The sequence below is a fragment of the Rhododendron vialii genome, chromosome 5a (genome assembly GCF_030253575.1).
Source record: "Rhododendron vialii isolate Sample 1 chromosome 5a, ASM3025357v1".
NCBI lineage: Eukaryota > Viridiplantae > Streptophyta > Magnoliopsida > Ericales > Ericaceae > Rhododendron > Rhododendron vialii.
This window is the reverse complement of record NC_080561.1, coordinates 551722-660904: the sequence shown is the minus strand read 5'-3', so window position 1 is coordinate 660904 and position 109183 is coordinate 551722. Positions and strand designations below refer to the sequence as shown.

The 109183-nt window shown below is 38.0% G+C and overlaps 10 protein-coding genes, 3 long non-coding RNA genes and 2 pseudogenes across 28 annotated transcripts; 7 read left to right on the top strand and 8 right to left on the bottom strand.

The window, feature by feature from the left end:
- Positions 1–8490: 8490 nt before the first annotated feature.
- On the bottom strand, positions 8491–18368 carry LOC131325311 (caffeoylshikimate esterase-like). Of its 3 annotated transcripts, none has more exons than XM_058357498.1 (5): positions 18104–18368; positions 17730–17867; positions 17516–17581; positions 8810–8842; positions 8491–8722 (listed from the first exon to the last, which is right to left on the bottom strand). In XM_058357498.1, exons 1-5 carry the CDS (start codon positions 18122–18124, stop codon positions 8528–8530), a joined length of 453 nt encoding a protein of 150 aa, XP_058213481.1. In that variant the 5' UTR covers positions 18125–18368; the 3' UTR covers positions 8491–8527. The 3 variants fall into 3 exon arrangements, with proteins under 3 accessions (XP_058213481.1, XP_058213482.1, XP_058213483.1); XM_058357499.1 differs by having other exon boundaries at positions 18122–18364; XM_058357500.1 differs by lacking the exons at positions 8810–8842; positions 17516–17581; positions 17730–17867; positions 18104–18368 and adding exons at positions 9063–9200; positions 9444–9604.
- Positions 18369–22621: 4253 nt separating this feature from the next.
- Positions 22622–24554, bottom strand: LOC131325305 (ABC transporter A family member 2-like). The gene is made up of 2 exons (XM_058357495.1): positions 23325–24554; positions 22622–22968 (listed from the first exon to the last, which is right to left on the bottom strand). Exons 1-2 carry the CDS (start codon positions 23409–23411, stop codon positions 22720–22722), a joined length of 336 nt encoding a protein of 111 aa, XP_058213478.1. The 5' UTR covers positions 23412–24554; the 3' UTR covers positions 22622–22719.
- A 58-nt stretch (positions 24555–24612) lies between these two features.
- Positions 24613–25959, top strand: LOC131325308 (uncharacterized). The gene is made up of 2 exons (XR_009199653.1): positions 24613–24832; positions 25355–25959. It is a non-coding gene; the product is annotated as an uncharacterized LOC131325308 (long non-coding RNA).
- A 772-nt stretch (positions 25960–26731) lies between these two features.
- LOC131325307 (uncharacterized) lies at positions 26732–29657 on the bottom strand. The gene is made up of 2 exons (XR_009199652.1): positions 29244–29657; positions 26732–28919 (listed from the first exon to the last, which is right to left on the bottom strand). It is a non-coding gene; the product is annotated as an uncharacterized LOC131325307 (long non-coding RNA).
- Positions 29658–31895: 2238 nt separating this feature from the next.
- LOC131325304 (protein STRICTOSIDINE SYNTHASE-LIKE 4-like) lies at positions 31896–35577 on the top strand (annotated as a pseudogene).
- Positions 35296–38655, bottom strand: LOC131325306 (uncharacterized). 2 transcript variants are annotated; one of them, XR_009199650.1, is made up of 3 exons: positions 38181–38655; positions 37747–37858; positions 35296–36415 (listed from the first exon to the last, which is right to left on the bottom strand). It is a non-coding gene; the product is annotated as an uncharacterized LOC131325306 (long non-coding RNA). The 2 variants fall into 2 exon arrangements; XR_009199649.1 differs by having other exon boundaries at positions 37747–38655.
- A 1812-nt stretch (positions 38656–40467) lies between these two features.
- On the top strand, positions 40468–43829 carry LOC131325302 (protein STRICTOSIDINE SYNTHASE-LIKE 4-like). Its single transcript, XM_058357494.1, has 6 exons — positions 40468–40977; positions 41067–41279; positions 41524–41591; positions 42488–42724; positions 43100–43232; positions 43368–43829. The coding sequence occupies exons 1-6, from the start codon at positions 40798–40800 to the stop codon at positions 43656–43658; spliced, it is 1122 nt and encodes a 373-aa protein (XP_058213477.1). The 5' UTR covers positions 40468–40797; the 3' UTR covers positions 43659–43829.
- Positions 43830–46079: 2250 nt separating this feature from the next.
- Positions 46080–47358, top strand: LOC131325301 (RNA polymerase sigma factor sigC-like; annotated as a pseudogene).
- A 160-nt stretch (positions 47359–47518) lies between these two features.
- On the bottom strand, positions 47519–52848 carry LOC131326792 (uncharacterized). Its single transcript, XM_058359671.1, has 9 exons — positions 52840–52848; positions 52020–52304; positions 51080–51215; positions 50582–50777; positions 50405–50437; positions 49297–49352; positions 48310–48361; positions 48131–48216; positions 47519–47708 (listed from the first exon to the last, which is right to left on the bottom strand). Exons 1-8 carry the CDS (start codon positions 52846–52848, stop codon positions 48141–48143), a joined length of 843 nt encoding a protein of 280 aa, XP_058215654.1. The 3' UTR covers positions 47519–47708; positions 48131–48140.
- On the top strand, positions 52784–56991 carry LOC131325300 (small ribosomal subunit protein uS14z/uS14y/uS14x). The gene is made up of 3 exons (XM_058357493.1): positions 52784–52988; positions 54601–54700; positions 56790–56991. The coding sequence occupies exons 1-3, from the start codon at positions 52927–52929 to the stop codon at positions 56796–56798; spliced, it is 171 nt and encodes a 56-aa protein (XP_058213476.1). The 5' UTR covers positions 52784–52926; the 3' UTR covers positions 56799–56991.
- Positions 56992–58028: 1037 nt separating this feature from the next.
- Positions 58029–64960, bottom strand: LOC131325299 (methylthioribose-1-phosphate isomerase). Of its 2 annotated transcripts, none has more exons than XM_058357492.1 (10): positions 64810–64960; positions 64541–64648; positions 63127–63182; positions 62076–62234; positions 61821–61920; positions 60382–60524; positions 60190–60295; positions 59098–59236; positions 58629–58897; positions 58029–58340 (listed from the first exon to the last, which is right to left on the bottom strand). In XM_058357492.1, exons 2-10 carry the CDS (start codon positions 64634–64636, stop codon positions 58266–58268), a joined length of 1143 nt encoding a protein of 380 aa, XP_058213475.1. In that variant the 5' UTR covers positions 64637–64648; positions 64810–64960; the 3' UTR covers positions 58029–58265. The 2 variants fall into 2 exon arrangements, with proteins under 2 accessions (XP_058213475.1, XP_058213474.1); XM_058357491.1 differs by having other exon boundaries at positions 64820–64958.
- A 3711-nt stretch (positions 64961–68671) lies between these two features.
- On the top strand, positions 68672–74522 carry LOC131325839 (protein trichome birefringence-like 16). 5 transcript variants are annotated; one of them, XM_058358311.1, is made up of 6 exons: positions 68672–68933; positions 70063–70296; positions 70421–70663; positions 71019–71153; positions 72240–72435; positions 73169–74522. In XM_058358311.1, exons 2-6 carry the CDS (start codon positions 70143–70145, stop codon positions 73989–73991), a joined length of 1551 nt encoding a protein of 516 aa, XP_058214294.1. In that variant the 5' UTR covers positions 68672–68933; positions 70063–70142; the 3' UTR covers positions 73992–74522. The 5 variants fall into 5 exon arrangements, with proteins under 5 accessions (XP_058214294.1, XP_058214297.1, XP_058214298.1 ...); XM_058358314.1 differs by having other exon boundaries at positions 68768–68933; positions 70445–70663; XM_058358312.1 differs by having other exon boundaries at positions 68784–68963.
- A 4712-nt stretch (positions 74523–79234) lies between these two features.
- LOC131326249 (uncharacterized) lies at positions 79235–90880 on the top strand. 3 transcript variants are annotated; one of them, XM_058358960.1, is made up of 13 exons: positions 79235–79790; positions 84400–84552; positions 84636–84848; positions 84929–85018; positions 85205–85321; positions 85986–86255; positions 87074–87230; positions 87751–87828; positions 88007–88107; positions 88807–88977; positions 89177–89251; positions 89773–89880; positions 90296–90880. In XM_058358960.1, exons 1-13 carry the CDS (start codon positions 79401–79403, stop codon positions 90635–90637), a joined length of 2265 nt encoding a protein of 754 aa, XP_058214943.1. In that variant the 5' UTR covers positions 79235–79400; the 3' UTR covers positions 90638–90880. The 3 variants fall into 3 exon arrangements, with proteins under 3 accessions (XP_058214943.1, XP_058214942.1, XP_058214944.1); XM_058358959.1 differs by having other exon boundaries at positions 90287–90880; XM_058358961.1 differs by having other exon boundaries at positions 79653–79790; positions 84413–84552; positions 90287–90880.
- A 1557-nt stretch (positions 90881–92437) lies between these two features.
- LOC131326251 (uncharacterized) lies at positions 92438–94144 on the bottom strand. Its single transcript, XM_058358962.1, has 2 exons — positions 93719–94144; positions 92438–93601 (listed from the first exon to the last, which is right to left on the bottom strand). Exon 2 carries the CDS (start codon positions 93246–93248, stop codon positions 92610–92612), a length of 639 nt encoding a protein of 212 aa, XP_058214945.1. The 5' UTR covers positions 93249–93601; positions 93719–94144; the 3' UTR covers positions 92438–92609.
- A 1845-nt stretch (positions 94145–95989) lies between these two features.
- On the bottom strand, positions 95990–105456 carry LOC131326912 (protein LAZ1 homolog 2). Of its 6 annotated transcripts, none has more exons than XM_058359819.1 (9): positions 105180–105456; positions 104065–104278; positions 102975–103031; positions 102342–102450; positions 101798–101982; positions 101634–101722; positions 98602–98851; positions 96922–97146; positions 95990–96285 (listed from the first exon to the last, which is right to left on the bottom strand). In XM_058359819.1, exons 1-9 carry the CDS (start codon positions 105194–105196, stop codon positions 96076–96078), a joined length of 1356 nt encoding a protein of 451 aa, XP_058215802.1. In that variant the 5' UTR covers positions 105197–105456; the 3' UTR covers positions 95990–96075. The 6 variants fall into 6 exon arrangements, with proteins under 6 accessions (XP_058215802.1, XP_058215804.1, XP_058215805.1 ...); XM_058359821.1 differs by having other exon boundaries at positions 104065–104242; positions 105180–105455; XM_058359822.1 differs by having other exon boundaries at positions 105238–105455.
- Positions 105457–109183: the final 3727 nt, after the last annotated feature.

Below are 109183 nucleotides of genomic sequence, written 5' to 3'. Positions count from 1 at the left end.
CCATATTTTAATATATTTGTTCTCTTAATATTCAATAGTGTTTCATTGCTTAATTAAACACAATTACAAGATTTCTAAATACTACTGAACAAGTAATTTTTCTTTTTAATCATGTGACAAAGAAAATAACGAGAGTGAAAATTCAATTGAAAAAAAAAATACAATACCACATTTAACATAGGGGTTCCTTTTTGAATTTTCTCATATTTTTTGTAATATATAAAATAAAAACTTTAAAAAATTTCAACTTATTTTGATTATTCAATATAAAATGAGATGAGAAATATATTACAAATGATGTATTTTAAATTTATTTACAAAAACAAAAGTAAAAAATAAAATTGTAAAAATAGTCCCTCTAGTTTGCATGAAATCTCAATTTAGTCCCTCTGTGAGGAGAAATGACAATTTTGTCCTCCAATTCCGTTTGTTTCATTAACGCCGTAAGCGAGAGGGATGAAATTGAGACAGAATGCAAATATGCAAATTATAGGGCTAAAAATAAGACAATTGATACTAGAGGGACGAAAATAAGAATTCATGCAAACTAGAGGGACCATTTGAAAATTTTACCCTAAATATTAACAGGTTGTTCAATCCTTACTATGTCAAATCGAGAGGAACGCCATGCTAATTGCAGAAGAGGCTTTACTATCAAACATGATGCATTCCAGAAGGACTACGAGATGCGTTGGTCAATTGGTTGTAACCAAAACTACAAAGGCCATTCGTTTTTTGTTTTAATATCATACGGAGAGATGACAGTTTTTTTTCCCTTTTACCGAAGAGATGCCATTGGTTAGGCAATGGCTAGCCAAATAGTTAATGTTTTAATTTGGTAAAAGGCACATACTGGTTGGGAGGGGTGGCCGGGTAGTTAAGGGGCGTGGGATAGGGTTGGAATTCATAGGACCTGGTGGGGGCATTTTTTAAAAGCAAACAGTAGGATTTTCGTGCTTTTAAAAGTAGTATAGATAATGTCATCACAATATTTTTATACTCCAATATATGTCATCAAAAATCAAAAGATGACGAGATGAGATTAGTAGAGGTTCATGTATCTACATTTCATTTTAACAAGTCATGTCATTTATTTTTTTTTGACAAACAAGATCATCCCATATATATAATAAAAACAAAGTACAAATGACTGGAACTCTATCGGTCCGGAAAAAAAAATACAACAAAACAAAATAAAACGAAAAACGAAGAAAAACCGTAACAAATTAGCACCGAAGTCGAACCCATGGAACTGGATGCCACAATTATTTGACATTAAGAGTTGACGAAAGAACCAAATGCATTGCTTCTTCAACAAAATTCTGGTACATAATCCAAGTAACAAAGGTTCTTGGCTAAAGAGCAAAGATTACCTTAAATCTAGATAAGAACTACTGAACTCCGGTTATCAATTGGTTCCATCCATCCCGATGCCATTGTTAATTCTTTGAAGTTTGACAGACTAGTCGCTGCAACAATAATTTTACTACTAAAAGAACTATTCCTAAGTGAGAAAAGTTCGTAGAATATATACAATTTTCCTTTGAAGGAGATGATCCATGAACAGGCTTAGAAATAACTCACAACCAATAGGATAGTCAACATTTGTGCATCAAAGGGGTAAAATGATCAGTACAATTTATCAACAAATGCTTTATCAAGATACTCCCTCTGTCCCGATTTGTTTGTCTAATTTGGGAAATTCAACTCACAACCAATAGGATAGTCACCATTTGTGCATCAAAGGGGTAAAATGATCAGTACAATTTATCAACAAATGCATTATCAAGATACTCCATCTGTCCCGATTTGTTTGTCTAATTTGGGAAATTCAACTTATTAAGGGGACACAATCATTACACTTTGAAAACTAAATTTTCCACCAATGTCCTTCAATTCAAATTGTACTTGTCACATCAATTCAAGAAAGAGAGAAGGGTAAAATAGTATTTTTATAGGATTTCTTCCTTGGTCTTCTAAAACTAAACAAACAATTTGGGACAATGAGAAGTCAAAGAGTAGACAAAATGGGACTGAGGGAGTATCTCACAACCAACATGATTGTCACCATTTATGGGAATCCATCTTCATTGACTCAAACACTCGAAGTTATTGTCTAAGGAATAGACTTCTCGTTAGTGGCATTTCGATCACAATTCCAAGACATGGACCTTCCTTGGGAAGAATTGAAGGTAAAGTGCAATCGACATCGTCAAGGATTGGGATCTCAACTGAGTGGCCAGAAATGCAGAGGTCTACTCAGAATTCTGCTTCTGTGAGAGACTTATTTGATCATACTAATCTCAGGTGGATGCTGCAGTTCAGAAGAAAGTTGTTTCAGTGTGAATTGGATCAAGTGGAGAACCTAAAACAGAGCTTGAGTACTGTGATTCTTCATCATAAAGGTCAAGATTGTCTCATATAGAATTGGGGATCTAACTTCGCCAAATTCTCTGTCAAGTCGTGATAAACGGGAGGCATCGTTCAACTCCACTAAATTTATCGGCCCCAATAACAAGCTTATCTGGAGAAATGTAAGTCCTTTCAAGGTAGAGATTTTGGTTTGGCAAGCCATCCAAGAAAAACTTGCTACTGCCAGTGAGCTGCTCAAAAGGAATTTCACACTACAAGGTGTTCTAGAGGAACGTCTGTGCCCCTATTGTAAAGAAGAACTGGAGAGTGCACTTCATCTTATTTTACAATGCAGGGTATCTTGGAAGGTCTGGTCTTATATCCTGTCAAGCTGGGGAACTCAATGGGTTTGCACCACTTTCATCTATTATGATCTAATGACTTCGTGGCTTTCCAACAAGTTCAAGAATATAGGGGGGGGGGGGGGGGAACCAGGGTAGTCCTTTGGGTTAAAGCTTCTTTGACCTTAAAGATTACCCTTTCAATGACTTCAAAAGAGGTATCCAAGAGATTAGAAAGCTCAAGGTTGATAAGTCGTAAAATATTTCCTGATGGCCTCGGAGATCCATGTTGGGCCTAATGCTCGGTAATGTTACAAGGAAAAAAGTTAATTTCAAATCAATCCTCCGACCAGAAGAAAAATGTTATGAGAAAAGAAAAAAAAAATAGCAGTTCAAGAAATAGAAAAAGCATGCATTTCACGAGAGAAAGATAAATCAAGCCAACAGATAAAGCAGGGGGTGGTGTGTTGTTGCTGTGTAGTATTGAAAGCAATACAAGGTTGGGCCGAATGCTCGGTAATGTTACAAGAAATTTTTTTTATTTCAAATCAATCATCCGACCGGAAGAAAAATGTTACGAGAAAAGAAAAAAAAATAGCAGTTCAAGAAAGAGAAAAAGCATGCATTTCACGAGAGAAAGATAAATCAAGCCAACGGATAAAGCAGCACATCCCAATTGAATGCAATACATCATGAATACTACCTATTCCAAGTGGAAGTGCGCAATTAAATGGTGTCCCTGCAGGGCCGTGAATTTAGATTCAAACTTGCATGCCTCAATGCAAGTCATAATCAATGAATAGAGCACCATACATGACTTCCACCCGAGAGTCACATGCTGAATTGTGGAATAATTAAACCGCTTGCAATCCAGCAAAAAAAAAAATGGTTTAGTGGCCTCTAACTACAATTAAATCTTTTCAAGCTCAATAATGACTGAAATATCAGTACCCACAAGCCAAACCAGATTCCGTAATCCGATTTTTAACCAGTGTAAATGCATTCTTAACTGGATTTTTTTCTTGCCTCACACTAGCAAGACCAAAGGTAGGACAACTGAAGAAAGATGGTCAGCATGTTCATGTCTTAGCTATTCCTAACCAAAGGAACATTTGTTGCAAAATTTCACTTCCACACAAGTCCTACAACCGCTTGGTTCAAATCTTTCAACTTAAGATGCAAATCTGTCCTCCCACATAGAGATTAGACAGATTTGTACAAAAGATGCTGAAAGAACTTAAGGGCCGAGTATTTGGAGGGAAAAGCCGAAATGGCTGTATGGTGTTAGTTTCCCATGCAAAGAAAGAATACTTCACATCTCTCTGTTGGTAACAAAAAAGGCAATCAATCAGATTTTCTTACCTTCCACCATTAGCTGTCCCATTGCCAAAATTTCTGGCCGGAAATGAAGTGCATGAAATGCTACCCGACATCTGAGCCTCTCATACTCAGTTAAGCGAGAGGGAAGGACAGGCTAGAAAGAAAACATAGACAAGTTAGAGGAATCATTCTAAAAGATATAATGTACGCACTAATACACCGATTCTACAAACTGGTATCCCCCTTTGTGTGCTTCCATGATTCTACTAACCAGCTACTTACAGGCTGCTTTGTTCAATGGAAGCAACCAACTAGCCTTGACAATAATTTCACCCGGTGGGTAACTGCGAAAGACGAGTGACAAAGAGAGAGATGTTGTAGTTCCAACTTCCAAGTCATATGAAACTCAATTGCCCAGAAAACTTCAGATGAAAGAATGGGTTCAAAGCTATGGATCCCGACTTTGCTGCTTATTTTGGAATCAAGACTTCACAAAAAAACATAGGCCGAAAAACGACTTACTTCAGAAGCCAAATGTCAAACAAGTGGGAGGCATATACATTGCATCAATTTTTAATACCGTAACCAATATAAAATCAAAACCCGCAAAGCTACTAGATTGTAAGCCGATATAAATTGAATTAGATGCAACAACCACCACCCATTGTACGAATGTCAAACACGTGGCCCATGCGTATGAGTTCACCAGTTCTGACCGCCCAAGTTGCAAACACACCTCGACAATGTGGACGAATTGGATCATCAAATTGATTCCAAACTAACGTCAGAAATTTGCCCAAAACGGCAGAAAACCCTCCTATTCGATTGTAATCAAAGTTACCTTACAAGATTGTAATCAAGTACGTCCAGCTCAGATCGTTTCATTGTTTTTTGAAATATTTTCTTCGATAAAATATCATTAGGTATTTGATCGATTAGATATTCTAAAGGATTAATGAAATTGACAATTTCTACAATGTGGACAAATCGAATTATCTAAGTAATTCCAAAATACGTTAGCAAATTGCAAAAAAAGGGAAGGAGCCTTTTTCTTGGTACATCGTATGTTGAACATGCGGCCAAGGGTATCACGTTCTCAATATTGAGCGGCCAGATGTAATTAGCCGCGTCCTACGGTAATTATATGCGGCCAACTATAATTCCAAGCGGCGACGAGGCATGTAAAAAACAAATGAATCGTGGACAGTGATCACGCTTTCAATATTGAGCGGCCAGTTGTAATTAGCCGCGGCCAACTGTAACTCCTAGCGGCAACGAGGCATGTAAAAAAACAAAGGAATCGTGGACAGTGATCACACTTTCAATATTTTTCGGCCAAATGTAATTATCCACGGCCAAGGGTAATTATCTGCGGCCTACTGTAATTCCTAGCGGCGCGAGGCATGTAAAAAACGAAGAATCATGGACAGTGATTACGCTTTCAATATTTTGCGGCTAGATGTAATTCCTTGTGTTGGAATACACATCGCATGTTCGAGACTCGCGTTCATGTTACACGATTTAATAATTTCATACAACTCCTCATTTTATTTTCACGAATGCCTTCATCCTCACCACAGTGTTCAAGGCATACACTGCTCAATAACTCCTTAAAAGTCCTCCCCAAAGTGGGAACGACAGGTTCATGGCATTGCATCGGACTCCAGGCTCGATTCAGCTCCCTTTGTTTAGTCGTACTAGGTTCGTATTTATGTCAAATGCAGTCAATTAAAGGATGCCCGTAAAGTGCTCGATACAATGTCTGAACCAGACGTGGTTTCTTGGAGTGCTTTATTTTCGGGGTATGCTCAACTAGGACATGAAGTGGAGCAAGAGAGGTCTTTATCAAACCGAATGGGATGGTTGTGGGATTCAATCAGAGTGGATGTTATTCGGAATCAATGTCAACATTTTGAAAGATGCATTCGCGAGATTTAAAGCCTAATGGGATTGGTATATCAGGTGTTCTTCCTGCAGTGGGGGATTTGGAGGATTTTGTTTTGGGTAGTCAAATTCATGGGGATGTTATCAACATGGGAATGGAATCAGACAAATGCGTTTCAGCACCCTCCGTGAAGCCGTACGAATCCCATTTGACCAACTGGACTTCAACTTGAACACTACTGACTTTCGCAGCCGGAAATCGTGAGTCTGAAATTAGGAATTTCCATTTCTTGAAGCAGGTTAGCAAAGAAACTCAACCATATACTTTGGATAGTTACAGAAGGTGAAGTCTGTGCTATCTTTCATTGGATAAATAAATACTACTAGTACCAAAGTGTAGATATGTTATCAATCAAGGAAAACCCATGCTCAGGTTTTCATTACAACTGGCATTGTTAAGCATGTGTTGACTTTGTAATCTCAGTTATTATAGTATGTCAGTCTATGCAAACTCTGCCTTACGACTCTTTTTGAATGGAAGGAAAGCTGGATCCTTTTGAGTGTCTTTTGCTAGTGAGAAAAAGTTTTTCTGAAAAACTATTTTTACCCGTTGTTCATAGATTTGTGTGGACAAGAAGGGGCTAATAAAGTCCACTGCTGTCAGTTGATGGAAAAGTAGACTTGAGAGTGAAGATTTTTTGTATTGATTCAATAGTTCATATCCAATGTGGTCACAGGTATGGGGTACAAGAAGGTGATGCAAGTTTCCTCTGAAGGTATGTTCACCCGTTCTTCTTCTTTTTCTTCTTCTATTTTTTTTGATAACAGGGTATTTTGGCCAGCTCACGCGCACCTCAACTAAGTGATCTTCTTCTTCTTGAGCAGTAAGCACAAGAGACTTTAAATTGTGATCATTCATTCCAAATTTATGCTTTCTGTTGAAAAAAATTAACATTGACAAATTTTCTATTATTGGGTTCATTTTTAGATTTGATACTCCATCATTTTACTTTTTCCCTATTCGTAACTTGTGTAGATTTTTGTAAGTCAAGGAATCCCTTTTATCCTTGTTTCGATGTTGGAATTGTATTATTTCGGACACAGTCCGAAAAGGAGCAACACTAAGACCTCTCAACCAGTACTATTCAAACTTCATCTATAATTTCTGAAAGCCACATTTAGGACAAACTAGGATACGATAATCTAGGATAGGTCTCTGTTATATTACCAGAATGCTGGTACAGCCCTTGAATGATCACCAACTGCATAGTTAGACCACGAATGGTGTTTGTGGTTGTGCCGTAAATTCTTCTATCATGTGACTAGATGAAGGAAATTCTCTGCTGAAAATGCAACATGAGACTCGTTGTCGTCTCTTCGGTGCACCCCAATCAACCTCAATCCATCTTTATATTCATCATTGACAAAACTAATCGTCATCGCCATCATATGACTACTCCCATCTTCTGAGCTTGCAACGTACATCCCTTGCGCTTTCCCCACAAATACTGAACCAGATTCACCTTTAAACAAGTCCTCATTAATGATTGTCATGAAACTGATTATTAAGTACTTTTTCGGTAAATGGGCTTGGCGATGAGGGGGAAGGCTGGGCGAGCAAATCGTGCACGTAGTATTTGGATGCTTTTACCTTCAAGTAGTACTTTTATTTCGGAAAGAGCCTTCAAGTAGTACTTGAAATCTTGGAACATACATTTTTTTCTGGTTTAAAATAGAATTCTAGGTAAATCACCGAGTATTTTTACTAATTTATGTCAGTACAAGTATAAAGTATTTGAGGAACGACTTCAACTCTGAGATTTCACGAGAGACAAATTTTGTTCTTGCTCTCTTTCTGAGTGATCTGTTTGTATTTGCCTTCAAAAATGATTCTTTGCATGTTTATAATGGAACTTTTGAGAGTAATGTGTGTGTATGAGGGTGTGTGGATTATAAGGAGCCCCATGTCACAACAATTCCAGTGTTCTAGCGCCTTCAAAGGCATGGAAAATTGGAAACAAATGCCCTCTTCTAATTCTTTTCCAAGCTTTCAACAAATAGGAGAAGTTCTGGTTGCCAAAGGTTTCGCTGCCGTAAAACAATCACGCTTATCATATAAGCAAGCCTATTATCACACAATTTGTTCTCAATAATAACATTTCTTACAATGTGAAGTGTGAAATATGAATGATGAAATCAACATGGTTCAAAAAGTACAAAACATATTTTTTTTAGGTTTTACTTTACAGGATTTCCACATCTAAAAATCTCTTATCAAATTTCAAGATATTCACTCCTGGCCAAAGGCAACCAGGGAAGAATTTTACCCAGTAAGCCCTAATCAACAATTGTAGTAATACAAAATACCAACGGCAACAAGTTGATCCAATGAGGCATTTACATCTAAAAATCTCTTATCAAATTTCAAGATATTCACTCCTGGCCAAAGGCAACCAGGGAAGAATTTTACCCAGTAAGCCCTAATCAACAATTGTAGTAATACAAAATACCAACGGCAACAAGTTGATCCAATGAGGCATTTTCTTATTTGACAAGATGTCGTGTTTTGGAAAAGAGGAGAGAGTCAGCCATCCAAAACATGGATCTCCTCTTCTAGCAGCTCTGTCATCCTACCAAGAAGTAACATCTTCAAAAACAGTGTCAATATTTTCCGGTAATTCACCATAGGTGAGGGAATGCCACATCCATCGATACAATTTGAAGCTCTTGTCTTTGCTAGAAGCTGATTCGAAGAGAAGATTGCTCACTGATGGATACCTCACCTCGTCCTCTTCCCCATGGACTAGTAGGAATGGTATTGAAACCTAAAAAATTGAACGGATTATTGATTATGCCATGTTAGGTTGGCTAGAAAATAAGGGAAAATTTTGTTTCAAGAGTTCTAAATGAACCTCTTCAAGTCTTTGCTCCAGATCTAAACCAAACTAACTTTTAGAAGTTGATTGTAGGTTAGAAGGCGTAGGCTGCCTGTGTAGCAATAAGGATTTGATCGAATCTGTCATCACTGGAAAATTTCAAGTTCAAGTTGTATTTGATTTCATTACCTCTGACACTTGACAAAACTAAACACAAACCCCCTGACAACACCTTGTTTTTGAAGTTGTATAAGTTGCCCAACGAGATTGGAAAGAACATATTTATTACCTCTTGTCTAACTTCAGGATCTTTGTAAGCAGCATCAATACTTTCATGACTATGGATGATTTTCCATGTAGGAATGATACGGCAGAGCTTTGTCAAGACATTAACCGCTAGTGTTGATGGCCTAATATCATCTTCCATCTGTTAATGCAATAAAACACAAGAAAAATATGTTTGTAAATTTCTTGCATAGAGGATATGATTGTAGAGTTGAACACAACAAACAAACGTAGAAGGTAAAATAGTGCACTAAGTCGACAAACAAAATGAGAAGTCAAAAAGACTATAGACTATCTTCTTGGTCTTCTAAAATTGGACAAACAATTTGGGACAGTGAGAAGTCAAAAAGTCAACAAACAAAATGAGACGGGGGGAGTAACTCACAACCAACAGGATAGTCACCATATATGGGAATCCATCTTCATTGACAATGAAAAACCGATCCGCATATGAGGCAGGGAATTAGGATGATATATAAATCGAGCACTTGGTATATATGTTGTGAAAACAAAGAACAATAATATGAATAACAAATTAAGCTCTCGTGTTTCTGATCACTTGTAGGAAGGAAAAGAACTTTGCTTGTTTATATAGAGGAATTTTACTCCGATAAGAAGGTTAGTTTGTTAGGGATTAACGATATGTCTCATATTATTATGGAGAAATACAAGGAGGGACTAAGTCTCATTGGTTACAATTATCCCACGTTGATCTCTAACATTAATACCTGTTAAGAATAGTACTATTTTAAGGAGCACACCTAGTCAAAGACGGAGCCAGAAATTATAGTTAGTTAGGTCCAATGAGCTGAGCTACAAAAATTTAAGCAAAGAAGAAGTGGGTTGCATTTAGGCAATAGCAGAGGGGAAAATTCTACTTTAAGTTAGGCTTTCGGGGGAATTTTCTAATTCTTGGGGGGTTAAAGTGTACAAACTAATTCAAAAATTATGGTACTAGTTTTAATTAAGCGAGTGGGGTCGTGTGACCCTACTTGTCATACTCTTCCTCTGCTCATGCACCTAGTATCACAAGTCGGTGACAACAATCCTATAATCGATGACCAATCAAATAACGTATGCATATATAATATTAAATTAACAAACAAAGTAATCAAGCCTATGAGTCGCACACGCTTGTATCAGAAGGAGGAACATGGCACATGGAGCACGTGTATTACTGTCATTGCATGGTAAGTTAGCTTTTCCGATTGATACAAACACACATAAAACTTGACTTTACGTGGTTCCCAAAATCTACTCCACGGAGGAATCGGCCGGGAACAAAGCTTTACAAGGTGTTCTCTCGATGGTCTACACTTTTTCTGCATTTACATTGCTACACTACTCCTTAACTTTATTATCTGATGGAACCAAGGTTGCATTTATAGCCAAACCCATGTTCACCATCACGCCATAATCAAGTTGCATTGCTGATTATCACGTTTAGACAGCCCAGATCCGAGCACTCTCTCTTCTATTCAGTCGACCACTCTCTCTCCTCTTTCTCGGCCTCTAAATCTTAACCGTCCAAAACACTTTTGGAAGGCTAGGATGTGTGCTCGGGTACCACGTGGACTGTACCCTATTTGCCCCAAAAAAATTCTCCTAAAAGATACGAACAGACATTGTGATTAACCCAAATTAAACACATTCTAGCTAGGACAGTTGGATTTACTCCCAGAGGTTAATTCGACTTGAATTTCCAGTTCTTTGTGTCTTTTAGTTTTACTTGGTCAAATCCGTGGTAACCATCTTTAACTTTATATATCTGGAGAAGACTACAATACACACCCCTTATTTGGATATGTATCATATGCACCCCCAAAATGTTATGAATTGTAGAGAAAATGTTAGGAATTGTATTACTAAAAAGTTACGAATCGTATAAAGGTTACGAGATACACCAAAATGTTATGAATCACAATGAAAATATTACGAATCGTACTGCTGAAAGGTTATGAATTCTAGAACAAAAAGTTACGAATACACTAAAATATTATGAATGAACCATAAAATAGGTGCATATGGTATACCTTTTTAAGGGATGTGTATTGTAGACTTTTCCTATCTTTTAATGCTTGCTTAGTCACAAATGAAAGCTGGGTGTTTCATGCTTGGTACTTACTATATGATTTCATTTTGGTTTACAACATTTTGTAGGCCCCACAAGAAGTATAACGCGCGAGTTTTATTTATTGTACTCACTAATTAGCTACTACTATATGCTAGCCGCACTTTCAAATATTTGGGACTCGAAATAATAGAGACAACTAGTAGGGAGGATGGAAAAATAATATTACTCCAATAACGAGTTTGGTGTGATGATTACATCTGTTTTTAACTACTAGTAAGGATGCACGTGCTTCGCACGTGAATAGTTTGCAACCTTCAACTTAATGTGAATGCAACAATTTTAATAGAACGTAAACAAATACAACTTTCTCTGTACTTGTTCAAATTCCTTGAATGTATAACCATCTTACATTTTCCGCAACCAAAAGCCAACAATTCAAAATTGATAAGTTCAGCATGCATATAGCTCATAAAAGTTAGCATGCTAATCCTAATAGTCTTCCAACTTCTAACACCAAGGAGTTTGGTCAAGTGGCTATGAGAAAGATAATAAGTGTTTGTCCTCCAGGAGATCGATCGCGTGTTCAAATCCCACGAAGGCAAAACATACTAAACATTGGGGTCATTGAAGGGCTTGCTAGCTTGTTAATTTCAGGGCGAATTGAATTAGTCAAGGTGAGCAAAAACTGGCCCGAACATCGGATTATCCAAAAAAAATTAGTCGTCAAATTTCTAATATCAAAATCAGAAAGCAAGCCTCAAAGAAGACCTACTTTGCCTACGGCGACTCCAATTCATTTAAGAAACTATGTGACCTCTATTGCATCTTGGGCCATTCACTTTCATAATCTCTAGTGTTTCATCCCACATTGGGTCAATGAAAGTTTACGAGGGATGTATTTCTTGGGCTCTGGTAGTAACAGGGTGCTTGGGTATCAAATGGCAAAATTCAATAATACATGAAGTCAAATAAATAATATGGCTATGTGCCCGGGTGGACTCCTGCAACTGAAGGGTCATACATGGTCACTAGACTTGAGAATTCAATTTAAAAAAATTGGCTTACTTCAGCCAGTGAAACAATGAACTTGGTATCACAATTTGAAGAGGAAATTTGGTGTTGGAACAACAAATAGGAGTGTGGATGTCATGTTTGATTATTGTCGAATGAAGTAGGCAGTGTAGTGAGCATGTGGTTATGCAACGTCTTCTTCTCTGATTCTTGCTATAATGACAACCATTGGAGTCAATACTGTTTACGTTTTATTTCAGAATCATACTTTTTCTAAAAATCAATGAAATGTGAGAATCGCAAACCAAGGAATAAATCTCTGTTGTTGATGTGCCGTTATGCTCATTAAAAAAACAACGCACTTGTTAATTTATTGTTTAGACATTTTGTCGAGTAATTGGTGAGCAACCTATGTACAACAAAACTCATTGTATTTTACTCAAAAATAAACCAATTAATGATAAAATTTAAATCAGAGGGAGAGCAACTAATCATGTTAAAAAAAATTAGGTACTGATGTGTATCTATTCAAAATTAAACCAAAGGGAAATAAAGAGACACTAATACCCACAATCTTTGTTCCTTTGGAGAAGTTGAAGTTTGTTGGTCAACCAACCCGGCGTGTGACAAGCTTGAATAGGTACTTGTTGCCAAAAAGTGCAGAGGAGGATAGAAGATGAAACAATGTGGCTAAGTGGAATGCGCTTAAATATTAGGAAAATTTTATAAATGGTCCCTCTAGTTTGCACGAGTTCTCACTCGTCCATCTAATATTAATTGTATCAATTTTAATTCTATAGTTTTCATTCCATCTCAATTTCATCCCTCTCTTTGTCGCCGTCAATGAAACAAACGGAATTGAAGTGCAAAATTGTCATTTTCTCTCATAGAAGGACTAAATTGAGATTTTATGTAAACCCAGAGGGACTATTTTAAAATTTTACATTTTACTTTTGTTTTTTGCAAGTAAAATAAAAAAGACCATATGTAATGTATTTGACAACTGAATTATTTTTTATTGGGTAATCAAACTATATTGAAAAAATTTATATTTCATTACACATTACAAAAATCTTAGAAAATACACAAATCAACCCCTTAGCTAATATCTTTGTATCATGTTCTTATAATCTCCTTACTTTTTCACCTGATAAAAAAATGTTCAAAATCAGTGTTTATTTGTTATATGAGTGATCTTATGACTAAGTCCCAAGATAAATACACTTATACCCATATTTTAATGTATTTATTCTCTTAATATTCAATAGTGTTTCATTAATTAATTAAACACAATTACAAGATTTCTAAATACTACTGAACAAGTTTTTCTTTTTAATCATGTGACAAAGAAAATAACGAGAGTGAAAATTCAATTGAAAAAAAAAATACAATACCACATTTAACATAGGGGTTCCTTTTGAATTTTCTCATATTTTTTGTAATATATAAAGTAGAAACTTTAAAAAATTTCAACATATTTTGATTATTCAATATAAAATGAGATGAGAAATATATTACAAATGATGAATTTTAAATTTATTTACAAAAACAAAAGTAAAAATAAAATTGTAGAAATAGGCCCTCTAGTTTGCATGAAATCTCAATTTAGTCCCTCTGTGAGGAGAAATGACAATTTTGTCCTCCAATTCCGTTTGTTTCATTAACGCCGTAAGCGAGAGGGACGAAATTGAGACAGAATACAAATATGCAAATTATAGGGCTAAAAATAACACAATTGATACTAGAGGGACGAAAATGAGAATTCATACAAACTAGAGGAACCATTTGTAAAATTTACCCTAAATATTAACAGGTTGTTCAATCCTTACTATGTCAAATCGAGAGGAACGCCATGCTAATTGCAAAAGAGGCTTTACTATCAAACATGATGCATTCCAGAAGGACTACGAGATGCGTTGGTCACTTGGTTGTAACCAAAACTGCAAAGGCCATTCGTTTTTTGTTTTAATATCATACAGAGAGATGGCAATTTTTTTTTCCCTTTTACCGAAGAGATGCCATTGGTTAGGCAATGGCTAGCCAAATAGTTAATGTTTTAATTTGGTAAAAGACGCATACTGGTTGGGAGGGGTGGCCGGGTGGTTAAGGGGCGTGGGATAGGGTTGGAATTCATGGGATAGGGTTGGAATTCATAGGAACTGGTGGGGGCATTTTTGAAAAGCAAACAGTAGGATTTTCATGCTTTTAAAAGTAGTATAGATAATGTCATCGCAATATTTTTATACTCCAATATATGTCATCAAAAATCAAAAGATGACAAGATGAGATTAGTAGAGGTTCATGTATCTACATTTCATTTTAAAAAGTCATGTTGTCGTTTATTGTTTTTGACAAACAAGATCATCCCATATATTAATAAAAGCAAAGTACAAACGACTGGAACTCTATCGGTCCAAAAAAAAAAATACAACAAAAAAAAATAAAACAAAAAACAAAGAAAAACAGTAACAAATTAGCACCAAAGTCGAACCCATGGAACTGGATGCCACAATTATTTGACATTAAGAGTTGACGGAAGAACCAAATGCATTGCTTCTTCAACAAAATTCTGGTACATAATCCAAGTAACAAAGGTTCTTGGCTAAAGAGCAAAGATTACCTTAAATCTAGATAAGAACTACTGAACTCCGGTTGTCAATTGGTTCCATCCATCCCGATGCCATTGTTAATTCTTTGAAGTTTGACAGACTAGTCGCTGCAACAATAATTTTCCTACTTAAAGAACTATTCCTAAGTGAGAAAAGTTCGTAGAATATATACAATTTTCCTTTGAAGGAGATGATCCATGAACAGGCTTAGAAAGAAGAGTGTTGCTATATGTACCGACCACGGGGAGGGAAAACGTACCGACGGCCGCCGGCGGGCCGTCTCCGGCCACCGGACGGCCGATCCGAGCCGTTCAAAAATTCTAAAAAATAAAACCGAGGGGGTTTGCGCGGGAATCAAGGGCATCCGAGGTGTTTAGGGTGCTTGATCAAAGCACCCTTTTTTCGTGTATATATATACACGAAAAAAGGGTGCTTTGATCAAGCACCCTAAACACCTCGGATGCCCTTGATTCCCGCGCAAACCCCCTCGGTTTTATTTTTTAGAATTTTTGAACGGCTCGGATCGGCCGTCCGGTGGCCGGAGACGGCCCGCCGGCGGCCGTCGGTACGTTTTCCCTCCCCCAATGGTCGGTACTCATAGATTTTTCGTAGAAATAACTCACAACCAATAGGATAGTCACCATTGGATTGAGGTTGATGCTATGATGTTGTGTACTCGTGCTGAAATCTTTGGTTCAAACCCAAAGTACACATGCTTTTATCTCAAGACATGTTACATCCTCATATGACCTGCCCACTTGAATAGAATCAAACTAAATTCCATCAATTGTTACATCATGCTGCCAGTGTGTAGTCTCCTTCGGTGAAACAACCCTTCAGATGTTCTCCATGCCCATGTTGTGGCCAAGTTGTGGGGAGATGTATGCTCTATGGATTTTGTGAATCTGATACTGCATCAATTGTCAGAAGTAGATTTAGTATAAAGGTGTCCTGGTCAGTCCACACTTTTTTGGAAGGATGTTTGGCTCCTATCCTGGAAATTTTTCCCCGGCTATAACTGATATCTACTCAGAAATCTGCTTCTGTGAGAGACTTATTTGATCATACTAATCTCAGGTGGATGCTGCAATTCAGAAGAAAGCTGTTTCAGTGGGAATTGGTTCAAGTGGAGAACCCAAAACAGAGCTTGAGTACTGTGATTCTTCATCAAAAAGGCCAAGACTGTCTCATATAGAATTGGGGATCTAACTTCGGTAAATTCTCTGTCAAGTTCGTGATAAACGGGAGGCATCTTTCAACTCCACTAATTTTATCGGCCCCAATAGCAAGCTTATCTGGAGAAATGTAAGTCCTTTAAAGGTAGAGATTTTTTTCTTACCTCACACTAGCAAGACCAAGTAGGACAACTGAAGAAAGGTGGTCAGCATATTCATGTCTTAGCTATTCCTAACCAAAGGAACATTTGTTGCAAAATTTCTCTTCCACACAAGTCCTACAACCGCTAGGTTCACATCTTTCAACTAAGATGCAAATCTGTCCTCCCACGTAGAGATTAGACAGACTTGTACAAAAGATGCTAAAAGAACTTAAGGCCCAAGTATTTGGAGGGAAAAGCCGAAATGACTGTATGGTGTTAGTTTCCCATGCAAAGAAAGAACACTTCATGTCTCTCTGTTGCTAACAAAAAAGGCAATCAATCAGATTTTCTTACCGTCCACCATTAGGTGTCCCGGTGCCAAAATTTCTGGCTGGAAAAGAAGTGCATGAAATGCTACCCGACATCTGAGCCTCTGATACTCAGCTAAGCGAGAGGGAAGGACAGGCTAGAAAGAAAACATAGACAAGTTAGAGGGATCATTCTCAAAGAGATAATGTATACACTAATACACCGATTCTACAAACTGGTTTCCCCCCTTTGTGTGCTTCCATGATTCTACAAACCAGCTACTTAAAGGCTGCTTTGTTCTATGGAAGCAACCAACGAGCCTTGACAATAATTTCACCGGTGGGTAACTGCGAAAGACTATGCCTTTGTATGTTTGCGAGAGTGACAAAGAGAGAGATAGTAGTTCCAACTTCCAAGTCATATCAAAACTCAGTTGCCCAGAAAACGTCAGATGAAAGAATGGGTTCAAAGCTATGGATCCTGACTTTGCTGCTTATTTTGGAATCAAGACTTCACAAAAAACATAGGCCGAAAAACGACTTACTTCAGAAGCCAAATGTCAAACACGTGGGAGGCATATACATTGCATCAATTTTTAATACCGTAACCAATATTAAATAAAAACCCGCAAAGCTACTATATTGTCCGCCGATATAAATTGAATTAGATGCAACAACCATCACCCATTGTACCTTTGGCTCATGTGTATGAGTTCACAGTTCTGACCGCCCAAGTTGCAAACACAACTCGACAATGTGGACGAATCGGATTATCAAATTGATTCCAAACTAACGTCAGAAATTTGCCCAAAACGGCGGAAAACTCTCCTATTCGATTGTAATCAAAGTTACCTTATAAGATTGTAATCAAGTGTGTCCAGCTCAGATCGTTTCATTGTTTTTTGAAATGTCTCCTTCAATAAAATATCATTAGGTATTTGATCGATTAGATATTCTAAAGGGATTAATGAAATTGACAATTTCTACAATGTGGACAAATCGGATTATCTAAGTAATTCCAAAATCCGTTAGCAAATTGCAAAAAAAGGGGAGGATTTGAAGAGTTATAAAAATTTTGTTTCAAGAGTTCTAAATGAACCTCTTCAAGTCTATGCTCTAGATCTAAACTAAACTGACTTTTATAGGTTGATTGCAGGTTAGAAGGCGTAGGCTGCCTTTGTAGCAATAAGGATTTGATCGAATCTGTCATCACAGGAAAATTTCAAGTTCAAGTTGTATTTGATTTCATTACCTCAGACACTTGTGAAAACTAAACACAAACCCCTTGACAACATCTTGTTTTTGAAGTTGTATAATTGCCCTACAAGATTGGAAAGAAAATATTTATTACCTCTTGTCTAACTTCAGGATCTTTGTAAGCAGCATCAATCCTTTCATGACTATGGATGATTTTCCATGTAGGAATGATACGGCAGAGCTTTGTCAAGACATTAACCGCTAGTGTTGATGGCCTAATATCATCTTCCATCTGTTAATGCAATAAAACACAAGAAAAATATGTTTGTAAATTTCTTGCATAGAGGATATGATTGTAGAGTTGAACACAACAAACAAACGTATAAGGTAAAATAGTGCTCTAAGTCGACAAACAAAATGAGAAGTCAAAAAGACTATCTTCCTGGTCTTCTAAAATTGGACAAACAATTTGGGACAGTGAGAAGTCAAAAAGCCAACAAACAAAATGAGACGGAGGAAGTAACTCACAATCAACAGGATAGTCACCATTTATGGGAATCCATCTTCATTGACAACGAAAAACCAATCCGCATATGAGGCAGGGAATTAGGATGATATATAAATCGAGCACTTGGTATATATGTTGTGAAAACAAAGAACAATAATATGAATAACAAATTAAGCTCTCGTGTTTCTGATCACTTGTAGGAAGGAAAAGAACTTTGCTTGTTTATATAGAGGAATTTTACTCTGATAAGAAGGTTAGTTTGTTAGGGATTAACGATATGTCTCATATTATTATGGAGAAATACAAGGAGAGACTAAGTCTCATTGGTTACAATTATCCCACGTTGATCTCTAACATTAATACCTGTTAAGAATAGTACTATTGTAAGGAGCACACCTAGTCAAAGACGGAGCCAGAAATTATAGTTAGTTTGGTCCAATGAGCTGAGCTACAAAAATACTTTAAGCAAAGAAGAAGTGGGTTGCATTTAGGCAATAGCAGAGGGGAAAATTCTACTTTTAGTGAGGCTTTCGGGGGCAATTTTCTAATTCTTGGGGGGTTAAAGTGTACAAACTAATTCAAAAATTATGGTACTAGTTTTAATTAAGTGAGTGGGGTCGTGTGTTGTCATACTCTTCCTCTGCTCATGCACCTAGTATCACAAGTAGGTGACAATAATCCTATGATCGATGACCAATCAAATAACGTATGCATGTATAATATTAAATTAACAAAGTAATCAAGCCTATGAGTCCCGCACGCTTTTATCAGAAGGAGGAACATTGTACATGGAGCATGTGTATTACTGTCATTGGGGGTAAGTTAGCTTTTCCAATCGATACAAACACACATAAATCGAGATTTACGTGGTTCCCAAAATCTGGTACTCCACGGAGGAATCGGCCGGGAACAAAGCTTTACAAGGTGTTCTCTCGATGCTCTACACTTTTTCTGCATTTACATTGCTACACAGTCTACACTACTCCTTAACTTGATTATCTGATGGAACCAAGGTTCCATGTATAGCCAAACCCATGTTCACCATCACACCAGAATCAAGTTGCATCGCTGATTATCACGTTTGGACGGCCCAGATCCGAGCACTCTCTCTTCTACTCAGTCGACCACTCTCTCTCCTCTTTCTCGGCTTCTAAATCCTAGTGTTTTGGACGGCTAGGATGTGTGCTCGGGTACCACGTGGACTGTACCCTAGCTATTTGCACCCAAAAAAAATCTCCTAAAAGATGCGAACAGACCGTGTGATTAACCCCAAATTAAACACATTCTAGCTAGGACGGTTGGATTTACTCCCAGAGATTAATACAACTTGAATTTCCAGTTCTTTATGTCTATTAGTTTTACTTGGTCAAATCCGTGGTAGCCATCTTTAACTTCATCTTTTAATGCTTGCTTAGTAACAAATGAAAGCTGGGTGTTTCATGCTTGATACTTACTATATGATTTCATTTTGGTTTACAACATGGTGTAGGCCCCACATGAAGTGTAGCACGCGAGTTTTATTTATTGTACTCACTAATTAGCTACTACTATACGCTAGCCGCACTTTCAAATATTTGGGACTCGAAATAATAGAGACAACCAGTAGGGAGGATGGAAAAATAATATTACTCCAATAACGAGTTTGGTGTGATGATTACATCTGTTTTTAACTACTAGTAAGGATGCACGTGCTTCGCACGTGAATAGTTTGCAACCTTCAACTTAATGTGAATGCAACAGTTTTAATAGAACGTAAACAAATACAGCTTTCTCTGTGCTTGTTCAAATTCCTTGAATGTATAACCATCTTACATTTTCCGCAACTAAAAGCCAACAATTCAAAATTCATAAGTTCAGCATGCATATAGCTCATAAAAGTTAGCATGCTAATCCTAGTAGTCTTCCAACTTCTAACGCCAAGGAGTTTGGTCAAGTGGGTATGAGAAAGATAATAAGTACTTGTCCTCTAGGAGATCGCATGTTCAAATCCCACGAAGGCAAAATATACTAAACATTGGGGTCATTGGAGGGTTTGCTAGGTTATTAACTTCAAGGCGAATTGAATTAGTCTAGGTGAGGGAAAACTGGCCCGAACATCCAGTCATCCAAAAAAATTAGTCGTCAAATTTCTAATATCTAAATCAGAAAGCAAGCCTCAAAGAAGACCTACTTTGCCTATCATCTACTCCATACGGCGACTCCAATTCATTTAAGAAACAATGTGACCTCTATAGCATCTTGGGCCATTATCCGGTTAAAACTGTCATAAGAATGACTCCGGCTCACTTCAACTCATTCACTTTCATAATCTCTAGTGTTTCATCCCACTTTGGGTCAATGAAAGTTTAAGATGGATGTATTTCTTGGGCTCCCTGCAACTGGTAGGAACAGTGTGCTTGAGTATCAAATGGCAAAATTCAATAATACATAAAGTCAAACAAATAATATGGCTATGTGCACGGGTGGACTCCCGCAACTGAAGGGTCATACATGGTCACAAAACTTGAGAATTCAATTTTAAAAAATTGGCTTACTTCAGCCAGTGAAACAATGAACTTGGTATCACAATTTGAAGAGGAAATTCGGTGTTGGAACAACAAATAGGAGTGTGGATGCCATGTTTGATTATCGTCGAATGAAGTAGGGGCGCAGTGTAGCGAGCATGTGGTTATGCAACGTCTTCTTCTCTTATTCTTGCTATAATGAAAACCATTGGAGTCAATACTGTTTACGTTTTATTTCAGAATCGTACTTTTTCTAAAAATCAATGAAATGCGAGAATCGCAAACCAAGGAACAAATCTCTGTTGTTGATGTGCCATTACGCTCATTAAAAAAACAACGCACTTGTTAATTTATTGTTTAGACATTTTGTCGTGTAATTGGTGAGCAACCTATGTACAACAAAACTCACTGTATTTTACTCAGAAATAAACCAATTAATGATAAAATTTAAATCAGAGGGAGAGCAACTAATCATGTTAAAAAAAAATGATGTACTGATGCGTATCTATTCAAAATTAAACCAAAGGGAAATAAAGTGACACTAATACCCACAATCTTTGTTCCTTTGGAGAAGTTGAAGTTTGTTGGTGAACCAGCCCGGCATGTGACAAGCTTGAACAGGTACTTGTTGCCGAAAAATGCAGAGGAGGGTAGAAGATGAAACAGTGTGGCTAAGTGGAATGCGCTTAAATATTAACAGGTTATTCAATCCTTACTGTGTCAAATCAAGAGGACAGAAGAGGCTTTACTATCAAACATGATGCATTCCAAAAGGGCTACAAGATCCGTTGAACACTTGGTAGTAACCAAAACTGCAAAGGCCATTCGTTTTTGGTTTTAATATCATACGGAGAGATGGCAAATTTTTTTCCCTTTTACCAAAGAGATGCCATTGGTTAGGCAATGGCTAGCCAAATAGTTAATGTTTTAATTTGGTAAAAGACACATACTGGTTAGGAGGGGTGGCCGGGTGGGTAAGGGGCATGGGATAGGGTTGGAATTCATAGGAACTAGTGGGGGCATTTTTGAAAAGCGAAAAGTAGGATTTTCGTGCTTTTAAAAGTAGTATACATAATGTCATCGCAATATTTTTATATGTCATCAAAAATCAAAAGATGACGAGATGAGATTAGTAGAGGTTCATGTATCTACATTTCCACATTTCAGTTTAACAAGTCACGTTGTCGTTTACCCATGGAACTTTTTTTTGACAAACAAGATCATCTCATATATATAACAAAAATAAAGTACAAAGGACCGGAACTCTATCGGTCCGAAAAAACAAAGAAAATACAACAAAACAAAATAAAACAAAAAACAAAGAAAAACCGTAACAAATCAACACCGAAGTCAAACCCATGGAACTGGATGCCACAATTATTTGACATTAAGAGTTGACGGAAGAACCAAATGCATTGCTTCTTCAACAAAATTCTGGTACATAATGCAAGTAATAAAGGTTGTTCTTGGCTAAAGAGGAAAGATTACCTTAAATCTAGATAAGAACTACTGAACTCCAGTTATCAATTGGTTCCATCCATCTCGATGCCATTGTTAATTCTTTGAAGTTTGATAGACCAGTCGCTGCAACAATAATCTTAAAGTTCGTAGAATTTATAAAGTTATATATATACAATTTTCCTTTGAAGGAGATGATCCATGAACGGGCTTAGAAATAACTCACAACCAACAGGATAGTCACCATTTGTGCATTAGAGGGGTAAAATGATCAGTACAATTTATCAACACATGCATTATCAAGATACTCTCTCTATCCCGATTTGTTTGTCTAATTTGGGAAATTCAACTTATTAAGGGGAAACAATCATTACACTTTGGAAAATAAATTTTCCACCAATGTCCTTCAATTCAAATTGTACTTGTCACATCAATTCAAGAAAGAGAGAAAGGATAGCTTAATACAAAAGAGAGAGAGAGAGAGAGAGAGAGAGAGAGAGAGAGAAAAGGGTAAAATAGTATTTTTATAGGATTTCTTCCTTGGTCTTCTAAAACTGAACAAACAATTTGAGACAATGAGTAGACAAAAAGAATGGGACGGAGGGAGTATCTCACAACCAACAAAATAGTCACCATTTATGGGAATCCATCTTCATTGACTCAAACACTCGAAGTTATTGTCTAAGGAATAGACTTCTCGTTAGTGGCATTTCGATCACAATTCCAAGACATGGACCTTCCTTGAGAAGAGTTGAAGGTAAAGTGCAATCGACATTGTCAAGGATTGGGATCTCAACTGAGTGGCCAGTGATGCAGAGGTTTCCATCAGCGTCTTGTTCCCAATACACCTCTACCATGAGGTCTCTAACGTTCTGGGCTGATTCTGATTCCGGAATACCTATATGCTCGACTCCCATGGGTATCTGTGTCATCAATACAACGACAAAAATTCAAAGAAGATAGACAAGCCAATTGGGCTTACTAAGCAAAATGAAATTCAAAATTCCATCTTGTTTTTTCAGAGTACCTGGCTTGAATAATGTGGACGTGACGCTGTTGATGTTATAGATGACCTTTTTGAACGATGTTTAGCTTTCAAATGGGTAAATTCACAAAACAAAAATGATAAAGTTCACGGCTGTCACATCATTCTGTACGGATTTTTCGTTCAAGACATTTGAAAATATTAAAATGAATTTAATTCATTGACAATTAGAACCTATGATTTGATAAAAAAATCTAGATTTCTTTATCGAAATGGAGAGGTTAGAGACACTACCAGCAATGCAAGTCCTGATTCCAATGTCAAAATCATCACGCCGTCGTCAATTAGAGGGTTCGGTAGTTCTGCTTTTTTCCGTAACATTCAGGAAGACTTCTTCAAGAGAGTGAGACCAAGTTGTATGTCATCTATACAAAACTCTTTTTGCTTAACTTGGAGCGAGGCAAACAAATTCTTCACACATGATTTTAAGAAAAGAGAGAAAATATAAGCAATGGTACTAACCACATGAGGAGTTAATGTTTAGGGCAATGGAACCGGAAATCCACTCTCTTTTTTTTTGTGCTTGATCATTTTTCATGTACGATCAGAACTCATAAATTTTAGCGACATACCTTCAATGAGCTCTCCATCTCGCGGGGAACAACATACGACCTTCGAGTTTTCTTTCTTATGTGCAGTGAATCGAACTGATCATGAACCAATAGTTTCCCGACACTCGAAATAATCAATGAAAGCAACCCACCTCAAACATAGAGTACAGGAAATATCACAAGCTTTTATTTTCCAAAATAGAGTACTGATTGGAAGAAGAAAAGGCTAAAAGATTTTTCTGTATACGGTAAAACAAGAGTGAGTCGAGCAAGGAGTATTTTGCTGTATGTGTATATCTCTTAGCTGCATAGGTATATGAGTATATATATAGAAAATATAGTCTGTTAGGGTTGAGGGAATACTCCTCTAATTTGTAGGAGAGATATTCGGAAATGAGGGGAGACCAAGTTAAGTGGGTTTAACCACCCTTAATAACCCTCAAACAAAAGAGAAGATCAAGTCTAAGTGCGTTTAACCGCCCTTAATAATCTCTACCAGCAATTTCTCCCTTAGAAACCCACGTGAAATCACCTGTATCTGATATTTAATACATCAAAATCAAATCTAATTAAATATATTAGAGTAAAATATTCAATTAGAACAACCATCCCCCACATAATTTAAAATTTTACAAGATGCTTTTACTGCGCAATGGGTGTAGTGTTAGCAAGTTTCAATTGGAAGAACCGTAGTGAACAAAGTCTTGAACTAGGTCTTTGGAATCAAACTTACGCCTACCACACACAGTACAAGAAACAATTATGGTTCTGGAACGGTTTGGCGCGATAGACGGTCATGCGCACGTATCTTGTTTCTATGAGTGTCTTTAGAGAATAGTCCAATTTCTTGCTGCAACGACCCCACTACCACACTCATAAAGGTGTGTCCTCCAAGGGTAATTTGTGATTCCCCCACCCTCCAGAAATCCTACTTGACACATTCAAATACAAAAAATTATATTCCTTCCTACCTTGACACATTCAAATACAAAAAATTATATTCCTTTTAAATACAAAAAAAATAGTATTGCTGGAGATACTCTTGGACTATTCAACTTAAGCACTTTAAGTCCTATCTGATTTCAATTTCCTACCTTTGGTTGAGCCTCAAATCTTCCTCAAACCAGTTTTGTTCCACACAAATACTATCATGACCAGAGTCACCAGACTAAGGAATTAGAAATACATGAGGTATTGTATTCTGAATTCATGGTGTATTCATGGTATAGAAGACTGAAAAGGGCTAGAATATCCATGTAGTAGTTTGCTGGTTTCTTTCCATGATGCTCTCTCGTTGTATCAAGGGTTCTTGGGTCTGTTTTGAGTTATTTTCAGGGCTGGGCTTTTGTGGGTTGATTTGTGGTTCCAGGTTTCTAGTTTTTCGTGTAGTGTTTAGGGTGGTTTTCCTTTATAGTGTTCCGGAAGGGGGTGGTGTCTGCTATTGTTTCTTGTGGATGGTTTGGGGTTTGTTTTGGTTGTGTCTATAGTAGTGACTCTGATTTGTTGGCAAGTTTTGGGTTTTTAGTCTGCTGGATTAGCTTTCCTTGTTTTGGTCCACTGGTTTGTTATCGGGTTTTGGGTTTTGGGTCAGTTTGGTCTTGAGGTCTTATAGGTCTGTTCTGGTTTGGTTTTTGATGCGTCTGTCCTGTGTCTTGAGTCTTGGTACCTTGGAGGAAATGTTTTGTTTAAATCCTATCGTGCAATACAACGCAGGAAGGGTGGTAATCCATGATCTCCTGATTTTGTGTGGTGATGTATCGTGATTCTCAGCTCTAGCAATAGATGATGGGGATTTCAATTCTTTGATAATGGATAAGCATTTATGATGAAGCTGTTTCAAAGTTAGACAAATCCTCTCATGCATGCTGTGCAATTTTGGTGCCATCTCAAGGCATTCTGGAAATGGTTTTGCAGCACGTCAGTTTTCTTAGCCATTGAAGTAGATGATGTGGGTCAAATCCTTGATTTTGCTTGATTGCATAGACCGAAAATTCCGGTTTCAAACTACTCTTTTCAATTAGTCAGATCTGTTTCTGAATGAATCCGCTTGCTGATTTTGAGATTCTCGTTTGAAGTTTGACTGACGTCTTGCGGTGAAGTGATCATTGATATTCCTGGAGTTCGGTCAATATGGAGCAATGCTGCTGGTCGGTTATGAATATTTTCCCAATTCTATTGAAGATCAGGGAAATTCAGTTTTACTTCATGTTCCTTTCTGCTGTCTTTTAAATTGAAAACTTATGTAGTGATAGCATGTTTTCTTTCTTTCCTGCTTTTGAAAAAGTGTTGCAATCTTATGAAATTCAATGCAACCAGAACTTAGGAGAATGTCCAACATCATACTTCTATAACCTGAAGCGAGATCATAATTAATTGCGTTCCTTATAGAATTCTTGATTATAGACAAAACAGGCCTACACCTACAAGTGGCCATGACAATGAGCCCATAATTTTAGTGAACATAAATTTGCCCAACACATATATGCAAATCCATATGGAATGTGGAGGTTCGAAGGAAAGACTCTGAGCACACAAATTACGAGATCTAGAGGATGCCAGCAGTCCATACAAGCCTTTGTTCCAGCAAGATATATGACAGCGTTTGAAGCGTTGAGGACACAATAGAAGTCTGACGGCAGCTGCAGCCGTTAGTTGACAGAACAAGCGACGTCCTTCTTCTTTTTTTTTTAATCGGTGGAAGTCAGTATTGTTAGAACTGTTAGATTAGTACCTTGAAAGAGTAGTTGAAATTCTGACCTTAGGTGTACCTTAATGCCATTGGGCCAAAGGCCTATTGGCAATGTCTTTCCACTAGCGCCTTGCCCGTGCCTGAAGGCACTTACAGACAAATCTGATCATAACCTTAACCAACCATACAACAATGCCCCCGCATTGTTGCCATCATTGAGTACTCCAGCTACTGATATTCCACCCATAGCTATATCTCTGTACATTGTGCAAGTTCAATAAGTGAATTTGACAAAGAAAAAGAAAACCAAGCTACTAACATCCAGTTGATCAATGCTAACTTTGAGCATTATAAGACGGAGAAATCGTCAAATGTAAATCAATTAATAACCAACAATCAACTAAACCAATAAATGGATGTATTTGATCAAAGACCTCCCTCGCAAGTATAACTTCGAAAACCGTACAATTCACATACTGTACAATATTTTTAGATTATTAAAGCATCATGAAATGGAATACCTATGTTCTTAGCAAAATGTGTGTAGTAAAAAAAGAAAGTGTAATAAAGTGCCTAGAAGTAGTCATTTAAACTTCCTAATTACAAACACTATGAATGAATAATTGCTAACTGGCTTGTAATAGCGAAGAGAACACAACTATAACTACATAATACATAAACAACTCAGGTTGATCCCTAAGCCAACTCGTCCCCATGGCGTCTTCGAGCACAAAATGTGCATGTGGACGCACACTATGGGTTCTTCATCTTGCTCAGATCCAAGTCTTGCTAGGTGATCGGCACTTTGATAGGCTTGTTGACAAATGAATCCAATGGAGCAGCTCTTTTTGAATAACAAAAATTAAGCATCCTAATGACAGCACCGTGCAGCCAGGTTGGAGGAGCTCCTTCCTAATCGAATTGGCAGCCTGAAGTGACTCAGACTCGATCTTCACATTGGTCATCCCTTTCACTAAGATGATGGTTAGGCCCCAATAGTTGGCCCAGATTTCAGCTTCCAACTTGAGGTAAATGTGAACTTGCCGTACTAACCAAGGTGCCATCTGCATTCTTCTGTTTTGAAAACACTACCAAAACCTCCTTTTCCATTACTTTCATACCAGCTGCCATCCATGTTTAGATTCAAAGTTCCTGCACTAGGAGGATACCATTAAACTAAAATAGGAGAAGCAGCAAGAGGATTCGGGGGAATTTAAATGCCTCAACACATTTGGATTCATAAGACTCCAATTTTTCTACAGCTTTATTGAACAATGGAACCAATATTATCAAAAAAAAAAAAATTCCTATTTCTATCTTTCCTAATTCCATAGGGTAATTGGACTATTGGAGCGAGTATACACCAAGTAAATGTAGATTGGTACGTGAGTGAGGTATTTAAGTCACTCCTATCGAAGTGTTCACACCATTCCTCTGCACCTGTATCGATATCAATTGAAGTATCCATTGTGTGTGCGTTGCGACTATGTAAGTGTGTGGGTGTGGTGGGGAAGTGCGGGGGGGTGTAATGTGTGTGACATGGTGTTGTCTGGTTAGGGTATTTTGGGATGTCTGAGGGAGTATATGCCAAGGCATCTCTCACAAGGCCAAGATTGAAAGCCGCTCGTAACCTGTTGTGGAAAAGTTAATTTCCAATCAATCATCCTACCGGAAGACAAATGTTACAAGAAAAAAATATACCAGTTCAAGAAAGGAAACAGATTGCACTTCACTAGAGAAAGCTAAATCAAGCCAACTGATAAAGCAGCATATCCCAATTGAATGATGCAATACATCATGAATAGGACTATCTATTCTAAATGGAAGTGCGCAGTTAATTGGTGTCCCTGCGTGGCCCAAAATTTAGATTCAAACTTGCATGCCTCAATGCAAGTCATAATCAACTAATAGAGCACCATACATGACTTTCACCCAAAAGTCCCATGCTGAATTGTGGAATGATTAAACCGCTTGCACTCTAGCAAAAAAAAAATAATGATAGTGGTCTCTAACTACAATTAAATCTTTTCAAGCTCAATAATGACTGAAATATCAGTACCCACAAGCCAAACCAGATTCCGTAATCTGATTTTTAACCAGTGTCAATGCATTCTTAACTGGATTGTTTCTTGCCTCACACTAGCAATACCAAAGGTACGACAACTGAAGAAGGATGGTCAGCATGTTCATGTCTTAGCTATTCCTAACCAAAGGAACATTTGTTGCAAAATTGCTCTTCCACACAAGTCCTACAACCGCTTGGTTCACATCTTTCAACTGCAGACGCAAATCTGTCCTCCCACCCACACAGATATTAGACAGGTTTGTACAAAAGAGGCTGAAAGAACTTAAGGCCCGAGTATCTGGAGGGAAAAGCCGAAATGACTGCACGGTGTTAGTTTCCCATGCGAAGAAAGAATACTTCATGTTTCTCTGTTGCTAACAAAAAAGGCAATCAATCAGATTTTATTACCTTTCCACCATTCGGTGTCCCACTGCAAAAATTTCTGGGTGGAAATGAAGCGCATGAAATGCTACCCAACACCACCTGCACCTCTGATACTCAGCTAAGCGAGAGGGAAGGACAGGCTAGAAAGAAAACATGGACAAGTTAGAGAGATCATTACCTTAGATAACGAACATATCATAAAAATAGTCATCGCAAAGGATAACAATGAACAGTATAACATTCTGGTTAGAGTAGTAAGGTAATATTTAAGACTTTTTCAGAAAGTCCAAATCGGCTATACTGTAAGAATAATATATGAGGAGATCAACATTCTTGGTGATATTATATACTATCTAAGCCCTCACTAAACTAACATGATTCTGGAAATCTAGTTCAGCAGGGTTTACTGGAACGTGAAGTACGGATTCTTCAATAAAACTATCCAAAAGAGATAATGTACTCACAAATACACCAATTCTACAAACTGCATATCCTCCCTTTGTGTGCTTCCATGATTCTACAAACCAGCTGCTTAAAGGCTGCTTTGTTCAATGGAAGCAACCAACGAGCCGTGACAATAATTTCACTCGGTGGGTAACTGGCTAACTGCGAAAGACTGTGCCTTTGTTAGTATGTTTGCGAGAGTGACAAAGAGAGAGATGTTGTTCCAAGTCATATGAAATTCAATTGCCCAGAAAACTTCAGTTGAAAGAATGGGTTCAAAGCTATGGATCCAGACTTTGCTGCTTATTTTGAAATTAAGACTACACAAAAAAACCATAAGGCCGAAAAACGACTTACTTCAGAAGCCAAATGTCAAACACGTGGTAGGCATATACATTGCATCAATAATTAATACCGTAACCAATATAAAATCAAAATCCACAAGGCTACTAGATTGTACGCCCATAGAAACTGAATTAGATGCAACAACCACCACCCATTGTACCTTTGGCCCATGTGGTCATAGTTCACCAGCTCCGACCGCCCGAGTTGCAAACACACCTCGACAATGTGGACAAATCGGATCATCAAATTGATTCCAAACTAAGGTCAGAAATTTGCCAACAACGGCGGAAAAGCCTCCTTTTCGATTGTAATCAAAGTTGACTTTTATAAGGTTGTAATGTGCCCAGCTCAAATCGTTTCATTGTTTTTCGAAATATCTCCTTCGGTAAAATGTCAGTAGCTATTTGATCGACTAGATATTCTACATGATTAACGAATTTGAAAATTTCTACAATGTGCGGATTATCAAAGTAATTCCAAAATACGTTAGCAAAGTGCAAAAAAAGGGAGAGAAACCTTTTTCTCCGTACTTCGCATGTTGAACATGCGACCAAAGGCATGTAAAACACGAAGAAATCGTGGACAGTGATCACACTTTCAATATTTAGCGGCCATATGTAGTTAAACGAGGCCAATGGTAATTATCCGCGGCCAAATGTAATTCCTTGCGTCTACAAGGCATGTAAAACACAAAGGAATCGTGGACAATGATCACGCTTTCAATATTTAGCGGCCAAATGTAATTTCTTGCGTCCATGGGTAATTTTCCACGGCCAACTGCAATTAAGCGCGTCTAGGAGGCATGTAAAACACGAGGGATTCGTGTACTATGATCACGTTTTCACTATTATGCGGCCAAATGTAATTCCTTACGGAAAAGGGTAATTATATGCGTCCAACTGTAATCACTTTGCTTGGATGGACTTTTTGAGAGTAACTCTCAACTCTCGGCACAGTTTTCAATAAATCTTTCTCTCTATCTCTCTCCACTCATTACCACTCCAACTCTCAAAAATAACTTTCTAAAATCTAAACCAAACAAAGTGAATGTAATTCCTTGCGGCGAAGGGGCATGTAAAACACGGAGGAATCGTATCATGCTTTCAATTTTTCGCGGCCATATGTAATTCCTTGTGGCCAAGGATAAAAACTCGCGTTCATGAATGCCTTTATCCTCACCACAGTGTTCAAGGCATGCACTGCTCAATAACACCATTCAAGTCCTCCCCACAATGGTCAAGCTGGACGACAGGTTCATGGCATTGCATTGGACCCCAGGCTCGATTCATGTCCCTTTGTAAAGTCGTACTTGGTTCGTATGTATGTCAATTGTCAAATGCAGCCAATTAAAGGATGCCCATAAGCTGCTCAATGCAATGCCTGAACCAGACGTGGTTTCTTGTAGTGCTTTATTTTTGGGGTATGCTCGACTAGGACATGTAAGTGAGGCAAGAGAGGTCTTTGAGGACACGGAGAATAAAGTGATCGGAATTGGTGTTGACATTTCAAAAGATGCATTCGCGAGGTTTAAAGCCTAATGGGACTGGTATATCAAGTTTTCTTCCTGCAGTGGGGGATTTGGAGGATTTTATTTTCGGTAGTCAAATTCATGGGGATGTTATCAACATGGGAATGGAATCGGACAAATGCATTTCAGCGCCCTTATGGATATGTATGGGAAAAGCGGTTGTAGTTAACATATGTCACAAGTGTTTGATGAAATGAACGCATTCAATATAGACACTTGCAGTGCACAAGTTAGTTGGCTTACGAGAAACGGCTTTGTGGATGAGGCACTGATGCTATTTAGGGAATTCAAGGACAAAGGGATAGACTTGAACGTAGTGCATGTCTTGGACGTCAGTGATGACTGCTATCAGTTTATGGAAGAGTAGACTTGAGAGTGATGATTTTTGTATTGATTCAATCGGTCATATCCAATGTGGTCGCAGGTATGGTGTACAAATAGGTGATGCAAGCTTCCTCTGAAGGTATGGTGACCAATTCTTCTTCTTTTTCTTCTTTTCTTTTATAACTAGGTATTTAGGCCCACTTACGCACACCTCGACTAAGTGACCAATTCTTCTTCAGCAGTAAGCATGAGAGACTTTAAATTGTAATCATTCATTCCAAATTTATGCTTTCTACTAACTAACATTGACAAATTCTCTGTTATTAGGTTCATTTGTAGTTTTGATATCATTTTACTTTTTCCCTAGTCTTAACTTGCATAGATTTATGTAAGTCAAGGAATCCCTTCTATCCTTGTTTTGATGTTGGAATTGTATTATTCCGGATCCAGTCCAAAAAGGAGCAACACTAAGACCTCTCAACCAGTATTAGTCAAACTCCATCTATAGTTTCTGAAAGCCACATTTAGGACAAACTATCAGACTTCGCTTATTGCACCACAAAACTTCAGAGCCTTTAGTTACAACCTTATCTTCCATACCCAAGTTTCCATCCCCACAAAACCAATGGATTCTGTAGCAGCAGCCTCAGGACAGACCTCCAGAGCTTACTTAATGGGTTTTTCAATCTTTATTTTAAGTTGTTTTCTGGCAATTATACTTCAAGTCTTCTTCTTCTCACCCTTCACTCCGGAGCCACTTGAACTTCCTCCAGCCTCTTCCGCTTCCCTTCTTCCCACAAACAGGCAATTACAGGTGAACTAGTCTTCGGTTACGTAAGTATTTTAGTATATGCCTTTATAACACGATTAATCTTATTACAATGATGTTTGATTTTGTTCTCAGAGAGTTATAAAACTAGGAGAAGGGATTTTGGATAAGCCAGAAGACGTGTGTATCAATAAAAATGGGACTCTCTACACAGCTACAAGAGATGGTTGGATTAAAAGATTGCATAGAGACGGCTCGTGGGAGGATTGGAGGAGGATTGAAAGCGATGCTTTACTTGGACTGACAATAACAAAACATGGCAGTCTCATTGTCTATGATGCTGAGAAGGTAATACGGAGTATGAACATTAGCAGAATATAGAGGAGAAATGAATGGTGCCTTGAGTAGTGTCCCAATTTCATTAACTTTTCATATACACTATGACACAATTATTGATTATCCATGTGATGTAGAAGTTCATGACATCATGTGGCTTAATTTGTTAAAGATTGGGTATTTTAAACCACTAATTCCATCCATGTGAAGTAGTCGTTCATAGAAGTAATGGTAATAGTTTGTGGTGCGCAGGGTTTGCTTGAGTTTGGTGAAGATGGAGTAAGTGTTCTTGCATCCCATGTCAACGACACAAAAATAAGGTATAGGTATATGTCATGTTTTAATGGTTGAGGCTTGGGGACATGATAATCTAGGGTAGTTCTCTGTTTTACTACCAGAATGCTGGTATGGCCCTTGAATGATCACCAACTGCATAGTTAGACCACGAATGGTGTTTGTGGTTGTGCCGTAAATTCTTCTATCATGTGATAAGATGAAGGAAATTCTCTGCTGAAATAATTACAACCTCTTAAGCCATGAAAGACTCAAGTTAGATTAACTGATACTACTATTTCCACCACGAGAAAAATAATAATAAATTCCCTTGGTCCATTGGAGATTGTCCCGGGAGTTAACTTCAGGACCCCTAGTTAGTTGAGGTGCTCTAGAGGTGCACGTAAGCTGGCTCTGGTATGTCTGCAGTCTACAGGAACCACACCCTACTGTATAATTAAATTTAGATGAGAAAACGGACATGCAGGCACAAGTCTCCGTGACATTTCTTTTGTCCTCATATAGATTAAAGGCCATAGCAGTATTGATATGTAAAGGGTTTCAACTTGGAAAAGAAGACTTGTGGCACTTGGTTAAGCAAGGGAATCTTTCTGTTGGGACCAATTTCTACTGATGATGTACTATGGTTTGGTGGTATATGAAACTGATTCATGGCTGTTGTACTCAAGTACTTATTCAGTCTTTTATGACATTTTTGGTTTTTGGATTTTTCCTTGTCTTGTCACTTGCAAGGTAGCCAGTAGCAAATATCAATCCCCTTGAAAATCTATTATGAATATCAGGTTCAGCGCTCGTCATGTTAAAATTCCAATTTTGTTGAAGAGATTTAAATTACTTTTCACATGCTGGGGATTATCCGTGGACATAAAAATATCAGCTTCCGTTCTTGTGTTGTTAATTACGTTTGCAGATGATGTGATCGAAGCAACAGATGGTAGCTTATACTTCAGTATCGCAAGCACCAAGTTTGGACTTCACGACTGGTACTTTGATGTGCTTGAGGCAAAGCCTCACGGGCAGCTTCTCAAATATGATCCCGTGTTGAACGAGACATCGATAGTGCTTGGTGGCCTTTGTTTTGTAAATGGTGTCGCGCTTTCGGTTGACCAAGATTATTTGGTTGTCTGCGAAACTTGGAAATAAGTGAAATTTGTTAGAAAAAACATTTAACAGATGGGAAAAAAAAAATGGATGATTTAAGGTTATAGTTACTTGTAGATAAGTAGTGCTTGCTTCCTTCTTGAATTGTTGGTATGGTAACATATTACTCCCCCCATCCTCTTTTAGTTTCACTATTCTGGATTCAACAAAAGATCCTCTAATATTTTTGTAAATTATTCGGTTCGTGATGATTTTTTCAACATTTTATCTACATGAACGAAATGACATCTTTTGATTGGTAAAAATGAATATGAAGTTTTCCATGAAAGTACTTTCTTGATTCGATAAGAGGGCAAGGCTGCAAATGGGGACAGAGGCAGTTCTTTCTCATATCTTGCCATTTCTGTTTGTTGGCCAGATTTCGGTGCCTAAAGTATTGGCTAAGTGGAGAAGGCAAAGGAAAAACAGAGATTTTTGTGGACAACCTTCCTGGTGGACCTGATAACATCAAACTTGCTCCTGATGGATCATTTTGGATTGCTCTGCTTCAGGTATTAAACACCAAAACACAACTATGATAGATGACCGGAAAACCCGCTTTCAAATATTTCGTATTAAAACTCGACAATCTAACAAATCTCATGGCGAATTCATACACCCGTCTATCTGGAGCTAACTTCCTGTGGGTTGTCCATCACAGTTAACCTCTGGCAGGTTGGAATATGTTCACAATTCCTAGGCATTGAAGCATTTGGGTGCAACATTTCCCAAATCGATGATCCCGATGGAGACATGATGTCATTTGTGACTTCGGCCCTGGAGTTTGAGGACCATCTCTACTTGGGAAGTCTGAATTCCAACTTTATTGGGAAACTGCCACTGAATGGTGCAAACTACTCTAGTACCGAATGAGAAGAGGAAGAACAATACAAAAGATGAATGAAGGGACTTGTATATATTTCTTTCTTCTTTTTCCTATAATAATCTCCTGACTAATATCTTGTGATACGAGGAACAGTTGAATCTGCAACATATTTTTCATACTTGAATGGTCCGAAAGCACATCCATGGGAACTCTATTTTCTTTTCTTCCAAAATCTGCAATCAATTATAGCATTTTTTTTTTTTAACAGCTCAATTATTGCATATTTGATGATTCCATATAGGGAGGTAGAAAATTGACTTATTCAGCCATCCTAAAACACTGAAGTATGCAGATTTGTGCTTCTTCTTTTTTGCTTGGATGGATTAGTGGGCTTTGAGGTGTTTTTTACTTGGTGGTGTGAGGTGTTGTTTTCAACCACAGGTAAATCAAACACAAATTGTTGTAGAAGTGCATAGCCAGATTTCTAAAACACCAACCAAACAGCAAGAGTTTTTTTTGTCCTCAGCAAAGGAAAGATTTTACTAATCAATGCCAAAAAGATTACAAAGATTAAAAGGAAGACGGACAACGATGGCATCACTGTAGAGACCTTAATTGCAACTAGGTTGGCACCAAGGCATGGACAATCATATGCCACCCGCTACAGCAAAAGAAAGAGATGTTGGCTAGAAGCCAACCAAAAGGGAAATACAAAAGTACAAAGCAAACAAATAGATACATCAAGACAAAAGCCTAGCCCACATAGCCATAGGAACACCGGGACAAACATCCTTGCAGAATTAGCACATGAAGCAGATTTTGTAGCAGCAAACATCCCCGGTAGGTTATAGCACCAAAGTAGACACTAAAGCCAGCAGACCATACAGATTGAGCCCTTAATTGTAAACCACATTTTACTCCCCAAACCAAATAGCATAATAGTGTAAGCCTCCAAAACAGCATCAGTCAAGCATTCGTAGCACCCGATCAAGTTTGCAACACAGCTACGAATCCAATTTGAAAACAAGTTTTAGAGCTTTTGACAATGCTCCAAAAAAATGTTTGGCACACGCGCGCGCGCGCACACCAACCAACTCATCCACACTTATCCCATAAGCACCACACACCCAAGAGACTGAAGTATTCTTGCAGTCCCTCCTATGTAAAATTACAGCAGCAGAACCAAACAAATGAACTCTGATCCACCCCAGCTTCACACCTTCTCAAGCCCACCTTCTATCTAGCCTTGCCAACACCAGCAACCCCTTCAACAGCACATTATTTCACATAATCCCCCCATATAGAATCAATCTTAGCCACAACCCATCTTCCCTCACTTTCAGTCTCCTAATACCATTGAGGCATCTTTTAATGTCATCCACCTGGGTACTTTTTAAGATCAAATTTTGCCTTCACCCAAAATGCAGTCCTGGTTTTGATTACATCTACCAGTTCATATCCTCAAGAGTCTTATCCTCTAAAAATTATATTCCATTCCTCTCTAGTCTCTAGCCATATGGAGAAGAATGAATCCAGTTAATGAAGAATGAGCATAGTAATCAGGCTCTAAACCACCAAATCATAATTATGAACACTGATCCTGAATCCAGATACAAGTTTGGTTCTGACCCTGATTAAATAATTTCCTAATTTAAAAGTGTATAGAGATATTCATACAGAGAGAGAGAACTGCAAGGAACCAAACTATGCATTTTGTACCGTAAACAAGGAATCGAAGAAACAGAAGCAAATTCTCGAGCAATAAAAATTTACTTTTGCAAAAACGGTTTCCGATTAAGTAGTTGACAATATATTTTTCCCAATACTCCACAATACAAATGCTCTGCACAAATGGGCTGCGAAAGTAAATAATCTCAATATCAGATGAACTTAATTTTTTTTTCTTGACTGATGTACTCGATGAGGTCTAAAATGTTACAGGCTCCGATTATTGAAATACGCACAAAAATACATACAAAAAGGGGGGGGAGAGAGAGAGAGAGAGAAGGTGGTGTTATGTGTGTGAAATGGTGTTGTCTGGTTAGGGTATTTTGGGATGTTTGAGGGAGTATATGCCAAGGCATCTCTCACAGGACCAAGATTGAAAGCAAGATAAGGTTGGCCTAATGCTCATAACCTGTTGTGGAAAAGTTAATTTCCAATCAATCATCCTACCGGAAGACAAATGTTACAAGAAAAAAAATATAGCAGTTCAAGAAAGGAAAAAAAATGCATTTCACGAGAGAAAGCTAAATCAAGCCAATGGATAACGCAGCATATCCCAATTGAATGATGCAATACATCATGAATAGAACTACCTATTCTAAGTGGAAGTGCACAGTTAAATGGTGTCCCGGCGTGGCCCTGAATTTAGATTCAAACTTGCATGCCTCAATGCAAGTCATAATCAACCATACATGACTTCCACCCAAGAGTCCCATGCCGAATTGTGGAATGATTAAACCGCTTGCACTTCAGCTAAAAAAAATTTATAGTGGTCTCTAACTACAATTAAATCTTTTCAAGCTCAATAATGACTGAATATCAGTACCCACAAGCCAAACCAGATTCCGTAATCCGATTTTTAACCAATGTCAATACATTCTTAACTGGATTTTTTCTTACCTTACCCTAGCAAGACCAAAGGTATGACAACTGAAGAAGGATGGTCAGCATGTTCATGTCTTATATATTCCTAACCAAAGGAACATTTGTTGCAAAATTGCTCTTCCACACAAGTCCTACAGCCACTTGGTTCACATCTTTCAACTTAAGATGCAAATCTGTCCTCCCACATAGATATTAGACAGGTTTGTACAAAAGATGCTGAAAGAACTTAAGGCCCGAGTATCTGGAGGGAAAAGCCGAAATGACTGCATGGTGTCAGTTTCCCATGCAAAGAAAGAATACTTCATGTTTCTCTGTTGCTAACAAAAAAGGCAATCAATCAGATTTTCTTACCTTTCCACCATTAGGGTCCCAGTGCCAAAATTTCTGGGCGGAAATGCAGTGCATGAAATGCTACCCAACACCTGAGCCTCTCATACTCAGCTAAGCAAGAGGGAAGGACAGGCTAGAAAGAAAACATAGACAAGTTAGAGGGATCATTACCTAAGTTAACAAACATATCTTAATAATAGTCATAGCAAAGGATAACAATGAATAATATAACATTCTGGCTAGAGTAGTAAGGTAATATTTAAGACTTTGCAGAAAGTCCAAATCAGCTAAATTGTCAAAATATATGAGGAGATCAACATTCTGGGTGATATTATATACTACTATCTAAGCCTCATTAAACTAACATGATTCTGGACATCTAGTTCACCAGGGTTTACTGGAACGTGAAGTACAGGTTCATCAATAAAACTATCTAAAAGAGATAATGTATGCACGAATACACCAATTCTACAAACTGCGTATCCTCCCTTTGTGTGCTTCCATGATTCTACAAACCAGCTACTTAAAGGCGGCTTTGTTCAATGGAAGCAACCAACAAGCCCTGACAATAATTCCACCCGGTGCGTAACTGTGAAAGAATGTGCCTTTGTATGTTTGCGAGAGAGACAAAGAAAGAGGTGGTGTAGTTCCAAGCCATATGAAACTCAATTGCCCAGAAAACTTCAGATGAAATAATGGGTACAAAGTTATGGATCCCGACTTTGCTGCTTATTTTGGAATCAAGACTTCACGAAAACCAAAGGCCGGAAAACGACTTACTTTCAGAAGCCAAATGTCAAACACGTAGGAGGCATATATATTGCATCAATTTCTAATACAGTTAGCATATAAAATCAAAACCTGCAAAGCTACTAGATTGTACGCTAATAGAAATTGAATTAGATGCAACAACCACCGCTCATTGTACCTTGGCCCTGTGGATGAGTTCACCAGCTCTGATCAAGTGTGTCCAACTTTCAGGTTGTAATCAAGTGTGTCCAACTTTCTTTTTTTCATTTTTCGCACGATATATCTTCTCCGATTGAATACCAGTAAGTCTTCGATCGACTTGATATTCTGCAAAATTATTTTAATTAAAAAGATCTACAATGTGGACGAATCGGATCATCAAATTTATTCCACACTAAGTCCGAAATTTCCGGAGAAACCTCCGATCAGAGTCACCTTTAATAAGGTTATAATCATGTGTGTTCAGCTCAACTTGTTTCATTTTTTTTCGAAATATATCTTCTCCGATAAAATATCACTAGCTACTCAATCGACTAGATATTCTACATGATTAACAAAATTGACAAGTTCTACAATGTGGGAAAATCGGATCATCAAATTAATTCCAAAATACGTTAGAAAATTGCAGAAAAAGGGTAGAAGCCTTTTTCTTGGTACTTCGCAGGTTGATAGTGAGAAGTCTGTTGAAAACAAAATCGCGTTTTGTACACCCGCGTTACTTATTGTTCGGACGTTGCTGAAGGCGCCTTTCCTGAACACGATTTCGTTGAAATACACATCTCATGTTCCAGACTCCCTTTCATGGCACACGATTTCGTCAACCACCTCTGTTTCGCCGAGAAATAATTTCATAAAACTCCTCAGTTTATTTTCACCAATGCCTTTGTTCTTTTTTGAGAAACTCTTTTTACTCTCTACACGATTTTCAATAATTTTCTCTATCCATTCATTACCACTTATTGCATCAAAAAAATATCCATTCATTACCACTTATTGCATCAAAAAAATATCTCGACGATGCAATGTCTGAATCAGACGTAGTTTCTTGGGGTGCTTTGTTTTCGGGATATGCTCGATTAGGATATGGAAGTGAGGCAAGAGAGTTCTTTGAGGACACGGAGAATAAAAGGATCAAACTGAATGGGATGATTGCGCTGATAAAAAAAAAATGGGATGATTGCTGGATTCAATCAGAGTAGATGTTATTCGGAATCAGTGTTGACATTTCGAAAGATGCATTCGCGAGGTTTAAAGCCTAAAGGGTATATCAATTCATGGGAATGGAATCAGACAAATGCGTTTCAGCACCCTCTGTGAAGCCATACGAATCCCATTTGATCAACTGGACTTCAACTTGAGCGCTACTGACTTTCGCAGCCAGAAATCGTGAGTCTGAAATTAGGAATTTCCATTTCTTGAAGCAGGTTAGCATGAAAGAAACTCAACCATATACTTTGGATAGTTACAGAATGTGAAGTCTGTGTTATCTTTCATTGGACAAATAAATACTACTAGTACCAAAGTGTAGATATGTTATCAATCAAGGAAAACCCATGCTTAGGTTTTCATTACAACTGGCATTGTTAAGCATGTGTTGACTCTGTAGTATGTCAGTCTATGCAAATTCTGCCATACGATTTTATGGGCTGTCTGTTTCTCTTTTTGAATGGAAGGAAAGCTGGATCCTTTTGAGTGCGTCTTTTTGAATGGAAGGAAAGCTGGATCCTTTTGAGTGTGTCTTTTGCATTGATTGATTGATTCAATGGGCCATATCCAAAATGTGGTCACAGGTATGGGGTACAACTACTTGATGCAAGCTTCCACTGAAGGTATGGTGACCAATTCTTCTTCTTTTTCATCTTCTATTTTTTTTTTTTTTTTATAACAAGGTATTTCGGTTAGTTTACGCGCACCTCGACTAAGTGACCAATTCCCCTTCAGCAGTAAGCATGAGAGACTTTAAATTGTAATCGTTCATTCAAAATTTATGCTTTCTATTAACGAACATTCACAAATTTGTAGTTTTGATATCATTTTACTTTTTCCCTAGTCGTCACTTGCGTAGATTTATGCAAGTCAAGGAATCCCTTTCATCCTTGTTTTGATGTTGGAATTATATTATTCCGGATACAGTCCGAAAAGAAGCAACACTAAGACCTCTCAACCAGTACTTTTTTTTGGCAAGTATTCAAACTTCATCAATAATTTCTGAAAGCCACATTTAGGACAAACTATCAGACTTTGCTTATTGCACCACATAACTTCAGAGCCTTTAGTTACAACCTTATCTTCCAAACCCAAGTTTCCGTCCCCACAAAACCAATGGATTCCATAGCAGCAGTGACCTCCAGACCTCACTTAACGGCCTTTTCAATCTTTATTTTAAGTTGTTTTCTGGCAATTATACTTCAAGTCTTCTTCTTCTCACCCATCACTCCGGAGCCACTTGAACTTCCTCCAGCCTCTTCCACTTCCCTTCTTCCCACAAACAGCCAATTACAGGTGAACTAATCTTCGGTTAAACGCAACTATTTTAGTATATGCCTTTATAACACAATTCTTATTACAATGGTGTTTGATTTTATTCCCAGAGAGTTATAAAACTAGGAGAAGGGATTTTGGATAAGCCAGAAGACGTGTGTATCGATAAAAATGGGACTCTCTACACAGCTACAAGAGATGGTTGGATTAAAAGGTTGCGTAGAAATGGATCGTGGGAGGATTGGAGGAGGATTGAAAGCGATGCTTTACTTGGACTGACAATAACAAAACATGGCAGTCTCATTGTTTGTGATGCTGAGAAGGTAATACGGAGTATGAACATTAGCAGAATATAGAGGAGAAATGAAATGGTGCCTTGACTAGTGCCCCAGTTTCATTAACTTTTCATATACACTATGACACAGTTATTGCTTATTATCCATGTGATGTAGTAGTTCATGACATCACGTGGCTTAATTTCTTAAAGATTGAGAATTTTAAACCACTAATTCCATCCATGTGAAGTAGTAGTTCATAGAAGTAATGGTAATAGTTTGTGGTGCACAGGGTTTGCTTGAGTTTGGTGAAGATGGAGTAAGTGTTCTTGCATCTCATGTCAACGACAACAAAATAAGGTATGGGGGTATAAGTCATGTTATGATCATCATATCTTGCCGTTTAATGGTTAAGGCTTGGGGATATGATAATCTAGGGTAGGTCTCTGTTATATTATCAGATGGTAAGGCCCTTGAATGATCACCAACTGCATACTTAGACCATGAATGGTGTTTGTGGTTGTGCCGTAAATTCTTCTATCATGTGATAAGGTGAAGGAAATTTTCTCTGCTGAAATAATTACTACCTCTTAAGCCATGAAAGACTCAAGTTAGATTAACTGATATTACTATTTCTACCACAAGAAAAAATAATAATAAATTCCCTTGGTCCATTGAAGGTTGTCCCGGGAGTTAAACTTCGGGACCCCTTGTTAGTTGAGGTGCGCTAGAGATGCACATAAGCTGACTCTGGTATGTGTGCAGTCTACAAGAACCACACCCTACTGTATAATTAAATTTAGATGAGAAAACGGACATGCATGCGCAAGTCTCGCAACATTTCTTTTGTCCTCATACAGAATAAAGGCCATAGCAGTATTGATATGAAAAGGCTTTCAACCCGGAAAAGAAGACTCGTGGCACTTGGTTAAGTAAGGGAGTCTTTCTGTTGGGACCAATTTCTACTGATGTATTATGGTTTGGTAGTGTATGAAACTGATTCATGACTGTTGTAATCAAGTACTTATCCAGACTGTTTTGACATTTTTGGTTTTTGGATTTTTCCTTGTTTTGTCACTGGCAAGTTAGCTGGCAGCAAATATCAATCCCCTTGAAAATCTATTATGAATATCAGGTTCAGCGTTTGTCATGTTAAAATTCCAATTTTGTCAAAGAGATTTCAAATTACTTTTCACATGCTTGGGATTATCCGTGGACATAAAAATATCAGCTTCCGTTCTTGTGTTGTTAATTAGGTTTGCAGATGATGTGATCGAAGCACCAGATGGTAGCTTATACTTCAGTATCCCAAGCACCAAATTTGGACTTCACGACTGGTACTTTGATGTGCTTGAGGCAAAGCCTCACGGGCAGCTTCTCAAATATGATCCCGCATTGAATGAGACATCGATAGTGCTCGATGGCCTTTGTTTTGCAAATGGTGTTGCGCTTTCTGTTGACCAAGATTATTTGGTTGTCTGCGAAACTTGGAAGTAAGTGAAATTTGTTAGAAAAAACCTTTGACAGATGGAAAAAAAACTGGATGATGCAAAGGCTATAGTCACTTGTAGATAAGTAGTGCTTGCTTCTTGAATTGTTGGTATGGTAACATATTACTCCCTCCATCCTCATTTAGTTTCAATATTCTGGATTCAACAAATGATCTTCTTGTCTTTTTGTAAATTACTTTGTTCTTGATGGTTTTTTCAATATTTTATTACCTGAACGAAATGACATCTTTTGATGGGTAAAAATGAATATGAAGTTTTCCATGAAAGTACTTTCTTGATTCGATTAGAAGGGAAAGGCTGCAGATGGGGACAGAGGCAGTTCTTTCTAATAGCTTGCCATTTCTGTTTGTTGGTCAGATTTAGGTGCCTAAAGTATTGGCTAAGTGGGGAAGGCATAGGAAAAACAGAGATTTTTGTGGACAACCTTCCAGGTGGACCTGATAACATCAAACTTGCACCCGATGGATCATTTTGGATTGCTCTGGTTCAGGTATTAAACACCAAAACACAACTATGATAGATGACCGCAAATCCCGCTTACAAATATTTCATATTAAAACTCGACAATCTTACAAATCTCATGGCATCTACCTGGAGCTAACTTCCTGCGGGTTGTCTATTGCAGTTAACCTCTGGGGGGTTGGAATATGTTCACACTTCCAAGGCATTGAAGCATTTGGTTGCAACATTTCCCAAATTGTTAGAGCGAGTGAAAGGCATGCATACGAAAGCAACTGTAGTAAATGTAGCTACCGACGGGAAGATAATCAGGAGTTTTGATGATCCCGATGGAGACGTGATGTCGTTTGTGACTTCGGCCCTGGAGTTTGAGGACCATCTCTACTTGGGAAGTCTGAATTCCAACTTTATTGGGAAACTGCCACTGAATGGTGCAAACTACTCTAGCCCCGAATGAGAAGAGGAAGAACAATACAAAGGATGAATGAAGGGATTTGTATAAAATTATTTCTTCTTTTTCCTATATAATATCTTGTGATACGAGGAACAGTTGAATCTGCACCATATTTTTCATTCTTGAATGGTCCGAAAGCACATTCATGGAACTCTATCTTCTTTTTTTCCAAAATCCGCAATCAATTATAGCATACTTGATGATTCCATATAGGAAGGTAGAAAATTGATTAAGCGCCTTGAGGTAGCTAGTTTGTGGTCGATCAGCTCACTTATAGCACTTAATGATGTTACCGAGAAAATCAATGGCCCTATAATTCCAAAATAAGTCATTGTGCGGTTTAAATAAGCCAGCTTATTGGCTTATTCAGCCAGCCTAAAACATTAAAGTATGCAGATTTGTGCAAAAAAAATTTCTTGGATGGATTATTGGGCTTTGAGGTGTTTTTTACTTGGTGGTGAGGTGTCGACCAAAGGTAAATCAAACACAAGTTGTTATAGAAGTGTATAGCCAGATTTCTCAAACACCGACCAAACAGCAGGAGTTTTCTTTGTCCTCAGCAAAGGAAAGATTTTACTAATCAATGCAAAAAGATTATAAAGATTAATAGGAAGACGGACAGCGATGGCATCACTACCTACCAGAGACCTTAGACACAACTAGGTTGGCACCAAGGCATGGACAATCATATGCCACCCGCCACCCCAAAAGAAAGAGATCAGGTTGGCAAGAAGCCAACCAAAGGAAAATACAAAAGTACAAAGCAAACAAAATAGAAACATCTAAGACAAAAGCCTAGCCCACATAGCCATAGGAACACTGAGACAAATATCCTTGCTGAATTAGCACATGAAGCAGATTTTGTAGCAGCAAACATCCCCGGTAGGTTATAGCACCAAAATAGACACCAAAGCCAGCAGAACATACAGATTGAGCCCCTAATTGTAAACCACATTTTACTCCCCAATCCAAATAGCATAATAATGTAAGCTTCCAAAATCAGATTCTTCCACTGTCTAAATCACAAAAAACAATGATCTACTTACACTAGTTTTCTATACATTGGCGAGTAGAAGGGACTGCAACCCAAGAAAAATAGGAGCATAGGACAAGGCCTTTGAGAGGCTTACAAAGACCAGCCTGATGTGGGGCAACAATAACCAAGGCTTAATCATCCAATTCACTGAAAGAATCATATCTCAAGTCTCAACACAACTGTTGGGATGATGAGTTGTTTGAGGAAACTCAGTTCATGAGTAATCATACAAATATATATCTAGCCAACTAAATTTAAACTGTCTACATACAACTAATAGACAAGTTTTCAAGCATTCCTCATTTCAGCCAAAAATATAAGCAACAAGAAAAGAAGCTGAGAACTAAAGATAAGCTTGGTAAATTGGGAGTTATTCCATCTTCATTAGCTGTTTGCTCCTTCTGCCATCAAGAACCAAAATATATACTTCACGTCTACTTTCTCTGCTCCTACTCTAGGCACATTTGGCTGCAGGTTTATCATCTAAGTGTATTTATGAACCACAACACAATTGGATTGCTGAAATCTCGTAGCTCATTTGAAAATCTAGAGGTAAATTATTTGGCAACTTAGTAGAAAGCTTGCTTGGGCATACACGATATACCAGATTTGGGAGGAAAGGAACTATACAGTTTTTCAAGTTATTCATCGACCTTTTCTACTGTTTTACATAAGAGTCGACATCTGTCTTAGAAGCTCCCAATTTTTATCTATAAAGCAAACTCCTCTTAACACCATGCTTTGTAGCTGTTGGAAAATCCTCAAGGAAACTTAGTTACACCAGACCAGACTTAATCATCGGATTTATCTAAATAATATTGTCTCAAACACAACTCTTGGTATTAGTTGTTTGAGGAAACTTAGTTACACCAAACCAGACTGACTTATACGTTCCTGGCCAAACTAGCCTCTCGTCCAATGTCATGATTCCAATATGGGTGTCTTACCATGAGATTCATGGCTGCATGAGTAACCATAAAAACATACAACTGGCCAACTAAATTTAAACTAACTACGTGGTAACTAATCTCTACATTTTCAAGATTCCTCATTTCAACCAAACATATTCACAAGAATCACAACCACAAACATGGATTTACCCTACAAACATGCAAGTGTTTTTTCATGATTATTGGATGTAACATGCTCACCAGAAGTCGCACGATTTCCACAACACATTACTGGATGTAACATCCTCTGTATTTTTTCCCCATCTCTAGATATGGGGGGGATCAAAATCCAATCTCCGTAAATAGAGATGGATTTAAAGATGCATGGGAGTGCTTTTCAAATGTTAATACAAAGATATAAAGTGTTGTTTGGAGTTGCTTTTAAGCAAGATCATCTTCTTCCTTCATTCTTTGGGAGTGACTAATCGTTTTTGTATCATGTAATTATTACAGTTGGTTGATGACTTGGAAAGAATTAAAACTGTGTTGGAAGAAGAAACAGGACGAGTAGCTAGCTTGAGTAGCTGGGCGGAAGCTGCCAGAATGGACAAGAAGATATTACTTCAGCATTTGCGTTCCGATTGGTATTGTAAGGACGCGCTGCTGAGAAGTGCACACTCCCTAGTTCTGTACCTTGGGAGAAACTACAGGGGATTTGGCTTGGCCTTTGAAGATATAATTCAGGTTCGTCAAATATACTTTTCTGTGGTTTTACTTCTTTTTATTTTTATTTTCATTCACTTTTTCAGTTTGATTTACTGACATGATTCTTTAACCTAAATATTTGGATTACGTTTGAGCGATTGCATTTGAATACCACATTTGGGTATTACCTGTTGTGGTGCCTTACATGCCACTAAACATATAATCTGATGGCCTAGCCACCCAGAAAACAAATCAAGATGTGTTTTATTTATTCTCTTAGTGAAAATGAAGGGAGAGCCTCATTTTCACTCATTTCCCAAGGATAGTTTCTAGCTTTCAAATCTATCTCTGTGCCGTTAGTGAAGCTTTTACTCGAATTTTGTACTTAAATCTGATTTTGCACATTGGAGTGTTTCACATCAAATGAAGCCTCTTACTTGTACCTAACATGGAAAGATGAAAGAACAAAATGCTGAGGGAAACAGGTTGAAAATTTGAAATAGCATTAGAGGAAGCTTCTCTCCCACCGTCCATTTTACTTTCCCTTCATTTTCTGTTCAGAACCAAAGAAAGTAAAATAATTAATGTATTCATTCCCCAAGTTCCAAATTGAGTGTTAAAATAATTAACCTATGATTCCAGATTTGAAGTTTACCTTACATCGCATTATACAGGAAGGGAAATTTGGTTTGTTGCAAGGTGCAATGAGGTTTGACCACACAAGGGGATACAAATTCTCAACTCATGTTCAGTACTGGATAAGGAGGTCAATGTCAAGATTTGTAGAACAGCATTCTAGGGGGATTCGAATTCCGGTATATACTTTCCACCTTCAGTATCTACAGATCCAGCAGGGTTTTAGCACCAGCAATATATATATATAGCAACTCTACACAACCTTAATGGAACTCTCAATGCTAGCTTACAATCAAAACATGGCAAAGAAAATAATAAATTCAGTAAATCAGTAGTGAAATGGTGACATGAAAATGCCTATGAACTGTAACTAATCACTCTTTCTATTTCAGAAGAACACCTAGACAACAAAACCAAGAATCATTAATCCCAATAATGCCTATGAACTATGCAGCCTCATCTCGGATAGTTATTAATAGAGTCTTCAATGCCTTGTTTGACTTTTGATCTGGCCAACGAAAGCAAGTAACCTGCAATTAAGCATAACTAAGAAGCAAAAGTTATCAACTACCTAATCAGTCTCTTTCTGGCTTGGATAGGGAAAATGCTTTGAAAGCTTCTCTTATGGATGCATCCAAGTTTCTCATTTTAGTGCTCTTGTGACTTTGATTATTACAAATATAAGAAGAAATACATGCAAATTTGGAGCCAATCACCCAAACAAATTTGCTTTCTTTTTCTCAGTCAAGATACGGCTTTCTTGAACCTTATGAATCGAGCTCGTACCTAAAGATGCACACAATAACATACTTTATCAGATAAAACTAGAATCGGAAGTGATCCCATGTTTAATAACACGTCGAGACAGTGAAGATCCATTTTATGTAAGAGCTTTCAATTTTACAGGATATAAATGTTAAAAATGTGCCAATAGAACATTTCATGCATAATATTGGAGGTTTACAGGTGTTGGAGAGTAAACTCTGATAGAAAATCGCAAAATATTTGTTAGGTGAATGTTCGTTGATATAGGAGGATGTATCTCATAGTATTGCCTAGTGTCAAGTGTTCGGCAGGGGTACTTCATGCATTTAGAGCCTTTATTGCCTGTGTAGCAGCTTATGAAGAAAATAGAGATTCAAAGTAGCATGCCATGTGATTCCAAGACCAGCATTATTGGCTTTCATCAATAAGTGAAAACAAGTAACCTAAACAGTGTCACTCCTTGTTCAGGACTTTGGGAACTTTGATAAATGGCTCCTCGTAATTTGGCACAGCGGATATCATGGCCTCCCTGGAACAAAGTCGAACAGAGATTGACTAAAAGTACAGCAAAATTATCAAACATTAGATACAACCAGGAAGTAGACAGTTGAAATCCCTTTACCTGTTCTCAAATGTTTCAGGCAAATCATCACGAAAATTTCCACCTTCAGTATCTACAGATCCAACAGGGTTTTAGCACCAGCAATATATATATATATATATATATATATATATATATATATATATATATATAGCAACTCTACACAACCTTAATGGAACTCTCAATGCTAGCTTACAATCAAAACATGGCAAAGAAAATAACAAATACGGTAATGCAGTAGTGAAATGGTGACATGAAAATGTTAGATGATAGGAAATAAATTTCCTAACTGTAACTAATCACTCTTTCTATTTCAGAAGAACACCTAGACAACAAAACCAAGAATCATTAATCCCAATAATGCCTATGAACTATGCAGCCTCATCTCGGATAGTTATTAATAGAGTCTTCAATGCCTTATTTGACTTTTGATCTGGGCAACGAAAGCAAGTAACCTGCAATTAAGCATAACTAAGAAACAAATGTTATCAACTACCTAATCAGTCTCTTTGTGGCTTGGTTAGGGAAAAAACTTTGAAAGCTTCTCTTATGGATGCATCCAAGTTTCTCATTTTAGTGCTCTTGTGACTTTGATTTGGCTATATATGTCAGTGCGAGCCAGAACCCAGCTCACATACCGCTTTAGTAGGCGAACAACCAACACTTGGAACCCACTACAGTCCCAGGAGGTGAAGGCCGACACTCGAGGTGCCATACTACGTGTCAATCCCAACAATCAAATGTAGAAAGAGAACATCCATCAACAAGCACCTTGCCTTTTTTTCAGGTAGCTTTTAGCTAGTGGGGAGAGGAAGGGGCTCGACTTAAAAGAAGAGGATGGAAGTTAGAAGTAGGCCAGCCGATCAGATAGTAGGAACAGTCCAGGGAGGGGTGGGAACTTGTATCTTATCAAGTGGACTTATTAAGGACATCTTAGCAGAAATTATTTGCATGACTAAATAATTAGTATCCAACAACAGCAAGTTCTTATTTCAGTGTTCCACCCACCTGCCCTAATGGCTGGCTGAATACTCTGGAGATCAACTGCTTGAAGTTGTCCAAACCTGTTATAAAGCAGAATATGAAGCGAAATTAGGACAACGTACAAATTCATTGATAATTTGATATCAACCTCACGAAACAGCCACAAAGGTCAGGGATGGGGTCAACAAAATGCAGCAGGAAAAATGAATTCATTCACCATATTTTACAAAACAGCTTACAAAGCATTACTTTCAATAAAAACCAAAATTTTGAAGAACTTAAGCATACCCCATTACCCATCAAATCTTTGAAGTTTTACTAATCACCCTATCCCAGTGCAGCTTAGGGATAAACATTTCTTGGTAAACAGCTATTATCCCTTAATACGTAAACAAAAGAAAGGAATGACTAATTTATGCATTGTTGGCTCATCCAATAGTAACCCTACAGAAAACAAGTAGACGTCATGATTCAGCTTGACAGTTCCAAGACAAAACAGAAAAAGCAATCTGATGAAAAAATAACTCCAATACTAATTAAAATTTTAGATCTTCATTATTTTTAGAAAAAAGAAAAAGAAAAAACTACTCCAATCAAAGAATGAAGCGTCTAATCTTACATTTGAACAAACTTTCCACTTGTCGCAGGTTTGGCACTTTAAAAAGTGGAGTATCAAGTCGTCAGTGAAAGTATTTATGACCGGATTGAGTTGAGTAAAATTACATCTGTCCGAAAACCTTAAAAGTTAAAAACAACAAAATGTTACTTTTTGCTAAATTTCACAAACTTGTTGCTTACTCGAGTTGAGCTAATTCAAATCATATGGTTTAAATTTAAAAATCAACACTACGGAAACAGAAACATATAGTTTACAATATTTCCTAAATTTCATCCGACTCAACTAATTGAGGGCTTTTTTCGTCATATGTTAGAAGAAACTACACTATCCAATCCCAGACCAACTCATCAACAAGGATATCAATTAATTGAGGTAGCTCGGATACAATATCAAAAAAAAAAACTGAGCAAACACCTACAGTTCACAGAAGAACCATATTACAGACACGCACACACACCACACAACATACACACGCACGCAGAGAGAGAGAGAGAGAGAGGTGTACCAATCTACCACTTTTTGGATTTTTGGAGCAAATTCTTCAACCTACAAAACAAAGATATATTGAAGGATATGTGAAGAAATATATGCAATATTTGGCTGCATTAAGACGTATACATGCGTATGTGTGAGCGCGCACGCTCATGGACATGTAATTGTTTGAAATATGAAATGGGTATTTCTCCATACTTCACGAGGGGTGAGAGAGATACGAGCGTTTTCAGCCAATCGAGGCAAATCGGGGGGCTCAAGGCCAGACCGAACCGAGTAGCTTCGGACCCTGTTCTGGAAATTAAGCGATTTTGAGAAAAAGCTGCTGTTGAAATTGAGGTCCGTCGTCCTTGGTGGTGTTGCTCTGAGAAGAAGCAAAGCTCGGCTTCCCATTCTACATGTGCACCAATAAATAGCAATTTTAGCTCCTCAACAATCTAAAAATGCATTTTAAACTAGACACTTTTTCTTCCCAAACTCCACCAACACTCTCTAATTTACCTATTGCCTATTACTGTAAAACATTAATTCTTCCATTCTTTGCCTTTATCTTTTTCTGGGGAACAGAGAGAAAGAGAGAACGGGATCGGAGAGAGAGAGAGAGACTTGGCCGGAGGAGAGATCAGTCGTCGTCGGCTATGCTACGCGAATCCCTTGTTTTGGGCGGCGACGAAGAAGAAGAGGTAAGAGGCGTACCTTGTTTCGTCGATGTGCGGAAGCCGATATGGTCGACGCAGTCGCCGCTGCAGAACGACGTGCAGTTCGGTGGGTTTTTTTTTTCTGGCTTTAGGGTTTTTTTTTTTGAAAAGCGGCCATGGTTTGTTTTTAAGTACTAGTATTATTTTGGGCTGTGAAGTTGGGTTTGTATGTTTGGGCTGTGAAGTTGGGTTTGTACGTTGTTTAATGGGCTTACTTTATTCTTTACTACTAAATAAATGATAGTTCAAAATATGTTTTGATAATTAATACTCGTAAAAAATTTGACGGGTATTAATTATCAAATTACGTCTTTACCGTCATTTTCCCTCAGTAAACATGATTAAAGTAGATTCTACAACAGAATAAATGGGCCTACATTAGCTTTTTGATGGACTGCGTTATTTTGTTTATGTATTCAGCCAAATTATAGTTTCAAGACCTTATGTTTTACTCCATCCGTCCCAAATTGGATGTCAATTTTTGATATCCATGCCAATTTCAATTCCTTATATCTTTCAATATGGATCTCAAAAAATATGCAATATGGATCTTGTTTGATAGTTCTCAATTAGTTCTATTATATAAAGTTTTCAAACTCATGAAAAACATTAAAGATTAAAAGATATAAGCGATGAAAAGTGACACGAGTTTCAAAAATTGTCATCCATTTTGGGACGGAGGGAGTAATTTATTACTCGACAGAATCCTTAATCCCTTGCCTTTATTTGTAAATTGTGATATACTACTTGTTATTATATAAAAAAGAAGCATACAAAAACTATCTAAAAAGCTGACATAAAAAACATATTTTATGTATAATATAAATAAAAAAAATGGAAAGTGTCAAAAATAAAAAAATAAAAGATATGGTATTATTTAAAAAATATATAAAATAAAATATACATAGCCTCTCCCAATCTTAAGAGCTTCTGAGTACCTCCGCTCCTATACTCTCCCACTCCTTCTTCCGCTTTGTGCAACTAAGCTGAGTCCTGTTCAACATCAGGCGCTTCAGGCCCCCTATGCCAACGAATGGTCTCGAAGAGGGGACCTGATTAGAGTTGTAGCGGCTGAGTTTTCTCAGTTTTTCAATGAAATCAGTCTTGGTATAATTACCAGGTTTAGGGACACCGGTGGAGATACCACCGGGGTGTATAATAATGTAGCGCGTAATACGCTGTTGTTTTTTGTACTTTGGGAGTGTAACGGCGGAGTCGGTATGCTATACGAAATTAAATGCAAAATAAGATATTATTATTAATGCAATATGTATAGTTGTTTACATTTTTGTAGAGAGAGAGAGAGAAAGGTCGAGGTTGTCAGTCTCGCTTTCACGACGAGAGATTGAGAAGATTTTAGGGCCTGGGCTTTTGGGTTTAATTAGGCGATGCTTCGCCGATTGATGATGCTTGAAGTTAACATGGATGTCAGTGGCCTCTCTCTCTCTCTGTTGTTCAATTTTTGTGAAAGGCGAAACCTTATGCTCGATTGGATGGTGTATACGATGGATGTATTACACAATACACCAAGATGAGAGGTGACGAGACTGATTTTGCACCGTTTGGTATCTATTTTTCACCCTGTATTAACTCATCCCTCATATTAAAAAAAAAAAAAAAAAAACTCATCCCTGCTTCACTAATAAAAAAAAGGCTGTCGGGGGGATTTCATAGACTGCTGGAGGGTATTTCGGAGATTTCGTTGCTTATAAATAGCTCATCAGCTTCGCAAATTAGGGTTTCAAGGAAAGAGAGCGCCTCAATCATCTCCGACTGCCTGTGTGATCTGTTCCTGTTGAACCTGTCAGCAGGAGAGAGAGAGAGAGAGAGAGAGAGAGAGAGAGAATGGGTCACTCGAACATCTGGAACGCGCATCCCAAGAACTACGGCCCTGGGTCGCGTACTTGGTCAGTTTCCATTTCTTGATTTTCGATTTTTTCACTTTCTTGCTTCATATATAGGTTTTTCTTTATCAGTTTTGGTGTGATATATGACATGGATGGCTTAGGTGTCTAGACAAAAGTGCTTGTGGTCTGGATAAGTAATTCACGCAGCTGTGAGGTGAAAGTTCTTGGAAGTAATTACAGCCCCTTTGGATTGAGTGATTTGGTGAGAAAATAAAGGACTAGAGTTTCTCTCCAAATTACTCGTTTTGATTGAACAATTTGGTGAGAAATGGAAAGAGAAGTATCGAAATGAAATTTTTTGATTGGCCCCTTTCTTCTCTCAGCATTTCTCACAATCCGATTTATAGTGTGTTAATATGATTCATTCGTTTTAAAGGTATCTTAAGTGATTGATTAGGGTTTTGGTAACTGAAGTTCGTTAGAGCCTGGTTGGCTCGCATTTCTGTAGGCAAGTGTGATTTTCATGCGAAGCTAAAAGCAGAATTGTGTTTCAAAGCATAAAAATTTGCTATTTGTTCTGACCTGACCCTAACTAAACGTAGTTCGTGTGTGTGTGTGTGTGTGAGAGAGAGAGAGAGAGAGAGAGAGAGAGAGAGAGAGAGAGCGAGAGAGAGAGAGCGAGAGAGTCTTTAAAACACATCCCAACCTATTAAATTACTAGAGAACGAGGATTGAGAGTGCGATCCCAGTGCAAGGATTGAGAGGGCAATCACAGGGCATTTTTTGAAAGATTATGTGACTAAGACCTGACCATCACCCTACCGCACTGGGACTTTCAAAGCAGTGGGCAACAAGGCCTGTTGCGGAGTGATTGGTTTGAGTTTATGTTACTAGGGAACGCTACTACCTCAGTGAATTACGTTTTGGTACAAACATTCCGAAACATTGTACTTTTCCATTCCAAAACGGTATACATAGCAATCCAAAGCAATCCCCGCAATTTTCCCAAAATATTCGACTTATTAAGGTAAAATTTTTAGAGAATGGAACTTTGGTGAGAGAAATTGTAAAGCTACCGTCAATTTGTTCCTAGAAATGTACTTTGCATGGATAATGTAGAAATGTATTATTGGATGTTTATCCCTTTGAAGGGTAAGTTTTGATTTTGTTATCCATAGAGTCTACCCCTAGCATTCTACAATTTAGACACTGGCGTACCACGTTCCCTTTCTGGTTCTTCGTACCGGTACGATCTGCGTTCCAAGTAACACAGGTCTGAGTTTTGTTTTTCTGTACTTTTTCCTCAAAGAAAATAATTAGGGTTTGAGAACCCTGTCTACCCATTTGTTGTCTTTGTTTGCTTTTGAACCATATAAGAATATGGAAGGAGGAGCATTTCTGCAGTTTTCGTTAAATGGTTACTTGGTTAGTATATGAGCAGATCATGATGATATTGATTTAGTTTATTAGTGTATGTTTTACTTTCATCATATTATGTACAACAATGTCGACAATAAGAGGATGAAAGCGTTAACTGTACCTGTGAATAGTTGAATTGTATTGTCTGTGCTGAAAATGTCGGCATAATATCTGCCTTATGTTTTAAAGCATTCCACCTCTTGTTTTGTTTTTGGATGAGATTATCTCATGTACATTTTTTGGTGCATGGCAGCCGGGTCTGTGGAAATCCTCATGGAATTATCAGGAAATATGGTCTCATGTGTTGTAGGCAATGCTTCAGGAGCAATGCCAAGGAAATTGGTTTCATCAAGGTTAGTTTTTGATAATTGCAGGCAATTCTGCTTTGAACATACTAAATGCCGCTTCTTATCGATATCGTGAAAAAAATTGAGTTTGATTCTCGATCGCAGTATGAAGGAACTTTTGTATTTGTAGCATCCATTATGTCCACATGATTAGGTTGTGGATATATGTAGGACTGTAACAAGCCGAGTAGGGTTTTTTTTTTCAAGCTTCGTTTAAAAGCTTGAAGAGTATAAAAAATATGTTCGTTACTTTGGTGTCTTTATATCAGTAGGGCTGATCGCAAACGAGTTTTAGTAGGACGGATTGCAAACTTAACTTGGATGGTTTTAGTTTTCTTAAACTTACTCTCAACGTATTGAGTAGTGGGTTTCTTCAAGTTAGTTGTGGAAACTTACAGGCTTCAAAAATCGTTCTAGCTTAGTTTGTTCATTTAAGAAGCTGATCTCCAACGATGTATTAACGACCGAATATGAGTCAAGACAAAGTAGCTTGGTTTGTTTAGAAGCCTTGGATTTATGCCCCGCTTAAGTTTGAAAGTTTCAAAACTTTTTGATTTATGTATTTTGCATACGTGTTGGACTTCACTATGGTAGTTTATGGCCAGCAAATTAATGCAATTAATATGCGTGAAAGTTTTGAAATAGCTACAAATGAAGTGTTTGTCATTTTATATTGTTCCACTTGGTTTCTAAAGTATTATTTGGTATATTGTTACGGCAAGGGCTATAATTTTCCCAAGCGGTTTGGGAGCACTATACTCCCAATTTTTCCCAACCATTGGATTGTATAAGTTGATCTCAACCCATTGTTTGTAAAACGTGTATGGTAAAAACTACCATAAACCGTGGTGAATAATTCCATAGAGTATGGCAAGTGTGATCATAACAAATTGTAAAAATGTGTTTGATTAATAATGACAACTAAATTGAATCTTATTAATGGTAAGTATTGTGCTAAATAGTGAATGAGCTTTTTCAGTACTTTCATGTTAATTGTAACTGGAACAAACTAAAAACGTGTTCTTCTTACGAATCACAACTAAATAGAATTCCAGTTACTAGTAATTATTACCCTAACCAGTAACCAGGTATATATTGCCTCATAGTATGATAAGCTGGGAAGCACGGGTACGCCAGAAACCTTGCCGTACCCGTACCGGTACGGGTACCGGTACGGCGTGGGTACGGCAAAATCGTACCGGGTACTTTTGGTATCTTTGGGTACGGCAAGGGTACTCCGTCGGTACGCCTTGGGTACTTTGCAGATTTGATCTGACCGAAAAGAAGAAGAAGAGAGAGAGAGAGAGAGAGAGAGAGAGAGAGAGAGAGAGAGAGAGAGATACCAGCCTTGATGCAGCAGCTTGTGTTCAATCTGGACAGCCACAGCAGCTGCTGCAACAGACGCAAGAAGAAAAGGAAGAAACAAACCTGTAGGGTTTGACTAGTTGTTGGGTTTGTCTACTTATTGGGCTTTCATTTAGTTATGGGTTTGTGGGCTTTTCTATTCCATAGAAGAAGTGTTTATGGGTTTGGGCTCCTTCATTAAATTAGGCTCTGGGCCTATTAATTATTTATTGGACTACAACTGGATTTTCTTTTAAATGTTTTGCAATTTAAGTGATATAAAATATATTTTTTGACATTTAAAGATAAAAAAAACATAAAAACAATAAAAAATTATATATATATTTGCTGTACCCCTGCAGTACCCATACCCTATTTTTTTGAGGTTTTGCCGTTTCCCGTACTTGTACTCGTACCCGTACCGCGTACCGGTACCCGTGCTCCATAGATGATAAGTGTGACCACTGACCACAACAAATTGGAAATCCGCATCTTTGTGATCAAAGCATCTCAGTAATAAGTGTAGCCATACAATATAGTAAGTGTTGCCTTGGTAAATGGTATGTAATCCAGTTTTTGTGGGTAGTAATATTGTGACTTTTTGGCCTGAAAATTGTAAAACCATCTCGTTCTAGCAAATGGTTTTGGTCTAATGGTTGTGATTTAGATATTTATCAATCTAAAGGTCCATATTCAATGGGGGCATGGCAGAAATCGTACTGATGAAAATTTTTGTTCTCTCTTCTTGCAGTACCGCTAAATGGGTGAAGCAAACCACAAATGGAGCTGAAGAAGAGAACCACTCCTTAACTAGTGGATTCGTTATGACAAGTCTCTAGAACTTTTTAGTGCGCAGACATTTTGTTGGATGTAATAGATTCTAAGAGTTACCACTGTTTGGTGGTGTTGGACTTATATTGGGAGAAGTTGAATTTCATGTGTTTGGTCTGGTATTTCCTTTTTGTATGTTACATTTTGCAATGATACTGTCAATTCTAGTTTACGTTCTAGCTGTAGGTTATTGAGGTGATTTGCTCTAGACGTGCCATGCAGTGCTGATTGACTAAGCTAGCAAAATTTGCCATATTTGATTTGCCGCGTATTGTATGATCATGAATTTCTAAGAGCATCTCCACGCCCTGCCAAACCCCCAGCCAAATCTATTTTGGGCACCCATTCCCATTTTGAGCCCCCCAATGGTCAGCGAAATCCCCTGCCAAAAAATGGCTCAGCCATTTCTTCGGCCAAATTTGGCTGGAGAAATGGCTGTGGCCAATGTACGTCATGGTTTCCCCTCTTTTCAGCTACCAAATCAAGACTACCCCAAAAACTTCCCATCCCAGATTCGTTGTGCCAAAAAATCTCCAAATTAAAAACCCTAAAAAATGGAAATTCTAACAAATTCGGGAATTTTGAACTCCATTAGCTGGATTGTGTGCCAATCGAAGTCGCCAGAGACAACTATAGACGTAACCGTCACTGGATTTATTGACAGCTCTAGCCGCCTGAGAGAAAATTGGTGGATGATTGACAGCTCTAGCCGCCTGAGAGAGAAATCGGTGGAGAGAGAACGATTGGTGTACAGAGAAATAAGTGTTGTGAGATGCCTTGGCGGCGGGGGGAGAGAGAGAGAGAGAGGTGCTCGGCTGAGAACTGAGTGAACGGCCAATTTTGCCAAGGAAATAAGAACTGCAAATTTTTCTTGGTAGATAAAAATAAGGTAGAACCCTATAATCGTAGTTAGAGGGTGATTAAAAAATTGTTAAAAATAATTATTAATTGCCAAATTTTGGCTCCCCCACCACTAGAGCAATTTAGCCAAATTTATGGCAAAAAAAACACCGTAGTCTGTAGCATGCCAAAATTTGGCATTGGCATCCTCAAAATGGCACCCACTATTGGAGATGCTGTGTAGGCCAAACATAAGCTTTGTTCTTATAACAATCTGCCATTTTGAAAGATCAAATATGCATTCAAAACAGGAGAGAACAATCAGTAGCTAATCAAATACTCAGAGATCATATAAACAGGCACAAGTTCTCAACTGAGAGCCTTGTTCCAAGAAGTACAATTATATTTCCGTTTACGTTTGTTAAGTTTAATGAGCACAAAACCTTAGCGCAGATCAACTAAACGTCCCCCCTAACCATACCAAAGTACTTCCAAAGGAGAAGAATTCTTTCAATCAAAGTAGGCAGACCGCCCCCAAATGAAGATGCCTCTTCTCTTATGAGTTGTCAATTGCCTTTTGTACAAAACCTTTGATGTCAAATGTGTCACTCCCTTTCTTTGTAACGACACCCTGGTCAAATAACACTGCTTGTTAGACTGAAATTTAGTTACCTTGCTTATTTGCTAATCAATGCTAAGTAAATAAGAAGGGTAGTGCATACACACTGGCAAAGTTGCGTATTTTTTGGAAACCAACTCACAATGAGGAATAAGCAAATAACAACTTTTGAAACCAAAACCAGCAAATAAGCGAATGGAAAACGAAAAAGCTGCCAATTACATTACGATAGGACCCCCTTTTCATTTTGCCTTTGTGAGTATATTGTGTTTGCTTGAGAGAGAGAGAGAGAGGCCCGACCTTTTCCGTGACGATACCACTGATCATATAAGCGGGGGTAACATCGAACGCTGGGTTCCAGACAGAGATTCCAGAAGCGGCAACTTGTTCTCCAAGCCCTCCACGTGAATGCAGCAATTCCTTAGCAGACCTTTCTTCTATGACAATTTCTTGCCCAGAAGAAAGGGCTAAATCGATGGAAGTCAGTGGAGCAGCAACATAGAATGGAATACGGTGATGAATTGCCAGCACAGCAAGGCTGTATGTTCCTATCTTATTAGCAGTATCGCCTGCATGCAGATACAATGCATCACTCAATCTATACTAGTACATCTGTACTTTCTTTTAGGTTTCAGTCACAATGTTGAATTTCTGATTTTTCTCAACCAGAAAAGGTCCAGCTTTATAAAAACAAGAAAAAAGTTCACATATATTCCAGACAGACTTGTAACTTAAAAAAGCAGATGGATCAATTAATGTACTGAAGTACCATTTGCAGCCACACGATCTGCTCCAACAATGATAGCATTTATGCGTCCAGCTTTCATTAGTGCAGCTGCAGCTGAATCAGTGATAAGTGTTGCCGGGATATTATCATGCACCAACTCAAAAGCTGTCAATCTCGATCCCTGCAGCAAGTAGATTATATCAAAACATAGAAGGGTATTTGTTAGGAAGAATATAACCAAATCGTATCATGGCATGTATACGAGACACAATATTCTAAACAACGGAGAGAGGGTGGCAACTGGCAACCTTTGGCGTCCTATTTTGAAAGCAATACCCAATAGAATTTTCAATGGCACAAGTCAGCGTTCTAATTAGTGAATCCCAAACTCTGTGTTTGGCTGTAATAGTTCATAAGTATGTTTCCTTTTATCTAGTAAAATGTTGACGTCCTTCTTGACATTTGACTCTAGATTTTTGAAATTTCACTTACCTAAAAAAATCACATACATGTGGAATTTCACTGTACAGTCAGTTTTTATGACAAATAAATGTTAAAAAGACAAGGTAATCAAGGCTTGACACCTATTATGAGATTAAACCAAATAAACTTTTATCAGTATTGCGGCTGTTGCCTAGTCAAACTTTGCTTTGAAGCAACCACATCTTGTATTGTTTTATGCTGCACTTCAATATATAAAAATGGTGTTAATGTCAGCAGGGATTTCTGATTGTAGAGGATATGGGACTGGGAGCTAAAATTAGATTATCAAACCAACCATCCTAACTTATTCTTTGTTTAACTTGTACAAATATGTTCAGTCCAGATTCATACGCCTAGCCAAAGGTAGAGCCATCATACAAAACAGAGTACCTATGTCTAGAAGCCCGTATAGGAGTACCTATGTCGTATCTGAAATCATAAAACAGAGTGCCAATCTGAGCTGGTAAACTCAAGACCCTATCAAACATTCAAGGCAAACACTTCCTACTTCTGTTATTACGAGTTACAGCCACTACAACACATCTTCTGATAATATGGGCGTGAATTGTGACTTCAGGACTATAAACGAGGCTGGCAGCACAAGTTTTGTAAGATGCTAAGAACAGAAACAAGTACAAGGGACACACTCACTTGATTGAATGGACGTGTTTCTGTGCAATATGCCCTCTCTAAAACTCCTTCAGCATGAAGTTCACGAATTACTCCAAGAGCAGTCCCATATCCAGCTGTAGCAAGACTACCAAATTGAAGTATAATGATAACAAGTTAGAAACATAGGGCCACAAACAATACGTGAGCCGTGCTCTTAGAGAAAGGGAGTACCTGCCGGTGTTGCAATGTGTCAGAATAGACAGCCTCTTGGAGTCTTCCAGCTGGTGCTGAAGAAAAATAGCTCCATAAGACCCGATTGCTTTATTGGAAGTAACATCATCCTTAAGCATTTGCTCAGCGGCTTCAATGTAGGCCTAACAGTAACAGAACTATGAGGGCACAGGAAGAGTATTACAGTGGGCCAAATTTCAGGTTCCATTGAAGCCAAATTTCCAAATAACCCAAAATGGAACTAAAGAAGAGTAGATAGAAGTCATATATGCAGTAAAAACATAAAGTAATTTTGAAATTGGGCAATGTTGTTTGCATTGTCCTTGGTTCGCTGCTGCACAGCTTCCTTTTCGAATTTCATCGCTTTATGGTTCTTCTCACTTCTCCTCTTATTGAATCCTGGGAAGGGAAGACTTTGAAGCAATGTAATGATCAGGGCGAAGATTTTTCTTCTAATAAGATCAGGGATAGAGAAATTGGTTGCTAATCAGGCTAATGTTGTAGGGACGCCCTCAGTGGATCTTCCTTTGCAGTTTTCAGAAAGATCATCGGAGAGGGTTCCAAGGATCCTACCAATTTGAGGGTACCATCAATTACCAGAGAGAGTGAGCAGCTGTAACAACTTTATATAGTAGAATTGCAAGGGAATTAACAGTCGTTATTACTATAACTATGGATTACAATTGAAACACAAAAATCCGGACTGGGTAAATATCTGGTGTATATGTTTAGATGTATGTCCGAACAATACATAATTGACATGAAAATAACTTGACAAACACCCAAAAAGTTTGGCCTTTTCACTTCTTTCTCCTGGGCTAATACAATTACAATGGAACAATAAAAACAAGGCAAACAAATGATAATAAAATGAAAGAGAACAAGAAAAAAAGATTACAAAGAAAAGAGAGAGAGAGAGAGAGAGATGAACTTATGAAGAAACTAAAAGAAAGAGACGACGCATCCACACACATGATCCTCATTCTTATAGTTATAGACTTATAGGTGAAAAAAAGAAGAAAATATTCTGTGCCTGCAAACATGTATATCAATTGAGCGGAAAACCAGCAATGGACAAAATTGAGCAACATAGCTGTTATCTTGATGTCCCTAATTAGAAATTAAAAAGAACTATCACCCCTACAGAAAAGGGAAAGGGAAAAATATTGTGCGCGTGCTAAGTTGTAAACTGCAATGCATACCGTGCCTGTGCCCGATCAAAGAAATATTACTATGCATCCTACTGCAACCTATAAAATAATTTAAATGTCATCGTTCCTGAAAAAGAAAATGGGGAGTTAAGTGTCTAATATGTGACTATTTTAAGTATTTTCCTCTTATGCCACTATATTACAAGTAACCACAAAAGGAATTATCAAGTCAAAAGAGCAAATTGCTGACAAAAAGATCTCAGCAAGACAGCAAGAGAACATTAGTACCTGGAAAACTACACTTGCTTCTGAAGAAGTGGAAGCTGCCTTAGATATGACTTCTTTAAGTTTTATAGCAGCATCAGAAAGATTAACAGCAGTCGGCCGGCTGACAAAGTGTGAAAGACATTAGCTAATAATAAACACGAAAAAACACTTATCCCTTAAATACAATGCCAAAAAAAAAAAAAAAAACACCATCTTAGACTCTTAGCAAGCAGAGCATACAGTTTATGGCCGCACTAGTGTGGAATTAGAAATTACCTTGATACAAGATATTCTAATGCATTGGCGAGATAAGATGCTGCATCTTCAGAGGTCCCATTGAAAGTTTCCATGTTAGACACTTCAACAGCCAGAGAGAGTGCACCAGCTACAGCAATTGCAGGGGCCCCACGGACCACCATATCCCTTATTGCGCCCCTGAAACAACGGTGAAAGACAACTAGACGCACGAAATGCTTACAAAAGACATGACACATAACCTGATGTGCAAATACTTCAAATGTCAATCAAGGGAAAGTGGTGAGCAACCAGTGTCACTGCCGCAATGTGAACTTGATCTTAAACTATAATGTCAAGCAAGGTGCTAATGGCATGCATGTATCTTTGCTAGTTGAAAATGTTGCCTTGAGAAAAAATCTCAGAACAATCATCTTGGGCTTTTCCTTCTTCAGGAGTCAATTCTACGAGGTATATATGAATTACAGTAATCTAGGAACAGACAAATGACAAACTAACTCCCGCAACAAAGTCACAACTCATTTACTCAAACAAATGTCATGGGAATTCAGGGGAGAGTAAAACGTACAAGCGTGAAATTTTGTCAGAAACCTCAACCACATTCACACAATTACACAATATAAAAGTGGCAGAGGAAATCTTCAGTCATTCCTTAGGTTCGAAATTGGCAGTGAACAAAATAGTGTTATTGGAGATGTAACAATTATGTACCTTCAATATAAGTTTGGAAAAAAGGTGCCACCCTAACTGTAATCCTATTTTCTCCTTTAAAACAATGAATAAAGATCAAATGGGCGCAAGAGTAACGGGAACTAACAAAGATAAATTTGATAAATCCAAAAATGATGAGAAGAATTAAGATGTCTTTTGGAGTTTATACATGAAAACACTTCATCAGCTGATGCAAACAACAAACAAAGCTGCAATCAACTCTCTGTAAAGCAATACCTTCGTTACATAGTTCAATAGTTGATAAAATGAATCCGGTATGAAAAAGTTTCGTATATCAAATATATCATGAGAGAAGAGTAAGAAATACTAAATTGATATGATAGAGAGCTGAATATATTACCATCCATCCACTGAATTTCGGATATCCATGTAAGTAGTTTCAAGAGGAAGCTTTCTCTGTTTACAAGAAAAAATAAACAACTTTTTAAGGATACGAAGGAGCGGTGATAAGCTCAAACAAAAAGGAGAAGCCATCAACAGCTCTGAAATTGCCTTGCCAGGTATTATCTAGGATGCAGATTTTCACAGTAGATGCCAGAATTCCATATTTTTGCCTTTTTCCAATGAAATAAATGATTTGATTTTCCTCAAAAAGCAACACAAGGACGACCGGGATTCCAATCATGAAGTACAAAAATGTTCCCATCAAAATTGCATTATGTAGGTATCCGAAAGTCCTTCGCCATGGTACCAGTCACTGGCAGAGATTCTGTCTCCTAGTAACCAAAGCAGTCCTGGAACCTCGTGTCCAAGTGAGGTAACTCATCCCCACAAATAGCGAGCTCACCTCCAAGGTGTCATTCTCCAATAGACCTTGCCTAACTCTTAAATCTCAGAGCTCCATGGGCTCACAACAAACTATCAAAGGCAACCTGAACAACATCCTAGGCAAGGAGCAGGGTCTAGATACCTCACTCGGGACCAAAAGAGGAATGTGATTCGAACGCCAGAAGAAAGGGTTTGCCAAGGAAGTTGAGACAGCCCTTAGCGACCTCTTCCTTGATCAGTCAGCGAGAGTAAGAGGGGCACCAACCAATACATCTGACATCTCAGAATACCTATCATAAATATTGTCTAGCAGCTTTATGATAAAATTTCCCACAAGTCAGCTCTGGCCCTAGGCCTTGCAGAGGAGGTTCTACCACCCAAACTGTCAAGACAACGAGGAGAGGCCACCTATCCTCAGATGAGCTAGACCACTCCTCAAAGCCACCAATACAAAGGGAGATCCAAGGATACAAACAAGCCTCAACTACACTATTTTACTCTCTGATTGACAACTCTCCACTGCTTTCCCTACCTCTCTTTCTAAGGCTGCTCGGAGCTCTAATCTCCTCCAACTCTAGGAGTCTCTAGCCATTGTAGTGCCCTCTGCATTCCCAGAAGGCCACATCAAGTACGCTTCCAATGCATACTAATACGCAATTCTTATTGTTTATTGCTTATCGATTGGATTGATAAGTCAGTAGGTAAAGGTCTATGATTATTACTGGAGTAATTTTTTTTTATTAAAGTAATAGTCAAGAGTGACCAAGCCAGTTGATTGGCAATTTCTTCGAATCAAATTGGTGACTTTGCTCAAACCTGCCTCACTATACGTGTTCTTTTTTACTCTCTTTGTGTGTGTGTGTGTGTGTGTGTGTGTGTGTGTGTGTGTGTGTGGTGAGGCAGACTTAATTGGCTCGTGTTTCATAGTACTTATTAGATGATTTTATACATACACTTGTAGACAAATACACCGAGCGAGAAAAGACCTGATCGAGTAACTGAAGTGAACCGCGTTTGTAACGGATAGACTGAAGAGATGAACCATTTTCGAGTCCTTCTGCAGAATTCGTATTAGGTGCCATTTGATTGCAACCCTACAAGAATAATCAACTCATGGATCTCGCATACATGCACGCAATTAATCAACTTAAACATCAAAGTATAACAGACTAACAGAGTATTATATACTAGCAATACCTCTGTGTGTGTGTGTGTGTGTGTGTGTGTGAGAGAGAGAGAGAGAGATAGGAATGACCGAAAGCTACAGCGAATCTTGGGTCGTCGTCGTTGGTTGGTCGACGGGCCTTCCCGATCAATTTGAAGACGGTCGGTCTCACGTGTGCATTCAGATTCTCGAATGGAATGACATTTCGAGCATATCATGACTACATACATCCCGTCTTCCTGGGAAAGTTATTGCTTGATGATGATGTCATTATTATGCTTGAGTTGATGCTTTTTTTTTTCCTCACCTCTTTCTCATTTCCCTTTTATCGCATAATTGTAGAGTTAACAGTGTCCTGGCTCAATAATTTTTTACTTTTTCCAAAAAATAAATATTTATTAATTTTGCGTTAATCTCTTTCAGGATCATAGACGTCTCTCTACAAAGAATCTATAAATATAAACAGTAAACTTTAAAATTTTGAATAAAGACAAAATAATCAAAAATATTTGTCTGTTTTAGATTATTTATGTCTTTAGTGATTTTTATAATATTTGAATTGAAACTTTTTAATTTTAAAATTTCTCTTGTCGGTATCTATAATTCAAAAAAATAAAATAAATGAAGACAAGAATAATAATAAAAGATTGTTAAGCCCAATCACCCTTATTATATTGTTCCGATTTCTTTCGAGTAATTGTTTCAGACAGTTTAATAATTTACTCATAATCATACTGTAGGAAAAAAATTACTCATAACATTTTGTAGGTCAGTAGAAAAATCAGGGCCAAAATTCCGACGTACCCAAAAAAAAAAAAATCAGGGCCGGTACGAATTCATAAATAAATTTAGTTGGAACTTTGAACAGTTGGTAAAGAAGTAGAGGTATATTCCCCCTGCCATGAGAATAACACCTCTTAACTTTATTGAAAATCACAATGCATACCCTCGTACTCTTTGAAATCACAGTTACAACATTTGTCAAATAACTCAATTTAACTCCGTTAAATATCCTATTGAAGTTACTAATAAATACCCTCAATGTTATTCCCATTTGCTATTCTCTCATCCCATTGATGGGTTGGAGACATATGAACAAAAAGTTGATGGGTTATTGATTTCCACATTATTTTCACATTATCAATAATGTACTTCATATTCTAATTAGAAAAGCTGGGGTGTTTGCCGGACTCGATGACACTGTAGTGCATTGGGGGTGCTATAGGATTGTAGTGCAACCCTAACCATCCAAAAGGGTTTCTAAGGGTCAGATGAAAAATAGTATCTTACATGTAAAATACTTGTCTTACACGTAGGATTTTACCTCGGCCATTGATTGTAAAGATGAAGAGCCGGGATGTGCATTACACTCTTGTAATGCACCAAACAGGCTAATTTGGGAATTTCAAACTTGAAATGTGTTGATTCACCATTATTGTTTGGTGAACTAACAGCTTCTTAAAATATGGATTGAAGCGTTGCTCCTATTACAATAATAATAAGGAAGAGCACTGCAATTTCACCACAAGGGATATTTATTGTGATTTCAACAAAACAGAAGGGGTGTGAGTGAAATTTACCCAAAAACATTCCTTTCTCTTGCACCTAAATAAAATACTATTTTATTGAGGTAAAAGGAACACTAAACAATTGAAAAGGTTTTAATAAGGCTGAAACTACTACTTAATTTGACTAAAATACTTAGGCGTGGCATGATGACAAAAGTGAGTAGTGACAAAAGTGAGTAGTGAGTGGAGGAGTATTATTATAATATTAGAAATTACTAATCGGTGTAAGAACCCGTTTCAGAACATCTTCTTAAAAAATAAGTACTTATTCCACATTTTCAAAATTAAAAAATAATGCAAATGAAAATTAATTTTTTAATTTTTTTTGCACCGTATTAAAGATCTCAATGAGATCTTTTAAACAAGATCCATATTGCATATTTTTAGATTTCAATAAACTTATCATTTTTGAGCTTGAAATTGCCTTCTTAAAAAATAAGTTCTTATTTCGCGTTGCGGAACGGGGCCTAAGTGAGTAGTAAGTGGAGCGCAGTTGGCCATGTGCGGTAATTATTCTGCTCATCAACATCATCTTTAAGAACTAATGGCATTCTCCATATTTAGGAATAATGTATAATATAATGCGCGTGTTATTCCCGGGTTGGATTAAATAAATGCATTTTAAAATTACGAGAATATGAACCTGCAATTAAGAATATATGTCTGATGCTTATTTAAATAGAATCAGGACGACAATGGATAATATAATTTAGCAGGGGCAGCAATAAACTGGAGTATTTGGATTTGGACCTACATGCAATTGTTGGGAGAAAAATCAGTCAACTTGTATGGGACTAAAATTCCAATTATTAGTCATCCCCACAAAAATTAATTGCTCACTCTCTATCAAACCTTTCAGCTACTTCATCAACTGTACAATCTATTATTTGGGGTCCATATGGGTGTATGAGAGAGATATTTGTTTAGCTAATTAGGACAACGATTGAGGTTGATATATTAGGTAAAATTTGAATCACCATAAACTTGTAACTCTTTATAAATTCCTTTTGCAATTATGTGAAAATTGTACCCGCACAAAGAGGATTTATGAAATTCCTTTTAAACAAATTGAGATCCCATAGACACTGATCGTGTTTTCTTTTTAAAATCTATTTTTTAGAATGGAAGCCCCAATCCCCTAATCGGCAATTCCTCATAAAGATTTAGTTATGTGTCGACTAAAATTTAAAATTTTGAATTTTAGTTTAGTTATGTGTTGACTAAAATTTAAAATTTTGAATTTTAGTTGTTAGTCTCAGCCAATGACTGTTTTTTTCTTTTTCTTTTTGGAGGATAGATCAATACTGATCCAATATGTCACTAAAAGACCATTTGCTTTAATGTGTATAAGAGATAGTTGAGTCCGTGAATGTAGAAGTTATTATTATCTCCTTTTTTTGAGGAATGTGAAAGTTATCTCGAGACGGTATTTTCACTATTTTGTTTTCCAGAGTTGTGTGTGAATACAACATTCTACGTTGTTATTTTTGGTCATCGCTAGCAAAACGGGAAATAAGTACTTATTTGAATTAAAATGTACGTAATATATTACGAGAGAATAATCTATCTCATAAAAGGAAAAATAATTGCTTTAGTGGAACCGGGCATTAGGCCCGTTCCGCAACAGGAAAAAAGTTCTTATTTTTTAAGAGGACAATTTCAAGCTTAAAAATTATGGACTTATTGAAATATAAAAATATGCAATATGGATTTTATTTGAAAGATCTCATCGAGATTTTTTATACGATGCAAAAAAAATTGAAAATTTATTTTCATTTACATTTTTTTAAGTTTAAAAATGTGAAATAAGCTACTTATTGTTTAAGAAGATTTATGGAACGGAACCTTATGTTATGCTCCGTTCCGGAAAGGAAAATAAGTACTTATTTTTAAGAAGGCAATTTCAAGCTCAAAAGTCATATGCTTACGCAAATTATTTTCCTATCAATATGGATATTGTTTGATAGATCTCATTGAAATCTTTAATACAGTGCAAAAAAAATTGAAAAATTATTTTTCATATAAATTATTTTTGAGTTTGAAAATGTAAAATAAATACTTATTTTTTAAGAAGGTATTCTGGAACGGAGCCTAAGCCTATAACAATTTCTCATTTAAAGCTGGATTACTTCAATAAAAGTCAGTCAACATTGACTTCATTTTCCCCCCAGATATTCCTTCTTCTTTTTTTTATTGGTCTTGTTATTGTCAGCTCACTGGGCTGACGATAAGCACACTAAAAGACAAAGAAAACACGTATTTTTGTATATTTTTTACACTCTTTTATACACATTCACACACTTATTATTGTCAGCCTATTAGGCTGATTTTAAAATTTTCCGGTTTTTTTATTAGTAACTGTTTCCCCAAATATTCCATTCCGTGTTTTTCTCTACTGTCTCCCTCATCTCTTCCGTACCGTCTCCAAGACATAGATACGTCCGCATATATATACCCTTCCATTACTATAATAATATAATAATAATAATACCTGGCTTCCCTCCGACTCCGCCTGCTCTCTCTCCCTCTCTCTCTCTCTCTCTCAGTTCCACTGCTGAATAATGCGAAATTGATAACACAACCATTGATTGTTTGCTGATAATTAACTGCTCCGAGATCTGAAGCGTTTTGGAGGCTCAATTTCAGGTACGTCGGCGGAGTTTAATTTTACCGACGGTATTAGATGCGTATCTTCCCATTTGAGGCATATCTGTACGTATGTGCATGTGATTATATTTTTTATTTGACTGGTTTGCTTCGTAGATGCATTTCGTTGGTCGCTTGTCGGTGTTGCGATGTTCAATTAGGCGTTGAGATGATCAATAAAATGTAGCCCGTAGATTTGGCTCACCTGATCCGTAATTTGCTTGATCCCAAGTTCAATTCTTCACTCTGCAAATATATTTAAGCAAATATGTATATGTAGATATACATGTTCAGATATATTACTCTTTCATATTCCAAAATGTAGTTTTGTTTTTTTGTTTTTTTTAATTTTTTTTCCATCGTGAAATTGTATTAACATTGCTAATTTGAGTTCAGGATGCGGCAGTGGCTTCAGGCGCCTCCAAAATTTATTTGGCAATTTTTTGGGGAAAAAAATAATGTAAAAACTCACAATTAGATTGAACCACCTGACACCATCTCGACAAGATAGTAATGAAATGGATATGTAGGTTCTGTTTGGATAGTAGGAAATTTTAATGGCAGCATCTGACCTTATTTTTTAACGAGATTAGCTCGAATTTCAACATAATAGTCTAGGAAGGGATTGGATATCGAGTTTGGAAGCTATCATGATTGCTTTGAAACAACTATTTACTTGGAGCGATCAGTTGTACAATGTGCCTCAATAGAATACATTTTTTTTACTTCTAATCCATTGTACCCATTAGTTTCACAAGCCAACTATAATTAAACCCTCTTAGATGTCTATTGATATTAGTCGTACGAAAATTTCATGCTTTTTAAGTGCATGGCATGTGAGTTGGAGCTGATCTCCTTCCAACTACTGCTATGTGCTAGTCTAAAACATTGACTTATACTGATGGATGCTCTCTTTATCATGGATCTCTAATATTGGAAGCATCATAATTGTCGTGAACATACATATGTTCAGGCGCAAACATTCATAACCTACTTTTATACAGGGGCTATATCTGGCACTAGTTCAGTATATGCAAGTCAGGCTGTCAGGGCCAGACGAGGTTTTTTGTGCTGTTACATCTTCCATTATAGTGATCCTGAAAATGCTTTCCCCTAACATGTTTTACAGATATATTTTGAGAGGAAGTCCGATTTCTATTATTAATGACACCTGGATGAGATCGGGTGTGTGCTTTATGTGCTTAAAGGATGAAAGGAGGTTTCTATGGACTGATGGGTAAACAGATCTCTCTCATCCTCATAGCTCTTGTCTGTTCAACCATTCTTATTTGGGCATGGGAGAAAACTCCTCTCCTCTCCCCCTTACTTCCACCTGAGGATCGCTTGTTGCAGCTGTCTCCAGGTTTGCGTGTAGTGATTTTTTTTCTTTTCTATTTTACTGACATTGTTCCCAAGTATAGCCAAGTAATGAACTTTTAGTCTCTGCTAGTTTATTTCAATGTATTGCTTTTTAATTGTGTCGACAGAGACTCTGTTGCGTGTTCCAACAGCTTTGAAACCACACATATCTTCAGTTACGGAAAAAGAGGTGGTAAATGAGCATCATGAAGAAATCTCTCCTGGAATTGAGAAGAGCAAAACAGATGTAATAGCAACGCCTTTTGAGGAGAAAGGAGATGTGTCTGAGAGAGAAATGGCCAAGAAGCAAGAAGAGAGAAAACATTCACCCGAAGTGGTTTCCGAGAACAACGTTCATGTTGAGGAGAGAGGTAGTGTTTTCGTTCTACAGCTTCTGCTTTTATTCAATGCAATGAAAAACTTCTGGAGTAGATGTTCCTATTGTGCATGTCTCGTTACACGAGTAGTCACCTGCAGGATCTCATTTAAGCTGCAGGATCTCATTTAAGCAGCTGGTGAGATAGAGCTAGCTTTTCATTGTTGACTGGATCTTTAATTACCAACTATACAAGTGACAAGATCAGCATCCGTACATTGCATTGAAGCAAAAATTAAATCCAGTCAGTTAACCATATTGAACAAATTGTAATAGTCAGTGTACCTTTTGTTTGTGTCTAATTCTGAGTGACTAGAATGGCCCTAACCATGAACTCATGGCTGTGACAGAGGAAGAAGTTAATGACAATTTTGCTTTAGAAGGTGAACGCCAAGCAAAAGGAAGTGCCAATGTAGAAGCACCTGTGGCTTCCGCAAATGCCAGCTCTTTTATTGGGGACAAAGTAACTCGTGTGGAAAAGCAAGGTATCTTTGGCCCATGAGCTGTACTATTATGTTATATGTTTGGTCTTTCCTATGCTCTTAAACACTTCAAGAACTAAGGAGAAATCTACCAAAGACCAGAATCTCACGAGCAATGATGGATATAAGCACAAGGCATTACCTTTGATCATTTTTTTGAATTATTTGGCTTCTTTATCCTGTATTTGATGTACTTCTCTGGTTCATTGTAGTCTTGTTGTGCAAATTAGACATCTCTTGCTCTTATGCTTCTTATTTGTCAAATTTATGACCGGTCATAAGTTTAGGTTTTGTATCTCAGTATCTTTGGTCGTAGTCGTTAGTTTATTAGTGTTGCTTGTGAACTGATTTTACAGGCCATTGTATTCTTTTGATGGTCAATTGTAGTAAGATCTTCAAGTAGTCTGTCCGAACACTATCATTTAGGATCTAGAATCTTATTTCATGTGGTGGTGCAGAAAGTCCCACAAGTACCATAAAATAAGCTGATTATAAACAAGTTATCAAAGAAAGAAAAAATAGTTTAAAACTAGAAGAACAGGGTTTAGTTGCATCAAGGGACTCGGCAAAAAAGAAACTCTACAGCGAGGTAAGAAAATGAGAATTTGACTACACACGTGTCAAAGGAAAGTAGAATGCTCCTCTTGGTCAGAAGTTTTGTTACATTTTTGGCAATCAGGACAATCTAGCCAGACTATTTTCTTCTAAGCATGGTGTAGTTGGCAGTATATTGCACATCACTTCAAGAAAATTGTCATCGATGGAAAAACATTATGTTATTCAGATTTTAGAGTCTCCAACTGCACTGGTGATGTACCTTTGGTTGGTCATCAAAGCTAAGCCTTGAAAGGCGAATGGGATATTGGCTTTTGGATGATCGGATTGGTGTGGTATTTGTGTGCTTTATGGCAGGCATGGGGTGGCCCATCAGTTTGGTGTGCCACGTACATAGTGGTACTCCTGTCTGACTGGGGTGATTGATCAATTCCAAATTGCACTATTAATATGACTTTGTTTCTTATGGTTCTCTGAATATTTTGTTGAGTGGTACTGGTTAGTAATCAGAATGTTGTTTGCTTCCAATTTCAGCATGTAACTATGCCAAAGGGAAATGGGTTGTAGATGATAGTCGGCCTTTGTATTCTGGGTTTGGTTGCAAGCAGTGGCTTTCAGCGATGTGGGCTTGCCGCTTGACACAGCGTACAGATTTTGCATATGAGAAATTGCGATGGCAGCCAAACAATTGTGCAATGGAAGAGTTTACAGCGTCAAATTTTTTGGAAAGGTACCTTTTTTTTGTCTTGATAAGTTGACATATAGTTGGACAATATTTGTTAGGTGGTTTGATTAGACTTCATAGTTTTGGACCAGTGCAGTAAACACAACCAAACATATGCTTAAGAACCAGACAGCCTTCTTCCTATTTATCCATTCTGGTCTTGTAAGTAGGATTGAATCCTTCCTTTGTTTACAAATGACATAATATATCTATAGATTGAACGACTTAAACTTGTCTTGGCTTTTGGGTGAGGCTTTGTTCAGGTTGCTCGACCAAAAGCGAGGTATACATCATACATTCATAAAAGCTGGCAATACGGGCAATTAGTTATCTTGGCCTGGGGTTGCCCTATGTTTTAACTTCTGAGAAGTGAGATTTTTTCCATTCGAGTCTACACAAGTTCTACTGGCCTTCTTTGGGATTAGAATGCCTTTTGAGATTTTTTCCCATCCTTGTTGTGCAGCTGGTTGATGTGGAGATTATTCCATTCCTCTTTTTTTTTTTTTGTGTGTGTGTTGATATGTACGATTTCATTGAAAGCTCAAACCAAAAGAATGGAATCCAGGGGGAAAACCCTGAGGAAAACAACAGCAGCCCAGCACCTCCACTACCTAACTATACAATAAGCAACAAAAGCCTAGAATAACTAATTTCCTCTTCGTCATGGATTTAGTCTCTTATTGTGTTGACTCTGGATATGATGAAATTACTTGATTGTGAGTCTGACAATTTATTTCAGGATGCAACACAAAACCATTGCCTTTGTTGGGGATTCATTGGGCCGACAGCAGTTTCAGTCTCTAATGTGCATGGCCACGGGTGGTAAAGAGATGTCTGATGTTCTTGATGTGGGGAAGGAGTATGGTCTTGTCAAGGCGAAGGGCTCTATACGCCCTGATGGGTGGGCTTATCGTTTCCCAAGGACCAATACTACCATCCTTTACTACTGGTCGGCAAGTCTTGCTGACTTGGAGCCACTTGACATCACCAACCGTTTAACAGATTATGCCATGCACCTTGATAGGCCGCCGGCATTTTTGCGGCGTTTTCTTCCCAAATTTAACGTCTTGGTTCTCAATACAGGACATCATTGGAACAGAGGGAAGTTTACGGCAAACCGATGGGTCATGCATGTGGGGGGTGTTCCTAACATTGACAGAAAAATTGCAGATATTGGAGGTGCAAAAAATTTCACAATTTACAGTATAGTCCACTGGGTGGACTCAGAGCTTTTAAAATATCCAGGGTTGAAAGCATTTTACCGGACTATCTCCCCAAGGCATTTCTTCAATGGGGATTGGAATACTGGGGGTACTTGTGACAATACTACCCCATCCCTTCAGGAAGTTTTACAAGATGAGTCTAGTGATCCTGTTGCTGCTGGGGCGGTGAAGGGAACAAAGGTTACCCTTACGGACATAACAGCTTTATCTCAGCTGAGAGACGAGGGTCATATATCGAGGTACAGCATTAGGGCCACTCCGGGCATGCAGGATTGTTTGCATTGGTGCTTACCTGGAGTTCCGGATACATGGAATGAAATCCTTTTTGCGCAAGTTTAGTCCAATAAAACTGGTGTTGAGTGAAGATTTCTATTTACCATACGGCTAGAATTTTCATGGCTTGGTATAAAAAAGCAGACAAATGCGATACCCATGTGGAGGATCAAGGGGGATAGAAGAGTAGGTGTCAACTGACGGAGTTGCTATTGGAGCTTGTGTACCAAATTTGATTGCGTTGACGCTGCTGTAATCAGGTATCAACCCTAGTTCTTTACACCGTCATCCTAAGGTACTCTGGTGAATGTAAGTTAGCTGTATTCTTTTACCTATTCTTCATTCTGCACCATATGTTACTGCTTAGGGCAGCAAAAGAGGGGGGAATATTTGACATACAGAGAATTTTCGAGGAAGAAATAGCTCGTGCAGATTAGTAGCTAAAGATACATCTCAGGCAGCCGAAAATTAAGCCCTGCTGGCTTGACTTGTTGAGTTGTTTCTGCTTTTCCAATATCTGTACCGTATGGTGTTACATATTGATTAATATTTTGTGGCGATGGCTATAAAAATCTCTCCAGTCAGGTTTACTTTCCATAGCTCCCTTTTCTTATTCTTATATATTACGTGATCGTATTAATCCTTGTGGAACCGAAGAGTCTCTCTTTCTCGATGAATGAAAGAAACATTGATCATTGAATATTCGTTATTGGACTTGCAAAATGTTTTCTTTCCAGGTGAACTTTGGCTGTCAATTACTCACCAACTTTCAGTGACATAGGAGAAAGAAATTTGGCTGTTTGCTGGGATTTTCTGAATCTTACCTACTTTTTTCCTCAAAAATCATCTTCTTGTTGACCACTAAAAATTTCAAATTATGACAGGCTATATTCTTCAACATTCTGTCATTATTCGTTTGGATTAGATCACTTTGTTTCGATTGTGCTTAGGCTTTTCGCAATTGAAAGTTACCCACATGTCTACACCATTCTCTGTACCACTCTATAAATTTTGAAAGATTAAGTGATGGAAGAGTATTTCTTTTATAATCGGATGTTCGAGTCAGCTTGCGCGTACTTCGACTAATTGGAAGGGTATCAACTTATGTTGGGCACCTACTTTTTCGCTGAACAAAAGGGAATTCCTCGGCAAAATGGGAATTCGGGACGACGTTCTTCTCTAGGCGTGTCACTAGAGGAGTCCTTCGTTTACGGATACGTTATCGGACCATATTAAAGGCACGCTAAGCATTTACAGTACATAACTAAAGCCACTCTTGACTCTTTACACCACTCGAATAGAAGTTATGCTCTAAAGTCACATAATGTGATGCACGAGCGTAAAAGTGTCTTTTAAAAATATTATAAACCACTAAAATTCACAAGTGAGAATTGAGAGCGCGAGTGCAGAACGATGATTAGGAGCCTAAGCGAAGGGTCTTTGGTTATGCCCGTAGATATTTTATATCCGACCCCAAAGTTGGAACTCCTAAGTTGAGATGTCTCAATGTTATACTTTGTTCATTTGGTAGTTTTGGGTATTTTAGTTTTGGTAGTGGGTGAAGAGAGAAATAAGATAATGATTAGAGGGAGGGAGGGATAATGAGTGGAGAGAGATAGAGAGAGAAATGAGAATAATAATTGAAGAAATATGGTAGTAATAATTGGAGAGAAAAATAGGATAATAATTACAAAAACAAAACAAAAACTTTTCTAAACTTAGAAACGAACAAGGCGGCAATTTTATACCCAAACAAAATGAGATTGTATTTCCTTAACAATACTATTGTTTACATCACTCAAAGGCTAAGTGGACTGGTAGGATTGATCATGTTTCAAAGTCCAATTTTGCTATTTTAAAATCTGAGGAAACAACATCGGGTGATGTTTTGGGCACATATTTTTGATAATTATAGTAGTAGGAGTATTAAATACTAGTCATACATCCTGTCCTTATTCGTTGGTTGAACTTTGAAGTAGCAACGGCTACGAACTTCGAAGTCCAAGCCGGCAGTGGGTCATGGTTATTGGTCCAACATTTATGATATGAGATCGAGACAGTTATTGGTCCAACATTTATGATATGAGATCGATTTATTCACGCAGGCTCCGTAAATAAGGTATTTACGGTGTCGCACAATCACATTCTGCCTGTTTCGGTAATCAATGGTTGAAATATGTTTTTAAACTATTATCGGTAATAAATATTTTTTAATGGTAATAGGGTTCGCCTATCTTATATACCACTTTACAAATAACTTCACAATCATCACTGGACTCCCGCCAGTTCCAATCTCATCACAAATCTCATCACATCTCAAAATCACGCCTGCAGGCAATCTCTAGAAAGAAAAACTTTCCAATTCATCAATTACCTAACATCGTCTAGATGAATTCTATTCGCATACCCCTCCATGTCTTTAGAGTTCAATCTAGCATATCAATTCAAGAATTAGAGCAATATAAAAATAATCAAAATAATAATTGAAACAAATAACAAACGAGGCAATCACGTATCTTTTTATGAGCGGGCCGTTGCCCTTAATCTCGTATGACCAAGAAGTAAATTTTTTTTTATTAGCGAAAATCCTTATTAGTAATAATAATAATAAAATTTGTTTAAAAAAAAAAAGATCTATTGTACTTAGTACGGTAACATTATCGTAAAATGTTTATCATTTATAATTACTATTATAAAACCGTTGTTCAATTAAATAAAACATTTCATTGGGCCTAACTATAGACTCTAATGACTTTAGGGCTCAACTGCAATAAGATAACCACTCAAAATTTTAGGGCGCTGCTATTCGCAGCCCTCTATTTACTCCCATAGCCCGTTAAAAATTTCCAATTATACTCGACAGTTAGTTATTGAAATTGAGATATATTTTCAGCGTCCAATTACCGAAATATAATATTTTTTTCAACAGATGTTTACCGAAAATGCATGTTCGGTAGTTGTTTACCGAAAATTGAATTTATTTTCGACATGTAGTTACCGAAATATAATCTTGTTTTCAACAGCAATTTACCGAAATGTTATTTATGATTTTCAACAATCATTTACCGAAATTTAGTGGGATACGGGAGTAAATAGAAGGCTGCGAATAGCGGCGCCCAAATTTTAATATCTGGGCCGAAACATTACAATCAAAAGAGCAGGGGGATAAGTGTAATAATTTTGCCATTTTTTACTTCCAACGGGTATGAACAGTAACCCAAAACGTGAACAGTGTTCACGCCCATGAACAATGAACAGTGCATTCTCCGAGAAACTGGGTTTTATTCATTCGATTTCAATTTCGATTCTAATCATAAAAACTAACATCATAGTACCTTAATATACTTAGAGAAGGCAGGGGAGGGATTATAATACCTTTAATCCGGACAAAACGAATTGGTAGAGTTCGGTGGGTTTTCGTTTGGCGGCAAAAAATCGGTATTCTAGCAGCAACTTTGGACTGGAATAACTTGACCAAACCTCTGCTGTTTTAGACAATTCTTGTGTCTACCGCGAAGATCTTGAAACGCTCTACAACTTTTGTGAAGAAGTCGAAGCCCGAAAACCATTCGAACTAGGAGAAAAGTGGGGGTTTTCATAAGTCCTGTTTGCTGTCTGGAAACAAAAATCCGAGAATTTCACTGATCTTTGGACAGCGATAACTCTATCAATCCTTAACCGTTTTGGGTGATTCTTGGGTCGGAATCGAAGCTCTCGGTGCCCTCTACAACATTCGTGAAGAAACTTAGGCCTAAAAACGATAGCAACTAGGAAGAAACAGGCCGTGAACAGAGGGACGTGATATGGACGAAAATTAAAAGGGTGTGATCCCTCTTTTCTTGTTTCTGTTTATGTAGTGGACTAGGAGTGTTGTATTGTGAGAGAGAAGTGGGGATTTGGGGATAAGTTTGGAGGTGGTGGAATGCGGAAGGAGAGAGAGATATAGTTTAAGGAGAATTTGAAGAGGGGTGGAAGATTGATTTTGATAGAATTTTGGTTAGATAAGATAAGAGATGAGTATAAATACTTGTATATCTAAAGTATAAATATATATCCTATATAAGGGTGAAAATAATATCAATTATACACATAATAATGTAAAATTAATAATTCAATCTAATTAGTTACTGAATTAAGAATTTAACAATATAAATTTGTATAAAAAAAAATAGAGCAAAAAAAAAAAAAAATCCGGATCGTTACATGCACCTAGCTCAAATTAGGACTCAGCTATGCCGTGATAAAAAAGGGGTTCGATTTCTTCTGTTTAGAAAACCTCTGTGCCGAAGAATTTTCTAACCGTTAATTGTACTCCCTCCGTCCCTATTTAATTGTTCACTACGATTTTGTGTGCATTTTCAACAGCTTATATCTCTCGACGTATATTATGTTTTCAAAATCATTGACTTATAGAAAAAATTGAGATCTATCAAATAAAATTTATATTGTATATTTTTAGCAATAAACAGTGAGAGATATAAACCGTTAAAAATACACATAAAATTGTAATGGACAATTAAATAGAGATGGATAAAATAGTATAATTTTTTTTTATGATTTACAGTAAAATTTAACAACTAGAAAATTCGTCGGCACAAAGGCGTAGAGAAGACCTTGCTTGACGAAAAGCTTTTATAAAAGGGAAATTTATGTAAATGGTTCTCATAGTTTCATCTAAGTCTCATTTTCATCCTGTAAGTATCAATTATAATTTTTTTGATCTTCAAGTTTGATTTTCGTATTGAATTGGTACAATTGATAACTTGTCAGCCAAATTGGACAAAAAAATCAGTTTGATGGCAGTTTGGACGTTGCAGGTTGGTCCAATTGATAACGTCTGCCTTCAATTTGATTTTTTTTGTTCAGTTTGGCTGACAATTGGATCAACTTGGTACGAAAATTAAACTTGAAGGTCAAAAGAGTTGTAATTGAGACTTTGAGGATAAAAATGAGACTCGAATGAAACTAGAAAGACTATTTCCATAAATTTCCATTTAAAAAATGCGCTGCTATTCGCGGCCCTTTATTTTCTCTCATAGCCTATTATATTTCGGTAAATAACTGTTGAAAACAAGATTATATTTCGGTAATTACATGTTCAGTAAACAACTGCCGAACATATATTTTCAGTAAATAGCTGTTGAAAAAAATATTATATTTCGGTAATTGAATACTGAAAATATATCTCAATTTCGATGACTAATTGTCGAATATAAATAAAAAAATTTAACGGGGGTTATTGAAAAAAATAAAGTGTTGCGAATAGCCGCGCCTTAAAAAAATTCATCGATTTAAACGTCCGTCTCGTTGTCCCATAATGGATCCATTTATAAAAGCAAAGCGTCGGCGACGCTGAATGGAGGAGCACCACCACCACCCCCGCCTAGACCGCATCGATCTCGCGAAATATCCTCCTTTTTCCCTCCTTCCAATTTTAGCCTCCCTCCCCGCCGGTACCTCGCCCTAGCGCCGCTGATGGCCGACGACTTCGTGAAGGCCGTCGAAGACGGTCTGAAGCTCTCGAAGCGAATATACTTCGGCAAGGACAGGTCCGTAGCGCCGCCGAGGATGGAGGCGATGGAGAAGTCCTCCTCCCACTCGTACCTCCCGTCGGCGCCGATGGCCTACGCCGTGATATCCGACCCGGCGATGGTGGATAATCCGGATATCCCGAGCTACCAGCCTCACGTGCACGGCAGGTGCGATCCGCCCGCGTTGATTCCGCTTCAGATGAACGGCGTCGTGTTGGAGGCTGATTGTTATCTGGACACGGCGTTAGTGACGGTGACGGGATCGTGGCGCGTTCATTGCGTCATGGGAAGCCGTCACTGCGATGTTCGCGTCGCCGTTCCCATGGGCGAACAGGTAATATTTATTAGCAGTTTGATGCTATCGAAATTTTCAATTGGTTCCCCTAAAAAAAAAATCGATTCGTTATGTTCTTTGCGTAATTGGTTTTGTTATTCTCTCTTGTCTGGTAGCTTAGGAAAATTGTTGCCAACTTAATAACACGTAATATGGATTGACTTCTTGTGTGAAGCTGAGTTATCAAAATTATAAACGTTGGGGAATAGAACTTAGTTGAGGTTCGGTTAAGCTGGCCCGCCCGATTTATCAAAGAAAAATCCTTCCTGTTTGCAGAAACCTTTAATGTCCCAGTAGTTAAATGTTGTACATATATATGGTTCCGTTTGCGTAAGAATAGATTATGAGGGAAGTGAAAAGGCATGTTGTTGAATAGGATATTTGTTTGAAAATTGGTTTCACTATAAAGTTTGGAGACAAAAGATGACATAATTGTAATGAACTGTTAGAAAACAGAATTGAAAATTTGCAATTTTGCGTGTTTCTTTTGGCGAAGGAAACAAGAGGACAAGTTTGCATGCGTAAGTTGGTTGTTCGTTTGTATCATTTTCGACATTCTCTTGCTTCCTATGCGCTTGGAGCATTACGGGGGAAGAGGGTTGAAGAGAACCCGCCAAGAAGAAGGATGGTCTCGTTATGCTATTTCTATGGAGTGTCTTTGAACTCATTTGGTTTTCCTGTGCGTAAAACAGACAGTCTTTGGAAGGACCTACCCAAAAAATCTGAACAGTGATGGACAGTAGGTCTATTGAGATGAAAAATGAAGTCTTGAGATTGATGGGGCAAATCAAGTTGCGTCATTTTGAATGGTTGAAAACCTCTTGAACTCTCTCACATTGCCATGATCTTTCCATATAGTTTCTGAAGGAAATGCATAAAGCCTGGCTTTTCATATATAGTTGTTAGCTTGGAGGGGTTTCTTCATGACAGACTTATTAGTTTTAGATTATAATACCTCTCATTATGGAGGGTGTGTGCAGTGCCAGAGAGACGATTCATTGTTCTTTCCAATCTGGATGGTTGTAACTGGGCTGATAACTTGGTATGGACTGATAAACTTGTACACGCTTGAGTTTTTCTGCTATAATGATGGACTCACAACACCAACATATTTTGGGGTTTAACAAGAGTAGGTAGTAGGTTAGGGTTCTTGCAAGTGGTAAGAAATATTGGACTTGGGTATGATAGTGAAGGTATTTTGAGAAAGGGAGAGGGCAGAGAAATGGAGATCAAAATGACAGGTGTCGCAAGCCTAAGGGTGAATACCCACCCGAGGGACACTAGGTTTTTGCTCAGTTCACCAATTTGTTTTAAATTAGCCTTTAAATTTTAATGAGTGGCCTGTATTTGCTAACCCAAGTAATTGCATCCTTAGTTGCATGAAGCGGGGGCGGGGGAGGGGGAATACAGAATTTCCCAAGGTTGGGAGCGTGTACATAAATAATGTAGAATAGTGTATTCACTTTGAAAGTACAATCATTTTAGGAAGTAAAAATATGGGCCAAGTCCTCCATAAATGTAAGAAATGGGCTAGTGTTACAATATATGGTTTTCTTTTCAAAATATCATGACATGGGCTACATATATACGTTCATCAAATATCAATTCATAAAGCCAAGTGATAAATCCCTGTTTTTCTATACAAAGATCATACAAAAACTCCCATCTTTGTAAGGAGCTAGCTCACATCTCGATGGGAGCGGGTTCCTGTTAAGCTCTTTAGTTGAGCCCGCAGCTCTCAAGGAGGGAGCGGCACCACTTTAGGAGCTCCCTGCAACTAAGATTGTATCTGACCCGTGGTAGATATATCCTTATGGAATGTTAGTTGGTGTGTTTGATTGGAAATTGCGTCCCCAAACACCTATTCTTTGTCATCATTCTAGTTGTCAAGTCATAGAGCATAAGGATCGTAGGAGTTTGATGTGTTATAACACAAAATTGGGGATTCTTTCCTATCTCGAGCTTTTTCTCTTTACATCTGTGCACAGTATCCAAAATGTTTTCCAAGCCATGCTCCATGACTTCAGGATGCCAACAGGCAAGTTGTAGCTTTGATGTGTTCTTTGGATCGCACTGCAACGGAGTGTAATTTTTGAAAATACTTCTGGACCCTGCTCCCAACCAAACAAGCATTTTTGGATCAAGAAGCGTACCGTTGGATGTAGATTCAGGGCTATCCAATGAGAATGTAGTTTTAGTTCTCAACTAGATGTCTTTGTACTAAAACAAAATTCTCAAGAAAACCCAACCATCTACTGTTGCTTTACTTAGCCTCTAAAATGGAATTGAGATTGGTCAGGGTGATTGCTAAAATCCTTCTGGCATGATATTATCCCATTTTGAAACTGCTTGTTACTGTCCATTTGTTTCACTAAAGCATAATTTGTTCTTCTTTTTTTTCCGGTAAATGTACTCTTCCATATAAGCCCCAAACAAGAAAAACATCATGGTCCAAAACAGGACACAAAAAAAACTATCTCAGCCAACTCCCTTAAAGGAGCCACCAAGAAAAGAAAAACTATACAACCAGGCACCTATCAACCAAAGAAAAGAACTAACAAAAATTAAACTTCTACTGTAGAACTCAACCGTGGGAAAGGAACTCCTCAAGCCCTGAACAAGACCTTGTTCTCCTGCGTGGAATTGATATTTCGCCAAGCCATCATGGCATCTCTAATGTTGTTGCAAATCTTCTTGGAGCCCAACAGATAAGCCTCCATCATCTGCTGCTGAAAGATCCTCATATTCCGCTCACACCAAACTCCATAAATAGTAGCAGCCAGTGATAATTTGAGAATAGATTTCCGAATTGTCTTCCCCTTAGAATGCAGCAAGAACCATTTCTTTTCATCTTCCCAAATAAGTGGGCCTCTGTGAATGTGGTTCCTTCGCAATATCTCCTTCCAGACAGCTCTAGAAAATGTGCAATCAAAAAATAAATGATTATGAGATTCAAGAGCCCCATTTCTACACAGAACACAAGTGGCATTATCCACCACACTCCATTTCAGCAGTCTGTCCTTTGAAGCAAGTTTACCTTGCATGGCCATCCATAAAATGAATGCCCATCAAGGAACATTTTTAGGAAACCACACAATGCTATTCCAGTCTAGCCTACCATTTGACACTCTAATTGCTTCCCAAGCAGATCTCAAAGAGTAAAAACCATTACGAGAAGGAAGCCATACCACCCCATCCTCATTTAGAATATTAGGAGTAAAACTAGAAGGGGTGTTGGTATTGATTTCTTGAATATATCTATTCCTTGGTCTTGGCCAAGCCCAGTCCCCTTCTTTAATAATTGTGGAAACCTTAGCTTGCAACAATCTTCCAATGTTAGAGCACACATTCTCCCCAAACCTTTTGTACAAGGGCCCCAAAGGGTGCCAATTGTCAAGCCATAAGAAAGTGGAAGCACCATTCCCAATTTGATATCAAATTAAAGGTTGACAAACCTCTCTGAGCTGGAAGATCTTCCTGATAGTCCACGAGACATCATAAGGCAGCCCCATAGTCCAGAGATTATGCTCTTTTATGACATACGTATGAACCCATTTCACCCAAAGAGAATCAGCCTTTCTACTAAGAGCCCACAATAGCTTGAGCATAGCAGCAACATTACCTTCTCTTAATTTCCTAAAACCCAATCCTCCTTCATCTTTTGGAGAACAAACCCGACTCCACTTCACTCAAGCACATTTATGATTTAGATCACAACCAGACCACAAAAAAGCCATAAGCTTGCTTTCAATTCTCTTAAGTATTTTCCAGGGGATAACAAAAATTTGACTCCAGTAGCTTTGAATATTGCTAAGAACAGACAAAATAAGCTGAGCTCTTCCACCATATGTAAGAACTTTATTGGACCAGCTCTGAATACAACCCAGAATCTTCTCCTCCAACACTAAGTAATCACTTGCCTTGAGTCTAGTAGTGATAAGAGGTACACCTAAGTATTTCACTGGGAGAGTCCCCACAGGAATAGGCAAAATCTCCCTAAGCGACTGAATTTGCCCTTCATCAACCCCAGAGAAGAAGATAGAGCATTTGTTAAGGTTAGTCCTCAAACCAGAAAAGTGGTAGAAATCGTCAAGCATATCTCTAACAGTCACCAAAGAGCCTCGAGCTGCCCCACATATGATGAAAAGATCATCAGCAAAAGCAAGTTGGGAAAGTTGTATAGCTTGACACTTAGGATGATAACAAAAACAGATGAAAACACTCTCTGATGAAAGATAGCTGAGAGGGCTTCCATGACAATTAAGAAGAGTTAAGGGGATATGGGATCCCCTTGCCTCAAACCCCTCTTACCGGGAAAGAAACCCTCCAAGCTGCCATTAATAATCACTGAGTAACATGCAGTAGACACTGAGAAACCCAATGAATGAAAATAGAGGGAAAGCCCATGGCAGCCATTGTGTCAAACAAGAAGCCCCAGTCAACTGAGTCGTAAGGCTTCATTAAATCAACCTTGATTGTACAACGAGGAGGACCAGACTCTCTATGATATCCTCTAACAACTTCTTGCATCAATAAGACATTGTCAACTTCTTGCATCAATAATTTGTTCTTTTATGGTTCTCAAGTGATAAAACTATTTGGCTAACAGGGTTCAGTTCTAGGTGTTGAGGTTGGCACGCCCAGTAAAACATACTGTACTCAGCAGATTGCCATGGGTGAGAAGAACGATGTGGAAAAGGTCGCTAAAGCTGAAAACGGGGCCTTTATAAAACCCCACATATTTACGTTTACAGTACCACTGGTATAACTAAAAATTTGATCCTATTTGTCTCCTTCATTGTTTAATGTTACTTGTTCTGTCATCAATCAAATTTATATTGACAGGTTGATGGAGGCTCCAATCTTTCAATCAAAGTTAGCTGGTCTCAAAGATTGTTACATAGCAAAGGTCAATTCTCCTTGAGTATACCATTTAGTTTTCCTCAGTATGTCACTCCTGCTGGGAAGAAAATTTCCAAAAAAGAGAAGATACAATTGAATGTTGACTCTGGTCCTGGAACTGGACTTTTGTGCGAGACAACTAGTCATCCTCTAAAGGTGCCTCCTTGCTTAAGTGACTTTGATAGCGTACAGAATTCGATAAACTATCAAGTGACATGATTTCTGTATCTTCTTAGGAACAACGGCGCCAAGTGGGGAAGTTGGGTTTCTTGTATGAATCAGAAGTGCTTCAATGGTCAAGCAGTGATTTTACCTTTACTTATACTGTAAGACCCTAAACACTAGCATGTATTTATACAACATATCTTATTTGTTCTGGGGATCATTTCCAAATATGATGCGGATTAACTTTGAAGTTGATCATACTAGACATACATGGGCACATTTTGTTGCAGAACTTCTGATTTTGAGCTTTGAGAAACTAACTTTCTTGCCTCTCAACATGTCTTCAGGTTTCTTCAAGTCATATTTTTGGTGGTGTGCTTTTGCAATCTCCATCTATTGTTGACTCGGATCAAAGGGATATGTTCTGCTTTTATCTTTTTCCAGGAAACCAGCAGAGTCAGAAGGTTTGTATGGCAACCATGTCTGTGTTTTTTAATTTTTGCCTTTTAAGTAGTTTTCTGCTTTTTTGTCCTTTTTATTCTTTCCCTCCTTTCGTGTCTGTGTGAGTGCTTGTGTGGAGTCTACTCGACAACTGTCAATGGATGAGCATATAGCCTGTGAATGTGATGGCTGCATTCTGTTGTAATTTTTTGTAGAATAAGTATGTTGCGGTATTATTGTAATTGTATATAGTAGTTAGTCATGATGTATTGGAACCTATGGATTTTCTCTGTGGTTGACCAACTTCTGGACCCATTGGTCACCCTTTGTCGTTAGTGCTGAACTAAACATCTGACACAGTATTTGTGTTTCACCAAGAGTGGCGAGCCCGGGATGCCCAAACCATTAGGAGCATAAAAAATCCATTGACATTTTGCAATTGAAGGGCCACCATATTTTCTTGTGTATGCATGTATAGGATGTGCTTCATTTGCATGTGTATGACAATTGCTTATGGTATAGGAACTTGGAAGTCTTCTTGTATTTGACACAGTTGTTGGAGCTGAAAGCTCTCTTGTTGTGCAGAGGATGCAAATTCTCTTCTTTTCACTATTTAATCACTAAATTGCAGTTTATTTTATCTTTTGGGAGTTTTATTTATATTGGTCTTTTCATAAACTTTGATAGGCTTTCAGAAAGGAAGTGATTTTTGTTGTTGATGTAAGTGGTAGCATGCGGGAAAAGCCGCTTGATGATACAAAGAGTGCTCTATTTGCAGCGCTCTCAAAGCTTGATCCAGAAGACTCATTCAATATAATCGCTTTTAATGCGGACACTTACCGGTATTCATCACGTATGGAGTTGGCGACTGAGCAAGCAATCGAAAAAGTCACCCAGTGGATTAATATGAACTTTGTTGCAGGGGATGGAACAAATATTTTGCTTCCCTTAAATCAGGTCTTGTTTCTTTCTCAAATAGCTTGAGTGGACTCCTCTAGATTTCATTGACTCGACTTGTCTGACCTTTTTTATGCATCTACTTTCACTTAAAACAATGTTATACTGCATAGGCATGCAAATGGTGACAAAAAATAGCACATGCCTAAAAATGGGAATATGGTGAATGTCCCTATTTGTCTCCAAAGGCCACTCTCACCCTTGAAAAAGAGGAAAGGAAAAGAAACCGGGTATGGGTTCCCCTGGCTTCAGCTCAATTAGTTTTCTTGGTGTCTGCCCAAGCATTGTTGGTGGGTTAGTCTCTCCTGCAGTGGGGCATCATGGTGACAAAACTTCGACATTTGCAAGTTTGGCTACCCAAAGTCTTTTTTCCTTTCAGCTGTGTTTTAGACAATCAACTTTGTTTTTCCACGAAACTGGATTTGGTGGGAAATTCAAGTTTTTGGAGTGTTGTATGAATGCATTCAATGGTTTCAAGACATCTAAAATATATGGTTGGGGAGAGACTCACGCCGCACTGTTGCTGCGTCTTCCCTAATTGCCTATCAACCAAGTTCTTCTTGGATCATAACCACATGTTTTTGATTATGCTTTTTATGTTTCCAGAGCATCATATCCACATGAATTCATATGTAGAAGTTATTTGAAGCCATAATGATGTTTTTTTATGCTCTTCTAAATTCAACAGAAAATGGTGGTTGGACAAATGCCCAATAGGCCACTATATTTTTTTCTGAGCTTATACATCTGTATCTTTTCTTGTGTTGGTGTATGCACCAGTCCTGTTGTGTTAACACTAATATTTTTTTTTCCTTCAGGCAATGGAGATGTTATGCAATACTCGTGATGCAATTCCTATGGTTTTCCTCATAACTGATGGGTCTGTTGAAGATGAGAGACAAATCTGTGACGTAATGAGTAGTCTTTTGACAAATCAGGGATCAATTTGCCCACGTGTTCACACTTTTGGCATAGGTATTGATTTACTGTTAAGCTTCAACGTTCTTCTGAAATTTTAATTCCTAAACTAGTTGATGTAATTGTTGAGGACTAACCAAACCACCATAAAAATTGTTTTTGCATAATCCATCGTAATCTGTTTTTATGACTTGTTATTCTCCAAATCTTGATAATATCATTGCGTAATTGTAGTGGTGGTGCCTCTAAGTTGCTAAAAGTGAATCACACAGTTGACGTTAAGGTCATTGTCTTTGGAGGTAGATGGAAAAGGCTTTTGAAATGATTTTCGCACTTCCTTTTTTGATAAATGCACTTCTTGTCTTTTAGTGTAAAAATTACACATAAAAGTTTCACTAAAGGACAAAAAATGGAGTGCACTTTAAAAAAAGGGAGTGTGGAAATCACTAACCTTTTGAAATACTTTGTACTTTATGTGTTGTAAGAAGGGGTTTTGGTCAACACTTATACAGCAGCCAGCTTTGTTTTTTTCCTTTTTGTTGACCTTGCAGTTGACTTATCAAATACACTTCTCCAGGTACATTTTGTAATCATTACTTCTTGAGAATGCTTGCAATAATTGGGAGGGGCCATTACGATGCTGCTTCTGATGCAGGTATATTTTGTGCTCCTTGGCTGGCAGCCACGTCTGCCACTAGGGCTGTCTCTTTGGCAGTTATGACTTCTAATAATATACATATTTTTCTAGTTAGTTATTTGCTATGGGATTAGAAAAGTTTCAAATTTTTTGTTAAAGCATACTGACTTTGTAAACAATCTTCATGTTTGGTTAGACTCAATTGAAGTTCGAATGAAGGCATTTTTTGATAGAGCTTCATCAACTGTTCTTGCAAATATAACCATTGACGCTATGGATAATATGGATGGGATTGAGGTACAGTTGCACTGAGTTGTCTTCTTACTTTTCCATTTTATTAAACATTCTACTACATAGTTGCAACCACTTATTGGATTTGCAACAACATTGTCACTTGCTTATAACTTTATAAGTCATATAGTTCATCCTATTTTGCACCCATTTCCACTGGGTAAGAATTGGTCTCTCCATTCCATAGGCATTTTCCACCATGATAACGCAACTTTTTCAATTCATCTGTCAAATGGAACATTCATTTCCTTATTTTTCTCATATTCATAGTATTAGATGCATGTGTACTCTCATCCAACAATGAATAATGTTGTAAAATCAAAAGGACGTGGCTTGACTTTTCAAAATGGACAACCATTTGAGTACATTGATGATGCAAACAAAAAAACTACAACATTGTATTCATGTGCTATGTAGCTACCCTATTTTTCAATTTTCCGCCCACATTTGTTAGGAGGATGGACATGGTGGAAGTTAGATATTGTATTATGTCCCCTCAACCCTGTTGTTTTCATGGCCTCACTTTCATCTCTACCCGTATCTTCACAGTAATTACTAGGAAGGTTTTTTCTTTCTTTTATTTTGTCGTCATCTCATGCTGGTCTATTCTTTACTCTTTATGAGATGTTTTCGTTTTGTTGATTGTACCTAGCTTGCTAAACTTGGTGTCTGATTTAACAAGGAATTCTGCAATCCTCATGATAGGTGTATCCGTCTCGTATTCCAGACCTTTTGTCTGAAAGCCCGTTGATTGTATCAGGCAGATATCAGGGAGCTTTTCCTGAAACTCTTAAAGCTACAGGGATCCTTGCAGATTCGAGCAACTTTGTTGTAGACCTGAAGGTACAAAAGGCAAATGACATACCTCTTGACAAGGTAAGGTACTGACTGATGAGGTTATATGAACGTTTTAACCTGGATGCTATTGATGTCTCATTTCCTGGAATGCTAGAGTTGTATATTGTTTATTTGGTGGCTTGCAGCTTTTTCTTTTCGTTTCCATGTTTATGTAGATGAAGTTATACCCTGCATGACGGTGCATTTATTTGTTAATGGCGGTTGCTCTGTGTAACAGATACTTGCAAAGCAAGAGATTGATCTACTCACGGCTCGGGCTTGGTTCTCAGATGATAGAGAGCTACAGAATAAGGTTTGTTGTAATGACAGGGTTTTTTTTTTGTTGTTGAAGTTTTCGATATACAAGGCTTTTAAAAGTGATTTGCAATGGTCGACATCTCAAAGAGCTAAATAGAGTCAGAATTTATTGGAATTGGCACAGCTTTGGGAAAGTTTAGTTTGTGGAGGAAGATAGAGAGTTATGGTTATACCCAACGTGAAATACCTTAACTTGCCAGCTGTCAGGAAGGAGATGTGGAAGCAGAAAATTCCCCTGTTGTAGATGGTTACATGCAGACCATTGTTACCAACTTTTTTGAGAAATACCTACTAAATTGGTTTCTGGCCATTAAGTGGTGGTTGAAAATGGTTCTATAACTTCTATTGTAATACTATTATCGTCACCTCATGTGAAGTCCTACGGTCCTACCTCTTATTACATGCTAAATGTTGTTCAATGCTTTGAGAAGTCTCCTCCAGTATTGTTATATCCCTGTAGGTTTCAGTTCTTAAATACAATGTCAATTGCTTAAGCTGATTTTCTTTAATTGGCAGGTAGCAAGAATGAGCATAAAAAGTGGTATTATATCGGAATACACCCGCACGATCTTGCTTGAGACACAGAGGGGGAAGGAAGACATGGGATCAACCAGAGTTCCTGAGGTATGCATTTACCTAAAAACATTAGAAATATATCTCTAGTTGCCTACTCCTTCCATATTGTGGCCATTTTTGGTGTTTAAAAACAGATATTTCTTTGACACATTTTCAACTTTGCATGTACGAGATCCAAAATCCATAACCCCCAACTGGAAACTTTGGCACCGACATCTCAGCAATCCATTAACTTAAGGAAACCATTTGACAATATTATGCTATTCTTATCGGATTCTGTATAAGTGCAAGGAAATTCTATAACCTGAATAGAATTAATGGTTGAGAATCTTCGGTCCCGCCTTCCCTTCATGTGGTTTATTCTCAGTCTCCCTCATTTATTAGGGTGTCCCATCTCTTGTGTGCATGAGTCCATTACAACTTACGTTTACATTTTTACCTGCATGATGACCAGCATAAACAGGTACCTAGCAAGATTGAACAACAGAAGGCGACCGACTTTAAAGGCCAGAAGATAATAATGCTGCGTAGCCTTGGGCCTGGCTTTGGCAACTTGACTGCCACTGCAGAAAACCTCTCTCCTGGATGTGAGGAAGAAAAACTACCAGAGGCTGCAGAAATATTTGTTAAGGCGGCTTCTAACTGTTGTGGCAAGCTATGTGGCCGCTGCTGTTGCATGTGCTGCATCCAGAATTGTTCTCGGATGAATGACCAATGCGCAATTGTTCTCACTCAGCTATGTGGGGCCATCGCTTGTTTGGGTTGCTTCAGTTGTTGTGAACTTTGCTGTTCTGGAAATGATTGACAGTTGGATTTGATTATGACATATTGGCTGGACTGTTCTTGCATCTTCTATTGCGATATTCATACTATGGGTGGCAAGGATTATAGGTTTTTTTTTTTGTTTCCTTTGTCTTTCCTTAAACCTGTTCTGGCAAGTGTAAAATATCTGAAGGGCGGGCAAAAAGAACGAGGTGGTGTAATTCTCAAACTGTGAATTCTTTATAGAGAAAGAGGCGGACATAACCTTTTTTTTTTTTTTCTGAAATCTTTTTGCATGCTGTTGTTATGGAAAGTGAAGGCAAAAGAACATAGCTTTATGATTGTCGGAAGGATTGAGAAGCCTCTAGTAAGGGCAACAAGCAGCTATTGCGAGACAATGCACCTTCAATTGGTTCAGGCAGATTCCCGCAGTTTCTATGAAGGGATAATTGTAAAAAGTTCCAATTTTTTGAACAGTAATGATTATGTCTTTGCAAAGGGGCAATTATGGGAAGTTATAATTTTTTAAGTGTAAAATGACGGTGGAGACGATCAAACAAAAGTATAATGTTGATGTTTCTATATAAAGTTTGATTTACAAAGTTTAACACTTGAAAAAGGAAAGGAGGAAGTACGTTTTTTTAAAACAGCGATCATTTTTGGTTTAGCAATTTTTTTTATAGCTTTTCTACTTATATCAACAAGAGGAATACAAAAAAGTACGAAAAGTATGAACCGAAATTAAAAAAAGTTTAGCGAAGAAAACCACATGAATAGGCGTGATCAAACCAAAAAGTATGACTATTAGGATCGCATGAATAGACATGGCTATTGTGAATAGACATGACTATTGAGATTAATAAAAAAGATGCGAATTTTGGCTAACAGTCATGATTCGTGCCATATAAGGGCAAGGGGTTCTACTGATTGGGGGAGATAATCAGAATAATTCTGATTGTTATTTCTCTCTAGAATTAATTCCTATATATTTATTCTTGGCAGGCTCGCAAATCCAAAGGAATTCGGGTCTTTCTTCGTTAGTGTATAACACAATTAGGCAACAGTGTAAGACTGTTTCATTTTATCTTGGAGACGGCTTCATTGTAACCCGGTGCACACCAGATACTTTCGAATTGGTGGAAGCGAATATCGTCTTAAGAACAACGACATTGTAATGCGACTTGAAGCATCTTCTCACTCCACCCCGTGTATATCCTCTTTCGTCGTGTTCGACGGCTTTTGCACTAACTGTTGAATTTCTAGGTCTTGGAATCATGGGTTCACCGAGGGCTCAAAATCTCATAAAAGCAGGGTATGATGATATTTCTTTACGTGGTTTGAAATAATATGCTGTCAGTGACTTCAATATCAATCCCATAAGTTCAAAGTTGCTACTCTTCCAAATTTTGTGGTGTCTTCCCCTAAACCTCCTAGCTGTGAAGTCAATATGGTAGTAGATGCATTTGACGGTGCGACAGCCAGTTGGAGGGAGGAGGTTTTGAGGCAGGTGGTCACTGAGCATGAGGTTATGGCTATGTCTTCTATTCCCATTTCTCTTATTCACAGAGAAGATTCTTTTATCTGGCATCATACGGCAAATGGAAAGTACTCTGTCAAATTTGGGTACCACCTAGCCTTTCAAGATTAGATTTATCAACAAAAACATGTGATGTCAGAAAAGACACAAAATGGTTTATGCATGCTCTGTGTAAGACAATATGATGACTAAAGAATTATCATAACCATGCTATGATATATAATCACTCTAAAGCAATAAGCCAAAGTGATCCACGATTTTAACAAGACTAGAAACATACTTAGACTAAGCATAGATAAACGAACGAGAAAGTGAAATACATAACTTGAATTGGGCTCCAAGACTCCAAACTATCATCCCAATACATAACTTGAATTGGGCTCCAAGACTCCAAACTATCATCCCACTACCATAGCGCCTCTATTTCTCCCCCCATATGACATGATAAGAAAACAGAATAGGAGCGAGTGGTGCAAGGCTAAAAAGGGCTCAGGTTGAGGTGGAGGAGGATAATGCTGAAAGTAGCGCAACACTTGATCCATTTTCCCATGAAGATCACCAAGACTAGACTGATTATCCGACCTGAATTCTCTAAACTGGTGATACAGATCGTGAAGAGAGGGTTGAAAGCGTCCATCACGTGGTTGTTGCGGTGGTGGAGGAATGGAGGATAATTCTGAAAGTAGTGCAACACTTGATCCATTTTGCCATGAAGATCACCAAGACTAGACTGAATCCCAACAAGTGTAGCTTGATTATCTGACCTGAAGTGTCTAAACTGTTGCTCCAACTCATATTGACGGTGATACAGATCTTCAAGAGAGGGTTGAAAGCGTCCATCATGTGGTTGTTGCTCCCCCTGAGTCTGGCCACCCACATCAGTCATATGAACCTCCCGAGGTTCAGGAGCATCATCACTATCTTCCATATTGGCCACTTGTGGTTCGTGTTCCGGTTTTTGGTTCTTTTTACCAATACGAGAGGCACTAGCAGAGTTGAATGGCTCTTTCAAGCTTGTGGTGTCTTCACCCAGCAAATCAATACCATGATCTTCAAAAACCAGTGTAAGTAAACCACCGAAAGGCAAACTCTTGTCTGTGGACCCAACAAGAGCCATTTCTTTAAGGAAGATGTAAGGTAAGCACAAGCGATTTCGTTTCACGATATTGTATAACAGATAACTTTGAAAAGATGTTTCACGATATTGTATAACAGTTAACAGATAACTTTGAAAAGATGTAACTCGATCGAAACCTCCCCCACGGGGAAGCACATTGTCCGTTATATAATGATTGAGTAATTAAAGCTCAGGCAGTAAATCATTTGACATTAGATTTGGCTTACCAGTAAGGGTCTCATGAACCTCATCCTTAACATCCAACATTTCTGACGACACCTTCTTTGACTTTGGAAAATATACTTGCGTACCATCTGTGGGAATACTGAACAAAGCGGCAATTTTGTGGACACCTAAAGTGATTTCAAAAGACGAAATCTTGAAGTCTTCATCCGACTCAATAACAACCAAATTGCAATAGAAGTATCGAACTAGTGAGGGTTAAACCGTCACAGGGATATCAAGCATACCTCCCCAACCTAGTGCATCCAAATGGTCCGAAATAAGTCCCTTGTATTTGGGCTCCAGATCAATCAATCGGCCTGTGCAAATACCCCTTTCCCGAAATTTCTTCCATCGATGAGCTTGGGTAGTGGTGTCGAACAGAGCAGCACTCTTGGATGGCTGCCGTGGGATCTGAGCAACGGCAAATTCATCATGGGAAGTGGCATTTTTGGGTCGAACCTGAGGATCGGGAAGCGCGGGTTTGGGGTTAGGGTTTGAGCTTCCGGTTTTGGGTCGAGGCATGATAACAACTGAATCAGGTTAGGGTTTGGATGTCGGGTCGGAGAAGGGGAGGAGGAGATCACTTATCTCGAACAGGACGACGCCCGGGAAGACGTCTGCCCAAGAACAAGAATGCTGTTTTTTTTTTTGAATTGTTCCCGCCCAAGAATGCTGTTGGTGTTGGAGGAATTGGGTAGGAGTACTAGAACATTACGAGAGGGAAAATTACAGTAAACCCCCTTAAACTATCCCTGTATTGTTTCAATTTTATCGTTTTTCGGTGCTGGGTGGGTACCATGTCACCCAGTTCACATGGTGTCCAAGCAACACATCTGAGCCGTTCAAAAGTGTATTGGACAGTCTGGATTGAACCACTCTCTCTCCTCTCACCTCAACATTCTCTCTCTCCTCTTTCTCTCTCCTGTTCTTTCTCCATATCTGAGTCATCCAAAACGGAAATGGACGGCCCAGATTTGCGGAGCAGGCACCACGTGGTACCTGATTGGCACTGAAAATCTTCTCCCCACTCAGACACTCAACCCCTTCCTTTAAGTTTGAGTTTCGCCAATTAACACATTCACTTAACTATTACATGTTTGATTGCAGATTTCGTTTTAGGGGGATTCGTAATGAGGTGGGATTAGGATTGTGATTAAGAATGAGGTGAGATTATTAATGAGGGGATGAATCATTTATTTATGTTTGTTTTGCACAGGATTTGATTGTAGGATTGTAAATAACATGTTTGCTTTGGTTAGGATTTAGATTGAGATTGGGATTGAGATGGGTTTTTAGACTGGTCTTGCTTAATCCCATGGTGATGGGATTCATAATAAACCCCCCATGGTATTGCTAATACCCCTTTTTGGGGGATTCGGGAATCCCCCAAAAGCTTAGCCAAATAGGTATTAGGGGCCATAGGATTATTAATTCAATCCCCCCTCCCAAACCTCCTATCAAACATGGCTTAAGGTTTTGGATGGGAAACGGCATGTGACTAGCACATGACCATGAAAGTCAAATATGGAGACGAAAATACCCTTTTTACCACTTTTGGCCCTCACCTGGTTCTAGTTGCACAATTAACACCTTCACTTATCTGTTTGTTTTAAATACATGCATTTTTAAGAGGTTTCAATTGCCAAGTTACATCTTCTTGGTGGTGTGATAGCTTTGAGTTTCAATTGACTTTAGCTTCCTCGGCATTTTGCAAAATTTAGTTCAAAGATGCAGAGATAGATGACCCACTATTAGGAACTTCCTCTTCTGGCCCCAAATATCTTTGAGCCGGGACTATGGTGATGGCTTGAATTGATTTCAAGTCTAAATGATTGAGACTTGAGAGATATAAAACTCGAGTTGTTTCGTTAGACCCATTGATTGTAGTGCTACTTCGGTGGATTTGAATCATTGTATCCTAGGAGATACACGTCCATAGATTCCGTCGGCCTTGATCATTTTTCACGCAGTTTTCTATCATTTTCTTTTATTGCGATATTCATGACACGGGTGACAAGGATTATAATTTTTTCCCTTCGTCTTTCCTTGCCTTGGACCTGTTCTAGCAAGTGTAAAATTTCGGAAGTGCAAAAAGGAGGAGGTTGTGCAATTCTCTGACAGTAAATTCTTTATAGAGATTCTCATAAACAAACTTTTTTTTATTCCGTTAGCCAGCATCTCTTTGCATGCTGTTTAAGACGCTGGAAGGCCATCAAGCAGCTATTGCAAGACAATGCATCTTTTTCGAAGCGTTAATCTAATTATTCTAATAATATTGACTTACACTCATAAAAAAAAAAGAAAAAGAAAAAAGCACCTTCAATTGGTTCAGGCAGATTCTCTGCATTTTCTTTCCATTCAGAAATCAATCCTTCTCCTATCCAAGCAAAGCAAAAACTTCTCCAATCCAAATGACAGCCAAAATCAAGCCAAACTTCCTATTGGGGGGGGGGGGGGCGGCGCGGGGGTGTAACTAACATCTGGCCCTAGAATCACAAACAAAGTATTTTCTTTGATGTTTGAGTCTTCAGAATTTATTCAGCTCTCGTTGGGACCACTGCAATCAGTCTTCAGAATTTCTTCAGAACTCAAAACATGAGATTCACCCTCCGATGACAGTTCGTTCCACGTGTTCTTCAACTTTAACTTCTCGCTCTTCTTCGTCATCACGTTCTTCAACTTTAACTTCTAGCTCTTCTATTTCTTTATCTGAAGACACTGATACGTGTTGGAAAGTCTCTTGGATCTTGGTCACACCCTTCTCCACAGGTTCAATTGCCTGGTTTATGGTTAACACAACATCCTTGACCACCTGCTCATTCCATCTCATGTCAATATGGAATGAGTGCACTTCCAAAACAGTTGAATAGGAAGCACGGATACATATACAGTCATGGACATGCGATGTCAACAAGACATGAAAAATCCAAAAAAAAAGTAGGATACAAATACATGTATGTGAAAATGATTTCCATAAGCTATTAGTAATGTTGTAAGCATAAAACTAAGAATACATTCTTTAAGTTGTCAAGGTTAAAACATCCCGGGGGGAAAAAAAGAACTTACATCAAGCTAATAAAAACAAATCATGTTATATTTCGGTGAATGTACAAAACTTCTGATTCTATTGGCTAAGTGTACCTTTAACGTTCTTTTCAATGACAGATAACTTATCAAAAAAATAGTGTAACTATGATAAACTCGACGGGGTAAAGAGTCTTTTCTTAATATCCCTATTAGGGTTTTCAACTTCACAGGAAGATCCGCAAGTGAAGACTTTTTGAAAGTATGTTTTAGCTCCACTGCTTCCAAAACATATCCTTGCCATATCCTCCCGTCGGATGCATCCGTATACAGAAATTAAAATTAACAAATAACTTATGGATACTATTGAGCTGATTTCATGCTTGATATAATTTTCTTTTATTTTTTACGGGGAAGAACTCACATGTTGACCACCTTCAACAACTATGTCCTGAATGCTTTCTTTGACACTGGTTCCGGGAGCCTCAATCTCAGTCTCTGTTTTTTCTAGAGTGGTTGGTCTTTCATTATTACCCTCTACTAGTGTCAGCTTTTCTTGGGTGGTAACCTTGCCATACTCGGATACCGGCAATAATTGATAGGGTTGCGCTGAGAAGACGAAAACATGAGCAACGGCTGCAACAGCCATCTGTTAAATGCACAGCATATCAAATTACACAAAACAAGAAATAAGAAGACTATAAGTTTTATGACACATTAGATTCATGATCAGCAACCTATTCCCAAACTTTTATAGTTACATTGACATCATCTTTGACAAAAATCTGTTTTCACGAACGGACAAAAAATAAGTCTGGTGACACTGCCTTGGGTCCTTTCCGCTGGCAATTGGGTAACAAATCTCCCAAATGGGAAATGAGTTTTTTCGTTTGGAGGGAAATACGTGGCTTAATTAGCTCACATGACAGCCAATAGGCAGATAGATACATTGATACAAACACATGGATACAGACAAGGGACATGTCAATTCAAAAAAATCAGGACATGAACAAGGCGGGGACAACAACAAAAAAATGAAACAAAAATTCGATTTTATGCATATAAATTTTGCATCCACAAACAGGCAAAACTAATGGAAACTACCATTAATCTTGCATAATTGATATACCTAAGAAAAAGATAAAGAGAGCACGATCAGGTCGACAGAGCTAATAGATGTTGTCCACCGGAACTACTCTACAATAGCCAGAGCTAACTGGCGTGTCTAACCAAAAAGAAAATTAAAAGTTAACAAATGGCATCGTCATAAGTATTTGGCATCTTCCTGGCTATGTGTTACACTTGTAGGACGACAACATATGTGTGTCGATGCTTCATAGATTGATAACATTGCTCAATGATAAGACTTTCAGTAATGCCAGACCCCAACCTTCAGTTCAGCGTTGCTTGTTTTACATGTCAAGTATATTGCATAGCTTCCTAAGTCACCGAAGGATGTTAAACATTCAGTTTGGGATATTACCATTGTTAAAGCATCCAACTCAAAACTAATTGTCAATGAATGGAGAAGCTGCCCAGGCTCGTATACAAGTTTTGGAGGTTATAATTAATCAACGTGGGACAAGTGCGACCCCGGACCCGCATGTGGAGAGGTAAACAACGGATCCATTACATTGGGACCACAACAAATAACGAAACAAGAGCACAAACTACGGGACAAACAATCAAGAGAGTCTTGTCCAAAAGCTTCCGAAAGCCTAGCTCTGATTCCATGTTAAAGCATCCAACTCAAAACCCATTGGCAATTAGCGGAGAGGCTTCCCACGCTCAAATACAGGTTTTAGAGGTTATAATTAACCAATGTGGGACAAGCTTTAACAACCATATAACAATGCTTAACATCCTAATTGCACAAAAATGGTTTATCCATCCACATCGCTTGCAAACTCCACTGCCTTTATCTTTCGTTAATTCTATTTCTTAGACTGATAATAACTGATTGGACTGGCATCTTATTTATCCTGGCACTATAAAATGGGTTCTTGAAATTTGGGTGACAGCATTTATAAAGGGGTACTTGTTTTGCAAATTTAGCAGGGTGTAACTTATTTCTATGCATGCCTTTCAAAAAAAAAAAACTTACTTCTATGCAGATCAAAAAATCCTGCAATCCAGTCTGAAACTTTTCTTCCTTGGGCAGAATTCCAATGGTACACAATAAAGCAATGCCGACACCTTGCCACCAAGTAGCAAAAACAATAGCCTTGAAGCTGATAAACTTTGCAAGGGGTTTTATTGGTTTTAGTCTTTCATGAGTAACATTATAGAACTGCACCAGGCAATACAATGCCCACATCTGGCTGAAGTTCAGTACCACTGCTATATATGGGTACCTGAAAGACAAGGGGTAAAGCAATAAGGATCATAGCTGGGAGAAAGAAGATGGGTTTCTGTTTCGAAGGTACAAGCTGAAATTACAAGGAAACTTAAGGGAAAATACTAATACAAATTCATGAAGTACAATGCAACCAGGGCTGGCCCTGGGCTAAAGCCCGAGGTGCCGGCGCTTTAGGCCTCCGAAATTTCAAAAAAACGAGGGCCTCATTTTTCAAAAAAAAAAAAAAAAAAATTATTATATTTATATAAATGTTCCATGTTTCAACCCAATGTCAATTCTAGCACAAGTGGTCTGCGTAAGGTACGTGATATTGGGATGGGAGATCCCTGGTTCAACTCCTATGGAGGTTTTCTTTTGACAAAGGAATCCACAACCCCCCCCCCCCCCCCCCCCCCCCCCCCCCCCCCGCTTTTTTCTTTTGGATCTAGGAATAAATAATATACAGCTCTTACACCTTTTGCATTCTTATGGTTAAATTTAATAACATGATTAGTTAAAAAAATGTAGCGTATGAGTGGTATTTCGTTATGTTTGATTTTTTTTTTTTCTAATGGTATAAAATAGTTTAAAATTTTATTTTTGTTAAATTACAAAACTAAAATACCATGTTCAATATTTTTACCTTATATTAACCACCTATATTGATATATTTTTTTTATAGAAAACCTAAGGCCTCAATTTTAAAAGTTGCTTTAAGCCTCCAAATTGTCACACCCTCGATTTTTAACATAAATATAAATGATTTCCATAAATAAAATCTCGCCATAATCCGTACGATAACCAAAATAATATAACGTTCCCAAAATATTACATCTTTGGCTCCGAGGCCCAAATTAACACAAGTACTGAATATTCAAGAGTTAAAGTTTTACAATATTCCATAGTCAAAAGATCTACAAATAAAGTTACAAATACATTTTCAAAAGAGATTTACACAGATGCCTAAGTAACTCCTCAATCGTTAACTTTCAAAAATAATTCCTCCTCCGAGCATTTCAACCATGCATGTTATTGCCCTGAGTTAGTACATGAAAATGATAATAAGCTTGAGCTACACTAGCCCAGTAGGAAATTCTACGCTAACATTATATGCAAGAGAAATGCAAGGATGATCACAAGGAAGAACGGGATGCAGACCACACAATAGGCAATAATCAAGGCTTAACAATCCCAAAAACTCGGTATGAAATTTGGTATACACCTCAATCTTTAACCGTTTCACTTTCCATGTGTCCAACATTGCTTCACGTTAAGTGTCATGAGCCGAAGCTCCTGCCGAGCTAATTATGGGACTCCGATATCCCCTGCCAAGCGCCCGCCTAGAAGGTTGGGCCTTGAGTATTCAATATGAGAATTAGCTCCTGCCGGGTTGATTATGGGACCCCGAAATCCCCTGTCAGGCACCCACCCGTCGATGGGCCCCAAATGTTCTCGTTGTGTCGATAAGTGTTCAAGAATCTCGTACTCACATAACGTGTCATTTCAATTTAATCAAAGTCCATATGGAAATCAACGTCCAATTATACTAAACAAGGGGCGAGGGTTGCAAAGATACACAACGAACTCAACGAATGAGCGATAATGTTATGGAGTGATTTGGTGATGTTTGGAACAAGTTAGAAGTGATCGGGGGTCAAGACAGTGGAGTCGAAACAAGGAACAAAACTTGGCCTTAAGGCACTGTGGTATAGATACTACGAATTTCAGTATCTATACAACCGGCCTTAAAAACGTTCCAGAGGCTATTGATAAAACAGTAACTTAATTCGTTCCAGAGATTTCTGTATCGATACTGAACAGATCAGTATCGATACAAATGGGTGTTCGAGCAGATTCTCTGCAAAATTCGACGATTTCAACAACAACCACCAATGACACGATTTAAGGCTAGAAAACACTTCTAGTGCATATATTGAGAGGTAGAGTCCCTACCTCGAGGCCGAAGAACGAAACCCACAAGAATTTCGAGCCCTAGCTTCCGAAAATCGAACTGAGAGCGATACGACTCCACCGAGCTCCAACCGGCGAAATACGGACCACAATACGCGTAGAGGGTGAAGGGTTGAAGGTTGTTTTGAGTGGATTTGGAGTTATTTTGGTGGTTTGGAGAGAGAACAAGACAGAGGGAGAGAGGCCGGGAGAGAGAGAGAGCCGGTGAGGGAGAGAGGAAAAAAATAATTCTCTACTCTCTCACCCTCCTATATATACTCCTACACATGCAAATTACACATTGCATCCTTCCACAATCAATTCTAGCATTTTAGCCTCAAATCACATAAACACAATTATTCCATATTTCTTTCTCGATAATCAAACATTTATAAAACATTAACTTTGATAAAAGAATACGAGTCTCTACACAAATTCTCAGGGCCGGCCCTGAATGCAACTGCTCATAATTCGATCTACAGCGCAAATTACTAGAGGGAAAGTAAAAAGCCTTGAATAAGCTGACAAAGTTTCAAGTTTTTATCACGTACAAAATACTAATTCCTTTTAATTTTCACAATTCAAGTCTTCTATTGACAGATAAAGGCGTTAACAAGACATTTAAGCTGTTGAGCTTGTGACAAAATTATACTTTCAGCCTTCAGGGGGAAGCGTAAAGCAGTAAGACTAGAGATGAACTAAAGATATAACATGCCATGGCTCAGTTATGGCTCAAAAAGTGTGTAGATGAAGTTCAGAGCAGTAGTTTTATCCATCTCAGAAAAGTTGTAACATATACATGCACGAAAAAACTCAATTGAGTTCCTTCATACGTGAACAGTACATACCCGTAGTACCACCTGAACTCTCCATCACCATACACACCAAAGAGCTCCAGTATCAATACCAAGAATGCACAAACAGTCTTCAAAATCATCTGGGCTATCCACGAAATAATAGAATTCAATAAACTCAAATGCTGAATGAAGAAAGGTAATTTTCTGGCACTTACATACTGTACGAGACCAAATTTCTCAATTGTAAGCAAGTCTTTTCCAAGCACACATGGTTGGAGGAAGAAATTTCGTAATGTTCTGTGTTCTGACTTTGGTTTATCTTCTGCCCCTTCTAATAATGACTTGCTGAGCAGTTTTTCTGATTCATCTTCAAGGAGCTCTATCACTCTTCTCTCTCCACCTAGTAGAAATAGTTTTCTGTCAACCTACTTTTGTTGCAACAACTTGACAAGAAAGAATGTCCACAGATCCTCAAATTTTTTTTTTCAACAAGAAAATATGTATTGTAGCTTTAAGAAAGACACTGAAACATTTAACTACAGGTCTATAAAAAATGCCAAAAACAGAAATATGCTTAAACTTTCCAAATTTGCTAACTCCAACGGCAACCAAATAACTACCAGATTTGGAGCCAAATTTGTTTAGTGCATGCTAAGGTTTCTGGGATTAAAGAAGAAAGTAACAAAATAATAATTCACACATAAAGGTGGACTGGCACATCTTGGTAGTTTGAAAAATAACTCCCAATCTGCAGCTTACCCAGGCAGGCAATAAGGTAACTCCCAAATGAATACAAAGCAAATGCTTCATAGCAGTTTCTTAAAATGTCACATGCCATGGACAGTCTTGGGTTCCATAGAGCTAAAATCTGGAAAAAGACAAAACATCATTAGATTAATCAAGAAGGCAAACACAAACCCCAGAAATTCAAATGGAACTCTCTCTCTCTCTCTCTCTCTCTCTCTCTCTCTCTCTCAATAGGGTACTTGACTAATTGGCTGCATGCTTTTATTTGCTGTCTCCACCCTTTTTCCTCACCTTTCTGCCCCCAGATAACAGCTTATACTAGATTTCCGTCCGAAGATAGAGTAGCTAACAATTCATTGAAGCTGAACATATACGCTGAGGTTCACATCAAAGTACCATGCATGCAATGCTAATGTAGAAAAGCTTCACATTTGAACATATATAACTTATAGGCTTGTAGCGTAAGACACATTCTGGAATATATTTGCCAATTGAAGGGTGAGGAAGTAAGTGAAAGGTTCAAAGTTTGTGTATCAAGTATGGATAAATAAGTCAACGTACTTGTGAGAGCCAGTTCACTTGACTGATATAAATGCATGCTACTAAAGAAATTAAGACATACTTCTAGCTGGATGGATACTTAACTGATTCCGTGGCATAGATAGGAACCATAAGAAGAACTGCAACAACCCATTTTTGCTCCTGGAAAGAAACCAAATTAAGATACTTTAAGGCTCTTATTTTGACAACAAATAGGCACAACTTCATTTGATCTTCTAGTATATGTTCTCCTGAAGAGATATGCCAAGCACTTTGGAATGACATTTCATCAATAGTGTCCTAAAAAATCACTTTCGTGTGCAGAGTTTCATTGCAGAATTGATCTCTGTATTGGATCCCAATAGTAGCTGCTACTCAAAGGTGCCTTATGAAAGCCATCCAAGGTAGTGAAAGTAAGATTGATTCCATCCATCCTAAGCACATCGCTTCTTGCTTTGTTTTGCATTTCGGGCTTGACTACTCTAACTGCTCAAGGTTTACCCTTGACAGACTATATCACTACACAGCAAGCTCCGGAAAGCAAGAGGCAGTGGATCAAGCAACATATGCAGAAATTTAGCTCTCAAAAGGGAGTGAGTTAGCTCTATAGACAGATTGTAGGGCTTTTTAGATCTAAAAACATATACCGGGATTTTCTCTCCTGTTGCAGACAGTACAAGGTTTTCTTCAACAAAAAAGGGAGGGATCGGAAGTCTAATGAGCCTTTACGTGATAGGGACTCCACAGGTAAGAAAGTCACTCCTGATTCAGTGGATCAAACACTTAGAGACATGGACAGACGCACACCTGGCTATTTCAAAGTTTTTAAGTATTCTTTCCAAGTTTCCAACTATTCCCTAGACTAAGGAGGATCAACAGACTTGTCAAAATGACGACAACAGTTTCAAATACTTGTATGGTTGTCCTGTTTAGCTTCTCCATTCCAGCAAGTTGGAAAGGTGGTGTATCCACTTTTGAAAGGAATAGCATGTTACCAGCCCTTGCAACATGTCTTCTGATAGGAAATATAAATAAACAGATGCACATTGGAAAGGCGGTGATCGCAACAACAGTTGCATTAGAGCGTAGAGTGGGGTCTTTTTAGGCAATAGCAGAGCTGGAATAAAATAAGATCTAGTTCCAAATACTAAAAACCTCTAATACTTTCAATAAAAACATAGGAAAAAGAACTAACCGCAGGATTGTTATATGATCTGAGATGTTGGAAAATTAGAAGGATGGAGAAGACCGAAGCCGTGAAGGCAAAGCATGCTGCAATGATGAGGGCTGGCTGGTAGAGATCTCTGTATGTGTCTCCATAAGTCAGGATATAAGTCGTTTCCATGCCACATGCATCTTTCAGTGTCCACTCTCTAAAGTTTCTTACAAAGGTCACACGACAACCAAATCTGGTTACAAAACCTCACCCATATAAGATACTAAACATTAAACAACCATTATTAAAGAGAGAGTTATACACCACTTAATAGGTCTTAAATGTGTTGGCTTCCGGCTTCCGCATATTTGTTGGTTTTTGCCCAACATTTATCTATCTAACAGGCTACATATGGACCAACCAAAAAACCCAGATTGTTCAATTTGTCTCCTCAATTTGTCCCTTCAAGTGCATCCAGGTTGCACTGCACATGAGGGGGGAGTGTTAGACTTTATCCCACATCGTTCATTTACGCCGTCCAAACTTGGTTAATATATTCTCGAGGCTACTCCGCCTATTGCCAATTGGTTTTAAGTTAGAACCCTCCAAAAATTTAACATGGTATTAGAACTAAGTCTTGGGTGGCCTCACCTCACGTGGTCGAGTCTTTGTTGCCCGAGTCGAATTTTATCGTCTCCTCAATTTGTACCTTCATGGGCATCCGGGCTGCACGTGAGGGGGAGTGTTTGACTTTATCCTACATCACTCGTCTAAGCCACCCAAACTTGGCTAATATATTCTCGAGACTACTCCTCCTATTGCCAATTGGTTTTAGGTTAGAACCCTCGAAGAAATCTAACAATTTCCTTTTGGTTTCCGCATGTGGGTCAGTTCAAAGAGAATCACATGAACAACTCAAGTACCTAAAAATACAAGGGAAATATTCATTCTTGACTCAATAGTACAAATGGTAACCAAATGCAGAACTAGTTTTTTGACCCAGTAATTAGAACGAAAATCAAAATTAACCAGCAATTACAGTAAATATTGTAATCGGAATGCCAAAGAAAACTGGAGTAGTTCTTAATTAGAACCAACAAACAGGTGAAGGAACATGAATCTGGGTTTGCAAGTTATACAACTGGAGTAACTACCTGTAAGAATTTGCCATTAGAATTTCACGATAACTTTGAAACCCAATAGTAGTACTACCTGTTAAAGACGTCCGGTGCAGCAGCGAACAGATTTCGGACAGCGATATGAAGAATGGCGGGCAGCTACGTACAATGATTATATATATAGGTTTGCGCCAGAAGTTGACACGTTTCGGTGTTAGAACACTGCTTATTATACGTGCGACACGTAGGCGTCTCAATTGACCCTGCGGACGCTACTTGTGTGCTATCGGCCCAAATTCTGGTTTTCCTTGGGCTGTCAGCATATATAGTAGGAGACTAGGAGTACTAAAAAGAAAAAGTCTCACCTAGATCTTGGTTTTGGTGGATGCATTTTTATGGGAAATTTGCCAAATCATATAAACCCACCCCCTTTTTTATTTTTATTTTTTATAACCGTATGTTTAGATCAGTTTGCGCACATTTTGATTAATTTTGGGGCCTTGACATTAACGATCTAACAAACCCTTCAATGACCCTAAGATTTGAAATGTTTGAACTCCGTAGAATTCGAGTATATGATTTTGTGAAGAATAATCATTTATTATTTTCTCATGTCTACTTAGCCTAACCGTTAGGGGTTTGTCAACCAACCCATTGATGTTATTTTTGGGTCGGGATCAACCAACTCAAGGACTTCTTGCAGTAGAGCTTAGGTCCCATCGTTTTTGGGCCCAAACCACATACACGGATGAGAGAGAGAGAGAGAGAGAGAGAGAGAGAGAGTCTTGTTTTTGGAAGGAGCCAGGAGAGAGAAAGAAATCGGATCAAAAAAAAAAAAAAAGGAGAGAGAAAGAAAATGAGCTTCAAAGCAATTATGTAATTTTTTTTCCTGACAATTCGCATCTAACCCGAGTTCACTAAATTAGTAAATGCGAGCTTTGCTTGAGCTAACAATTTTTTTTCCCCCATAGATTTTGTATCTAAATAATACTCCTTCGTATAAAATTCCTCCAAAGGCCTTCCAACCTTTGTCCAATTAAGAACTTACCCATTGGTAACACATATAGACAGAAAACGAAGGTGCAGCCTCATGTAATAGGAAGGCAAGAAGAAAATATACATTTTTTTAATAACCGGATGTTCGGTCCAGTTTGCGCGCAATTCGACTGATTCTTAAGCCTTGAAGTTAACGACCGGGCAGATCATTCAGCGGCTCCAAAGTTTGGAATGTAAGTTTGATTGAACTGTTGGGGAAAAAAATATTCAACTACCAAAAGAAAGTATAATTTGAATAATATTCAATTACCAAGACTAAATATTCTTAGAAGACATCTCTGCATGGTAGTATGAAATGTTTAACATCTCACATTCTCCAATGGGCTGGCTCCCAACTTGCCACTTTTGGGAAGTCATGTGGAAGCTTTCCAAGTATAGCTTGGGACCCTCCCTGACTAGAGTATACAACTTTTGTATATCTTACTGAGAAACCTGATCACGTGGCTTCTTGTGTTAAAATTACGTACATGTTTCTTGGTCCAAGTGTGTGTTCTCTCAAACGGGGACTCCTTTCCATTGCCTTTGATCTACGTACATCTCGAGGAGTATTATTGGTTGGGAGAAATCAAGAAATGAGATTTCTTTCCCGTAGAGGTTAATTTTCACTTTTTCTTCTAATAAAAGATAATCATGTTATTTTTGTGATAATTTAGGTGTCCGAGCCAGTTTACGCATATCTCGACAAAAAGATAATGTTACTAATGCGAATTACATGGTTTCGTTAAAACCTTTAGTCCTCTTTGAACATTCTTGTATGTTGTTTATGTGTTGGGTTATACGTTTATATGAGTACATCACATGTCAGTAAGATTCCTTGTAAACATTTATTAGAGTAAGTACGGAGAGTGATTATCAAGATGGATCTACTACATATAGAAGAATGAGGAAGTACCAAAGGTCTACTGGCCACGGGTAATCCCAAAATCTGGTTTAGGACTCACTAGCCTTCCTTAGCAAGTATATTACCTCATTACACCAATCTGTCATAGAATGTGGCAATTCTCTTCCCTTTTCAGAGTTGTTTTCACTTGGTATTTTTTTCCCTATTCAAAGAGGTCTAGATTCCATGGTCTCCTCCTATATGACAAAATGTCTCTGTGCATTATAAGGAATTGTGTTTTTTTTTTTTTGGTACTTATAAGGAATTGTTTGTTATATGGTCTAAGTGGTACGTGCTGCAGGAGGATTGGGTATCACTCTTTGTTTCTCATAACTCACATGTCCAGGCCACCTTATGTGTTCTTCGACGACTTCTGGGGTCCAATCCCACCACCTACTTGTGGAAAGTCCAATTACAATCGGAGCAAAGCTCCATATAGACCGGCCCCAAAGGAGTTGATAGAACCTCAAAAATTTTGAACCTAAGACCTTTGGGAGGGAGCAAACCCCGACCCAAAAAGTCCTAGGCCTTGAACATCAAGCCAACCCCTCGGGGTTGATTGGGTATCACTCTTAAGAGCCATTGTTCTTTAATCCAGAAGCAGGATTAGCCTCGGTTTAGTATGATTATGCTAATCTAAGCTAAAAAGGTTTATTTTTGCAATTTGGTATAGAGATGGGTGAGCTATTTTGGGGGGGAGTGTGATGTGGAATTGGTATATTTTGGGAGATTTGAGATTGAGGGAACCAATAACATGAAGCTGGCATGTTGATAAATCCCAGTTGCTAATTAGTGATCAAAGTCCTATGGATGTTTCCCATGGTTTTCTTGAACTGCTGCATGTAGGGAAGAGAGCTGGAATGGAAAATGTCAGATTGAACCCATGGACAAAAGTGTTGGTTTGATACAGTTTGATAAGCAATCATCTAGATGCTGTCGTTTGACACATAGGTTGTGTTTGTACTTGCTTTTAATTCTTTTGGGCGAATGCCAAATTTCTGTGATGAGGGTATGGGATGGACATCATGTGACTGGACAACTTCACGTGTGCCTTGGTGGTGCCCAGTGGGAGGAGAGAGTGTAGGCCAAGCCATAGAATTCAAAGACTTGAACTTCATTATATTCTGATTTAGAACCAGAAGAAGATAAGGGCAGGTGGTGTAGGATTAGGTAACAGATCAAAGGAATTTACCTCTTTTTTTTTCTGTCATTGACTCATTGTCTTTGTATTCGTTACGAGCAATGCTACATGCACAGATATCTGAAAAGAGATTTCTTCGGAACTCTCACATACATATGGATTCACAAAGCTATGGGGGCAGTGGCGTAGCCAGAAATTTAGGTCGGTGGAGGCACCATTGAGCATGGTTTTAGAATTTTAAACAACCATAACATGAAAGAAATGAACTTAACATAAAATTTGCTACAACACACACACACACACACACACACACACACATATATATATATATATATATATATATATATATAATGAGTTCTCTTTATGGAAAACAAGTACGTAAAAGAGTTCTTTTTTTTAAAACTTGATGACAAAGATACTAAGGAAGTAAGTGTTATAAGAGGAAAATTGTGTATAATTTTTTAATACAAATTGTGATGGCATTTATAATTTGGGGTAACAGTAAAATTATTAAAAATTGCAGTGGGGGTGCGTTCCTCACTGGACACCATCTGGTTCCGCTAATGGGAGGCTTTGTGCATTGTACTCTTTGGACACAGCTGCGTCCAGATCTGTGCATGTAAATCTGTGCATGCAAACTTCTAAAAAGTATTGGTGCACCAAGCTCCCGCACATGCATGTACCCGGTGCACACTGCACACATACTTTGTGATTCATTTGAGGAATGCTACGTACACAACTCTCGACCACAACTCCAGACACAACTGCGTCTAGAGCTATTCAATGCACGTTGGTTCATGCATCGAACGGCTCCGGATGCAGTTGTGTCCGGAGTTGTGGTCGAGAGTTGTGTATGTAGACTCAAGGGATTCATTATTGGCCAGACCTGCATTTGTTCCCACCACTATAGTATAGAATTTCCTTAGATATGGACACACATGCACAATCAAAATTTGGTGATAG

Excerpts from the sequence above, each read along its gene's own strand:
- LOC131325311 (XM_058357498.1), bottom strand. The coding sequence starts at position 18,124 with ATGGTGACTATCCTGTTGATT. Across the intron at positions 17,868-18,103 it reads TGGTGACTATCCTGTTGATT|ATGGAAGATGATATTAGGCC; the intron begins GTGAGTTACTTC and ends TTGCATTAACAG. Across the intron at positions 8,723-8,809 it reads TGGAGCAAAGACTTGAAGAG|GTTTCAATACCATTCCTACT; the intron begins GTTCATTTAGAA and ends TCAATTTTTTAG.
- LOC131325305 (XM_058357495.1), bottom strand. The coding sequence starts at position 23,411 with ATGTTACGGAAAAAAGCAGAACTACCGAACCCTCTAATTGACGACGGC. Across the intron at positions 22,969-23,324 it reads AATCAGGACTTGCATTGCTG|ATACCCATGGGAGTCGAGCA; the intron begins GTAGTGTCTCTA and ends TTGATGACACAG.
- LOC131325302 (XM_058357494.1), top strand. The coding sequence starts at position 40,798 with ATGGATTCCATAGCAGCAGTGACCTCCAGACCTCACTTAACGGCCTTT. Across the intron at positions 41,280-41,523 it reads TTGTTTGTGATGCTGAGAAG|GGTTTGCTTGAGTTTGGTGA; the intron begins GTAATACGGAGT and ends TGTGGTGCACAG. Across the intron at positions 43,233-43,367 it reads TTTGGATTGCTCTGGTTCAG|TTAACCTCTGGGGGGTTGGA; the intron begins GTATTAAACACC and ends TGTCTATTGCAG.
- LOC131326792 (XM_058359671.1), bottom strand. Across the intron at positions 51,216-52,019 it reads GGGAGAGTATAGGAGCGGAG|TACTTAAAAACAAACCATGG; the intron begins GTACTCAGAAGC and ends AAATAATACTAG. Across the intron at positions 50,778-51,079 it reads CCGCACATCGACGAAACAAG|AATGGGAAGCCGAGCTTTGC; the intron begins GTACGCCTCTTA and ends GTGCACATGTAG.
- LOC131325300 (XM_058357493.1), top strand. The coding sequence starts at position 52,927 with ATGGGTCACTCGAACATCTGGAACGCGCATCCCAAGAACTACGGCCCT. Across the intron at positions 52,989-54,600 it reads GGCCCTGGGTCGCGTACTTG|CCGGGTCTGTGGAAATCCTC; the intron begins GTCAGTTTCCAT and ends GGTGCATGGCAG.
- LOC131325299 (XM_058357492.1), bottom strand. The coding sequence starts at position 64,636 with ATGGCACCTAATACGAATTCTGCAGAAGGACTCGAAAATGGTTCATCT. Across the intron at positions 59,237-60,189 it reads AAACACGTCCATTCAATCAA|GGATCGAGATTGACAGCTTT; the intron begins GTGAGTGTGTCC and ends TACTTGCTGCAG. Across the intron at positions 58,898-59,097 it reads AGATCGTGTGGCTGCAAATG|GCGATACTGCTAATAAGATA; the intron begins GTACTTCAGTAC and ends ATCTGCATGCAG.
- LOC131325839 (XM_058358311.1), top strand. The coding sequence starts at position 70,143 with ATGAAAGGAGGTTTCTATGGACTGATGGGTAAACAGATCTCTCTCATC. Across the intron at positions 70,297-70,420 it reads CTTGTTGCAGCTGTCTCCAG|AGACTCTGTTGCGTGTTCCA; the intron begins GTTTGCGTGTAG and ends TTGTGTCGACAG. Across the intron at positions 70,664-71,018 it reads CGTTCATGTTGAGGAGAGAG|AGGAAGAAGTTAATGACAAT; the intron begins GTAGTGTTTTCG and ends TGGCTGTGACAG.
- LOC131326249 (XM_058358959.1), top strand. The coding sequence starts at position 79,401 with ATGGCCGACGACTTCGTGAAGGCCGTCGAAGACGGTCTGAAGCTCTCG. Across the intron at positions 88,108-88,806 it reads ATAATATGGATGGGATTGAG|GTGTATCCGTCTCGTATTCC; the intron begins GTACAGTTGCAC and ends TCCTCATGATAG. Across the intron at positions 89,252-89,772 it reads ATAGAGAGCTACAGAATAAG|GTAGCAAGAATGAGCATAAA; the intron begins GTTTGTTGTAAT and ends TTTAATTGGCAG.
- LOC131326251 (XM_058358962.1), bottom strand. The coding sequence starts at position 93,248 with ATGGCTCTTGTTGGGTCCACAGACAAGAGTTTGCCTTTCGGTGGTTTA.
- LOC131326912 (XM_058359819.1), bottom strand. Across the intron at positions 101,983-102,341 it reads TTACCTTATTGCCTGCCTGG|GTGGAGAGAGAAGAGTGATA; the intron begins GTAAGCTGCAGA and ends TATTTCTACTAG. Across the intron at positions 98,852-101,633 it reads GAGTTCAGGTGGTACTACGG|GTACCCATATATAGCAGTGG; the intron begins GTATGTACTGTT and ends CTTGTCTTTCAG.